Source organism: Coregonus clupeaformis, chromosome 18, assembly GCF_020615455.1.
Source record: "Coregonus clupeaformis isolate EN_2021a chromosome 18, ASM2061545v1, whole genome shotgun sequence".
Classification (NCBI taxonomy): Eukaryota; Metazoa; Chordata; class Actinopteri; order Salmoniformes; family Salmonidae; genus Coregonus; species Coregonus clupeaformis.
The window spans coordinates 21526219-21670397 of NC_059209.1; the positions used below are offsets into that span (position 1 = coordinate 21526219).

General features: G+C 44.1%; 4 protein-coding genes, 1 long non-coding RNA gene and 1 other non-coding gene across 10 annotated transcripts in view; 2 read left to right on the forward strand and 4 right to left on the reverse strand.

Moving 5' to 3' along the window:
- The window catches only part of LOC121551276 (guanine nucleotide-binding protein G(q) subunit alpha), a 38116-nt gene extending 36298 nt beyond the window's left edge, over window positions 1-1818 (reverse strand). The window contains exon 1 of the mRNA XM_041863844.2: window positions 910-1818. Within this exon, the coding sequence (XP_041719778.1) occupies window positions 910-1045 (136 nt within the window). The 5' untranslated portion in view covers window positions 1046-1818. The remainder of the gene's footprint in view (window positions 1-909) is intronic.
- Window positions 1819-3615: 1797 nt separating this feature from the next.
- LOC121551411 (ladderlectin-like) lies at window positions 3616-5347 on the reverse strand. The gene has a single exon (XM_041864051.2). The coding sequence runs from the start codon at window positions 5286-5288 to the stop codon at window positions 4641-4643; it is 648 nt and encodes a 215-aa protein (XP_041719985.1). The 5' UTR covers window positions 5289-5347; the 3' UTR covers window positions 3616-4640.
- A 2781-nt stretch (window positions 5348-8128) lies between these two features.
- Window positions 8129-9092, forward strand: LOC121550563. The gene is made up of 4 exons (XR_005996972.1): window positions 8129-8321; window positions 8503-8569; window positions 8731-8836; window positions 8988-9092. It is a non-coding gene; the product is annotated as an uncharacterized LOC121550563 (long non-coding RNA).
- Window positions 9093-44614: 35522 nt separating this feature from the next.
- LOC121551992 (N-alpha-acetyltransferase 35, NatC auxiliary subunit) lies at window positions 44615-58516 on the reverse strand. 2 transcript variants are annotated; one of them, XM_041864721.1, is made up of 23 exons: window positions 58428-58516; window positions 52341-52469; window positions 51714-51747; window positions 51446-51560; window positions 51231-51305; window positions 50972-51139; window positions 50507-50573; window positions 50340-50383; window positions 50050-50100; window positions 49434-49517; window positions 48671-48785; window positions 48351-48529; window positions 48029-48088; window positions 47832-47938; window positions 47382-47448; window positions 47003-47101; window positions 46671-46849; window positions 46458-46603; window positions 46280-46347; window positions 45991-46131; window positions 45674-45796; window positions 45483-45560; window positions 44615-45363 (listed from the first exon to the last, which is right to left on the reverse strand). In XM_041864721.1, exons 2-23 carry the CDS (start codon window positions 52459-52461, stop codon window positions 45304-45306), a joined length of 2181 nt encoding a protein of 726 aa, XP_041720655.1. In that variant the 5' UTR covers window positions 52462-52469; window positions 58428-58516; the 3' UTR covers window positions 44615-45303. The 2 variants fall into 2 exon arrangements, with proteins under 2 accessions (XP_041720655.1, XP_041720652.1); XM_041864718.1 differs by having other exon boundaries at window positions 51446-51563.
- LOC121551991 (cytosolic carboxypeptidase 1) lies at window positions 53742-105169 on the forward strand. 4 transcript variants are annotated; one of them, XM_041864716.2, is made up of 26 exons: window positions 53742-53775; window positions 59973-60036; window positions 63171-63301; window positions 68928-68995; window positions 81974-82037; window positions 82416-82562; window positions 82716-82847; window positions 84693-84786; window positions 84884-84921; window positions 85156-85364; window positions 85636-85813; window positions 87042-87136; window positions 87418-87534; window positions 88198-88853; window positions 89130-89231; window positions 89339-89425; window positions 89560-89708; window positions 89865-89952; window positions 90357-90501; window positions 91904-92054; window positions 92211-92391; window positions 93538-93667; window positions 93911-94042; window positions 94559-94735; window positions 98739-98899; window positions 103731-105169. In XM_041864716.2, exons 2-26 carry the CDS (start codon window positions 60005-60007, stop codon window positions 103891-103893), a joined length of 3627 nt encoding a protein of 1208 aa, XP_041720650.2. In that variant the 5' UTR covers window positions 53742-53775; window positions 59973-60004; the 3' UTR covers window positions 103894-105169. The 4 variants fall into 4 exon arrangements, with proteins under 4 accessions (XP_041720650.2, XP_041720649.2, XP_041720648.2 ...); XM_041864715.2 differs by lacking the exon at window positions 53742-53775 and adding an exon at window positions 58527-58573; XM_041864714.2 differs by lacking the exon at window positions 53742-53775 and adding an exon at window positions 58718-58848.
- trnav-uac lies at window positions 61917-61991 on the reverse strand. The gene has a single exon. It is a non-coding gene; the product is annotated as a tRNA-Val (tRNA).
- Window positions 105170-144179: the final 39010 nt, after the last annotated feature.

Genomic DNA, 144179 nt, shown 5'->3' on the forward strand with positions numbered 1-144179 from the left:
TACGTCCAACCGGCCTCACAACCGCAGACCACGAGTATGGTGTTGTGTGGGCGAGAGGTTTGCTGATGTCAACGTTGTGAACAGTGCCCAATGGTGGCGGTGGGGTTATGGTATGGGCAGGCATAAGCTACGGACAACGAACACAATTGCATTTTATCAATGGCAATTTGAATGCACAGAGATACCGTGACGAGATCCTAAGGCCCATTGTCGTACCATTCATCCGCCGACATCACCTCATGTTTCAGCATGATAATGCACAGACCCATGTCACAAGGATCTGTACACAATTCCTGGAAGCTGAAAATGTCCCTGTTCTTCCATGGCCTGCATACTCACCAGACATGTCACCCATTGAGCATGTTTGGGATGCTCTGGATCGACCTGTACGACAGCGTGTTCCAATTTCCGCCAATATCCAGCAACTTCACACAGCCATTGAAGAGGAGTGGGACAACATTCCACAGGCCACAATTAACAGCCTGATCAACTCTATGCAAATTAGATATGTCACGTTGCATGAGGGAAATGGTGGTCACACCAGATACTAACTGGTTTTCTGATCCACCCCCTACATTTTTTAAAAGGTATCTGGGACCAACATATGCATATCTGTATTCCCAATCATTTGAAATCCATTGATTAGGGCCAAATGAATTTATTTAAATTAACTGATTTCCTTATATGAACTGAAACTCAGTAATATTTTTGAAATTGTTGCATGTTGCGTTTATATTTTTGTTCAGTATATATTCAAATAAGCTGGCTTTGCAACACTTAAGATTGAAAACTGCAATTCGGCATGTCTGGCTACAAAGTTAACAGGCTGATTCTCAGGCATGGCTCGTGCATCACTAACCAAATTGAATTTTGGCCTTTACTTGCATCTCATCATCACAACTAGCTTACCGAGAAGCAACAGCTTCAATTCCCGCCGAGCATCCCTCTTATCCCGGCGGAGCTGCCTTTCGATCTCGTCGTTGATCCGCCTGGCTTCTTTCGCCTCCTCGCTGAGGCAACACGCCATTATGGAGTCCAGGGTCATTCTTTTAAAATCACCTTTCCTGCTTCTTTATGCAGATTCCAGTTGCAATAAATTATAAAAGTTAACGAATATCATATCACGCCCTCACAGCTGCAGAAAAAACATGGACGCGTTTAATATAAATAGAACATAGCCTAGATGTGGGGAAAGGAAAATGTATATTTGTGTTGCCCTCCCCCGTTTCGTGTCCTTTCCGACCGTCTGTCAGTCAGAAGACAGTGGCTCGGGGAGTTAACTAAATGTTAGTAAAATTATAATTGGGTAATGAGAGGTGTGATTTTCCTTCTAAAGATGATCAACAGATCCGTCCGTAGTATTTATGTGATAAGTATTGTCATTCTTACCCAGTCATCCTTTTTACATATTTTATTAAAAGGCATGTCTTCATATCCTACGTCCAATATAGTCCTATCATATCATCCGTTTGATGAAAAAATACATGAATAAACGTGTCCGCTTTATTTCCAATCGCTCGACTCCCGGGCGTGGTAAAGCAGAATATGGCGGACATTCATTCCAATCCTCTAGGCATGAATACAGCTATCTCTCTCTGACTAAAATAACAAGAAAAAAACACGAAAACACCAATCGCATGTATACTTAACAAAACGGAAGAACGCGTCATCCATGTGCCTTCATAAATAGGACAACTTCGATAATTCCGCTACACGTTTGCCTATAATACACATTGAAAAAACTATCGTGTTTCGTCCAGCCCTGAGCCTTTCCCCTTTCATCAATTCCATGTATTTTTACAGAGACCATTCACTCCTGGTCGGTGACGTCCGACAGTGGTAGGGAGTGTCTTCAGAAGAAAAGCGACTCGAAAGTAGGCCTAGTCCCAAAACCTATGGAATAGACAAGCGGTTGATGTTACCTGCTCTACCCAAAAGCTATTGACAGAATAATACATACTACATTTGCATGATGGTAGTAGCTGCATGTGCAAAAAGTAATTCAGAGAGAATGGCATTATTTATTTAGCAGACGCTCTTATCCAGAGCGACTTACAGGAGCAATTAGGGTTAAGTGCCTTGCTCAGGGGCACATCGACAGATTTTTCACCTAGTCGGCTCGGGGATTAGAACCAGCGACCTTTCGGTTAATGGCACAACGCTCTTAACCACTAAGATACCTGCCGCCCGCATTATTGCATAGCAGAAGGAAAACCCAAGGTAAGCAGACTAAAGCAGTATATCTACAAGCTATAGGCTAGTCTAGCATGCCATTATCCGAGAAACACTACCTGCCAAATATGTTATCAGTAGTGAATTGGTCTGTGTTGCACAACTTGACCTTTAATCAACAACAAAAAAGGCCCTACAATTATGGCCCTACAAGTATGAAAAAAACAACAACAAAGAACATGTATGCACTCACTAACTGTAAGTTGCTCTGGATAAGAGCGTCTGCTAAATGACTAAAATGTAAATGTAAAATGTAAGTATCTGAGTTGCTGTTTATTTTCAAGTCACAGTTTGATCCAAGGAATATGTGCAATTTATGATTTGAAGCCCACACAACCTCATAGAATCTGAGGTGTAAAATCCCTGAACTCCTGCACTGCAAACTCACAGGATTTAAAAACATGACTGCAAGAAAAGGAAAATAAATGTTGTTGAGTGAGTGGAACACAAACCCATTCAAGGCCTGTAGACCTATTGCAGCGCTTTCATAGGGCTATAGGCTAATGTACCTGAACTACCATTTTGAACAAGGCGATATTGTGCTTCTTCACTCACTGTGTTTACTCAAATAATAGGGCACTGCTGTGCATCCTGTCTATGGGGTAATGGACAGGATACTGCACTTCTCAAATTTCCTTGAGTACTTCTATTATGCACATTTTAATTAAATGAGCAGCGAAAGGCATTTTATCTGTTTAATTGGTCATCTTAAAAGAGCCTCACTGGTCCATGCTTCGGGTCTAGCACCCCTTCCTTAATACAGTACAGGTTGGGCTTCTGTATCAGCACTGAAAAAACACATGGACAAATGATTTCTGCATGATGGATCATTACCTTGGTCATGGAATGAATATAGCTACAGTGATTGAAAGTTAATGGAACTAGTTCTCGGTGACCTGGTTGATGTTTCCTTTGTTTTTAATCATGTTTGTTACGGGGTTGGAGGGTGTCAAAATAGAGTAGGCCTACAGAGCAAATAATTATATGTAAAACCTTTTATTTAAAAAATTATAATATGTACAACTCATTATACTATGTAAAACATTATCATTGAGCCATGGAACTAGACTTTTGTTTATTTAAGACCTGTGGCTCCTCTCATTGCCAGTCCTGGATGCTCTATTTGCATACTAATTAACAGTTACAATTGAGTTTATCTCACTGAGGAATTGAGTGTTGGTAATTTAAGCATGAAATGGTGTCATAAAAATGAATGAGGAGCGTTTAGGGATATGTGCCTTGTCCCAGATCTGCTGTCAGGGGACACAAGTCAACCTGTGTCTGAAATGAAGGGCAACCCTCACAGGTAAACATTAGCCAAAGTGTTGCTGCCAGTCTGCTATGGTATGTAAACCACTATACTAAGAAGAAAGAAAGAAGAAAACAAATCCACAACATCTTTATTACAGGAAAGCAATTACATAGGTAATAAAAAACTTACAATAGCTATGTTTCCATTAACTTGTCCAGTGATTTTTATGTCGACACACAAAAAATCACATAGACAGACGCGACAATTGCCTGCCACGGTGTGTTTCCATTAAACTGTCGTGTCGATAAAAACAGCTGGACGTAATGACGTCACACCAAAGAAAAGAAAATAAAGATCTGCAAAAACCTGTCGAATAGAAATGTGGTTGAAGTGTAATTATTATCCTATTAGACAAATTGTGCATTAATAAAGTGGCGACAGCCTGCAAGCCCAGCCCACCTATCTTTAATTTCTCAGGTAGACCGCAAAAGCCAGGATGCATCTAATACAAGAATTTACTAATATTTGCCATATTCTTATCATTCTCATGTGCCTACTTATCGCCACGGTCCGTGCCATGATGTAACTTGCAGTCACGCAGGCCTAGATGATCTGAAACAATTTGATGGTGAAATTGCAATGTGAAGCAACTCAGGCATTCTTGAAAGTCAATACAATCCTTATCCCGCAAATAAACATGATTTTTATTGTTGAATAAATTGATTTTGTGAGCAGTAGACATTAGAATTAAATGTGGAGTGGAGCTTTATAGTTCATAAAATCACGTGCCGCAAACCTTAAAAATTATCAGTAGCTCATGTATGTTTCCATTAACTTGTCCAGTGCTTTTTTGTAGAAATGTAGAAAGTTCGCATAGAAAATAGATGCGTCAATTGCCTACTACGGTGCGCTTCCATTTAACTATCTTGTGTCGGTAAAAACGGCTGGACGTAATGACGTCACCTGGGTCAATGGATACCTACCTAATGACTGCATCTGGCCTACATCACATTTAGCCTTTTGGCAGACATCCAGAGTGACTGAATAAAGACTAATAAAATAAATTAAATGTTGAAAGCAGTTAGAAATAACATCAACTAACTAACAATGCTTTCTCCTACTGAAATCATGCTACTGGCAGGAAGCACAATCTTGACTAACAGGACATTTTCACACAGATGAATGGGAAACCTGTGCCACAGTGATCATTTGACCAGCCCACTGAGGTGCGCAGATGGATGCAAGCGTTGCGTTCCACATCAAGGTGTGTGTACCAGTTTTCGTAGTAGAATCCTACACGGTCGATCCACAGCCACCTGTCCTGGAGATAGAATCCACCAATCCACGCGCTGGGCTGGTTGGCCATTGTCGTTAACTGCTGCAGGAAGCGATACTGCCTGGGGTTTTGAACGGAGGCCAGGTTTGCATGCAGAGTGTTGCAGTGTTCCTCTGCATTGTGCCACGACAAGTATGAGTTCACAAAGAGGAAACAGCGTGACTGATGTAGGTACCAACCGTCAGGGCAGTGCAAAAACCTTATCGCTGGTGCTTGGACCAGCTCAAGAGCATCAGCCTCAGCTTCCCCTTCTTCGGGTAGAGCAAGCTCTACTTTATTTTCTACCAGTTCTACTACGGTCTCCATTGGAGTGTCACCCAGCGGCTTCAGTGGCCCTGTCTCTTCTTCAGCCCCCTCTAGAACTGGAACAATGCTCAGTTGTTCCACTGCCACAGCCTGCTGCTGTCCTGCTGCTTCCCTCAGAGTTAAGGCCACACAGAGTAACACAGAGATGATCAGGACCTTCATGGTGATTTTGCTGGTTATCTGTAGCCGTCGGTAAATCACAGGTAGTCTTTTCTCAGGTAGGCCAGTGATGGAGTGATGAGTGTAGTAGAGGTTGCTCTGCTCTTTATAAACTGTCCCGTCCTGCATGCTTTCACCAAGGAACGTTACGTGTCATAGGGCAATGATAAGTGGAATTTATATGGTAGCTATGAACAAAGCTGTAAATTGTGATTGGCATTGTAAATTCATTTCCTGAAAACATGTTGGTGTTTACGGTCTTCAGCCCGCCTTTGACCGTGAGGTGTTCCAGTAAATGATCGTAATAAGGGTGGGTTACACTGAAAATAAACCCAGGTGACTATCTATCAGGTGTACACTACTGTTCAAAAGTTTGGGGTCAGTTAGACATTTCCTTGTTTTCGAAAGAAAAGCAATTTTTTTTTGGAAATACTGTGTAGACATTGTTAATGTTGTAAATTACTATTGTAGCTGGAATATCTACATAGGCGTACAGAGGCCCATTATCAGCAACCATCAGTCCTGTGTTCCAATGGCACGTTGTATTTTCTAATCCAAGTTTATCATTTTAAAAGGCTAATTGATCATTATTAAACCATTTTGCAATTATGTTAGCACAGCTGAAAACTGTTGTGCTGATTCAAGAAGCAATAAAACTGGCCTTCTTGAGACTAGTTGACTATCTGGAGCATCAGAAATGGTGGTTTCGATTACAGGCTCAAAATGGCCAGAAACAAATCACTTCCTTCTGAAACTCGTCAGTCTATTCTTGTTCTGAGAAATGAAGGCTATTCCATGCGTGAAATTGCCAAGAAACTGAGGATCTCGTACAACACTGTGTACTACTCCCTTCACAGAACAGAGCAAACTGTCTCTAACCAGAATAGAAAGAGGAGTGGGAGGCCCCGGTGCACAACTGAGCAAGAGGACAAATACATTAGAGTGTCTAGTTTGAGAAACAGACGCCTCACAGGTCCTCAACTGGCAGCTTCATTAACTATACTTCGCTTTTCGTTACTGTACTCTACTGTCTTGTACTGTGCTCTATTGTACTGTACTGTGCTGTCCAAACTTGTGAAACATAGATGTCTATGATTGGTTCAGATTTGGTCTGGGCCGGACCAAATTTGAACCAATCATAGACATCTATGTTTCGGACCAAATTTGAACCAATCATAGACATCTATGTTTCGGACCAAATCTGAACCAATCATAGATGTCTATGTTTTGGCCACATATAGGCCAGTCTGGACCGGACGTCTTTGGATGTTGAAATCAAGGCCGAACCAAATCAGAACCAAACATAGACTAGCTAGCTACTTTTGAAGTGAAGCTAGCTAGCAGCTAAAAGAGGCTATAAGAAACTTTTGTCACTGGGTTCTCTTGAGCCAAAAGGGGTCCCCCATTGGACAGAAATATTGTCCAGAAAGTATCTAATTGGACAGAAAGCTGCACTTCTGACCTCCCTACACTCATGGCATGAGCAAAAGCATTATGTTTGCCTAAAACTAAAGATTTATGTAGTTTCATGAGATACAATTTATTAATATTAGCTATATGATATCATATAAATACAATTCAAGCAAACAATTTGAAGCAGACAAGTTCCTAAAACCTCCATATTGCATCCTTAAATGTATGTTGTTTTTTCTGCCACAAGATTGGAAATGTTAGACACTTTTCAAATTCAGTTCAGAGGTGCCCAGGACTTCAAGGCTTATTATGATTACGTGTGCGCTATGTAGGACTCAGTCCCGTTGCCAGCAGTCAAGGCAAACCTGAGTCAAGGGATGCTTGACTTTAACAGGGTTCGGCTCAAACGGACAAATCTTTGACCATCAATTAACAGCTCCACCATGTCGCGGTCAGCAGCTGCTACCAAAACAGTCTCGGTGTCGGAGAGCCAGGTAAGAATCAAGTAGGCTAAACAACTTGAAACGTTAAGTAGGAACCCTTGCTTCATAACCTGTCCTTATTCCTTGTGCGATCTCTGACTGGAAAATGAATTACTACCTTCATCTTTCTACCCATCTCAGAAAGGTACGGGTTGGACTTTAGGAAGAAGATTCCAGCCATCCGCTCCAAGGAGATGACATTCAAACTGGGTATGACACTCCGAGAGTGTCTGACCGCTTCACCAAACCTCAATACCCTCCAACTCCATGGTCTTCCATTGAGAGAGAGCGAGACTTTATCACTCTCACCAAGGTAGCAAGTTGCAGAGGCACGTTAACCTAAACCAACCTAAGGTTCCGCAGTGCACTGACTAACTAGTTTGTTGTTACTCACCAGGGTTTAGCCAAAAGTGTCTCTTTGGAAAATATCTCCTTGGCTCACCGTGTGCATGTTAAGGCTACATCAACATGTTTACATTATCTGCTTGTGTTTTCTCTAATTTGTGTTTTCTAATGTTCAGCTATCTACCAGAGCTCTGTTTCCCTCTAATGGTGATGGTGAGTATGACATACTCAGAGAAGATCTGGATTGAAATCATTACACATTCAACAATTGCATGGGCAGAATCATGCATCCTTATTGTGTGGTGTTTTGGGTTGTGTGTGAGCTCCCGTTGACTGACCTCTCCCCTGCACTGCAGCATCAAGCTATGCGTAGGCACAGTGCAGCCTAGGCCGCGTCTTGGAGGTACAGAAGGCCTGAATTTAGGGCATGGGAGGCCTCCGCTGGGTCACTCTCAACTGAAACACCCTGGTGTGAGACAAAGGGGCGGTTGCCCTCGCACAGGAGCTGGCTGAGGTCCTCTTGGTCAAAGGTTAGGGGACACATTCAGTCTCTCATTGACCCTCTTTCAAGTCAGTTATTCAGGGTCTTTCCTTGAGCTTGAATCCATGGTCTTGTTCATTAGGGCACACCGTATCAAAACATATTTATTATTGGTGGTATTGACTGTAGTTGTTTTCCTAGCCGTGGATCTGCAGAAGTGTGATTTGTCCAACGAGGGGGCATGGTCTCTGCTGGAGGCTCTGAAGTCCAACTCCACTCTCTATGTCCTTGACATCAGGTGGAACCGCTTAGTGGGTAAGTTCCAACTTCGACTGCTCTGAGTGGATGGGATTGTTTCACTCACGGCACCAGTCAAAAGCGTATCTTCTGGTAGTAGACATATCAGAATGATTATATCTAACAGGCTTGCTGTAATGTCCTTTGATAGTTTGTTTTAGGCCTAATACGAGGCATTCTTCCTCCTCTCCTCACGCAGACAACGACCTGGTGAAGATTGTGATCGAAAAAGAGTTCTCATGAACACAAACGGTCAATCCTCTCAGGTAGGGATGTGTCTGCTCCTGGCCTTTCTGCCTATTAAAGGAAACATTGGGAGCTGTGTGTCCATGATCAGCGCAAGGTGGTACACACCGTATTATACGGGGGTGGGGGGGCTGATGATTGTAGTTTCTCAGTCGTATATGCTCCGTGTTTTATTTTGAAGTACTCCTGGATCAAGCCCCCGTCCCTCAACGACCCATAGAAACCTCAAGGCCTTAAGAGAAGAACACTGGGAAATGCAGCTAGAGGAAAAGCAACATTTAGGATAGGTACTTTTCATAGTTTACTCTCTCTTAAACTGTACATCTTATTCATAAGACACTGTTGATCGACGCCATGTAAGTCAATGTGAACAGATGCCATTGAGCTGCATTCCATATGCTGCATTTAATTCCAAGGCATTTGCTCTTTGACCTCCAGGCCCTCGCAGGTTGTCGCCAGCAGGTAGGTGGAGTCCAGGTGTTTCTCAGCAGCCACTCCCCAGCGCCAGCAGGTGTATCCCATGGCGCACTGCAGAACGCGCTGGACGACAGAGGTGAGGGCAGTCGTCGAGGAGGAGCAGAAAAAGGATCCCATTGAATTAATGGAAATGTCATGTCTTCCTACAGGACGAAACGTGTTTATCTTTATGTCAATAATAAAGAATAAAGACTTAAGTCAACTTCCATTGTCCTCCATGAGTGGCTGAATATTCTCAAGTTTAGTGTTTTATTAGGAGTATGTACAGGATACACATGGTATACACTGTCCAACAAAATGCTTACTTGCAGTTTCCTTCTTGACAATGCAACAACTATAAGAAATAATAAAAGATAAGAATACAAACATAAAGTAATCCTTACTTAGTTCTCTTCTCTTCATCTTGACAGAGGGCTTCCTCCAGTGGCAGAGCAGAGCTTTGTGGTAAGCAATTAATTTCTCTAACACATTATTAGAGATTAATTCTGACACATTGCACATACTTACAGTGTGGCGTTTTAAAACGGGACTACTTCAAACTGCAGTGCATCCCACCGGGCATGTTTGCTCTCCCACAGAAAAAAAGGTTTGTGCTCCATTTTGTATTTTTTAAATTACATAAATAAATTGTTTGCATGTTATTTTGGCATTAATACGTGTCACGTATCAGGTTGCAAACAATGTAAAAATAATAATATAATAATTGAGTTAATAAAGCTGCATACAAACATGGTCTCTTTTTTGCTTTCTTGAGTAAGGCAGCTCCAAAATGCAGGTGTTTCAGCCTAGCTCAGTGCTTTCTGTGGTGGTGGGGCAGCTAGCGGAAAATACGGAGAGTAGGGGTTGGTAATGTTCTCTATTTGTGCCGTGATTGGCTCAGTGTTCTGTCACTAATGGGGACACTACGTCACCGCAAAATCTACGGGGAGAGCTTGAAAATTAAAGCCCCTTGGGTGCTGCCATATAATTACATTAGAAATGCCCATCCAAGAAGGCTGAAGGTCATTGGCCACAGATAAAATGACGTCAAATCACGTTATATCTACTGTAGCTTTGATTGGACTGATCATGTCAACATCATACTTTCAAAATCTTAGCTAGCAAGCTAGCAGTCATCATCATGAATCAAGTCGACAATCTACTGGCAAATCCTTTTCAATCCTTGTCATGTGAAGATAAATAATGAAGAGAATTATAGATAAAATGTATCGGTGCTCATCGGCCATTAACATTACACAACAAGTTGGAAATTGCAAATTCAACAATGAGTGGTTTGGAAGGAATCAGTGGCTAAATGCAAGCATTGCAAAGCAATCACTAGCCTGCTATTCAGTGGAGTGTGTGTGTGGTCCAAGTCTGGGTTTAAGGGTCTCTTTTCCAAGCCTAAAAGGATCAACATTCAACATTGGCCATGCTTTCAATCCAGCATGACTTCTGCCGCGTTCGAAACCACTGGAAGCTCGGAACTGGGAAACTGGGAAATCTCAAACTTCAGTGAGTTGAAGACAACTGGGAACTCTGAAAAAAAAAAAAAAAAGAGCTACGACTGGGAAAATACGTTTTGACCGGTTATCCAACTCGGAATTCCAAGTCGGGAACTCGGGCCTCTTTCTAGAGATACGACCTGAAGATCACTGAGGTCATGATTCAACCTTGTTTTTTTCTGAGTTCCCAGTTGTCTTTGAAAGCACCAAATATCCAGAGAATGCCAGACTTTAATGCCAAAGTTTGATGACAAACTTTGCCACGAAGGACCGCTGCGCCACATTCCTGTTCAAGTGAGCACAGCACAAGGTGAGTCCAAAAATGTATTGTATGCTGCTGCATAAATGATGCAATATGCCAGGGAGACATGTACAGTGTATACTGTAGCTAAGAAAGTAATACTAAGTGTATGTTGTGTAGTAAGCAGCTGTTAGTAGCCCATGTGCCTCACCCTAATAACTTGCTCCCTTTTCCCCTAACTACTTAGCCTACTGTTCTGACTTGGTGGTGCACATTTACAATATAGCCTGTTTTAGAGAAATGCCATCATCTAATATTGTTAGACCTTTCATTGTCTGCTTAAATGCCCCCTTTATTTATCCTACGGTTCTGACTTGGTGTACAGGGACAATACTGTAAGAACGGCCCATGTTCTGAATTCTGTCGCTGTACATTTAAAAAGTGCTGAACAAATAGTTATATTGACTACGTTCGTCCTCGCTCGCTCATTAATGTCTTAATCGAAATTACTGATTGCTTATCCGCTCGTCGTCCCCTTATGCCGTAGTTTGTACATCTCAATTGTCAGTAGAAACCACATTTGTTTAAGCAAGTCAGCCATATCAGCTAAGTTAGCAGTAAATGAGGCTGAATGAACTTTTTCGCTGCCAGACAAGGCTCAGCTGATATCCAGGTGTAGCAGTGGTAAGGTGTTGGGACTGCTGTTGGGACTGCGGTTGGGACAGCTTTATGTAGGCCCTAACAGTTTGTGGGCACCATTTGTCACCATTATAGTGCAATTAATGTATTGGTTAGTGTTGTGTTGTGTAGTGGCTTTGCTGGCATGCATCAAAAAACTTTTTCTTGAGTTTGCCCCACCAAGATTGACATGCTAAAATCGCCACTGACTGACTGTCATCCCAACCTCTGTACTATAAGAAAATAAATTGGTGGGTAAATCGGTGACAAAAGTAACGCTCCCTATACTTTCAGTGCATTTTTCTGCAAAAGGTGGGTAAACTGTTAGGCAAAAAAAAAAAAGTGGGTAAACTGCGTTTACTTGCATTTACCCTCCACTACACCACTAATTAAAACTAAAATGCATAGTACACAATATTCTACACAGTTTATGTGAAAATATTATATGTTTGGCATCTATGCCGCTTTTTCGTTCTTGTATATGTGTGTGTTAATTGTCTATCAACTGCTATGTCTGTTCAGTATGAGTGATGCCTCACTTCCATCGTGACATATTTCATTACACCGTATGTAGGGCTGTGGCGGTCATGAAACTTCGTCAGCCGGTCATTTGGAACATCTACATTTGAAAAATTGAATAAATCCATGTAATATAGACTACACCATCACAATAAATCCGTTATTTATTTTATACAGGTCTAAAGAAACATGATATGAAGAAATGTAGTCTATTTCAGAAGAACAGACTAGCATACTCTGAGTTGTCCTTATGTTAGGTCCTGATCTGGCTATGCCATATGGCTGTGGGCTACACTAGTTCATTTAGCAGACACGATTAGCTTAGAATTCTGTGGCATTATTTTATAAACTCAGGAAAAAAAGAAATGTCCTTTTTCAGGACCCTGTCTTTCAAAGATAATTCGTAAAAATCCAAATAACTTCACAGATCTTCATTGTAAAGGGTTTAAACACTGTTTCCCATGCTTGTTCAATGAACCATAAACAATTAATGAACATGCACCTGTGGAACGGTTGTTAAGACACTAACAGCTTACAGACGGTAGGCAATTAAGGTCACAGTTATGAAAACTTAGGACACTAAAGAGGCCTTTCTACTGACTCTGAAAAACACCAAAAGAAAGATGCCTCAGTGTTCCTGCACATCTGCGTGAATGTGCCTTAGGCATGCTGCAAGGAGGCATGAGGACTGCAGATGTGGCCAGGGCAATAAATTGCAATGTCCGTGCTGTGAGACGCCTAAGACAGCGCTACAGGGAGACAGGATGGACAGCTATATCATCCTCGCAGTGGCAGACCACGTGTAACAACACCTGCACAGGATCGGTACATCCGAACATCACACCTGCGGGACAGGTACAGGATGGCAACAACAACTGCCCGAGTTACACCAGGAACGCACAATCCCTCCATCAGTGCTCAGACTGTCCGCAATAGGCTGAGAGAGGCTGGACTGAGGGCTTGTAGGCCTGTTGTAAGGCAGGTCCTCACCAGACATCACCGGCAACAACGTCGCCTATGGGTACAAACCCACCTTCGCTGGACCAGACAGGACTGGCAAAAAGTGCTCTTCACTGACGAGTCGCGGTTTTGTCTCACCAGGGGTGATGGTCGGATTGGCGTTTATCGTCGAAGGAATGAGTGTTACACCGAGGCCTGTACTCTGGAGCGGGATCGATTTGGAGGTGGAGGGTACGTCATGGTCTGGGATGGTGTGTCACAGCATCATCGGACTAACCTTGTTGTCATTGCAGGCAATCTCAACGCTGTGCGTTACAGGGAAGACATCCTCCTCCCTCATGTGGTACCCTTCCTGCAGGCTCATCCTGACATGACCCTCCAGCATGACAATGCCACCAGCCATACTGCTCATTCTGTGCGTGATTTCCTGCAAGACAGGAATGTCAGTGTTCTGCCATGGCCAGTGAAGAGCCCGGATCTCAATCCCATTGAGCACATCTGGGACCTGTTGGATCGGAGGGTGAGCGCTAGGGCCATTCCCCCCAGAAATGTCTGGGAACTTGCAGGTGCCTTGGTGGAAGAGTGGGGTAACATCTCACAGCAAGAACTGGCAAATCTGGTGCAGTCCATGAGGAGGAGATGCACTGCAGTACTTAATGCAGCTGGTGGCCACACCAGATACTGACTTTTACTTTTGATTTTGACCCCCCCCCCCTTTGTTCAGGGACACATTATTCAATTTCTGTTAGTCACATGTCTGTGGAACTTGTTCAGTTTATGTCTCAGTTGTTGAATGTTGTTATGTTCATACAAATATTTACACATGTTAAGTTTGCTGAAACTAAACGCAGTTGACAGTGAGAGGACGTTTTCTTTTTTTGCTGAGTTTAGTATGAAGAATACAATTGAACATAGCTGAATAAAATAGAAAGGATATTTTCTCCAAATTATTTGAGGGAGTGGGAACATGCGGCTATTCTGTGTTGAGCGGTTAACAAAGAAACAGGTACTCCTATATGCGTAATTAAGAGCTATTTATGTAACTGTTGTTGTGATACAAACGTTGGGCTATATGTTTTGACTTTTAATACATTCTAAGGCTGCATGATGCAACTAATGATTTGAAAAAAGTTGCATGAAAGGTTTGAGCACAGCTTTGTTTTTTGCTCAGGCTGTACACACTTCATCAGTCTCTCATTCACAATTTGACAAGCACTCGATAATGCCTCGAATTTCCCAGCGGCATCCCCTTTATGTGGCCGTAATGCCCCCTTAAAAAACCCATGCTTTTTTTCACCCAGTGGCTGTTGTGCCCTTGGACTGAATATAATAATTATAATTCCTTTCTCCCAACTGCGTGCTCAAAGCACCTCTCACTCACATGGCTCTCAGTCATGTGATCAGGTCTTTCTCACAGGCTACAAGTGAAGACAGACACATCGGGGACGCAACTGCCTGCGTCTTTATCCAATTCAGAGGCGCATGTTGAAGATATTGGAAGAACTGTCCACATTTACTTTTCGTCAGCCAACGAGATGAGTAGACCTAACGAACAGCAAAAGCACTAGCCTATGTCAATTTACTATCCCCCATAGTACAAAAGTTGACCTATTCTGTGCGAGAAATAAATATTCCAAACATAGTCTGGGACAGTTGTAGGATGCGATAGATCCCAAATAAATACAACCACTAGCATCCCCAAAAAAAATTCGCGCAATGAGGCTGACGCAACAGATCAGAACATTTAGCTTAAAATGTTGATAAACTATTAGGCTATTTCTTCACATTATAAGAGCAGCAATGCGCACACAGCAGTAGGCTATAAGCGCGAATGATCCATTAGCGGGAAAACACCATTCTTGTAATTATTTTATAATAAAGGTGCATTTCTATGGTAAAAATGATCTTCCCCAAACTTGAAGCTCATGCGCAGTTAGGCTCTACACCCGTTGTACAGCGGATTAATGTGCTTAATGTTAAGAAGTTATTTGGCCACTTTAGTTGTTTTTTGTGTGTTTTTTTTAGTTGTCATACAAACTGTATCAAAACATATAGGCCTGTGGGCTAGACTACATGAGGTGTGTGATTTGAAAAAGTTGAAAAAAAAAGTAAGTGTTTCTTCCTTTACTGCAGACAAGCTGGGCATAATTCACAAGTGACAGGTTAATATTGTCACCCATCAGACTATTAATGATTTAATCTTGTCTTTACAAATACTAAATAATATATGTGTGAAATTTGTTTTGATTTAGAATGGACCATTATCATGCACCTGTCTCTAAACAAGGGCACAGGGGAAAAAATACATATAATCTATGCACTTACACTGTAAATAGCGAATGGAGGATGCTTTTCCCTTGGTTCATTTTCATGCGAGCCAGGTAGGCTATACTCATGTTGTAAAGAGAAGCAATGTGCTTGATATTAGGAAAGTTGAGAAATAAATATATTAGGCCTAGCCTATTGTCATGACTCTCCCTGGGTGAGGATCAAAGGCCTTACATCAGCTTGGCAAATGGCCGACAACAACCAGACCCTTTTACCCACAGGGGGGCTGTGCCCGTCTTGACACGTTAATACTGCCATAGATTCTCCTCCTCTCTAATTTATTTCTGGCATTCTAGTATGGTGAAAGGAATGCCCTTGTTTCAGAGACGTTTTGCCGCCCCAAAACTTCAACATCCAACAATGAACATTTGGACAATATATTTCAACATCCAAACGTTGGGAATGATGAGAAATGGAATATGGAAAATTAATGTCTATTTTGTGATGGTATAAAGGCGTTATAAGGAAAACATTGTGACTTGAAGAGCTTTTACACTGTGTATATCAGGTTTACATTCTTTACCTTGTGTAGAAAATATCAAGGAGGAAGACAATGTTTTCGTGAAGATAGGAATGTGATTTTAGCTTTCTAACGAAATCATAGTGATGATAATACATTTGCATCGTTACTAGCCACGCCCGAGGGAGCTCGGAGAGCGTGTCAGTATGACGGAAACGCCCCTCTTTACCAGAGTGCATAAAAGATTGAGATAAGAATGATCAGATCAGACTAGACGGACCTCAAGCTGCAGCTTTTGTCCAGCCTCCACTAACAATCAATGTTACGGCTGAGTAGCTGTTCTAAGTACTGTATCTAAGAAGGTGAATTTAAGTGGGACCATCCTGTTACTCTCTTCAAGCAATCGTCTACTACACTGCTCTCATCACCCCACAGGGGATCATTGACACGGCTGACTAGCCGTCCTCAGTAGACCACTTCCAGAGCGAGTGAAAGTAAACAGACAACTAAGAAGAAGGACATTGTGACCTCTTGTGGACAATCTGAGCCTTACATCTAAAAGGCCATCTGAAAGAGAAGGCCCAATCGACCCCTTCCCACGAAGGCCTGGGTCCAACAGAGATACAGGACGAAGACCTCCAACACGTAAACACATGCATTGCTTTTCTTCCCAAACGGGCGGCAGTTTGGGGCAAAGTGTTAGGATTACTGTGAGCATAGGTCCATGTGTATCCAAGTGTTTTCTCTCTCTCTCTCTCTCTCTCTTTAATTCGCCATCTTTTGTAACGAGTGTCATATTGTGTTAGTCCTCTAGGGACCCGTTTTCATTGTATTAAGTTTCTAATCCCTACGTATACCGTGTACGTGTTTGTATCTTGTGTTATCATTTTTTATTAGTTAGTAAATAAATAATTAAATCAATTTGTGTGGTACGGAATGATCAGTAAGACCCGGGTTCGTGCAGACTTAAAGAGTTTACGACTTTCAGAATGAGACTGATATGAGGTAAATGATTAATAAATGACTGTTAAATTATCAGAGATATCTAGATATCTTTAGAGTTAATTCGGGAAACGGTAACTCTTTAAACAACTTTTCCCGTGGTGCCCCAAATTCCTAATGAGTTAATTGTTACATGATTAATTTAATCTAGTAACAATTAAACATAATAGGTAATTATTCAATAAATAATAGTCATCTCAATAATGAAAGTCACGTCACAACACTATATAAAGCTGATGGGATCCACCTCTTTTTAATAGAGGCCATCACGTTTTCTCACGCAATTGCATAGCCTATAGAACTGTTGCGCAACATGAGCACTTCACAGAGTAGGCGTTCCCTAACGGAAAGAGGGCCAGCCCAACGGATTCACCCCAGAGCTTCAGCCACTCTCAGGGGGTGATTTCAGCCTTTTGTTTGTTACTTTTGTGTCTTTTTAGCTATATTTAAAAACTGTGAATCATGTATTTTATAATGTTCGTACATTTATTTATTTTCTACAATAAAACAAATGTTTCTATATCTTGATTGTAGGGCACAATACTTTGTTTACACACTATTCATCTGTGAGTACTTCTGTCAGTTTACACTAGAAAAGGTTATGGGAAAAAATTAGTTTTGATCATTCTACAGGGCTATTCAGTTTTTATTTTATTTCTATTGGTGCATGTATATTACTCCCATTTGTCGTGACATGACTTACTTTAATGTATGACTGTTATTTATTGAATCACCTAACTAAATTCAGCAAAAAAAGAAACGTCCTCTCACTGTCAACTGTGTTTGCGTTTAGTTTCAGCAAACTTAACATGTGTAAGTATTTGTATGAACATAACAACATTCAACAACTGAGACATAAACTGAACAAGTTCCACAGACATGTGACTAACAGAAATTGAATAATGTGTCCCTGAACAAAGGGGGGGTCAATATCAAAAGTAAAAGTCAGTATCTGGTGTGTCCACCAGCTGCATTAAGTACTGCAGTGCATCTCCTCCTCATGGACTGCACCAGATTTACCAGTTCTTGCTGTGAGATGTTACCCCACTCTTCCAAAAAGGCACCTGCAAGTTCCCAGACATGGTAGAGCACGGCGCTTGTAACGCCAAGGTAGTGGGTTCGATCCCCGGGACCACCCATACACAAAAATGTATGCACGCATGACTGTAAGTCGCTTTGGATAAAAGCGTCTGCTAAATGGCATATTATTATTATTATTATTATTCTGAATGTCGCATAATCCTTGAACCTGCAAAACCCCTAACCTTATTGATGAATCAGCATTACACAAATTGTCTTAATTATTTATTTACTAACCAACTAAATAATAACACAATACAAACACACATAGGTTATTGATTACTAACGTAATACAATGAAAACAGGTCCCTAGTGGACTGGACTAACATTAGCATGAATGCTTGGGTAGAAGGAGGGTCAGAGTGGAAGGGAGAGACAGAGATTCAAACTATCATGGTTACTTTGGAAACTATGCTCACAGTAATCATAATACTTATGCACCATAATAACGCTCATTCGGATTAGAAATGCAACATGCATTTAGGTGTAGCTGTCCTCGATAGTTGAGTTGATGATGTAGGACTCTGGTTTGCCCACCAGAGATCTCAATGTCCTTGGTAGAGTTTCTGGTCGTAGTGGTGGTTAAAATGGATACTTTAGATGTACCAGCGGTTGTTGGAGAGGGATTGTCCTTTCCAACTTGTGTCTTTAGTGAAAGTTCTCTAGACGACTATACATGCCAGCTGCAGAGTGAAATGATAAGGTCTAGTGCATTGTCTTCTTCTTCACCTCGTGTAGAGGTTGAGAGATTCTCCATTTCAAACATGTGGATTAACGTCTCATGTTTTCTGGTCTTTCTAGTCTAACCATTTTGTAACGTGTAACTTCAGCTTCACGCTTCTTGGTCTTGTACAGTGTCAACCATTTTAAGCCGTGGGGCTTACTGGTCTGGTAGAAATTCAACCATTTGCAACGTTTTGCTCACGCTTCACGTCTGCTGGTCTAAAGGTTGATTTGTTTTTCAAGGCTTTTTATGCACTCGGGGTAAAAGGGGCGTTCCATCATGTTTACACGATCTCTGATGTCACTCGGGGCGTGGCTAGTCACTGTGCATAGTTTATATGAAAAACTATTATCTCATTAGAAGACTGAAATCACATTCCTATCTTCACCAAAATACTCTCATACTTAATCATATATTTTATACAACATTTTGATGTAAATTTGATAGATAGAATATGTACACTTTCCGAGTTACAGTTATTACTTTATACCATTACATTTACATTTTTACATTTTAGCAGACGCTCTTATCCAGAGCGACTTACAGTTAGTGAATACATTTTTTATTTATACTGGCCCCCCGTGGGAATCGAACCCACAACCCTGGCGTTGCAAACGCCATGCTCTATCAACTGAGCTACATCCCTGCCGGCCATTCCCTCCCCATACCCTGGACGTCGCTGGGCCAATTGTGCGCCGCCCCATGGGTCTCCCGGTCGCGGCCGGCTGCGACAGAGCCTGGATTCGAACCAGGATCTCTAGTGGCACAGTTAGCACTGTGATGCAACGCCTTAGACCACATGACATCACAAAATAATAAACAATATGACATGATTATTCTTTAGATCCCCACTGACCATTTCCCACATTCTTTTAAGTAGGAATATTGTTTCATTATCCACTTTTGGATGTTGGAGTCTTGGCGGGAAGACTTCCTTTGTCTCACAGGGAAATTATTTCTTCCCATACGAGAGACCAAAAGGAGTCCTTTTCTGCAAACTATTTATGACCGGCTGTTAAGTCATAAAACTGGCCCCCAGGAAAGGGGGTGTTCAAACCTTTGCCTAGCAGGAATGTTTGATCCTCAAGCTCTAGGAAGTGTCTTGGTGGTTCCAAACTTCTTCCATTTAAGAATGATGGAGGCCACTGTGTTCTTGGGGACCTTCAATGCTGCAGACATTTTTTGGTACCCTTCCCCAGATCTGTGCCTCGACACAATCCTGTCTCGGAGCTCTACGGACAATTCCTTCGAACTCATGGCTTGGTTTTTGCTCTGACATGCACTGTCAACTGTGGGACCTTATATAGACAGGTGTGTGCCTTTCCAAATCATGCCCAATCAATTGAATTTACCACAGGTGGACTCCAATCAAATTGTAGAAACATCTCAAGGATGATCAATGGAAACAGGATGCACCTGAGCTCAATTTCGAGTCTCATAGCGAAGGGTCTGAACACTTAAGTAAATAAAGTATTTCATTTTTTTTTTTTTTTATATATACATTTGTTAAAATGTCCAAAAACCTGTTTTTGCTTTGTCATTATGGGGTATTGTGTGTAGATTGCTGATAAAAAAATCATATTTAATCAATTTTTTAATAAGGCTGTAACGTAACAAAATGTGGAAAAAGTCAAGGGGTCTGAATACTTTCTGAAGGCACTGTATATACAGTGGGGGAAAAAGTATTTAGTCAGCCACCAATTGTGCAAGTTCTCCCACTTAAAAAGATGAGAGAGGCCTGTATTTTTCATCATAGGTACACGTCAACTATGACAGACAAAATTAGATTTTTTTTCTCCAGAAAATCACATTGTAGGATTTTTAATGAATTTATTTGCTAATTATGGTGGAAAATAAGTATTTGGTCAATAACAAAAGTTTCTCAATACTTTACTCTTTGTTGGCAATGACACAGGTCAAACGTTTTCTGTAAGTCTTCACAAGGTTTTCACACACTGTTGCTGGTATTTTGGCCCATTCCTCCATGCAGATCTCCTCTAGAGCAGTGATGTTTTGGGGCTGTCGCTGGGCAACACAGACTTTCAACTCCATCCAAAGATTTTCTATGGGGTTGAGATCTGGAGACTGGCTAGGCCACTCCAGGACCTTGAATGCTTCTTACGAAGCCACTCCTTCATTGCCCGGGCGGTGTGTTTGGGATCATTGTCATGCTGAAAGACCCAGCCACGTTTCATCTTCAATGCCCTTGCTGATGGAAGGAGGTTTTCACTAAAAATCTCACGATACATGGCCCCATTCATTCTTTCCTTTACACGGATCAGTCGTCCTGGTCCCTTTGCAGAAAAACAGCCCCAAAGCATGATGTTTCCACCCCCATGCTTCACAGTAGGTATGGTGTTCTTTGGATGCAACTCAGCATTCTTTGTCCTCCAAACACGACGAGTTGAGTTTTTACCAAAAAGTTATATTTTGGTTTCATCTGACCATATGACATTCTCCCAATCCTCTTCTGGATCATCCAAATGCACTCTAGCAAACTTCAGACAGGCCTGGACATGTACTGGCTTAAGCAGGGGGACACGTCTGGCACTGCAGGATTTGAGTCCCTGGCGGCGTAGTGTGTTACTGATGGTAGGCTTTGTTACTTTGGTCCCAGCTCTCTGCAGGTCATTCACTAGGTCCCCCTGTGTGGTTCTGGGATTTTTGCTCACCGTTCTTGTGATCATTTTGACCCCACAGGGTGAGATCTTGCGTGGAGCCCCAGATCGAGGGAGATTATCAGTGGTCTTGTATGTCTTCCATTTCCTAATAATTGCTCCCACAGTTGATTTCTTCAAACCAAGCTGCTTACCTATTGCAGATTCAGTCTTCCCAGCCTGGTGCAGGTCTACAATTTTGTTTCTGGTGTCCTTTGACAGCTCTTTGGTCTTGGCCATAGTGGAGTTTGGAGTGTGACTGTTTGAGGTTGTGCACAGGTGTCTTTTATACTGATAACAAGTTCAAACAGGTGCCATTAATACAGGTAACGAGTGGAGGACAGAGGAGCCTCTTAAAGAAGAAGTTACAGGTCTGTGAGAGCCAGAAATCTTGCTTGTTTGTAGGTGACCAAATACTTATTTTCCACCATAATTTGCAAATAAATTCATAAAAAATCCTACAATGTGATTTTCTGCACAGGTGACACCAACGGACAGGCGGAAAATAACACACAAACTAACGAAAACAACATAGGAAACTTATAGGGCACATAATCAGACCCCAAACGGACACAGGTGTAGCAGACAGACCCAACCAAACGAACATCGAAACATTCAACGGTGGCAGCTAGTACTCCGGGGACAACGAACGCCGAAGCCTGCCCGAGCAAGGAGGAGGAGCAGTCTCGGCAGAATTCGTGACAGTACCCCCCCCCTTGACGCGCGGCTCCAGCCGTGCGCCGACCCCGGCCTCGGGGACGACCAGGAGGACGCGGAGCCGGGCGCGTGGGATGACCACGGTGGAACTCAGTCAGGAGGGATGGATCTAGGATATCCCTCCTAGGCACCCAGCACCGTTCCTCCGGGCCGTACCCCTCCCACTCCACGAGATACTGGAGACCCCCCATCCGACGTCTCGAGTCCAAGATGGTCCTGACCGTGTACGCCGGAGCTCCCTCGATGTCCAGTGGGGGCGGAGGGGTCTCTCCTATCTCACCTTCCTGGAGTGGACCAGCTACCACCGGCCTGAGAAGAGACACATGGAACGAGGGGTTAATATTCTTATAATCAATAGGCAGTTGTAACCTGTAACACACCTCGTTCAATCTTCTCAGGACTTTAAAAGGCCCCACAAACCGCCGACCCAGCTTCCGGCAGGGCAGGCGGAGGGGCAGGTTTCGAGTCGAGAGCCAGACTCGATCTCCCGGTGCGTACACCGGTCCCTCACTGCGGTGGCGATCGGCGCTCGCCTTCTGTCGACGGATGGCCCGCTGCAGATGGACATGTGCAGCGTTCCACGTCTCCTCAGAGCGCCGAATCCACTCATCCACCGCAGGAGCCTCGATCTGGCTCTGGTGCCATGGTGCCCGAACCGGCTGATACCCTAACACACACTGGAAAGGGGTTAGATTGGTGGAGGAGTGGCGGAGAGAGTTCTGTGCCATCTCTGCCCAGGGGATATACCTTGCACTCCTCCGGCCGGCCCTGGCAATAGGACCTCAGAAACCTACCCACATCCTGGTTGACTCGTTCTACCTGCCCATTGCTCTCTGGGTGGTAACCCGAGGTAAGGCTCACCGAGACCCCCAAGCGTTCCATGAACGCCCCCCAGACTCTGGAGGTGAACTGGGGACCTCGGTCAGACACTATATCCTCAGGAACCCCATAGTGCCGGAAAACGTGGGTAAATAGGGCCTCAGCGGTCTGTAGGGCAGTAGGGAGACCCGGCATTGGGAGGAGACGACAGGCCTTGGAAAACCGATCCACAACGACCAAAATGGTGGTATTCCCCTGGGAGGGGGGAAGGTCGGTCACAAAATCCACCGAGAGGTGGGACCATGGTCGTTGTGGAACGGGCAGGGGATGTAACTTCCCCCTGGGCAGGTGTCTAGGCGCCTTACACTGGGCGCACACCGAGCAGGAGGAGACATAAACCCTCACATCCCTAGCTAACGTTGGCCACCAGTATTTCACACTAAGGCAGTGCACTGTCCGGCCAATACCTGGATGTCCAGAGGAGGGTGATGTATGAGCCCAATAAATAAGGCGATCTCGAACCTCGAGCGGAACGTACGTCCGCCCCACAGGACACTCTGGGGGAGTAGGGTCGGTACGTAACGCCCGCTCGATCTCCGCATCGACCTCCCACACCACCGGAGCCACCAGACAAGACTCCGGCAGTATGGGAGTAGGCTCAATGGACCTCTCCTCTGTGTCATACCGCCGGGACAGGGCGTCCGCCTTACCGTTCTGGGACCCTGGGATGTACGTGATCTTAAAAACAAACCGGGTCAGGAACATGTTCCACCGAGCCTGACGAGGGTTTAATCTCCTAGCTGCCCAGATGTACTCCAGGTTACGGTGGTCAGTCAGAATGAGGAAAGGGTGTTGAGCCCCCTCAAGCCAATGCCTCCACACCTTTAGGGCCTGAACCACGGCTAACAGCTCCCTGTCCCCTACGTCATAATTACGCTCCGCCGGGCTGAGCTTCTTAGAATAGAACGCACAGGGGCGGAGTTTAGGTGGCGTGCCGGACCGTTGCGACAGAACTGCCCCAATACCGGCCTCTGACGCGTCTACCTCAACTTGGAATGGTAAAGCGGGGTCCGGATGCGCCAGCACCGGAGCCGAAGTGAACAGGTTCTTCAGTTTAACAAATGCCCTGTCCGCCTCAGCTGACCACTGCAAACGCACCGGGCCCCCCTTCAGCAGGGACGTAATGGGAGCTGCCACCTGTCCAAAGCCCCGGATAAACCTCCGGTAGTAATTAGCAAAACCCAAAAACTGCTGCACCTCTTTTACAGTGGTTGGAGTTTGCCAATTACGCACGGCAGACACACGGTCAACCTCTATCTTCACACCAGACGCGGACAATCGATAACCCAAAAAGGAGATGGACTCCTGGAAAAACAAGCATTTCTCTGCCTTGACATACAAGTCATGCTCCAACAGCCTCCTCAACACTTGGCGTACCAGGGCTACATGCTCGGCTCGTGTAGAAGAGTACACTAGGATGTCGTCGATGTACACTACCACACCCTGCCCATGCATGTCCCGGAAAATCTCGTCCACAAAGGATTGGAAGACTGAAGGAGCATTCATTAACCCGTATGGCATGACGAGATACTCGTAATGACCCGAGGTGGTGATAAATGCTGTTTTCCATTCATCTCCCTCCCTAATGCGCATCAGATTGTACGCGCTCCTGAGATCCAACTTTGTGAAGAACCGCGCTCCGCGTAATTATTCAGTCATAGTCGCAATCAGAGGAAGAGGATAACTGTACTTAACCGTGATCTGATTGAGACTACGGTAATCAATACACGGGCGCAAACCCCCGTCCTTCTTCTTCACAAAGAAGAAACTCGAGGAAACCGGGGAAGTGGAGGACCGTATGTATCCCTGTTCCAAGGACTCGGCTATGTAAGTCTCCATAGCCACTGTCTCCTCTTGAGACAGGGGATACACACGGCTCCGCGGAAGTGCCGCTCCTGTTTGGAGATCTATCGCACAATCCCCCTGTCTATGAGGTGGCAACCGTGTTGCCCTAGTCTTGCTGAACACAAGTGCTAAATCCTCATATTCAGGGGGAATGCGCATTGCGGGCACTTGGTTCGGACTCTCCACCGAGGTCGCCCCTACGGAAACACCTAGACATCTCCCTACACACTGGGCAGACCACTCCATAAGAGCCCTCTGTTGCCACGCAATGGTAGGATCATGGGCGCTTAACCAGGGAACCCCCAGCACCAAGGGATACGCAGGAGAGTCGATCAGATAAAACTGAATGATCTCCTCATGACCCCCCTGCGTAGTCATCTTAAGTGGTGCTGTGACTTCTCTAATCAACCCCGACCCCAGCGGCCGGCTGTCTAGGGCATGAACAGGGAAGGGGGCTTCCACCGGCCGAAGGGGAATTCCTAACCTAGAACAAAATTCACGATCAACAAAATTCCCAGCTGCGCCTGAATCTACTAGCGCCTTATGCTGGGAATGAGGTGCCACCTGTGGAAATCTCACAGGTATACACAGGTGACCAACAGAGAGCTCTGGGTAAGTGGGCGCCTACTCACCTGAAATGACTCCCCAGTGCGTGACCTGTTGTCCCCTCTCCCAGGAGACCCTCCCCAGCACCTAGCCGCAGTGTGCCCTCCACGGCCACAGTTGGTGCAGGGGACGGCCCCCCTCGGGTTCTCTCTCCTCCTCTCCCTAGCGCCAGCACCCCGAGCTCCATGGGAATCGGCTCGGAGGTGCTGGAGGATGGAATGGACGACCCCCATTCGGGACGTCCGCGGGTAGCCAGCAGGGTGTCGAGACGGATGGAAATGTCCACCAACTGGTCGAAGGATAGGTTGGTGTCCCTGCAGGTCAGCTCACGACGAACGTCCTCCCGTAGGCTGCATCGATAGTGGTCGATGAGGGCCCTCTCATTCCACCCCGCATCCGCCGCTAGAGTCCGGAACTCCAGGGCGAACTCCTGTGCACTCCTCTTCCCCTGTCGGAGGTGGAACAGACGCTCCCCCGCCGCCTTCCTCTCAGGTGGATGATCGAACACTGCCCTGAAGCGGTGGGAGAACTCCGCGTAGGTGATGGTGGCGGCGTCTATTCCCCTCCATTCGGCGTTGGCCCACTCCAACGCCTTGCCGGAGAGACAGGAGATGAGGGCGGAGACGCTCTCGTATCCCGAGGGCGCCGGGTGTATGGTGGCCAGGTAGAGTTCCACCTGCAGGAGGAACCCCTGACACCCGGCTGCGGTACCATCATATGCCCTCGGGAGCGAGAGCCAAATGCCACTGGGTTCCGGTGCTGGGAGAGGAGGACTGGTCGATGGTGATGGTAAGGTGTGCGAAGGTGTGGGCACCTCTCCGGTGACCAAACGGCGCAGAGTGTTGGACACCTCGTTCATGGCGGCCCCAAGTTGCCGGATCATGGTGTCTTGATCGCTGATCCGTTCCTCCAGCGACTTGGGTGCCGCCGCTGCTCCTGCTGACTCCATAGCGGGTGTGTTATTCTGTCAGTGTTGATGTGGATGCGGTTGAGGAGTCAGACGCAGGACGCATAGGCTGAGTCAAACAAGACTTTACTAACTGTATAAACAATACAAAAATAAAGGACCTCAAAACAAGGAGGCGAGCGACAACGCACCACAGTGCGTCACAATAAACAAAGTCTAGAGTATTGCACAGGTGACACCAACGGACAGGCGGAAAATAACACACAAACTAACGAAAACAACATAGGAAACTTATAGGGCACATAATCAGACCCCAAACAGACACAGGTGTAACAGACAGACCCAACCAAACGAACATCGAAACATTCAACGGTGGCAGCTAGTACTCCGGGGACGACGAACGCCGAAGCCTGCCCGAGCAAGGAGGAGGAGCAGTCTCGGCAGAATTCGTGACAGTTTGAACAAAAAGTTAGGTCACAGGAAGCTTTATGTTGACATTTGAACAGTGAGACACATTAGCACCATTGACAGTTACCCTTTTAGAATGTTATGTTGTCAGCCTATCTCCAAATATTTGGCAAATATGTGGCCCAAAAGCATATTAATGTGATTTCATATTTTAGTTATTGCAAGACCACACACTGGTAAAGAGGAAACATTACTACCTGTATCAAATAAACTGGAATGGAAAATACTCAGTTGGGGTTCTACTAACCAAATATGTTCAGTTTTTCAGGGGGGCTGTGTCGAACAGCCTGCTGGCCGGAGTAAAAGTCCAGCAACACTCCGTATTATTCAGAGACCCATAAAATGACACCATATATGGATTCTACAGATCCTACTGAGTATTCCTTACAATACCTTTACTGCGGCACCTACTATAATTTTTGCTCTATAAGCCAATATGTATTCCATACAGTGCCTTCAGAAAGTATTCACACCCCTTGAATTTTCCCACATTTTGTTGTGTTACAGCCTGAATAAAAAAATGTGTCGCACTGATCTACACACAACACCCCACAATGTCAAAGTGTAACATTTAAAAATACGTTCAGTAGTAAAAATGTGCTTAACAAGTCAAAATAAGTTCAGTGGACTCACTCTATAAGGACTGTTCAACGCTGGTCTGACCAATCGGAATCCATGCTTCAAGATTGTTTTGATCACGCGAATGTTCCGGGTTGCCTCTGCTCTGAGAATAACATTGATGTAAATACTGACATGGTCAAAACAACTGGGAACTCGGAAAAATACGAGGTCAAATCATGACATCAGTGATCTTCAGGTCGGAAAGTCGGAGCTCTAGAAAGAAGCCAGAGTTCCCGAGTTGGATGACCGTTCAATTTGATTTTTCTCAAACTAAGCTTGTTCTTTTCCGAGTTCCCAGTTGTTTTGTATGCACTGAAGTCGGAAGTCGGAGATTTCCCAGTTCCCAGTTCCCAATTGTTTTGAACAAGGCAAAAGTTCCTCAGGAAGTGTATAGGGGATGTTGTTCCCACCGTGACAATTAAAATCTATCCAAACCAAAAACCGTGGATAGATGGCAGCATTCGCGCAAAACTGAAAGCGCAAACCACCGCATTTAACCACGGCAAGGTGACTAGGAATACGGTTGAGTACAAACTGTCCAGTTATGCCCTCCATAAGGAAATCAGACAGGCAAAAACGTCAGAACAGAGACAAAGTGGAGTAGGAATTCGCAATTCAATGGCTCCGACACGAGACGTATGTGGCAGGGACTCCAGACAATCACAGATCATAAAGGGAAAACCAGCCATGTCCCGTACACCGACGTCTTGCTACCGGACAAGCTAAACACATTCTTCACCCGCTTCGAGGAAAACACAGTGCCGCCGACGCGGGCCACAGCCGCTCCCGAGGACTGTGAGCTCTCGTTCAATCTCCCTATCCCAGTCTGCTGTCCCCACTTGCTTCAAGATGTCCACCATTGTTCCTGTACCTAAAGATAGCGAAGGTAACTGAACTAAATGACTATCGCCCCGTAGCACTCACTTCTGTCATCATGAAGTGCTTTGAGAGGCTAGTTAAGGATCATATCACCTCCACCTTACCCGACACCCTAAACCCACTGCATTTTGCATACTGCCCCAATAGATCCACCGATGACGCAATCGCCATCGCACTGCCCTATCCCATCTGGACAAGAGGAATACCTATGTAAGAATGCTGTTCATTGACTACAGCTCAGCCTTCAACATCATAGTACCGTCCAAGCTCATCATTAAGCTCAGGGCCCTGGGTCTGAACCCCGCCCTGTACAACTGGGTCCTGGACTTCCTGACAGGCCGTCTCCAGGTGCTGAAGGTAGGCAACAACACCTCCACTACGCTGATCCTCAACACATGGGCCCCACAAGGGTGCGTGCTCAGCCCCCTCCTGTATTCCCTGTTCACCCATGACTGCGTGGCCACGCATGTATCCAACTCAAAAATCAAGTTTGCAGACGACAACAGTGGAAGGCCTGATTACCAACAATGACAAGACAGCCTACAGGGAGAAGGTGAGAGCCCTGGAGGAGTGGTGACAGGAAAATAACCTCTCCCTCAACGTCAACATAACGAAGGAGCTGATTGTGGACTTCAGCAGACAGCAGAAGGAGCACACCCCCATCCACATCGACAGGGCCGCAGTGGAGGTTAAAAGCTTCAAGTTCCTCGGCGTATACATCACTGGCAATCTGAAATGGTCCACCCACACAGACAGTGTTGTGATGAAGGCGCAACAGCGCCTCTTCAACTTCAAGAGGCTGAAGAAATGTGGCTTGGCCCCTAAGACACTCATAAACTTTTACAGATGCACTATTGAGAGCATCCTGTATCACCGCCTGGTACAGCAACTGCAGAGGGTGGTGCGGTCTGCCTAGCGCATCACTGGGGGCACACTGCCTGCCCTACAGGACACCTGATGTCTCAGGAAAGCCAACACATTTATCCAGAGCGACTTACAGTTAGTGAGTGCATACATTTTCATAGTGGCCCCCCGTTGGAAACGAACCCACAACCCTGGCGTTGCAAGCGCCATGCTCTATCAACTGAGCTACAGGGGACAACACCTGATGTCTCAGGAATGCCAAGAAGATCATCAAGGACCCTAGCCATCCGAGCCAAGGCCTGTTTAACCCGTTACCATCCAGAAGGCGAGGTCAGTACAGGTGCATCAAAGCTGGGACCGAGACACTGAAAAACAGTTTCTATCTCAAGGCCATCACTGTTACATTTTTGTCACCACTAGTCGGCCTCCGCCCAGTACCCTGCCCTGAACTTTAGTCACTGTCACTAGCCGGCTACCACCCGGTTACTCAACCTTGCACCTTAGAGGCTGCTGCCCTATGTACATAAACATGGAACACTGGTCACTTTAATAATGTTTACATACTGTTTTACCCACTTCATATGTATATACTGTATTTCTTAATTCCATTCTTTTACTTTTTAGATTTGTGTGTATTCTTAGATATTACTGCACAGTTAGAGCTAGGAACACAAGCATTTCGATACTCCCACAATATAATCTGCTAGATATGTGTATGCGACCAATAACATTTGATTTGATTTTGTGTGTAAAATAGTGATTAACCCATCTCTGTACCCCACACATACAATTATCTGTAAGGTCCCTCAGTCGAGTAGTGAATGTCAAGCACAGATTCAACCACAGAGACCAGGGAGGTTTTTCAGTGCCTCGCAAAGAAGGACACCTATTGGTAGATAGGTTTTTAAAAAAGCAGACACTGAATATTCCTTTGAGCATTGTAATGTTATTAATTACACTTTGGATGGTGTATCAATACACCCAGGGCCAGATTAAGAAATCATAGTATATTTGGCGCACATGCCGCCCAAATTGTAGCCTTCCCAACTGTAGGCATAAGGGCGGCAGGTAGCCTAGCGGTTAAGAGCGTTGGGCCATTAACCGAAAGGTCAATGATTCAAATGACTGAGCAGACTAGGTGAAAAATCTGTGCCCTTGAGCGAGGCGCTTAACCCTAATTGCTCCTGTAAATCGCTACAAAGTATATGATACAAAGTCGGATACAAAGTACAGTGCTATGAAAAAGTATTTGCCCCCTTTCTAATTTTCTCTACTTTTGCATATTTGTGATACTGAATGTTATCAGATCTTCAACCAAAACCTAATATTAGATAAAGGGAACATAAGTGAACAAATAACACCACAATTACATATTTATTTCATTTATTTCATAAACAAAGTTATGCAACACCCAATTCCCCTGTGTGAAAAAGTAATTGCCCCCTTACACTCAATAACTGGTTGTGCCACCTTTAGCTGCAATGACTCCAACCAAATGCTTCCTGTAGTTGTTGATCAGTCTCTCACGTAGCTGTGGAGGAATTTTGGCCCACTCTTCCATGCAGAACTGCTTTAACTCAGTGACGTGTGGGTTTTCAAGCAGGAACTGCTCGTTTCAAGTCCTGCCACAACATCTCAATTGGGATTAGGTCTGGACTTTGACTAGGCCATTCCAAAACTTCCAATTTGTTGCTTTTTAGCAATTTTCATGTAGACTTTATTGTGTGTTTTGGATCATTGTCTTGCTGCATGACCCAGCTACGCTTCAGCTTCAGCTCACAGACGGATGGTCTGACATTCTCCTGTAGAATTATCTGATACAGAGCAGAATTCATGGTTCCTTCTATTAAGGCAAGTCGTCCAGGTCCTGAGGCAGCAAAGCATCCCCAAACCATCACACCACCACCACCATGCTTGACCTTTGGTATGATGTTCTTACTGTGGAATGCAGTGTTTGGTTTTCGCCAGGCATAATGGGACCCATCTCGTCCAAAAAGTTGACTCAAGTTTGCCAAAAAGCACCTGGATGATCATCAAGACTCTTGGAAGAACGTTCTATGGACAGATGATTCAAAAGTATAACTTTTTGGACGACATGGTTCCAGTGATTTTCGTAGGATGTGACCTATCCAACTCTACTTACTTCTTATTTGGAGTTCAATGGTAACATTGAAGTTCCAGGCACAAGGGATGATGCCAAATGCCGGGATAGCAGGTAGCCTTTTGCTTAAATGTTGCTTTGCTTAGTTGTTGGCAGTTAAGTTGAAATACTGTCAGTTAATCATTCCACTTAAACTGTCTGGTTAATTGGCGAACAAACATACTGTGCAGATATATCTACAAATTAATCTGGCTAATTGATAGTTTGAGGAGGAGCGACATGATGATGTGCTGTTACATGTGTAAATGACCTGGTATAACAGCTAAATGAGCTAAATGGAAAAATCTGCTAACTCCTTTAATCATTGCATTATTGCAAATGCTCAGGCAGCTTGCAACTCCTTTAATCATTGCATTATTGCAAATGCTCAGGCAGCTGCCATTTCCATTGGGAAAGAAAGATTGCCCTGCATTTACCAGAAAAGGAATCTCCCACAACGAAGGGGGTAAGAAATAATTTAAACATCACATACACTGCTCAATAAAATAAAGGGAACACTTAAACAACACAATGTAACTCCAAGTCAATCACACTTCTGTGAAATCAAACTGTCCACTTAGGAAGCAACACTGATTGACAATACATTTCACATGCTGTTGTGCAAATGGAAGAGACAACAGGTGGAAATTATAGGCAATTAGCAAGACACCCCCAATAAAGGACTGGTTTTGCAGGTGGTGACCACAGACCACTTCTCAGTTCCTATGCTTCCTGGCTGATGTTTTGGTCACTTTTGAATGCTGGCGGTGCTTTCACTCTAGTGGTAGCATGAGACGGAGTCTACAACCCACACAAGTGGCTCAGGTAGTGCAGCTCATCCAGGATGGCACATCAATGCGAGCTGTGGCAAGAAGGTTTGCTGTGTCTGTCAGCGTAGTGTCCAGAGCATGGAGGCGCTACCAGGAGACAGGCCAGTACATCAGGAGACGTGGAGGAGGCCGTAGGAGGGCAACAACCCAGCAGCAGGACTGCTACCTCCGCCTTTGTGCAAGGAGGAGCAGGAGGAGCACTGCCAGAGCCCTGCAAAATGACCTCCAGCAGGCCACAAATGTGCATGTGTCTGCTCAAACGGTCAGAAACAGACTCCATGAGGGTGGTATGAGGGCCCGACGTCCACAGGTGGGGGTTGTGCTTACAGCCCAACACCGTGCAGGACGTTTGGCATTTACCAGAGAACACCAAGATTGGCAAATTCGCCACTGGCGCCCTGTGCTCTTCACAGATGAAAGTAGGTTCACACTGAGCACGTGACAGAGTCTGGAGACGCCGTGGAGAACGTTCTGCTGCCTGCAACATCCTCCAGCATGACCGGTTTGGCGGTGGGTCAGTCATGGTGTGGGGTGGCATTTCTTTGGGGGCCGCACAGCCCTCCATGTGCTCGCCAGAGGTAGCCTGACTGCCATTAGGTACCGAGATGAGATCCTCAGACCCCTTGTGAGACCATATGCTGGTGCGGTTGGCCCTGGGTTCCTCCTAATGCAAGACAATGCTAGACCTCATGTGGCTGGAGTGTGTCAGCAGTTCCTGCAAGAGGAAGGCATTGATGCTATGGACTGGCCCGCCCGTTCCCCAGACCTGAATCCAATTGAGCACATCTGGGACATCATGTCTCACTCCATCCACCAACGCCACGTTGCACCACAGACTGTCCAGGAGTTGGCGGATGCTTTAGTCCAGGTCTGGGAGGAGATCCCTCAGGAGACCATCCGCCACCTCATCAGGAGCATGCCCAGGCATTGTAGGGAGGTCATACAGGCACGTGGAGGCCACACACACTACTGAGCCTCATTTTGACTTGTTTTAAGGACATTACATCAGTTGGATCAGCCTGTAGTGTGGTTTTCCACTTTAATTTTGAGGGTGACTCCAAATCCAGACCTCCATGGGTTGATACATTTGATTTCCATTGATAATTTTTGTGTGATTTTGTTGTCAGCACATTCAACTATGTAAAGAAAAAAGTATTTAATAAGATTATTTCATTCATTCAGATCTAGGATGTGTTATTTTAGTGTTCCCTTTATTTTTTTGAGCAGTGTACAGTGGGGAAAAAAAGTATTTAGTCAGCCACCAATTGTGCAAGTTCTCCCACTTAAAAAGATGAGAGAGGCCTGTAATTTTCATCATAGGTACACGTCAACTATGACAGAGAAAATGAGAAACAAAATTCCAGAAAATCACATTGTAGGATTTTTAATGAATTTATTTATTATGGTGGAAAATAAGTATTTGGTCAATAACAAAAGTTTCTCAATACTTTGTTATATACCCTTTGTTGGCAAACGTTTTCTGTAAGTCTTCACAAGGTTTTCACACACTGTTGCTGGTATTTTGGCCCATTCCTCCATGCAGATCTCCTCTAGAGCAGTGATGTTTTGGGGCTGTCGCTGGGCAACACGGACCTTCAACTCCCTCCAAAGATTTTATATGGGGTTGAGATCTGGAGACTGGCTAGGCCACTCCAGGACCTTGAAATGCTTCTTACGAAGCCACTCCTTCGTTGCCCGGGCGGTGTGTTTGGGATCATTGTCATGCTGAAAGACCCAGCCACGTTTCATCTTCAATGCCCTTGCTGATGGAAGGAGGTTTTCACTCAAAATCTCACGATACATGGCCCCATTCATTCTTTCCTTTACACGGATCAGTCGTCCTAGTCCCTTTGCAGAAAAACAGCCCCAAAGCATGATGTTTCCACCCCCATGCTTCACAGTAGGTATGGTGTTCTTTGGATGCAACTCAGCATTCTTTGTCCTCCAAACACGACGAGTTGAGTTTTTACCAAAAAGTTATATTTTGGTTTCATCTGACCATATGACATTCTCCCAATCCTCTTCTGGATCATCCAAATGCACTCTAGCAAACTTCAGACGGGCCTGGACATGTACTGGCTTAAGCTGGGGGACACGTCTGGCACTGCAGGATTTGAGTCCCTGGCGGCGTAGTGTGTTACTGATGGTAGGCTTTGTTACTTTGGTCCCAGCTCTCTGCAGGTCATTCACTAGGTCCCCCCGTGTGGTTCTGGGATTTTTGCTCACCGTTCTTGTGATCATTTTGACCCCACGGGGTGAGATCTTGCGTGGAGCCCCAGATCGAGGGAGATTATCAGTGGTCTTGTATGTCTTCTATTTCCTAATAATTGCTCCCACAGTTGATTTCTTCAAACCAAGCTGCTTACCTATTGCAGATTCAGTCTTCCCAGCCTGGTGCAGGTCTACAATTTTGTTTCTGGTGTCTTTTGACAGCTCTTTGGTCTTGGCCATAGTGGAGTTTGGAGTGTGACTGTTTGAGGTTGTGGACAGGTGTCTTTTATACTGATAACAAGTTCAAACAGGTGCCATTAATACAGGTAACGAGTGGAGGACAGAGGAGCCTCTTAAAGAATAAGTTACAGGTCTGTGAGAGCCAGAAATCTTGCTTGTTTGTAGGTGACCAAATACTTATTTTCCACCATAAGTTGCAAATAAATTCATTAAAAATCCTACAATGTGATTTTCTGGATTTTTTTTCTCAGTTTGTCTGTCATAGTTGACGTGTACCTATGATGAAAATTACAGGCCTCTCTCATCTTTTTAAGTGGGAGAACTTGCACAATTGGTGGCTGACTAAATACTTTTTTTCCCCACTGTAGGTCCTGGATGGCAGGAAGCTTGGCCCCAGTGATGTATTGGGCCGTACGCACTACCTTCTGTAGCGCCTTACGGTCGGATGCCGAGCAGTTGCCATACCAGGCGGTGATGCAACCGGTCAAGATGCTCTCGATGGTGCAGCTGTATAACTTTTTGAGGATCTGGGGACCCATGCCAAATCTTTTCAGTATCCTGACGGGGAAAAGGTGTTGTCATTTTGCATCGTTTTAGAGAATTTGGCAGTACGTCCAACCGGCCTCACAACCGCAGACCATGTGTAACCACGCCAGCCCAGGACCTCCACATCCGGCTTCTTCAAATGCGGGATCGTCTGAGGGGGTGCTGAGGAGTATTTCTGTCTGTAATAAAGCCCTTTTGTGAGGAAAAACTCATTCTGATTGGCGGGCCTGGCTCCCGAGTGGGTGGGCCTATGCCCTCCCAGGCCCACCCTTGGCTGCTCCCTTGCCCAGTCATGTGAAATCCATAGATTAGGGCCTAATGAGTTTATTTCAATTGACTGATTTCCTTATATTAACTGTAACTCAGTAAAACCGTTTAAATTGTTGCTTGTTGTTCTGTATATCTTTTGGAATGTTGGATGTTGATTTTCATGAGGCTGCCAATACGGAATTGGGAATAAACCACTTTCTGTTATTTAACTTAAAAGAATCACGACCCGGCATAGGATATCAACACTTACAAAGCTTGGCTGTCATTTGAGTGATAGTTTGACTGAAATCCGTGTATTGGCATGCGGTCAGCGACTTTTATAGAGAGACCGCCCCGAATGATCTGTGCCATTTGAGAAAGAAAATGATTGCTGAGTTCTAATTCCTGCGACCCCCAGCGCTTATGACAAAACTCATCGACGGGTTGGTTGTTTAGCAACAAAACCGATGCGTGCTCAACTATGGGGCGAAACAGATGGGGTTGACTTAGATTGTTGACAACCTGTAAACTATATTTTGTCTCTAATGTTGATTGAAAACATAAATACATTTGCACAATGAGTCTCTCAAATGCCTCTTTACAGACGTTGGTTAGCTAGCTTGTGAATTTTAGCCACATTATATTAGCATCCACCCCGACCAACAACCCTACTTTCATTTTTGCCTTAAGTAACCATCTGTCTTATGTAACCACACCAAACGTAACATATCATACTAATTTGAGTGTCCCAGATTTACTTTTACTACAATATGTTACGTCTAGTCTATGTGCCCAGGCTGTTTTTTTTATTACATAAATGCTTCAAAATTTACAGTGACGTTAGCTGATGAAGATTCTCATAGAACAAAACGTATAAAATCTCCTAAGCCTGTGTTAACTGCACACCTTATTTTCGCCTACAAAAGGCAGGCTTTGTCCAATGAACCATGGAGTTAGTGCCTACAAAAAAACTGCATTACTATTTCTCTCTATACTGAATGAAGCTTGGCGACGCTTGCCAAGTCCTTTAACTCCTCCATGGAGTTGAGCACAGACTAGAGTTTTTAAATGAACCTCCGACTCCTTCGAGTCGCTATGCGACACACTTCAAAAATGTAAATTCTTAAACCCTTACGGTGTACCTATGTTTGTCCTCTGTTGTTGCATGCCCTTCTTTGTTTGCTGAAATCCATACTTTTTAATAAAATTTTAATCAAATAAAACCACCGACTGCAGCTGGACCACAGCCCCAATCCATCCCCAGGATCAACAGTTGTGGCAATTGCACTCCAATGTCAACAGATGAGGAATGTTTGTGCTAAAGATAATTTGAATACGTGACTACCATTCTTACAGAAATGGAGGAACATAATGATGATGAGGAGCAGTTAGTTTCATTTGCAACCACAGGGATTTTGGTGCCCACATAAACATGGTGTCCGGGATCTTTTTCTCCATATTCCCAAAAATAATTGGAGACACAAACCTGTTCCAGCTGGGCCAAATGGGCAGTTATCCAACAAGTAAGTAGCTAAACTTTACTTTATTGAATGATCACTTATCATAAAACTATGAGCGGGACCGTTAGTGGATTTATATTTTCACATTAGCCCAAAACACATCCTTCTCAAAAAATAAAAAGCATGTGGCCTCCCGAGTGGCGCAGCAGTCTAAGGCACTGCATCGCAGTGTTTGAGGCATCACCACAGACCCGGGTTCGATCCCAGGCTGTGTTGCTGCAGTCTGCGACCAGGAGACCCATGAATCGGCACACAATTGGCCCAGCGTCGTCCGGGTTAGGGGAGGCTTTGGCCAGCCGGGATGTCCTTGTCCCATTGCGCTCTGGTGACTCCTTGTGGCAGGCCAGGCGCATGCACGCTGACTTCGGTCGCCAGTTGTACAGTATTTCCTCCGACACATTGGTGCGGCTGGCTTCCGGGTTAAGAAGCAGTGCGGCTTGGCAGGGTCGTGTTTCGGAGGACGCATGGCTCTCTACCTTCGCCTCTCCTGAGTCCGTACGGGAGTTGCAGCAATGGGACAAGACTGTAACTACCAATTGGATATCAGTAAAAATCTAAATACATTTGCCAAAACTGTTTTCAAAAGGGTTTATCCGCGATTGCATTAAGAATTGTTGTGCATTGACTGCTTGTCAGAATACATGTTTCCCTCCTATGGCTCTCGCAACTTGAATGCGCCCGGAGAGCAGTGGCATGTATTCATGGTGCCAGGCTTCCCCAAAGAATTGACCAAGAAACAAAGAACGTATTTCGTCTCTGTGTTTCATAATTTTCCTTCATTTTGCAAGAGGCTGAATGTATCTCAATGGAGAAAGCATCCGAGCCAGCGAAACATCACCCCTCTGTCTCTATGTGTAACCCATCTATCTGATGCTGTCTGGTCAAAAAGACTAACATTGTTGCCGCCAGTAGCATTGAATGCAAGGGAAGCCAGCGAGCATTTGGCCTACCTTGATAAAATAATTATACAATAAAAGCCAATCAGCATTGATCTAAAATGAGTGAGCTCAACCGTGAATGTTGTGAAGCCAAATCCCTTTACACCAGGAGCCAGGACCAATCACATCAAGCAAAACATCATTGACAGAAAAAAACTTCAAATTGTTGCCGTCCTCTGGTGGTTAGCTAGCTAACTAGCTAAAATTGGCAATTTCCTAAATTAGCCACGGATGGAGATAGGGATTTGGACTTGTGGTTTTTTCATAATTCTCCGTACTGGCCAATGATCTAACGGCGTTTCTGATCCAACCAAAAATTCATACATTGTGCATCTGGCTTGAGAGGGTGGAAGTTCAATATGTAGGTAGATGTAGTAGTAGTCTAATGTTAACTAGCTGGCTAATAGTTTCCCATGAAAGGAAGATAGGCTGGCGGGCAATCATTTTAGCCAGGTAGCTTTGGACAACAAAAACTAAAAGTGTGTACTGTTTTAGCTTAGGTTGATTGGACTAAATTGTTTTTAGAATCTTTTAGTTGTCACTGTATTGGTTAATTTATGCTGCCACTGTCTTATTGTCTCGGCCTTAGGCCTATATATCTCGGTGGCAAGGCATATGAACTAACAGGTTATAGAGCAAAAATCCCAATTATCACAACACAGGTAACCTGTGTTGTGATAATTGGGATTTTTGCTCTATAACCTGTTAGTTCATATGCCTTGCCACCGAGATATATAGGCCTAAGGCCGAGACAATAAGACAGTGGCAGGTTGCAATATGGTTTTTTTTCCTGGCTTGGCTTCCCCAATGATTTGACCCATTGAATGCTACTGCTGGAGAGGAATTTTTATCTCGCATAGAACACACAACAAGCCGACTAGGTAAATAGGTAAACTATTCTACTATGGGGTTGTCTGATTTTGTTTTAATAACATTACATGGCAAAAACAGCAGCACTGGAAAGTTGCATCCTGAGTGATCAAGTATAGGCTTTGAATGACTTTACCATCTACAGTAGGCTTCACACCCCTGTCTGAATTGAGCGCTTCTGTGGTGCGCATTATAGACTATTTAATTCCCTTCATCTGGACATCGGAGTGTCATCAACAATCATGCATGTCAGTTCAGTGCAACAGAGAAAATTAAATGAGAAAAATGTGTTTAGGAATATATTTTGTAAAACAGACATGCTTCTGCCTGTATTAGGCTATGTCATCTCCAAACCAGCTGATGGTTATTATATCCATATTTGTGCATAAAGGCATTTCCACCGCCATTTCTCGCATAATTAATTTGACAGACACAAAAAGATCCCACCATGTTGAACTAACAAGTCATCTGTAGGCATTTATAAACTTGTACCGAAACTTCCGGTTTCCATCCCAGCTGTCCTGAAAAAAAATGGGGTGATTGTGGAGGCCAGGTCATCTGATGCAGCACTGCATCACTCTCTTTCTTGATCAAATAGCCCTTACACAGCCTGGAGGTGTGTTTTGGGTCAATGTCCTGTTGAAAAACAAATGATAGTGCCACTAAGCGCAAACCAGATGGGATGGCGTATCGCTGAAGAATACTGTGTTCCTTGAATTCTAAATAAATCACAGACAGTGTCACCAGCAAAGCACCCCCACACCATAACACCTCCTCCTCCATGCTTTACGGTGGGAACTACACATGCGGAGATCATCCATTCACCCACACCATGTCTCACAAAGACATGGCGGTTTGAACCAGAAATCTCCAATTTGGACTCCAGACCAAAGGACACATTTCCACCGGTCTAATGTCCATTGCTCATGTTTCTTGGCCCAAGCAGGTCTCTTCTTCTTATTGGTGTCCTTTAGTAGTGGTTTCTTTGCAGCAATTCGACCATGAAGGCCTGATTCACACAGTCTCCTCTGAACAGTTGATGTTGAGATGTGTCTATTACTTGAACTCTGTGAAGCATTTATTTGGGCTGCAATTTCTGAGGCTGGTAAGTCTAATGAACTTATCCTCTGCAGCAGAGGTAACTCTGGGTCTTCTATTCCTGTGGCGGTCCTCATGAGAGCCAGTTTCATCAAATCTTGTGTATCTTAATTTCCACAATTCACGAATAATATGCATAATAATGTAGGGAGTTCATGCGAAGGATTGCTACCTATAACCAGTATTGCCATTACAAAGATTACATTTTTGGCAAGCAATTATTATTTTAGCAAACAATTATTGTGAATAATCCTATATTGACCCTAACATCATGACCCCATAGCAACAGATGTGGGATACATACACACACACACACTCGAGCCCTTTCCCCCACAAACAACCACAAGCTCCGATGTTCAACAGAGGGGTCCTAACCATCACACTCCTACAGAGGGTCCTAACCATCACACTCCTACAGAGGGTCCTAACCATCACACTCCTACAGAGGGTCCTAACCATCACACTCCTACAGAGGGGTCCTAACCATCACACTCCTACAGAGGGGTCCTAACCATCACACTCCTACAGAGGGTCCTAACCATCACACTCCTACAGAGGGTCCTAACCATCACACTCCTACAGAGGGTCCTAACCATCACACTCCTACAGAGGGTCCTAACCATCACACTCCTACAGAGGGGTCCTAACCATCACACTCCTACAGAGGGGTCCTAACCATCACACTCCTACAGAGGGTCCTAACCATCACACTCCTACAGAGGGTCCTAACCATCACACTCCTACAGAGGGTCCTAACCATCACACTCCTACAGAGGGGTCCTAACCATCACACTCCTACAGAGGGTCCTAACCATCACACTCCTACAGAGGGTCCTAACCATCACACTCCTACAGAGGGTCCTAACCATCACACTCCTACAGAGGGTCCTAACCATCACACTCCTACAGAGGGTCCTAACCATCACACTCCTACAGAGGGTCCTAACCATCACACTCCTACAGAGGGTCCTAACCATCACACTCCTACAGAGGGGTCCTAACCATCACACTCCTACAGAGGGGTCCTAACCATCACACTCCCTACAGAGGGGTCCTAACCATCACACTCCTACAGAGGGGTCCTAACCATCACACTCCTACAGAGGGTCCTAACCATCACACTCCTACAGAGGGTCCTAACCATCACACTCCTACAGAGGGGTCCTAACCATCACACTCCTACAGAGGGGTCCTAACCATCACACTCCTACAGAGGGGTCCTAACCATCACACTCCTACAGAGGGGTCCTAACCATCACACTCCTACAGAGGGTCCTAACCATCACACTCCTACAGAGGGTCCTAACCATCACACTCCTACAGAGGGTCCTAACCATCACACTCCTACAGAGGGGTCCTAACTATCACACTCCTACAGAGGGGTCCTAACCATCACACTCCTACAGAGGGTCCTAACCATCACACTCCTACAGACGGGTCCTAACCATCACACTCCTACAGAGGGGTCCTAACCATCACACTCCTACAGAGGGGTCCTAACCATCACACTCCTACAGAGGGTCCTAACCATCACACTCCTACAGAGGGTCCTAACCATCACACTCCTACAGAGGGGTCCTAACCATCACACTCCTACAGAGGGTCCTAACCATCACACTCCTACAGAGGGGTCCTAACCATCACACTCCTACAGAGGGGTCCTAACCATCACACTCCTACAGAGGGGTCCTAACCATCACACTCCTACAGAGGGGTCCTAACCATCACACTCCTACAGAGGGGTCCTAACCATCACACTCCTACAGAGGGGTCCTAACCATCACACTCCTACAGAGGGGTCCTAACCATCACACTCCTACAGAGGGGTCCTAACCATCACACTCCTACAGAGGGTCCTAACCATCACACTCCTACAGAGGGGTCCTAACCATCACACTCCTACAGAGGGGTCCTAACCATCACACTCCTACAGAGGGGTCCTAACCATCACACTCCTACAGAGGGTCCTAACCATCACACTCCTACAGAGGGTCCTAACCATCACACTCCTACAGAGGGGTCCTAACCATCACACTCCTACAGAGGGTCCTAACCATCACACTCCTACAGAGGGGTCCTAACCATCACACTCCTACAGAGGGGTCCTAACCATCACACTCCTACAGAGGGGTCCTAACCATCACACTCCTACAGAGGGTCCTAACCATCACACTCCTACAGAGGGGTCCTAACCATCACACTCCTACAGAGGGGTCCTAACCATCACACTCCTACAGAGGGTCCTAACCATCACACTCCTACAGAGGGTCCTAACCATCACACTCCTACAGAGGGTCCTAACCATCACACTCCTACAGAGGGTCCTAACCATCACACTCCTACAGAGGGTCCTAACCATCACACTCCTACAGAGGGTCCTAACCATCACACTCCTACAGAGGGTCCTAACCATCACACTCCTACAGAGGGGTCCTAACCATCACACTCCTACAGAGGGGTCCTAACCATCACACTCCTACAGAGGGTCCTAACCATCACACTCCTACAGAGGGTCCTAACCATCACACTCCTACAGAGGGGTCCTAACCATCACACTCCTACAGAGGGTCCTAACCATCACACTCCTACAGAGGGGTCCTAACCATCACACTCCTACAGAGGGGTCCTAACCATCACACTCCTACAGAGGGGTCCTAACCATCACACTCCTACAGAGGGTCCTAACCATCACACTCCTACAGAGGGTCCTAACCATCACACTCCTACAGAGGGGTCCTAACCATCACACTCCTACAGAGGGGTCCTAACCATCACACTCCTACAGAGGGGTCCTAACCATCACACTCCCTACAGAGGGGTCCTAACCATCACACTCCTACAGAGGGTCCTAACCATCACACTCCTACAGAGGGGTCCTAACCATCACACTCCTACAGAGGGGTCCTAACCATCACACTCCTACAGAGGGTCCTAACCATCACACTCCTACAGAGGGTCCTAACCATCACACTCCTACAGAGGGGTCCTAACCATCACACTCCTACAGAGGGTCCTAACCATCACACTCCTACAGAGGGTCCTAACCATCACACTCCCTACAGAGGGTCCTAACCATCACACTCCTACAGAGGGTCCTAACCATCACACTCCTACAGAGGGGTCCTAACCATCACACTCCTACAGAGGGTCCTAACCATCACACTCCTACAGAGGGTCCTAACCATCACACTCCTACAGAGGGTCCTAACCATCACACTCCTACAGAGGGTCCTAACCATCACACTCCCTACAGAGGGTCCTAACCATCACACTCCTACAGAGGGTCCTAACCATCACACTCCTACAGAGGGTCCTAACCATCACACTCCTACAGAGGGCCCTAACCATCACACCTCCTACAGAGGGGCCCTAACCATCACACTCCTACAGAGGGTCCTAACCATCACACTCCTACAGAGGGTCCTAACCATCACACTCCTACAGAGGGTCCTAACCATCACACTCCTACAGAGGGGTCCTAACCATCACACTCCTACAGAGCGGTCCTAACCATCACACTCCTACAGAGGGTCCTAACCATCACACTCCTACAGAGGGTCCTAACCATCACACTCCCTACAGAGGGGTCCTAACCATCACACTCCTACAGAGGGTCCTAACCATCACACTCCTACAGAGGGTCCTAACCATCACACTCCTACAGAGGGTCCTAACCATCACACTCCTACAGAGGGGTCCTAACCATCACACTCCTACAGAGGGTCCTAACCATCACACTCCTACAGAGGGTCCTAACCATCACACTCCTACAGAGGGGTCCTAACCATCACACTCCTACAGAGGGTCCTAACCATCACACTCCTACAGAGGGTCCTAACCATCACACTCCTACAACGGGTCTGTGTGTGTAAAGATCCATATAGTAAAGATGGTGATGTGTTCACTCGTAGATAAGGAGGCTGCCCGGGAAATGTATGAGGAGCTGGCAAACTACAACGGAGACGATGAGAACGAGGGAGAGTTTGAGGCTGACAAACAGGCAGAGCTCGCGCAGTTCTGAGGTAAAAACACACTCTGTTTTAGTGATATAATGATCAACTGTTTGGTCTTGTTAGGTGGTAGGTGAAAGATGGGAGCTAAGACCCCCCCCCCCCTCCTTTCACATTCACGATCCACTACAGAACCAGGGAGAGACTACAGCTCCTTGACAGAACTGGCAATGGTCAAGACTACCGTAGTGCAACACAGACTCTTCTACTCAAGTGAAAGCATCTTACGTTTTGCCTTAATATACTCAAGTCTTCTGCAGTAAATGTATATTTTGTCAGGAAAACGTGAAACCGGTCTTTGGTTCTCAGAACTGCTGTAAAACCATGTAGGACATGTGTGAAAATGAAATTGTAGTGTGTGTGTGATAACACAAAACCCAGATCATGCTGTTAGAGAACTGTACTCCGATTACTCACCTAATCGTCATCTACTCAGCGATTCTGATTCACTCTTTAGTCTTGATAATGACTTAATGTGCAGTTAGTTACGTTCAAGCAGTTATCTTACCGTAGTCTCACAAACCAGTAGAAAAGGTTTAATTTCATACTGTACTTTTCTCTCTGAAGTAACTCACAATTGGGTAACACGGCTGTATGACAAAATGTAAACTAGAAAAATGTAATGAGGTTTTTGTTTTATCATTTGAAATGTTTGCAGGGATCATTCAAGCTTTGACCATGCAGGGTTGAAGGTCATGTGTCCTGCTCACAACAGAATAACTATTTTTAACTTATTGATATGGTTTCTTTTTTTCCAAGACCTGAATTATGTTGATAAAAAAGTGGCCTCTGTGCATCCTTGGTGTACCAGGCAGACCCACTACTGTAAATGTTTCAAATCCAAACATTTGTATATATTTTTTTTATATAGCGGAGTCATTCAAATGGAAATCATGGTTGAACATATTTTGCTTGTGCATAGGTTTTTAATTTTGTACAATGGATTTTTGTTGCCGTTAGATTGTTACAATGTATTTGTTGCTTACTGAACTGTCGATTAACACATTTTCTGAACTGTTAAATAATCATAGGTTTTTATTGAGGAAGTGTATGACAGATGACGAAAAATAAATCATTTTAATACCAGAGCCAAGTTTTTTATTTTGGCAATTGTGGAGGATGTAGTTCTGTCCGTCCTTTAGGATGTCTGGTATTTGTAGTCTTTTGTGGGTCAATGCCACAGAGGTAGAGGACTCTAGCGCCCAAAAGCCTGTTTTAGCTAAGGCAGTGCAATTGAGGTCTTTCACCATTTTGAAGTAGTCAACTGGGTGGGACTTCCTATGGGTTAAGGAAGATCACATAATTCCATGCTAGTCATCAGGAGGGATCAGCCAATGAATTATACTTGTCAGAAAGCATTCCATAACTGCAGGTGGCAGTAAATCTGGCTTTATACCTGCTCAAACAACACACCATAGGTGGCAGTATGCAACCTTTGAGTTTGTTTACCAACTCATAGAAGGAGTAGAAGAAAATTGACTACTTCAAAATGCAAATGGCCATGATCTCAGGTGCCATAATGGGACATATAACAATGTTGCGTCCTCAAACTATCCAATTCAGACTGTCTCTGTCCTACCAGAGTGACGCACAGTAACACAGACAGGAATATTGTTGAGTTGGTCTCCGTTTTGGGCTCACACGCCACACTTGAGTCAGGGAGGTGGGCACTGGGTTGAGTTGTCATAGTAACGCAGGGCTTGGATTCAGATGATCTTGACCACAGGGAAGTACTTGTGAGCAGAGAAATCAAACTCTGGTAGTACCTAGAGATGGGGAGTACCATTATTTTGATCACCCAACAACAATAATGCCCCAGAAATGTTTAAATTCCCCAATATATTTTGTGGCACGTTTTTCTCATTGCATTATGATGTGTTGTTACCTTTGTCTCCTTGTGCCCCCCGGCAAGTAGCTTCATGACCACAATGTTGGGTTTGACAACTTTTAGGATGCGATTCACCTGCAACAATCAGCAAATTAAAAGTGGCAATTCAGACCCACAAACATGAGACACAATCTATTTTACTACTGCTGCTTCTACTACTGCTATTAGGGGTTATAGGGTTTGCTGACCTCTGGGTCGGGGCTGGGGACGTTCTCCAGGATGAGTTTGGTTTGCTGGAAGTGTTTGCTGGCCGCCATGTAGAGGTCAGCTGACTGGGGAGGAGGACTGTACTTTTTCAGATCAGACATCTCCTATAGCCGACACACACGGAGAGAAACAGGTCACGTTACAGATTGTCTTTTTTTTAATCTCCACTATAACATGTCATTCCTGAGATATTCTTTGCAGCTCGTCTGCAATTACATCGACCTGGAACGCACCACAGACACATGAAAACGCAAGCACACAGTCATAGCTAGCGACGGTTGGTAACACACTACTATACCTTGAACTGGATGTAATGGACTGGCGGTGGCGTGACCACGCTGTTGAAGGGGGCAAAGCGATGCTCGTAGCGCACCTGCTCGCTGTCCAATTCAAACTGGGGCTTCCGCACCTTCCCGTCCATATCCAGAGCCATCATAGTCTGCACCAGAGACAGGAGTTCAGTGTGTGTGTGTGTGCGTGTGTTTATGCAGGCTTGAGATTGTCTGGATAGAAAATGGGACTGCAACTGAGCCAGGGCAGAGTACACATAACATGTTTAGGACAAGTTTGTGTGTGTGTACACTTACCTTGTACATACCAGCACACATGTTTTGGTAGGCTTGGCTCATGGTGATTTCTCTGCTGAGGGGGCGAGCTGCAGGTGGAAACACATTCTTATTGAGGAACAAGTTATGGATGGGGCAAGGGCGATGTACTCCCAGATGTATTCAATGCAATGTAAATAATGTATGACTTGATCCTGACCTCCTTGACCTTTCTTCTTCTTCTTGGTTTTCTTGCTGCTGCGTCCTTTCTGCTGCTCCTCCATGAGGCGCTCCTCAGCCATCTGAGAGCTGTCCGCCCGACTCAGAGTGGACATGATCCACGCATACAGGAACTCTGACAGATACCTGCACACACACACACCTCAGTCAAGTGTACACATGGAACACACACACGTGTGCGCACACTCCTCACCAGTAGATGTAGTAGTACTCGTGCATGCTGTAGAGTTCCAGCTCGAAGCCGCTGAGCAGGTACTGGATCATGATGCGCAGGTTGTGGTAGAGGATCCAGGTGCCCAGGCAGGCCAGGTGCTGTCTCTGGGGCTCCAGCTTCATCAGCAGGCTGTGCAGTGCCGCGTCCACCTTCTCTGCCTGCAGGGGGCGCCCCCGCACCAGTCCCATAAGTCAACCACAGGAGAACAGCAACATACAGTCAAGTGTGCGCACACACATTTTAGATCATTTACATCACTAAACAGCAACGCCTACTCAAATGCTGTGCTTCTCTCACACACACACACACACCTCATCCTGCAGCGTGGCAAACTCCTCCAGGATGTGCCCTAGTCTGTCTCTTTGCCGAGCGCGGTTGTGTCCGTGGATCTGGATGAGACTGCAAAAGGGCTGCAGGGAAACCGAACAAGGTTGTTTTAGTCCATTGTTTGGAGAAAAAAATGGTAATAATAGCTTCAAAGTATGTTTAAAACTATCATGTTGATCTCAAGGACTGTCAGAGCCACGGCTCCATCTATAAATTAGAGTGGTAACATTTCCCCAAGCTCTATCCCTCAACTTCATAGCTAACCAAGTGGCGGGGATGCTGTTTGGGCTGGAAAAACACGAATGAAGGATTGTGGCATTAATATAGAGAAAAGAGGTCTTGGAACGCAGCCAGGTGACTTACCCTTGAACAGTGTGTGACAAAGGAGTCAATGTAGTCCTTGGCCTGTTGGTTATTATGCAGGCAGCACCTGCAGAGGCAACGCATGGATCAGTCAGTTTTAGAGATAGAGCTTTAACACAAACACGTAGGCCCTGTTCGAATACCTCAGAAACACATCTTTCCTTCCTTTGTGGTATTTGATAGGTGAAAGCAACATTGCCACCATTTTAAACACCACTCCAACCAATTCAGATCTGTTACACAAACACGTAGGCCCTGTTCGAATACCTCAGAAACACATCTTTCCTTCCTTTGTGGTATTTGATAGGTGAAAGCAACATTGCCACCATTTTAAACACCACTCCAACCAATTCAGATCTGTTATGAATTCAAGGAAGGTAGGAAGGTTGCCTTTCTAAAGCATTTGAAGGTTGGGCATAGAAAGAAGCACTCCAATCTTCGATGACTTACTTGGAGGAGAGCACTGGCGGGCTGACAAAGTACCTCAGAGCGTCTTTGATCATGTCCTGCATTGGTTGGGTCCCAAACACTTTCTTATTATCAATCAGGAACGTTGTCTAGAGACAGGGAGGGGATTCATCAGAACTGGACCAATCAGAAGAGAGAATTGTCCAGATGCACCAATCACGAGGGAGAATGCTGCGTACCTGCAGCAGAGACCTGGAGAGGACGCAAGGGGACTGCTCACTGAACTCGCAGAAAAAGTTCTGAAAGCAGAACATTAAAACATTACTACAACCTTTAGCAAATTTTCACACAACAAGCAGACCATTCCAGAACCATTGTCAGAATGTAGTATTACAGTAATGTTCAAAATTATTATTGTAGTAATAATATAATAATAATATAATATGCCATTTAGCAGACGCTTTTATCCAAAGCGACTTACAGTCATGCGTGCATACATTTTTGTGTATGGGTGGTCCCGGGGATCGAACCCACTACCTTGGCGTTACAATGGGCCCGTACCAGAATTCCATGTAGGTTAGTTGTGTTGATGACCTCGCACACAGTCTTGATGCGGTCGATGAGCTTGCTGAAGTAATTGACCATCTCCTCCCTCTTGATGATCTTGGCATAGCGGGGGAAGGTGGGGGGCAGCAGTCTCTGGTTCACCAGCGGTTCAAACCCCATCATGATTGGGTTATCTGGAACGCAGGGGGGAGGTCAGGGTTCAGAACTGTGAGTGGCTCAATTGCGGTCAGAGTTTCTCCAAGTGAGTGTAGCATTGCCTCTTACGGTAGTGTTGGACACATTGGGCCTAGGTGCCATGGTGTAGTGTGTGTTACCTCCTTTAGTAGTATCGTTCTGGGACTGAATGCCATGTTCAATGTTAGAGTGGAGGGCTGGGAGGAGATCTGCTGCCTGCTGCATGAGTTTCTGGGCTTCACTCACTGAGCTGGTCTGACAGAGCCAACATGACATCACACATCAGTCAACCAATTACACGCCAAATCAAAAATCAAATCAGCATACCGTTATGCACATGAACCTCTTTCTTAGTAAAGCTAAGCTAAATGTGTGTGTGTTACCTCTTTCTTAGTAAAGCTAAGCTAAATGTGTGTGTGTTACCTCTTTCTTAGTAAAGCTAAGCTAAATGTGTGTGTGTTACCTCTTTCTTAGTGAAGCTAAGCTAAATGTGTGTGTGTTACCTCTTTCTTAGTAAAGCTAAGCTAAATGTGTGTGTGTTACCTCTTTCTTAGTAAAGCTAAGCTAAATGTGTGTGTGTTACCTCTTTCTTAGTAAAGCTAAGCTAAATGTGTGTGTGTTACCTCTTTCTTAGTAAAGCTAAGCTAAATGTGTGTGTGTTACCCCTTTCTTAGTGAAGCTAAGCTAAATGTGTGTGTGTTACCTCTTTCTTAGTGAAGCTAAGCTAAATGTGTGTGTGTTACCTCTTTCTTAGTGAAGCTAAGCTAAATGTGTGTGTGTTACCTCTTTCTTAGTAAAGCTAAGCTAAATGTGTGTGTGTTACCTCTTTCTTAGTAAAGCTAAGCTAAATGTGTGTGTGTTACCTCTTTCTTAGTAAAGCTAAGCTAAATGTGTGTGTGTTACCTCTTTCTTAGTGAAGGCGATCAGCGCTGTCAGTAGAAGACGTGTAAACTTGATCCTACTGAAAAGTGCAATACACTGCTGATGCTGAGAAAGGAGGCACAGAAAAAGGTTAAGTCACACACAATCTCAAAAACACACAATATATCTTTGTAGGCCCTAGGGACACACAGATTTAGCTCTGTCGCACAATGTTCATTCCGACCACCCAGAAACCTCTCCATTTTGGGGGATTGATCCTTTTTTGTTGTTGAAACGGCTGCATATTTCCAGGCTTGTCTCACTGAAAGGCTGCCTCACTCTTAAGCTCTGCTGGACTGGGCATGGCAGAAGGCAGGGAATATATGGAGAATCCCAAATTGACCCCTAGATGCTACACTACACCACACCATATGCACTCTGATATAATTTGATAGGTGTATAGATAAGGCTTTAAGTGTTCCTCTGATAAGCTAGGTGGGAATTTTACCATATTGCTTAGACCTATCAAAGCCTCTTAGATCAACAGTGTATAGGGCATACATTTTTGGGTTGATTTGAGATTAGGCCATTGGATTTGAGAGATGATAGGTTGGACTGGTGGATATACCCATAGGGAGAGAGTGACTGAGAGTCTTACCTCCAACTCCACCTCTGGGTCCCGCTGCTCGCCCTGGCGACTGCGTGTGCTCTATGGGAGATGATGGGGAGCGAAAAACAGGGAATGACAGAGGGAGAGGGAAAGGAGAGAGAGGAAGAGGAGATAACTTGTGACGGATGAGCTGTGCAGTTCTGTTGGAGGTACACACTTGCGGTCATCGAAGTTAAGGATGAGCGATATTATTCAGTAATGTGTTTCGCCATTCTGCCAGAGTGTAGTCATGTTCAGTTGTTAGTTCACGGGAAGAAAGTAGTGTGCAAGTACTGTACCTTAACTCTTCTCTGTAACTCGTCCTCCACATCCTTTAGCATACCTGTTGGTGCCATTGACATATATAAGGTTAATTTGGTACACACACATTACTACATATATATTCTATACCGCCAATGCCAAAAATTTACCACAACACTGACTAAACCCATCACATGAACATCACCTGTAACCCGTAAATCTGTCACATTGTTGGCCATCTTGAAGCCATACGTCATGGCCTGGAAATCCTCCTAGACACAGAACATAGAACAGGATCTTGAATATTACATATATAACCAAACAAAGTGTTGTTTCAGATCAGAAGACCTAGGAGGTACAGTAAGTTGCAAAATTATGTGAACTTTCAATACATTTCCTGGTTTTCCAGAAATCCTGGTTGGAGGATTCCGGATTTCCTGCTTATATTCTCTTCTGATTCCCGTAAACCTCCAACCAGGAGTTCTGGAAAACCAGGGAATTTATTGAAAGTTTCCAGAATTTTGCAAGCCTAACTGTGTCCCATAGACGGGATTATAGGAGATGGTGTGCGTTACCCTGGTCCCAGATCTGTTGGTGCCGTCTTGCCAATTTTTATGGCCATTGGCGTGACTGTGTGTGTGCAAAAGCCCTAAGGGACCAAGTGGCTTACCTCCTCGAACACGGCAGCTTTGTTGACCTTCTCGCGGGCAATGTCGCACACCTTGAGGATGCCCAGAGCGAAGGCCTTGAGGGCGTGGTCCTTGATCAGGTCGGGGTTGTGGACGTACAGGCAGGTGAACACTGTCTGGGCTAGGGAGTGACCCTCCAGCCAGGTGATCTACACACACATACTTACGTTTGTTTTGATTGGTAATTATTATGCATAGTTTGTTGATACAGTTTGGTATTGATAAGGCAATAAAACTGACCAAGCAGCAGAAACAGTTGTCCATGATCCCAATCAGCTCAGGAAGACTGAGGTCCCTCACTCTGATGGCACCATCCTAGAGACAAGAGAGGAGAGAGAGAGGATACGAAAGGGAGGGGGAGAGTCTTTATGGACTATAATGCACTTCACTAAAGGTTCAACATAAGACCAACATTTTAATTTTACAGTCTGAAACTCCAGGAATCAGAGCCATACCTTGACTGCCTGTTCAAAGTTGAGGACTTTCCTGTTGACCTGGTTGCCAATCATCCCGGCGTCCATCTTGGGGTCCATCATCTCAATGGCAGACATAGCCTCAAACAGGCCAAACCTGCTGAAAAATGTGCCATTAGAAATACCGAAAGTGTGTGTGTGTTGTCTAGTGATAGATACCCAGTATGCATTAATGAGGCAGACTGCAAGCACTTCAGTATTTCACTAATGGTTGATTAGAACAGTGAAACAAACAAACACTCATACTCACAATTTGTCATGGAGCAACTCCCCAAGGTTGAGCTCTGTAAATACAACAGAGAAAACAAATGCAAAAGTATTCAGTCATCTGAACTATAATGATAAAAGCAGTATTTATGTTACAGTAGTACAGTGTAACACCAGTATGTACTGTATGAAGAAATACACAGGAACTCATCATCAAACAGGAGTTAGACGCCAAAGGGTGAATCCTAACTTCTACTTAAATTTAATTTTGACTTAGTCATGCATTGATGTCAATGGGGTCAGCAGGGCATGTTAACCTGTGCCATCCAGCTTCCATTTCAGACTGGTGGCACCAAATTCCCACAGAGCTGAAAACACTGGATATACATTAGGAATTGCTGTACTGTACAGGCCTTTATTTTACTGGTTGTGTGATTCTAACTGTAAGTCGCTCTGGATAAGAGCGTCTGCTAAATGACTAAAAATGTAAAATGTAAATTTACACCAATCTTTTGATGAGAAACCTGATTTACCAGGGAAGGTATTTCAGAACTGTCCAACAAACAAACGAGAGGGGCAAGTATCAAAAGCCCCCAAGAACTCAAATCACCAGCACATCCTGAAAAAAAGTGTTAAAGCATGTAAGAAAACACACACACTGAGCTTGTACCTTTGCATGCCTCTTTGAAGTCATGTGTAATGTCCACCCAGTTTGCATTGTTCCTCATCTTCTCTGGGACACCCAGTCCCCATCCCACATCATCATCCTCAACTGATGACTTCATCACCATGGTTACAGCTGAAAGTAAACCCAGTAGATGTACATGACACACACTTCTCTTCTGACTTCAGTGTGGATTGAACATCCACACTGAAGCCAGATAGCCCATTTCCTAGACCAGAGTGGAACTGTGTTCTAGTGATAGATACCCAGTGGAACTCTGGTCTAGCTGTATAAAATGTACTCACCTTGCAAGTTATTTGCCGACCCGTGACTGTGCCTGTTAGGTGACACTTTTCCCACGAACAAAGGTATATCCGTAATTGGTAGACGGTTGTGATTGAAAACTCATCGTTTGCATCGCTGAGCAGTGCCCAATAAATAATGTATTTATTAGATGCTACCACCCCCTCCAAATCAAAACTAAATATGGATTCCATGATGTCTCGCTTTGCGCGCACACCTGTCTGTTTCACACCCATTTGTCTAGCTAATCAACCTCGCAATACAGGCACCATGCTGTCGCAGACAGAAAGTACAACGGCGCGTGTGTGCGCAAAACATTGACATCCAGGTTTGGTTTTGATAGCATTTAACAATTGGATTTTATTATTTCCTGTGCACTGCTCCACGATACAAACAACGCATTCGTTATCAGAACCGTCACAGATCACAGATATAGCCTTTGATATGGGAAAAGTGGTTATAGCGCTTGATCATGACTCACAGTTCCATTACATTACACATAAGCGTCATTGGAAGAAAGCGTCTTCTGTAGGGGGGTGTTTTGTTAAGAGCCGGTTAAAACAGTGTACAGTAAGTGCGTATTTTCCATTTGTGAAATTATTTTGATGTGATTTGAAAGTAGAGGGATTTATGTTTCTAGAACAGTACCGCATTGGCTTCGAGAACCAATTTGGCCTTTAAACAAAACATGTAAGGTCCTTGTTCTAAGGAGTAACATTAGGCTCATTTAGTCCAATATTGGACTAGGTGGGTTACATGCTGACCGCGAGCGTTGCAAAAGAAATTTACACATACATGTTATTCAATCATTGCACCCACACTGCTCGCGAGGATCTGCGTGGCCAGGCACTAAAATAGAACTCGGTTCTATTTGTGACTCTCAACGCGCTGCAAGTCCTGCTTCTCCCATCTCCTCATTGGTTTTTAGGAGCATCTACCCACGTGGGTGATTGAAAGATGAACTGAGGTCTATGCGCCAGTCCAGTTGGTTGTGGTAAGGCACCATAAAGTTGGTTGCCAACCGCCATATAAAGTCCAAAGAAGAAGAAGCCTGAAGGAGGAGAGATTACTAGCAAACACATTTTTACCGTTTTATCTGTGGATTAATTGTCGGAGTAGAGGACCTTGTGCATTTCAGGTAAAATAACAACCCAATGTTTATATCCCAGAACAAATTAGCTAGCAACAGCAAGCTAGCTAGCTAAATTGCCATAAATGTATAATAATAATATGCCATTTAGCAGACGCTTTTATCCAAAGCGATTTACAGTCATGCTTTTCGACCTGTCCCAAAATTAATATAATTGGTTCAGAGTTTATTTTGATATTTCAACCTGCATGTCCTGATCGCGTCTGGTGTGGGGGGTCAAAATCAACTTCCGCGGTCTGGGTAGCATGTTAGTGTTATACTGCTAGACGGAGATACATACTGTACAATCTCTGTTTAGAAACTGGGATACCAAAACATTGTATGTTTGAGATGGATGAGGCAAAAGGAATCGCAAATAAGTCTGGCTGCACAACCGATTGGCAAACGTATTGCAAATTGAGAAATCATGTGACTAAACTGAATAAAAAGAAGAAGAAACAACACTATGAAACAAGGATAAATGATATAAAGAATGAAAGTAAAAATCTTTGGAGCACCTTAAATGAAAATTTTTGGGGAAAAGACAAACTCAGCTCCATCATTCATTGAATCAGATGGCTCATTCATCACAAAACCAACTGAAATTGCCAACTTCTTTAATACTTTTTCATTGGCAAGATTAGCAAACTTAGGCATGACATGCCAGCAACAATTGCTGACACTACACATCCAAGTATCTCTGACCAAATTATGAAAGACAAGTATTGTCATTTTGAATTCTGTAAAGTGAGTGTGGAAGAGGTGAAAAAATTACTGTTGTCTATTAACAATGACAAGCCACCGGGGTCTGACAACTTGGATGGAAAATTACTGAGGATAATAGCGGACGATATTGCCACTCCTATTTACAATATGTTCAATTTAAGCCTACTAGAATGTGTGTGCCCAAGGCTTGGAGGGAAGCAAAAGTCATTCCACTACCTAAGAATAGTAAAGCCCCCTTTACTGGCTCAAATAGCCAACCAATTAGCCTGTTACCAACCCTTAGTAAACTATTTGGGAAAATGGTGTTTGACCAGATACAATGCTATTTTACAGTAAACTAATTGACAACAAACTTTCAGCATGATTATAGAGAAGGACATTCAACAAGCACAGCACTTACACAAATGACTGATGATTGGCTGAGAGAAATTGATGATAAAAAGATTGTGGGGCTGTTTTGTTAGACTTCAGTGTGGCTTGACATTATCGATCATAGTCTGCTGCTGGAAAAACATGTTTTATGGCTTTACACCCCCTGCTATAATGTGGATAAAGAGTGACTTATCTAACCGAACACAGAGGTGTTCTTTAATGGAAGCCTCTCAAACTTAATCCAGGTAGAATCAGGAATGAGTAAAGCCAGTGTGTCTATATATGCGGATTACTCAGCACTATACACGTCAGCTACTACAGCAACTGAAATAACTGCAACACTTAAAGAGTTGCAGTTAGTTTCGGAACGGGTGGCAAGGAATAAATTAGTCATAAATATTTCCAAAACTAAACGCATTGTATTTGGGTAAAATCATTCACTAAACCCTAAACCTCAACTACATCTCGTAACGAATAATGTGGAAATTGAGGAAGTTGAGGTGACTAAACTGCTTGGAGTAACCCTGGTTTGTAAACTGTCATGGTCAAAGCATATTGATACAACAGTAGCTAAGATGGGGAGAAGTATGTCCATAATTAAGCTCTGCTCTGCCTTCTTAACAACACTATCAACAATTTAGGTCCTACAGGCCCTAGTTTTGTCACACCTAGACTACTGTTCAGTAGTGTGGTCAGGTGCCAAAAAGAGGGACTTGGGAAAATTGCAGTTGGCTCAGAACAGGGCAGCGCGGCTGACCCTTAAAAGTACACGGAGAGCTAACATTAATGACATGAATGTCAGTCTCTCCTGGCTTAGAGTGGAAGAGAGATTGACTTCATCACTGCTTGTTTTTGTAATGTACCGAGCTGTCTGTTTGGAATACTGGCACACAGCTCGGACACCCATGCATACCCCACAAGACATGCCACCAGAGGTCTCTTCACAGTCCCCAAGTCCAGAACAGACTATGGGAGGCGCACAGTACTACATAGAGCCATGACTACATGGAACTCTATTCCACATCAGGTAACTGATGCAAGCAGTAGAATCAGATATAAAAACACTGGTAAAAATACACCTTATGGAACGGGGACTGTGAAGAGACACACACAAAGGTATAGACACATGCATATGCACACATTGTGATATTGTTGTATGGTGGTATTAAACATTTTGTATTGTAGATAGGTAGTGGTGTAATAATGATATGATGTACTGTTTTATATGTAAGTGTTTTAATGTTTGGACCCCAGGAAGAGTAGCTGCTGCCTTGGCAGCAGCTAATGGGGAATCCCTAATAAATACAAATACAAATGACATACTGTAGATAGCGTAAGCATAGCCCTTATACCTGTGTCAAAGCAAATCTGAACGCAAATCTGAATGTATAACAGAGCTATTTTGGGGATTGAGGCGGTCTGACACTTCAACTAATAGGCCTCATAATTGAAGAGTAGGATGGTGTGTGAGAAATACAACACTTGTTAGGGTGTAATATCCATTTTACCAAACAGACATGTCAAAAAAAAAAGTACGATCCGAGGAGGGATTAACATGCTGATGTGTATGTAGAGCGACTAAGCAGCTTGAGTTAATGCCTAAAATGGCCTTAATTGTGGGCGCTAGTGCAATGGAAACGTTCTGAGACAGTGATCCAAGTGTCTGTCACTAGGGTCCAAGGCAAGGGAACTCAGCAGGCTATCCTTTTTCCAGTTTATGCTGACTGTCAGGTTAGCCAGCAGATCCGACCCGCTTGCTTACAGCTGCACTAGGGTTGAACAGGTTTCCTGTGTAGAGTAAGACACCGCGGAGCTGGCGTGAGATATGGCTCGGACAACATGAGAAATGCGTTGTACTCCGAATTGTCCCATTATCCCAACTGTTACACAGAAGATTGATCGACTGCTAGTTTTTCTGGAAAACTGTCCTTTTCGTCCTCATGCTAGGTAGCAGAAACCACATAGCCATTTTGGAATGGCAGTGTCAGCCAATCAGCTCCTTTGTTGTTCAACGCAACTTGCCATTCCATAATGGTAGTGATGTTATGTTTGATACCGGAGCCCCGAGTCATGTGTCGAAATCATTAAGCAGCTAACTTTGAAGCAGTGTGCTGATGCGTGTATCACGTTATCAGAAGTACGTCATCAATGACGTACAAAGCTTTGTTTGATAACACGCTTTTTCAAACCGCATGTTGCAAAATGCGAGATCCCACTGATTTCGCTGCGGTTCCTGTGCTTTCTTCGATTCCAAGCTGCTTTCAAACATAGACCTCTACTGAACACCGTACTTACAAATATAGTTAGGATTTTGTACAGAAAGTTTAATCTGACTGGTAGCTTAGTAGATAGAGTAGGGAACGATGGAACATTCAGGGATGTGAGGGTATGAGGTTGAATCCTGTTGAAGGCACACTATTTTGAAAATGGTTTTATGCGAAACCAACTGGGAACTCTGAAAGAAATTTGCTCAGACTGGGAAAATTTGTTTTGAAAGGTCATCCAACTCGAAATTCCAAGTTGGGAACTCGGCCTCTTTCTAGAGCTCCGACTTTATGACCTGAAGATCACTGACATCATGATTCAACCTAATTTTTTTCTGAGTTCCCAGTTGTCTTGAAAGCACTGTCAATGGAGAGGGATGATATGCTACTAGCTTCATGCCATGAATATGCATAACAATCTCGAGACAACTCCGGAATGTCACGTGTCGTACTTATATCCGTATACTAGTAACAACTTATGCATTAGAAACTTATATTCCATCAAATAAACCTTACATAGCAAATAAGCCATTCACTTTTTTTTGCTGACAAAAACTCCTTGCTTGGGCGAAAAAACGCTACCTGCTGGAGGGAGCAGTGTTGCCAACTTAGCGACTTTGTCTCTATATTTAGCGAGTTTTTAGAGCCCTCTAGCGACACATTTTTAAAAAAGCGACTAGCGACAAATCTAGCGACTTTTTCTGGTGTTATTTTGTCTCTCCCACGATGTGACCATAGTAGTGCAGCTGTAAGCAAGCTGGTATGTGAAGGATTCATTCAATAAGATAACTAGCTAATAGTAATTTGTAATGAAATACTGAGTTTGCTGTCATTTCACAAGCTAGCCATTGTTAGTCGCTAATAGCTATGATAAATATATTTGCTAGCTAAAGTATAATAAACGGTCGTCACTAGTTACCACAGCCACAAACCCCGCCTATTTCTACAAATAATATTCTTAAAATGTGATTTTAAACCTAACCTTAACCACACTGCTAACCTTATGCCTAACCCTAACCTTAAATGAAGACTTAAAAGCAAATTTTTATTTTCATGAATTTTTACGATGAAGCCAATTTTTGACTTTGTGGCTGTGGTAACTAGTGGAAACCATAATAAACCAGACGAGCCGGCTAATAATGTGGTTGACGCTACCTAGCCAGTTAGGACTCTGTCTGTATCAACAAAAATGTTTAATCATGCATATCACACAATTGAAAGATAATATATATTACGCGATTGCATGAAACATATTGCCAATTTTAGCAACATTTAGCGTGATCTTTGGCGCATACATACCTTGCTAGCTAGTTGTCCGAGCCTCGGGAAGAAGAAGCACAAATATGACGTTAAGCATTACATTGCACGTTGGGACATGAAGTCCCACAACATAGCTATCGCAAATGCTTGGAGGGTCTCGTTGGGTCAGTGCGTACTTGTTTCAGGTCAGTGTGCCCTGAATGTTAGTGTTACATTATGTCTGATCTTTGATCCTCGTTTTACAGTCTGCGTTCATTCAGAGCTGCTCCTTCGTCATATTTTCGCGTCACGTCTAAAAACTACATTTGCATTATTGCGCTATTCGTGCGTCCTGGCAGTTCTTGACAATTCTCTAACCGAGTAGGGGGTTTGTACATCCGGGCATCGGTTTAAGGCAACACAAATACCTCTAGGAATTGCCTCGCCCTAATGGGACAACAATAACTTTCCATATACCTAGGTTCGTAAAATGTTTCTGTTTTGAGTATTTGTTTCAGCATATTAGTGCATGTCCCTGACATTATTTACAAACGGCTAGCTTATTAGTTAGCAGGAACGCTAGCAAGCTACGCTAAGGTTAGCTAGCAAACTGAATGGACACTGAGCAGGTGCAGTGGGGGCTGTGATGTCCTTATTACTAGCCAGCCAGTTATTTCGTAAACCTGTCGGTTACTGCTAGCTAGCCGTTATGCTAACTCTGGTAATATTGTTGTCAATGACAATCTGAATAAGTGCATTTTTGCAACAACACACTTGGCAGAGATAGCCAGCCTGGCCAGGTGACGTTTAGCTACATTGATTAGGCCCTTCTACAGCAGTTGGGGCATTTAGCTATTCACACTTTGATGTTGGCAATAGGGATAGTTTTGGGGAAAACTTACTCTAGTTAGCTAACGTTAGCTAGCTGAAGATGCTTGCTGCAAAGGCGAATAACTGACAACAGGGCAGACTAGCCCAGGGCGACTGAGTGAAGAACAGGATTCTCTCGGTTTTTCATTTTAGTCCCCTTGGCTAACAACAACAGGCAGTGCATAGGCTGTACATGTAGGCTCACTAGTGACATCCTTGTTGGAAAAGAAAATGATGGCCTCCAATTTTATATCCAGAAATAGAGCTTACAGTATAGGCTACACATCAATGACATAATGAATGGTGATAACTCATTAATGACCCAGGTCAAATGTCTACATACATGCTGCTTTTGTCTTCTCTCTTTACTAGTGTTTTACTCCTATTGGCTTGCAATGCATTTGGTCTGATTACCTTAGCTAAGTGGCTTAATTACATAGTCACAGCTCTTTTGTTTCCTGACACTGGAGCCCTTTAACTCTACTGGACACCCTTTTGTTTTGGTTAAACAAGTTGTGCTTGGTAGGCAGCAAGACCGGCCCTATTTTGTTACATTGGATAAATCGAAATGGGTTTTTCATTTAGTGTCATCTCTCCATGTTGCTGATCTCATCTTGCCACAGGACAGAAAGAAAGGGAGATAGGATAGACTGGGTTTTACAGGGGTGAACATTAGAGTCCAGACGGAATGACAACTGTATTGCATTGCTGATCCTTGCTTTTCTTTATTTGCAGTTGATGTGAAATGTTGACGTGTGTGAGAAAAAATGAATAAGCCCAAAATGACCACCGAGAAAGGGTGAGTAACCACTGTCTCGGACACACACACAGTTCTTTCTTTCTTCCAGATTCTCGTCTCTCTCACACACTGCCCCCTTGCCCTCATATTCTACACTGTAGTTTGCTCAATGTCACTGTAAGGTCAGTCTAAGGACAGCACCACCACAGATCATTAAACCAGCCAGGGCCAGTCAGGAAGCCATCTTGACCCTAGCTATTGTCAAACTGTAAAACATTCACTGCTGGGTTCAATAACTGTTTGGGGCCTGTAATAACGAGCCCTTTGTTACTTTAGCATTAGTCTTGCAGAGTCAGATACTGTGGCAAAAGCTAGCCTACTTTTTCTCCTAGACCTGTTATTAGCTTTTTTGCCTACAGTAAGAAGGTCTACTAGGGCTGTGACGGTCATGGAATTTTGGATGACGGTAATTGGCCAGCCAAATAACGGCGGTCACCGTAATAACCGTTCGAATATCACTGCTGAATAGCACCACTGACGCACATTTTCTCCTCCTCCTCCGCTCCTGACTGCCATAGAAATAGAATGGGTGTCCCCATTCAAGTCAATGAACGTGGCATAATGGGTGGACTGGCGGCCATTGCGAGTGTACCTATAGGAGCAAAGCAGGAAGTAAAAGCAGGAAGTGTAGCCATGACATTGTGCACTGTCTAATCTGCCATTCGGCTCTATATTAAATTGTTTAGCGCATACATGTTTCCCCATATATCTAGTCATTCATTTCTCCAAAATGTATATACAGTTGTTCTTTTCCTCTTTTGCCAGTATCATTAGTATTTATTGTGCGCAAGGCTAATTATGTGTCGAGGAAATGTTTGGTCAAGTTGCATTGTGATGCATTTCAGTTTAATATTTAAATGCAGTATTTTACCCTTTTTCAATCGGCCAAGTAGATGCGATGTTAAGGTGCACATGAACACGAGAAATACGTTTTGTTTATTTCCATATTGTAATGTGTTTGAAGTTTGCGCATCTCGGAACTCCATTTCTTCTTGTCTGTCATGTCTGTGTGCAATGGGAGCGCGCGTAGCTACAGTGCCTTCAGAAAGTATTCACACCCCTTGACCTTTTCCAAATTTTGTTGTGTTACAGCCTGAATTTAAAATTAATTAAATAGAGATGGCTTACACAAATTAAATGGCTTACACACAATACCCCATAATGTCAAAGTGGAATTTTGTCTTTTGAAATTAAGAAATTAATACAAAATGAAAAGCTGAAATGTCTTGATTCAATAAGTATTCAACCCCTTTGTTATGGCAAGCCTATATAAGTTCACGAGTAAAAAAAATGGCTTAAAAAAATGGCTTAACAAGTCACGTAATATGTTGCATGGACTCAATAATAGTGTTTAACGTGATTTTGGAATGACTTCCTCACAGCTGTACCTCACACACAATTATCTGTAAGGTCCCTCAGTCGAGCAGTGAATTTCAAACACAGATTCACCACAAAGACCAGGGAGGTTTTCCAATGCCTCGCAAATAAGGGCACCTATTGGTAGATGGTTAAAAAAAAGCATACTTTGAATATGCTGAGGATGGATCAACAACATTGTAGTTACTCTACAATACTAACCTAAATTACAGAGTGAATATAAGGAAGCCTGTACAGAATAAAAACAATTCCAAAACATGCATCCTGTTTGCAATAAGGCACTAAAGTAAAATTGCAAAACATGTGGCAAAGAAATTAACTTTATGTTCTGAATACAAAGCGTTATGTTTGGTGGTGGCTGTATCATGTTATGGATATGCTTGTCATCAGCAAGGACTAGGGAGTTTTTAGGATAAAAATAAACGGAATAAATTTACATTTTAGTCATTTAGCAGACGCTCTTATCCAGAGCGACTTACAGTTAGAGTGCATACATTTTCATACTGGCCCCTGGTGGGAAACGAACCCACAACACTGGCGTTGTAAGCGCCATGCTCTACCAACTGAGCTACAGGGGAATAGAGCTAAGCACAGGCAAAATCCTAGAGGAAAACCTGGTTAAGTCTGCTTTCCAACAGACACTGGGAGACAATTTCATCTTTCAGCAGGACAATAACCTAAAACACAAGGCCAAATATACACTATACACTGGAGTTGCTTACCAAGACGACATTCAACGTTCCTGAGTGGCCTAGTTACAGTTTTGACTTAAAACGGCTTGAAAATCTATGGAAAGACTTGAAAATGGCTTTCTAGCAATGATCAACAACTAACTTGACAGAGCTTGAATAATTTTAAAATGAATAATGGGCAAATATTGTACAATCCAGGTGTGCGAAGCTCTTAGACTTAACCAGAAGGACTCACAACTGTAATCGCTGCCAAAGGTGATTCTAACATGTATTGACTCAGGGGTGTGAATACTTATGTAAATGAGATATTTCTGTATTTTATTTTCAATAAATTAGCAAACATTTCTTAAAACATCTTTTCACTTTTCTGTCCTTTTTTCTTCAATTTCTTCCTGTATTTTTTTAAATTTATTTTCATGACGGTCTTCATCCATAACTGTGCCAGCCCTAGGCCTAACATTTCAATGGCGTTGGTAGCTCAATTTATAGGCAAACTTTTGATAAACTACTAACCCTGGGCTTGGTAGAATATTTGACTCTCTCTTAGTGTGAATGTCTGTGCTGTTTAGCCTAGCTAATATGTCTGTGAGCATGTAAGTGCATGAAGGCATGTGTATGCATTTGTCTTTTTGCGTTGGTGTGTTTGAGCAGTATCTCACTCACTCAGTTGCTCTTAGTGTATTTTGGTCTGTTTTTTTCCTCTGTCCCTCGGTCTCTCTGTCTTTATAAGGGCATATGAATGACATTCGGTCTATTTCTACGTTTAGATTCTCTCTCCCATGGCTGTGACCTTTGACCTCACTGCCCCACATGAGCTTAATATAACCAGAGAGTAGTTGTGTTCATTAGGGCGCACTATGGAAAATATTTTAAAAGTTTCGCACCAGAAAGTGAAAATAAGCATTTCTTATTGAACGAGTCCAGCTAGTCGCTCCCTCTTTCTGTCCTTTTTTCCTCCGTGTGGTGCCTAATGAACACGACCCTGGAGACTATTTGCTTTATGAGAGCATGACCTGATGCCTAGGTATATGTTAAGTATTTAAACCTCTTTGTCTCTCTCTCCAGTGTTCCCAGTAACTCCAGGGTGCTGATGTTGTTGGGCCAGCTGGAGAGGCTGAGCAGGGATGCCATGCTGGCGGACGCTGAGATCGGCAGGCAGATAACTGCCAAAATCCTCCACCTCATCCAGACTCAGGGTGAGAAGAGTACTAGCCTAGACTAGGTTACACATTGACCATATATTTGCTTGAAACATGCTGGAAAGGCCAACGGGAAATTAATAGCCTACAGTGCATTCGGAAGGTATTCAGCCCACATTTTGTTACGTTACAACCTTATTCTAAAATGGATTCAATTATTTTTTTCCTCTCATCAATCTACACACAATGACAAAGCAAAAACAGGTTTTTAGAAATGTATGCCAATGTATTAAAAATAAAAAACAGAAGTGTAACATTTATGTAAGTATTCTGTACTCAGTACTTTGTTGAAGCACCTTTGGCAGCGATTACAGCTTCGAGTCTTCTTTGGTATGACGCTACAAGTTTTGCACACCTGTATTTGGGGAGTTTCTCCCATTCTTCTCTGCAGATCCTCTCAAGCTCTGTCCGGTTGAATGGGGAGCGTTGCTGCACAGCTATTTTCAGGTCTCTCCAGAGATGTTCAATCAGGTTCAAGTCTGGGCTCTGGCTGGGCCACTCAAGGACATTCAGAGACTTGTCCCGAAGCCACTCATGCGTTGTCGTGCTTAGGGTCGTTGTCCTGTTGGAATGTGAACCTTCGCCCTAGTCTGAGGTCCTGAGCGCTCTGGAGCAGGTTTTTTATCAAGGATCTCTCTGTACGTTGCTCCGTTCATCTTTCCCTCGCTCCTGACTAGTCTCCCAGTCCCTGCCGCTGAAAAACATCCCCACAGCATGATGTTTCCACCAAAATGCTTCACCGTAGGGATGGTGCCAGGTTTCCTCCAGATGTGACGCTTGGCATTCAGGCCAGAGTTCAATCTTGATTTCCTTTAGGTGCCTTTTGGCAAACTCCAAGCAGGCTGTCATGTGCCTTTTACTGAGGAGTGGCTTCCGTCTGGCCACTCTACCATAAAGGCCTGATTGGTGGAGTGCTGCAGAGATGGTTGTCCTTCTGGAAGGTTCTCCCATCTCCACAGAGGAACTCTGGAGCTCTGTCAGAGTGACCATCGGGTTCTTGGTCACCTCCCTGACCAAGGCCCTTCTCCCCTGATTGCTCAGTTTGGCTGGGAAGCCAGCTCTAGGAAGAGTCTTGGTGGTTCCAAACTTCTTCCATTTAAGAATGATGGATGCCACTGTATTCTTGGGGACCTTCAATGCTGCAGACATTTTTTGGTACCCTTCCCCAGATCTGTGCCTCGACACAATCCTGTCTCGGAGCTCTAGGGACAATTCCTTCAACCTCGTGGCTTGGTTTTTGCTCTGACATTCACTGTCAACTGTGGGACCTTATATAGATAGGTATGTGCCTTTCCAAATCATGTCCAATCAATTGAATTTACCACAGGTGGACTCCAAGTTGTAGAAACATCTCAAGCATGATCTATAGAAACAGGATGGATCTGAGCTCAATTTCGAGTCTCATAGCAAAAGGTCTGAATACTTATGCAAATAAGGTATTTCTGTTTTTTATTTTTTTATTTTAAACCTGTTTTTCGCTTTGTCATTATGGGGTATTGTGTGTAGATTGAGGGATTTTAATTTATTTATTCAATTTTAGAAGAAGCCTGTTGTAATGTAACAATATCTGAATACTTTCCGAATGCACTGTATATTAGAGCCAGTATACTGTACATTTTCCATTAAACGCTGACAAGACTGTAACTACCAATTGGAGAGAAAAGGGTGTAAAAAGTAAAACATTTATAAAAGAAATACGTAAAACCGCTACTCTACAAATAAAAGATAGTTGCCATAAGTTGAACTGATTTCTGAAGACCGTGCTTACACCTTGCCAAACAATAAAAGTAAATAAATAGTGGAAAGGCCACTATATTCTATTTTCCTTTTAGAATACCTCAATAACCAATAAAAACACTTGTATTGGCTATTACTTGTGCAGATATCACAACATGAGTACCATAAAACTGGGTAGTTGTTGCCCTTAAACACAGACCTGCGAGCAACTGTGGCCCCTCATGAGTTCAGATTTTTTGTGGCCCCCACCTCCATCAAAGTTGCCCATCCCTGCTGTAAAACAACACATTTCACTGCACCTATCCGGTGTATGTGACAAGAAAACATATTTTTTAAATTATGATCTGAACATAACAGTATGCCAGTGGAAGGGAGGACAGTAGCAGGTGACCCATCTGTGGTTTGTGACTACTATCATTTCCCATTTTAGCCAATTGAATTGCAGTCATTCTGTTACTGATTATTATTTTTTTTGGTCATTCTGTTACGGAATTACACGTTTAAAAGACTTAAATCATAAACAAAATTGTTATCAGTAAAAACAATATAAATAATTGGTAGGTCTACCTTGTTACTTCTGTGAACTGTCATTATCCTCCCTCATGAGGGAGAGAAATTAGAAAATATCTTCAATATATGTTTTTTTGTAACAGAATGATAAGACAATATTTCTTAAACTTACAGAAGGCATATAATTTCAGCAAAATCCAATATGAATGTTGATATTAGTTGGCAAGGATCTTAACTTCAACTTTATTGTCTTTTGATGTATTTGTAATACCTTTTGAATACTTTTTCTGGTAGATGTTTTCTAAGACCCCTTTTCCATCTGTTTGAACAGAAATCAAAGCCTTAGCTTATTCCAAATTCTAGGATGAAAATGGCTGAAAAATGAATATATGCCTTCATTTCTCAAATATAGACTCTTAGCTTTCATTTGACACCAAATGTTATGTGTTCCTATGAACTTCACGTTGGTGCTCATGGGTCCTTTTTCATGGAAATAGCCATACTGTTTTGGTTTTGATGGTAAACTGTGAGCTATTGTTTTGTTTTCTAGGAGCTTTAAAAAGTCTGGTATGATAGAAATATTTTTAGAGTTCACTTTTCGCACAGCCACTGTGTGTGTGTGTGTGTGCATGCGTGTGTGTGTGCACATTTGTTTGAACTCGCTAGCTGCTCCAGTGCTGAAACCTGATTTGCGAAGTGTGTTTTATTTATGAGCCTATACAGTGGGGGAAAAAAGTATTTAGTCAGCCACCAATTGTGCAAGTTCTCCCACTTAAAAAGATGAGAGAGGCCTGTAATTTTCATCATAGGTACACGTAAACTATGACAGACAAAATGAGAAAAAAAAATCCAGAAAATCACATTGTAGGATTTTTAATGAATTTATTTGCAAATTATGGTGGAAGATAAGTATTTGTCATAACAAAGTTTCTCAATACTTTGTTATTCCCTTTGTTGGCATGACACAGGTCAAACTTGTAAGTCTTCACAAGGTTTTCACACACTGTTGCTTTTGGCCCATTCCTCCATGCAGACTCCCTAAGCAGTGATTTTGGGCTGTCGCTCAACACGGCCCTCCTCAAAGATTTTGTTTTCTAATGGCTAGGCCACTCCAGGACCTTGAAATGCTTCTTACGAAGCCACTCCTTCGTTGCCCGGGCGGTGTGTTTGGGATCATTGTCATGCTGAAAGACCCAGCCACGTTTCATCTTCAATGCCCTTGCTAATGGAAGGATGTTTTCACTCAAAATCTCACAATACATGGCCCCATTCATTCTTTCCTTTACACGGATCAGTCGTCCTGGTCCCTTTGCAGAAAAACAGCCCCAAAGCATGATGTTTCCTCCCCCATGCTTCACAGTAGGTATGGTGTTCTTTGGATGCAACTCAGCATTCTTTGTCCTCCAAACACGACGAGTTGAGTTTTTACCAAAAAGTTCTATTTTGGTTTCATCTGACCATATGACATTCTCCCAATCCTCTTCTGGATTATCCAAATGCACTCTAGCAAACTTCAGACGGGCCTGAACATGTACTGGCTTAAGCAGGGGGACACGTCTGGCACTGCAGGATTTTAGTCCCTGGGGCGTAGTGTGTTACTGATGGTAGGCTTTGTTACTTTGGTCCCAGCTCTCTGCAGGTCATTCACTAGGTCCCCCCGTGTGGTTCTGGGATTTTTGCTCACCGTTCTTGTGATCATTTTGACCCCACGGGGTGAGATCTTGCGTGGAGCCCCAGATCGAGGGAGATTATCAGTGGTCTTGTATGTCTTCCATTTCCTAATAATTGCTCCCACAGTTGATTTCTTCAAACCAAGCTGCTTACCTATTGCAGATTCAGTCTTCCCAGCCTGGTGCAGGTCTACAATTTTGTTTCTGGTGTCCTTTGACAGCTCTTTGGTCTTGGCCATAGTGGAGTTTGGAGTGTGACTGTTTGAGGTTGTGGACAGGTGTCTTTTATACTGATAACAAGTTCAAACAGGTGCCATTAATACAGGTAACGAGTGGAGGACAGAAGAGCCTCTTAAAGAAGAAGTTACAGGTCTGTGAGAGACAGAAATCTTGCTTGTTTGTAGGTGACCAAATACTTATTTTCCACCATAATTTGCAAATAAATTCACTAAAAATGTGATTTTCTGGATTTTTTTCTTCTCAATTTGTCTGTCATAGTTGACGTGTACCTATGATGAAAATGACAGGCCTCTCTCTTCTTTTTAAGTGGGAGAACTTGCACAATTGGTGGCTGACTAAATACTTTTTTTCCCCACTGTACATTAGAGGGGGAATGTTTCACACTTTCCATTTCCATATTCCCATTCATCCTGGTGTTCATTAGGTCTGCTCCATCAAACACTCCATCAAACCTCTACTGGCCTGGGTGGCGTGGCTAGCATCCACACCAGCAATATTACTTTATTTCATGGGATATGAGCTGCCCTGGGTGCTGCTGACTGAGTTTTATTTTGTGTGCGTTCCTGGACTCTGTTGGTTTCTACTAGGGTATACATTTGTGCACACCTTTTTTTGAGTTGGTGTTTTGAGTTTGTGCTACGTTGGTTTTTAGTGCTCTTTTTGTGCGCGTGTGTGTGTGTGTGTGTGTAAGAGATAGCAATTGATGTGGTAATTTTCTGTGATGGGGAAGCCCTCCTGGTAATTTTACTAATTGTTGAGGAGCTGTCGCGGGAAGGTTGCTGGAGTTTTGTGTCCATCCATGTGGTGAGACTGTTTCAGAGAGAACCTGTGGCAGGCAGTGGCATAGGTTTGACTTCAACATATCATTTGGGAGGAACATTTAGCCTCTTTCTAATAATAATAATATTCCATTTAGCAGACGCTTTTATCCAAAGCGACTTAGTGATGCGTGCATACATTTTTGTGTATGGGTGGTCCCGGGGATCGAACCCACTACCCTGGCGTTAAAAGCGCCGTGCTCTACCAGCTGAGCTACAGAGGACCACATAATAATGGGGGGATATAACCGCCCTGTCCCTCCCGTAAATTACGCCCCTGAGGAAACCCCCCCTTAACGAGGGGTAGTAATGGGGGTTGGGGTCAGACTGAGAGAGAGGGGCATGTATGTTTCACTCTTCTACAGCAGCAGCAAATGGATTTCACAATTTCTGTAAACGGAGAGCTGGAGGGCTCATGTTTTGGAACACTTAATGTACTGTACATGCTATTTATATTTGCTTATACAGTACTCACTTTCACTTTAAAATCAGGATCTCTGCTATTTGATTAAGAAATAGCATGGTAAAAATGACAACAATATGATGACCTTATAACTAGGCTACTCATTACTTGTACTATAGTAGCCTATTTACACTAACATAGCATAGGGAAACGTAATGTAACTTAAGTCCCTCTCTGTGTTTCAGAGAAGACACGTAAGGAGATCATGTCCAAGGGCTCCAGTGGCATGGAGGTCATCCTGGCGACTTTAGAGGTGAGTTCACATCCCATTCCACTATGGAGTTAAGTTAGTCCCAGAAATCAAGCACACGTCATTTGGGTTACGTTTACATAGGCAGCCTAATTCTGAACTTTTTACACTAATTGGTCTTTTGACCGATCAGATCAGCTCTTTTGACAATAATTAGGCAAAACATCAGAATTGGCCTGCCTGTGTAAATGCAGCCATTTTTATGGCAATTTTTTCCCACTACTTTAACGCCACATTCCGCTACGGTACGGTACCACAACATCATAAGCAGAGGGCATAAGGAGACCAACACATTAATGAAAAGGAATATCGTTGAGTACCCATTTCACACTATTGTGCCGACCCAAACCAAACTGAGCTGGCTCTGATATTTTCATCACGGTTCCAGCAACTGTGGTGGATGCGTAACCAGGCCAGCGCAGTACAGTAAGCTCGGCTCAGTAGTGTGAAAAGGGTACAACTCACTTATAACAAGGACTATCAACGTCATGGTGTCCTAAAAGTATTGGAAATAATAGTCCTCCCGAGATGCAGTTTACATGGCACACACTTGGTTTTGGCAATGGTTTTTATATCTCCCCATCTAGTTATTTCTCTACATGTATTTATAAACCACTTGATGACAGATCAATTTATTATGAGTTGGGGAAAAAAGCCATTTGTGTAGACCGAACTTTAATTGAGAAGGTTTGTGTGTATCAGGGGTTGGAACCTAAATAATTTTTCAAACGTTCTGAACAGAACCCCATTTTTTTTGTTCTGTTCCAGTGTTCCGAGCAGAAAATAATAAAGTTCTGAACAGGTTCAAACCCCAAAAAAGTAAAGGTTCATATACAGTTCATATATTTGATCCCCTGCTGATTTTGTACGTTTGCCCACTGACAAAGACATGATCAGTCTATAATTTTAATGGTAGGTTTATTTGAACAGTGAGGTACAGAATAACAACACAAAAATCCAGAAAAACGCATGTAAAAAATGTTATAAATTGATTTGCATTTTAATGAGGGAAATAAGTATTTGACCCCTCTGCAAAACATGACTTAGTACTTGGTGGCAAAACCCTTGTTGGCAATCACAGAGGTCAGACGTTTCTTGTAGTTGGCCAGCAGTTTTGCACACATCTCAGGAGGGATTTTGTCCCACTCCTCTTTGCAGATCTTCTCCAAGTCATTAAGGTTTCGAGCCTGATGTTTGGCAACTCAAACCTTCAGCTCCCTCCACAGATTTTCTACGGGATTAAGGTCTGGTTACTGGCTAGGCAACTCCAGGACCTTAATGTGCTTCTTCTTGAGCCACTCCTTTGTTGCCTTGGCCGTGTGTTTTGGGTCATTGTCATGCTGGAATACCCATCCATGACCCATTTTCAATGCCCTGGCTGAGGGAAGGAGGTTCTCACTCAAGATTTGACGGTACATGGCCCCGTCCATCGTCCCTTTGATGCGGTGAAGTTGTCCTGTCCCCTTAGCAGAAAAACACCCCCAAAGCATAATGTTTCCACCTCCATGTTTGACGGTGGGGATGTTCTTGGTCATAGGCAGCATTCCTCCTCCTCCAAACACGGCGAGTTGAGTTGATGCCAAAGAGCTCGATTTTGGTCTCATCTGACCACAACACTTTCACCCAGTTCTCCTCTGGATCATTCAGATGTTCATTGGCAAACTTCAGACAGGCCTGTATATGTGCTTTCTTGAGCAGGGGGACCTTGCGGGCGCTGCAGGATTTCAGTCTTTCACGGCGTAGTGTGTTACCAATTGTTTTCTTGGTGACTATGGTCCCAGCTGCCTTGAGATCATTGACAAGATCCTCTTGTATAGTTCTGGGCTGATTCCTCACCGTTCTCATGATCATTGCAACTCAACAAGGTGAGATCTTGCAGGGAGCCCCAGGCCGAGGGAGATTGACAGTTATTTTGTGTTTCTTCCATTTGCGAATAATCGCACCAACTGTTGTCACCTTCTCTCCAAGCTGCTTGGCGATGGTCTTATAGCCCATTCCAGCCTTGTGTAGGTCTACAATCTTGTCCCTGACATCCTTGGAGAGCTCTTTGGTCTTGGCCATGGTGGGGAGTATGGAATCTGATTGATTGATTGCTTCTGTGGACAGGTGTCTTTTATAAAGGTAACAAGCTGAGATTAGGAGCACTCCCTTTAAGAGTGTGCTCCTAATCTCAGCTCGTTACCTGTATAAAAGATACCTGGGATTCAGAAATCTTTCTGATTGAGAGGGGGTCAAATACTTTTTCCCTCATTAAATTGCAAATCAATTTATAACATTTTTGTTATATCAGTTTTTCTGGATTTATTTGTTGTTATTCTGTCTCTCACTGTTCAAATAAACCTACCATTAAAATTATAGACTGATCATTTCTTTGTCAGTGGGCAAACATACAAAATCAGCAGGGGATCAAATACTTTTTTCCCTCACTGTAGTTTTTTATTATTTATTTTTTAAACTTGTGAAATCAACAGTTTTTACAAAATAACTCATTAATTTACTCGACCCGTTAGCACGGATAGAGAAGCTTGCTATGGAACGCGGAAGCTTGTTGTTTGGTTGGTCAGATAAGTGCAGGCACGAGATGTGGCTGAAATTTCTTAAAGCACTGAACATCATGAGGTGAATTGGAATATGTTTAGGTTATTACTAGCATTATAACTTCAACAAATTACAGAATTATACAGCGCATTTGGAAAGGTTGGATTGGGAGATTCGCTGCACAGCTATTTTCAGGTCTCTCCAGAGATGTTCGATCGGGTTCAAGTCCGGGCTCTGGCTGGGCCACTCAAGGACATTCAGAGACTTGTCCCAAAGCCACTCCTGCGTTGTCTTGGCTGTGTGCTTAGGTTCAATGCCCTGTTGGAAGGTGAACCTTAGCCCCAGTCTGAGGTCCTGAGTGCTCTGGAGCAGGTTTTCATCAAGGATCTCTCTGTACTTTGCTCCATTCATCTTTCCCTCGATCCTGACTAGTCTCCCAGTCCCTGCCGCTGAAAAACATCCCCACAGCATGATGCTGAGAGTCTTTTGCCTTTTACTGAGGAGTGGCTTCCGTCTGGGCACACTACCATAAAGGCCTGATTGGTTGAGTGCTGCAGAGATGGTTGTCCTTCTGGAAGGTTCTCCCATCTCCCCAGAGGAACACTGGAGCTCTGTTAGAGTGACCATCAGAGTCACCTACTTGACCAAGGCCCTTCTCCCCCGATTGCTCAGTTTGGCCGGGCGGCCAGTCTTGGTGGTTCAAAAATTATTCCATTTAATAATGATTGGGGCCACTGTGTTCTTGGGGACCTTCAATGCTGCAGACATTTTTTGGTACCCTTCCCCAGATCTGTGCCTCGACACAATCCTGTTTCGGAGCTCTACGTACAATTCCTTCAACCTCATGGCTTGGTTTTTGCTCTGACATGCACTGTCAACTGTGGGACCTTTATATAGACAGGTGTGTGTCTTTCCAAATCATGTCCAACCAATTGAATTTACCACAGGTGGACTCAATCAAAATTTCTAAAAACCTGTTTTCGCTTTGTCATTATGGTTTATTGTGTGTAGATTGATGAGGAAAACTCATCATCAAATCCATTTTAAAATAAGGCTGTAACAATGTGGAAAAAGAGAAGGGGTCTGAATACTTTCCTAATGCACTGTATACTAGACATTAGGGATATTTATTTTTACAAAAAATATCGTTATGAATTGGTCCTCAAGATTTTAAAATAACAATTATGTTGGGGGTAGAAGCTGTTCAGGGTCCTGTTGGTTCCAGACTTTGGTACTGCTTGCTGTGCAGTAGCAGAGAACAGTTTCTGGCTTCGGTGACTAGAGTCTTAGAATTCTTTTTTGCAGTTCCTCTGACACCGCCTGGTATAGTGGTCCTGGATGTCAGGAAGCTCAGCCCCAGTAATGTACTGGGCCGTACGCACTACCCTCTGTAGCGCCTTGCAGTCAGATGCCAAGCAGTTGCCATACCAAGCAGTGATGCAGCCAGTTAAGATGCTCTCAATAGTGCAGCTGTATAACTTTTTGAGGATCTGAGGGACAATGCCAAATCATTTCAGCCTCTTGAGGGGGAAGAGGCATTGTCGTGCCCTCTTCACAACTGTGTTAGTGTGTTTGGACCATGATAGATCCTTAGTGATGTGGACACCAAGGAACTTGAAGCTCTCGACCCCCTCCACTACAGCCTTGTCAATGTGAATGGCGGCGTGCTCGGCCCTCCATTTCCTGTTGTCCACGATCAGCTCCTTTGTCTTACTGACGTTGAGGGGGAGGTTGTTGTCCTGGCACTACATTGCCAGATTTCTGACCTCCTTCCTAAAGGCTGTCTCATCGTCGTCAGTGATCAAGCCTACGACCGTCATGTCGTCGATAAACGTAATGATGGTGTTGGAGTCGTGCGCGGCCACGCAGTTGTGGGTGAACAGGGAGGGCACTAAGCACGCACCCCTGAGGGGCCAGACTGGGGGATGCCCGTCAGGAAGTCCAGGATCCAGTTGCAAATGGAGGTGTTCAGTCCCAGGGACCTTAGCTTAGCAAAGCGCTTCGAGGGCACTATGGTGTTGAACGCTGAGCTGTAGTCAATGAACAGCATTCTCACGTAGGTGTTCCTTTTGTCCAAGTGGGAAAGGGCAGTGTGGAGTGCAATAGAGATTGTGTCATCTGTGAATCTGTTGGAGCAGTATGCGAATTGGGGTGGGTCCAGGGTGTCTTGGATATTGTTTTTGTGAGCCATGACCAGCCTTTCAAAACATTTAGTAGTAGTAGTAGTAGTAGTCATTTAGACCGGTTTCCTTGGCGTTCTTGGGCACAGGGACTATGGTGGTCTGCTTGAAACATGTAGGTATTACAGACTGGGTCAGGGAGAGGTTGAAAAGGTCAGTGAAGACACTTGCTAGCTGGTCAATGCATGCTCTGAGTACGCGTCCTGGTAATCCATTCTGGCCCTGAATGTTAACCTGTTTTAAAGGTCTTAATAACATTGGCTACGGAGAGCGTGATCACACAGTCATCCAGAACAGCTGGTGCTCTCACGCATGGTTCAGTGTTGCTTGCCTCGAAGCGAGCATAGAAGGCATTTAGCTCATCTGGTAGGCTCGTGTCACTGGGCAGCTTGTGGCTTGGTTTCCCTTTGTACTCCGTGATAGTTTGCAAGCCCTGCCACATCCAACGAGCGTCAGAGCTGGTGTAGTAAGATTTGATCTTAGTCCTGTATTGACTCTTTGCCTGTTTGATGGTTCATCGGAGGGCGTAGGGGGATTTCTTATAAGCGTCCGGGTTAGTGTCCCACTCCTTGAAAGCGCTAGCTCAAGCCTGGAATAAAAAAACTTAAACCTATGCAACATTATCCAATTAAAAACAGTTCTGTAGCAATGAGGTTTGTGCAGTAGGTTATAAACCCAATACATTATCACTGCATATTGGCTATACTTGAATTGCCCTGCCAATGTTGTTCTCCTCAGACCATTTTGAAATTATATATGATCACACTGGTAATAGATAATTTGTGAGGAACAGCTGAGTGAGCATAATCATTTCCTTTTTTTTACTGGACTGGTGGCCTGCATCTGATGGTCAGTCTGAGGGGAGGGAGGGAGCAGCGCTGAGGCTGCCTCTCACCCGACTCACCGTCCCTCCTCTTTCCCTCCCCCTGCTGAGAAAAGGGGACACAGTCTTCCAGCTGATGGCGAAACACTGCATTATTTTTGCCTCATGCACCAATTAATGTTGTTACTCCTATGACCAGAGAAAGGGAAATATTCCTCAATATTAAAAAATACTAATTCATTGCAGTTGCAGTGCTGTTTGTAGCGTGAGTGGAGGGAGAACACACATTTTATGGCTTATATAAAAAGTGTTGAATAAGGTGTTGACAGTGCTGAATAACAACTTTAACATGAACTTACTCATTTAAAAAGCAGCTCTTTGCTGATTCGTTGAGTCTTTCTCTAGTCATGGTTTTAAAAGTTTTGCAATCTTACATTATCAACTCCTGTGTGTTTGAGGCTTCTTTTCACAGTCTATGGCGCGACGAAACTGTGCAGACACGTTGATCTGAGCTATCTGATTGGCCAGCGGTAGGCCTATAAGTGCACTTGATTTGCTCTCTGGGCCGGTCAGGTAGCCGTACCTTCAAAATGGGAACACTTTGCCTTCCCGGCGCTAGGGCTGCTCAATCAAGTGCACCTACCACCATCAGCGCGAAACAAATACTTTCTTTGGGAATGAAGGCTTTATTGTTGTATTTTTTTTACAAAAATGTTTGGTGATCAACTGTCACGGTTTCGGCCGAGGCTGCTCCTTCTCCTTGTTCGGGCAGGCTTCGGCGGTCGTCGTCTCCGGAGTACTAGCTGCCACCGTTCTATGTTTCTATGTTTGATTGGTTTTGTCTGTTTGTTACACCTGTTCCTTGTTAGTGTTCATTATGCGTCCTATTTAGTTCTCTTGTGTTTGGTCAGGTGTTGTGTGTAATTGTTCGATGTCACGTGTTGTATTAGTTCGTTGTTCTGTTCTCTCTGTATTCGTTTTTGTTAGAGAGAGTCCCGCACGTTGTGCGCTTTTATTTGTGGTACTTACCAGTGTGCGTAATTGTTCGCCTGTGGCCTGTTGCCGTGGTTGGCTTGTTTCCTTGGACTTCACTAAAGACATCTGTTTCGAACCTCTGTGTGTCCTGCGTGTGATTCCACGTTACCTCTACACTCAACCCTGACATAATTACACACCATCTCAATGGAATCAGCAGGAGCAACCGCACCCACGGAGATCATCGAGGAGCGCCTTCGTGGACAGGAGGACAGGATTAACCAAATCGGGCACGCCCTGGACAGAGTGATGAACACCCTCCATCGATGGGAGACCACCGGAGTACCCACACCCCCACCTACCACACCATCACCATCGGTCAGCCCGCCTGTCCAACTTCCGGAACCCAGTGGGATTCGGCTCTCGCTCCCGAGGGCGTACGACGGCACCGCTGCCGGGTGTCAGGGGTTCCTGTTGCAAGTTGAACTCTACCTCGCCACCGTACACCCGGCGCCCTCGGGACACGAGAGCGTTTCTGCCCTCATCTCCTGTCTCACCGGCAAGGCGTTGGAGAGGGCCAACGCCAAATGGAGGAGAATAGACGCCGCAACTATCACCTATGCAGAGTTCTCCCGCCGCTTCGGTGCAGTGTTTGACCATCCAACGGAGGGGAAGGCGGCGGGGGAGCGTCTATTCTACCTCCGGCAGGGGATGAGGAGCGCTCAGGAGTTTGCACTGGAGTTCCGGACTCTAGCGGCAGATGCAGGGTGGAATGAGCGGGCACTCATAGACCACTTCCGCTGCAGCCTCCGGGGAGGACGTCTCGCAGAGAGTTGGCGTGCAGGGATACCACGCTTTCATTTGACCAATTGGTTGACATGGCCATTCGGCTGGACACCCTGCTCGCTACCCGCGGGCGTCCCGGTGGGGGTCGCCCTATTCCACCCTCCAGCACCTCCGAGCCGAGCCCCATGGAGCTCGGAGGTGCTGGCGCTAGAGGACGGAGGAGAAGGAGCCCGAGGGGGGCCGTCCCCTGCACCAACTGTGGCCGTGGAGGGCACACCGCGGCTAGGTGCTGGGAGGGTCTCCTGGTGGAGGAGAAGGCAGGCCACACATTGGGGAGTCCTCCCAGGTGAGTAGGCGCCCCACTTACCCAGAGCTTTCTGTCGTACACATAACCATACCTGTTTGTTTTCCACAGGTTGCACCTCGTTCCCAGCATAAGGCGCTAGTCGATTCAGGCGCAGCTGGGAATTTTGTAGATCGCAAATTCTGTGTAGAGTTAGGGATTCCCCTCTTCCGGTAAATAATCCTTTCCCTGTACATGCCCTAGATAGCCGTCCGTTAGGGATCCGGTTGATTAGGGAGGTCACAGTGCCACTTAGGATGGAGACGCAGGGGGTCATGAGGAGACGATTCAGCTCTATCTGATCGACTCTCCTGCGTATCCGGTGGTGCTGGGGCTTCCTGGTTGATTACACATGATCCTATTATTTCGTGGCGAGAGAGGGCTCTTAAGGGGTGGTCTGCTCAGTGTGAGGGGCTATGTCTGGGTGTTTCCGTAGGGGCGACCTCGGTGGAGAGTCCGAACCAAATGCCCGCACTGCACATTCCCCCCGAGTATGAGGATTTGGCACTCGTGTTTAGCAAGACGAGAGCGGCGCGGTTGCCACCTCATAGACGCAGGGGATTGTGCGATAGACCTCCAGGCAGGAGCTACGCTCCCGCTGAGCCATGTGTATCTTTGTCACAGGAGGAGAAGAGGGCGATGGAGACATACATTGCCGAAGTCTCTGAGACAGGGATACATACGGCCCTCCACTTCACCCGCGTCCTCGAGCTTCTTTTTTTGTGAAGAAAGGATGGAGGTTTGCGCCCGTGTATTGATTACCGCGGTCTCAATCAGATTACTGTGAAATATAGTTATCCACTCCCTCTGATTGCGACTATGACGGAGTCATTACACGGGCACGGTTCTTCACAAAATTGGACCTCAGGAGCGCATATAACTTGGTGCGCATTAGAGAGGGCGATGAATGGAAGACAGCATTTAGTACTACCTCCGGTCATTACGAGTATCTCGTCATGCCATACGGGTTAATGAATGCTCCATCAGTCTTCCAATCCTTTGTAGATGAGATTTTCCGGGACATGCAGGGGCAGGGAGTAGTCGTGTACATAGACGATATTCTGTGTGTACAGTTCTACCCGAGCCGAACATGCAGCCCTGGTGCGCCGAGTATTGAGGAGGCTGTTGGAGCATGACCTGTATGTCAAAGCAGAGAAATGTCTGTTCTTCCAGGAGTCGGTCTCCTTTTTGGGTTATCAGTTGTCTGCGCTAGGGGTGAGGATGGAGGTTGACCGTGTAGTCAGCCATGCGTAATTGGCAAACCCCAACCACGGTTAAAGAGGTGCAGCAGTTCTTGGGTTTTTGCGAATTACTACCGGAGGTTTATCCGGGTTTTGGACAGGTGGCAGCTCCCATAACGTCCCTTCTGAAGGGGGGTCCGGTGCGCTTGCGGTGGTCAGCTGAGGCGGACAGGGCTTTGGGAGACTGAAGGACCTGTTTACCTCGGCTCCAGTGCTGGCGCACCCGGATCCCGCTTTACCATTCCAAGTGAGGTGGACGCGTCTGAAGCCGGTATCGGGGCCGTTCTCTCACAACGGTCCGGCACACCACCTAAACTCCGCCCCTGTGCTTTTTATTCGAAGAAGCTCAGTCCGGCGGAGCCGTAATTATGACGTAGGGGACAGGGAGCTGTTAGCGTGGTACAAGCCCTAAAGGTGTGGAGGCATTGGCTTGAGGGGGCGCAACACCCTTTTCTCATTTTGACTGACCACCGTAACCTGGAATACATTCGGGCAGCTAGGAGACTGAGTCCCGCCAGGCTCGGTGGACTATGTTTCTAGCCCGGTTCGTGTTTAAGATCACTTCCATCCCTGGGTCCCAGAACGGGAAGGCAGATGCCCTGTCTCGGCGGTATGACACGGAGGAGAGGTCCGTTGAGCCCACTCCCATACTACCTAGGTCTTGTCTGGTTGCACCGCTGGTATGGGAGGTCGATACGGAGATCGAGCGGGCGTTACGCACCGACCCTAGCCCTCCACAGTGTCCGGTGGGTTGGACGTACTTCCCGCTCGAGGTCCGGGATCGACTCATTTATTGGGCTCACACGTCACCCTCCTCTGGGCATCCAGGTATTGGCCGGACAGTGCACTGCCTTAGCACAAAGTACTGGTGGCCAACGTTAGCCAGGGATGTGAGGATTTATGTCTCCTCCTGCTCGGTGTGTGCCCAGTGTAAGGCGCCCAGACACTTGCCCAGGGGTAAGTTACAACCCCTGCCCGTTCCACAACGACCCTGGTCTCACCGCTCGGTGGATTTTGTTACAGACCTTCCCCCCTCACAGGGGAATACCACCATCCTGGTCATTGTGGATCGGTTCTCGAAGGCCTGTCGTCTCCTTCCCATGCCGGGTCTGCCTACTGCCCTACATACCCACGTCTTCCGGCATTACGGGGTACCCGAGGATATAGTGTCTGATCGAGGCCCCCAGTTTACCTCCAGAGTCTGGAGAGCGTTTATGGAACGGTTGGGGGTTTCGGTGAGCCTTACCTCGGGTTACCACCCGGAGAGTAATGGGCAGGTCGAACGTGTCAACCAGGATGTGGGTAGGTTTCTGAGGTCGTATTGCCAGGGCCGGCCGGAGGAGTGGGCGAGATATGTTCCCTGGGCCGAGATGGCACAGAACTCTCTCCGCCACTCCTCCACTAAACTAACCCCTTTCCAGTGTGTGTTGGGGTACCAGCCGGTTCTGGCACCTTGGCATGAGAGCCAGATCGAGGCCCCTGCGGTGGATGAGTGGGTGCGGCGCTTGGAGGAGACGTGGAACGCTGCTCACATCCATCTGCAGCGAGCCATCTGTCGACATAAGACGAGCGCCGATCTCCACCGCAGTGAGGGGCCAGTGTACGCACCTGGAGATCGAGTCTGGCTCTCAACCAGAAACCTGCCCCTCCGCCTGCCCTGCCGGAAGCTGGGTCGGCGGTTTGTGGGGCCTTTTAAAGTCCTGAGGAGATTGAACGAGGTGTGTTACAGGTTACAACTGCCCATTGATTACAGGAATATTAACCCCTCGTTCCATGTGTCTCTCCTCAGGCCGGTGGTAGCTGGTCCACTCCAGGACTATGAGATAGAAGAGACTCCTCCGCCCCCATTGGACATCGAGGGGGCTCCGGCGTACACTGTTCGGTCCATCCTAGATTCGAGACGCCGGATGGGGGTCTCCAATATCTCGTGGAGTGGGAGGGGTACGGCCCGGAGGAGCGGTGCTGGGTGCCGAGAGGGACATCCTAGACCCGTCTCTTCTGACCGAGTTCCATCGTGGTCATCCTACGCGCCCTGCTCCGCTGTCTTCCTGGTCGTCCCCGAGGCCGGGTCGGCGCACGGCTGGAGCCGCCCCAAGGGTGGGGTACTGTCACGGTTTCGCCGAGGCTGCTCCTTCTCCTTGTTCGGGCAGGCTTCGCGGTCGTCGTCTCCGGAGTACTAGCTGCCACCGTTCTATGTTTCTATGTTTGATTGGTTTTGTCTGTTTGTTACACCTGTTCCTTGTTAGTGTTCATTATGCGTCCTATTTAGTTCTCTTGTGTTTGGTCAGGTGTTGTGTGTAATTGTTCGATGTCATGTGTTGTATTAATTCGTTGTTCTGTTCTCTCTGTATTCGTTTTTGTTAGAGAGAGTCCCGCACGTTGTGCGCTTTTATTTGTGGTACTTACCAGTGTGCGTAATTGTTCGCCTGTTGCCGTGGTTGGCTTGTTTCCTTGGACTTCACTAAAGACATCTGTTTCGAACCTCTGTGTGTCCTGCGTGTGATTCCACGTTACCTCTACACTCAACCCTGACATCAACTAGGAATGCCTTGGAGATCGACCAGTCGATCGCGATTTACCGATTGGTGACCACAGCTGTAATCCATTGGTTCTGATTGGGATATGTACGTATGTATGTATGGTCACTGTAGGGACGTCGTCGTCGATGCATGCACTTATTAATGAAGCCGATGACTGATGTAGTAAACTCCTCAATGCCATCTGATGAATACCGGAACAATTTCCAGTCTGTCCTAGCTTAGCATGCGCTTCATCAGACCACTTCCGAATTGAGCGTGTCACTGGTACTTCCTGTTTGAGTTTTTGCTTGTAAGCAGTAATCAGGAGGATAGTTATGGTCAGATTTGCCTAATAGATGGCGAGGGAGAGCTTTGTATGCGGTCTCTGTGTGTGGAGTAAAAGTGATCTAGAGTTTTTTTTCCCCCTCTAGTTGCACATGCTGGTAGAAATTAGGTCAAACGGATTTCAGTTTTCCTGCATTAAAATCAATGTGCATGAATGGATGTGTTTTTGTCTTAGGGTTGCAAACAGAGAGTATATTACTGGTAACTTTCAAAGTTTACCAGTATACCAGAATTTTGGTAACTTTCAAGGATTTTATGGAATTTAACACATGACATCTAGTGGCCTTTTTGGGTACTTCAGATTATCACGTGTCTGTAATTATCTGGCCCTCTGTGTGGCCTTATCACATGTAAAATATATACAATAAAAATAGAATGACAAAGATGTAAAGCATAATCCTAAATATAACCCATGAACTTGGTGTTTTTAATGAGGGTTTTTTGCATGAAATATTCTTTATATTTTTACACCCTTTTATTTATTTTACTATGTCAATATGTCTTTGTTGTAAAACAGGGTTTCCCAAACTTGGTCCTCAGGACCCCAAGGGGTGCACGTTTAGATTTTTGCCCTAGCACTACACAGCTGATTCAATTAATAATCTAATCATCAAGCTTTGATAATTTGAATCAGCTGTGTAGTGTTAGGGCAAAAAACAAAATATGCACCCTTGGGGTCCCAAGTTTGGGAAACACTGTTGTAAATGTTTTGGCGCCAAACTGGTGGCAGTTGTCAAAAAAGTAAATAGATGGAAGATTTGCAGAGTTAATTAAAAATAATGCCATTGTTGAGTAGATGCTTTATTTCATTAATGAGGTTATTTTCTCTAGAACCATATGGTCTATCCACTAGAAACTCATGGACAATATGGACACATTTGTACAAAAAAAGTCTACTTTATATGAATACATTTTTTAAAAAGTTAAAGTATAATTACCAAAGTCATCATAGATTACCTGTGGTCCTCTGTAGCTCAATTGGTAGAGCCTTGCGCTTTCAACGCCAGGATCGTGGATTCGATTCCCAGGACCACCCGTATGTAAAATGTATGCACACATGACTAAGTCGCTTTGGATAAAAGCATCTGCTAAATGGCATTATTATTATTATTTATTATAATAATTACCAAAGTTACCGGTAGTTTAGCAACCCTAGTCTGTCTATGTGTGTGCACGTTTGTCCATACTCACATGTTGTGTTGGTAATACCCATGCTCTCTGTTTTTGATAGAACACACAGGATCTGCAAACTATCCTGAACATTCTGTACATTCTGAATGAGCTGTTAACTGTGGGTAAGTGGTAACCGCTCTTTACTTGGATAATGGGATCAAACATTGCCCTGTTTGACAGTGTCTTGCTCTCTGATTTGACCAGTGTCAGATTGTATTGGGTGGAAACAGTGCTTTGATTGGGTAGATGGTGTGACTGAAGTGGTGGTTTGTTAGGCTGTGTTTACACAGGCAGCCCAATTCTGATATTTGATTTCACTAATTGGTCTTTAGACCAATCAGGTCAGCTCTGAAAAAGATCTAATGTGAAAAGATCGAATGTGATTGGTCAAAAGACCAATTAGTGGAAGAAAATATCAGAATTGGGCTGCCAGTGTAAAACTGTGGTGATTGGTTGATTTGTGGAACTGCGTTAATGATAGGTGTGTGTGTGTGTCCCAGGTGGGGGGCGCAGGGTTGGTGTGTTTGTGTCCAAGGGGGGCACAGGCATCCTGCTACAGCTGGTCCTCAGTGGCAGTAAAGAGTCTCCCCCCAGCGAGGAGCTCATGCTGCAGCTCCACTCACTCCTGGCCAAGGTTGGACCAAAAGGTAACACACACGCACACACTATGAATGGGCACTCTATCGCTGTAACAGGATCCCCAACATAGTCATTCAAACTTCTACCATAAACAATAATCCCTACCACAAACACACCAATTCTAGCATGCACACTCCTTCCGTCTCTATTTCTTTCTCCAGACAGGAAGTTTGGTGTGAAAGCCCGTCTGAACGGAGCTCTGAACGTCACTGTGAACCTGCTCAAACAGAACCTGCAGAACCATAAGCTGCTGCTGCCCTGCCTGCAGGTCCTACGGGTCTACTCCTCTAACTGTAAGTCTGACCCACACTTTCTGTACTGTACTGACCTTACATACAGTAGGAATCAGCAGTCTGTCTGACAGTTACTAACTTAACCTATTGTTGCCATAGTAAGGGTTCTCCCCAAAGAATGTAAGACAGGCGCTGCGCCACCTTATGGACTGGCTGCCCCACTATATACAGTGCCTTCGGAAACTATTCAGACCCCTTTACTTTCTCCACATTTTGTTACATTACAGGCTTATTCTAAAATGGATTAAATAAATACAAATCCTCAGCAATCTACACACAATACCCCATAATGACAAAGTGAAAACAGTTTTTTTTTTATTTTTTTTTAAAATTTATAAAAAACAAAAAACATACCTTATTTAAGTATTCAGACCCTTTGCTATGAGACTTGAAATTGATCTCAGATGCATCCTGTTTCCATTGATCATCCTTGAGATGTTTCTACAACTTGGAGTCCACCTGTAGTAAATTCAATTGATTGGACATGATTTGGAAAGGCAAACACCAGTCTATAATATATTATAAGGTCCCACAGTTGACAGTGCATGTCAGAGCAAAAACCAAGCCCTGAGGTCGAAGGAATTGTTTGTAGAGCTCCAAGACAGGATTGTGTCGAGGCACAGTTCTGGGGAAGGGTACCAAAAAATGTCTGCAGCATTGAAGGTCCCCAAGAATACAGTGGCCTCCATTATTCTTAAATGGAAGAAGTTTGGAACCACCAAGACTCTTCCTAGAGCTGGCCGCCCTGCCAAACTGAGCAATCGGGGGAGAAGGGCCTTGGTCAGGGAGGTGACCAAGAACCCGATGGTCACTCTGACAGAGCTCTAGAGTTCCTCTGTGCTCTCTCTGGAGCTCTGTCAGAGTGACCATCGGGTTCTTGGTCCCCTCCCTGACCAAGGCCCTTCTCCCCTGATTGCTCAGTTTGGCCGGGCGGCCAGCTCTAGGAAGAGTCTTTGTGGTTCCAAACTTCTTCCATTTAAGAATGATGGAGGCCACTGTATTCTTGTGGACCTTCAATGCTGCAGACATTTTTTGGTACCCTTTCCCAGATCTGTGCCTCGACACAATCCTGTCACGGAGCTCTACGGACAATTCCTTTGACCTCATGGCTTGGTTTTTGCTCTGACATACACTGTCAACTGTGGGACCTTATATAGATAGGTATGTGCCTTTCCAAATCATGTCCAATCAATTGCATTTACTACAGGTGGACTCCAATCAAGTTGTAGAAACATCTCAAGGATGATCCATGGAAACAGGATGCACCTGAGCTCAATTTCGAGTCTCATAGCAAAGGGTCTGAATACTTATGTAAATAAGGTATTTCTGTTTATTTTTAATGAATTTGCAAACATTTCTAAAAATCTGTTTTTGCTTTGTCATTATGGGGTATTGTTTGCAGATTGATGAGGGCAAAAAATATATTCAATCAATTTTAGAGTATGGCTGTAACGTAACAATATGTGGAAAGGTCAATTGGTCTGAATATTTTCCGAAGGCACTGTATAAATAAAATAAAATAAGCAATATTTGGCACTAGATTGCAGGAAATGGCAGTTACATGTGTTAAAAAACGCAACAACCTCTAAATCCAAAGGGGGGCACTGCCCCTTACTGGGCCTGTCCCCCGGCCATACTCAGCAGCACCACCTTGTTAAAAAATCCTGGGGAGAAACCTAATAGGAACCATAAATCTGACACAGTTATTAACCTTTTGTTACCATAGGAACCATAAATCTGACTGACAGTTACTAACCTAACCTACTGTAGTGTAGCCTCAACTACAGCCAACTCCTATATGGTGTTATTGTTGAGGGCACTGAGGTTCAGTTTGTCTGTCTTCAGCTGTGAATGCTGTGACCCTGGGGAAGAATGGAGTGGTGGAGCTCATGTTCAAAATCATCGGACCCTACAGCAAAAAGAACACCAGTCTGCTGAAGTAAGTTGTGTGTCTGTGTGTGTGTGTGTGTGTGTGTGTGTGTGTGTGTGTGTGTGCTGTTTTTGACCCCTTTCTCTGGATGTCTTTTACTTAACAGAGTATCCCTGGACACATTGGGGGCCTTGGTCAAATCCAGTAAGTATTTTTTTTTCTCTCTCTCTCTCTCTGCAGTGTCAGGACTGTCATGTTTTTTCAGTAATAGTGCTATTTTCTGTGCCGATTACCAACCAGTGTCCTTTACTCCATCCCTCCCTCCCCTCCCTCGCTCACTCTATCCAACCCTTCATCTCTCCCTTCCTCTCTCCATCACCCTCCCAATCCCTCTTTCTCTCTCTTCTCCATCCATCCATCCAACACTCCCTCCCTCAGAGACGAATGCCCGGCGGGTGGTGGACCAGGCCCATGTGCCCGTCCTGTTGTACATCTACCAGGACTGGCACCGCAACGACACGCGCCACCGCCACATGCTCATCCGCAAGGGCATCCTGGGCTGCCTGAAGAACATCACCAACATCAAGCTGGGCCGCAAGGCCTTTATAGATGCAGACGGGATGAGGATCCTATACAACACCTCCACTGTGAGTAGGGTGACAAAATTCCCAAAACTTGTGCCAGAGTCTGGTGTAGCGGTCTAAGCTCCTGACTGGACCACATATACTCCTGGCGACGGGGGTTCGAGCCCCATGTCAGCCACCCTCTGTCTATGCTCCTTGCCTTAACCCCAACTCTCTCTTCACAACACCCTCACTTTGAGTCTCACCTTTACATTACACCAACACTGATGATAAATAATGAATCTGATGACAGTGAGGATGATGACCATCAATAATGATGGTGATGTGTTGTTAGGAGTGCCTTCCGGTTAGGACTCTGGACCCTCTGATCAACACCTCCAGCCTTATCATGAGGAAGTGCTTCCCCAAGAACCGCCTCCCTCTGCCCACTATCAAGAGTGTGTTCCACCACCAGCTGCCCCACGTACCGGCAGGAGGGCCCGTCGCTCAGCTCTACAACCAGCCACTGGGGGGTGAGGCTCACACACATACATGTATGCGCACAAGCATACACACACACGCATACTATACTCACAATGCTTGCTAGCCACTTAGATCACCCCAATGGTTATTGCACACAGTTTATTCACACGCTCCACCACACATGCCCCTTTCAGGAAGACCGATTTACTAGTTCTACACCATGGGGTAAGACTTGTCACAATAAATAGTAGCCTAACCACTACTGAGTCACACTCCTCATTGTCTAGTATCATACTACTAGCACAGTATAATACAGTCTCCCCTACTTTAAGGAACTCTAACTCAGGAACTTTCACTCTACTAACAGTTGTTCATTGATGTCACTTCACTCATTAAGCCATCTGCAGGCTGCCCAATCGAGACGCCAGCTGTTCTCTCTCGCTTTCGCTCTGTCTCTCTGTCTCGCTCTCTCTTTCTCTCGTCTCCCTCCTAGCTGCTTATTCTCACGTTTGCCTGTAGGGTCATTCCACCTCAAAAAGCATAAGAAAGAGGATTTTGTCACCCTGTGCACTGGCCTTTGGGGTGGGATTGGTGTAGTGTGTGAAGGATCTGTGGGTGGCGTTTGACAATTTCTTTGGATTCCTCATGTCTTACTCATTGGTCGGAGGAAGTTTGGTCCAAATCGGATTTTAGGTTATTATATTTATTGAATATTATGTGAATCCTGTAAATTAAAAGGGCTCATTTGGGTGCAGTCAATTAGCTTAATTTCTCAGAGTTCAAATCATATTTCAACAAAATAATGTTGCAAGAATGATTATATTTTATGTTGCTAACTGCAGAAACCATTTCAGAACAATCTGAGATGGTGGGTGTCAAGGCTTGCTGAAATGACATGGAACGACCCTGCAATCATCTCTCCTCTCATCTAGTACACAATCCAACCAACCAATCAGGGCTAAAATCATAAAGATCATATTTAGCATTGGGATCATTTACCATTGGATTTAAGATTATTTTAGTGCTAAAGATTTTTAAAAAATACTTATGTTTTTTGGAAACTCACCCTAGACCCTGTAACCAGTCCGATTACGCCTTGATCTTGCTGTCAATTCCATTTAAATTCCATCAAATCAGAAAGTAAGCTGAAATTATAATTAAATTTTCAATTGTCCTCACTGCTTCTCTGAGAAAAATGTCAGTTTACTTCCTGGAATGACTGAATACTGAATAGAACTGGAATTGAGCCCAACCTTTGTCCCTGTGTGTGGTTGCCAGTGGATGACGTGGTGGACGAGAGCGATGATAATGAGGACGCTGAGACGGAGAACGACACAGAGAACGAGGAGGAGGAGAAGGACCACCACGCCGGGGTACAGTAACCATGACTACAGCCTTTTCATTTAAACCACACCTTGTTTGACTGACCGCAAAATGACCACAGGACAGGTGCACTGCAGTGACCAGACCAACGGACGCAATATGCAAACACCAGTGTGACCACAACCACTACTGACCACAAGCACAGCTGCTCTCTGTCCACATTCTCTCTCTCTCTGAAGTTAGAGTGAAAACAATTGAATACACTGTTTTCCATTGGGATCCAGCTCCTGCTTATTTAGGTGTTTTGATGATGTGTTCTCCCCCCCTGCAGAATGATGACATAGAAACGGACATCAGTAAACTGCGACCCAAAGAGACCCATAGCAGGCCTTTTGAGGAGCTGAAGATCTATGAGAGATTCTTTCTGGAGCTCTCAGAGGATTTCCAGGTAATGCAGTAAACCTTTTTGTGTCTTTAGTTGAATCTTCAACATCAATAAATCAGATCAATATTGTAACATTCCATTTTAAAACCAGTGTTTCCCCTATATTCATTGCCGCCACTCCAAAATATATGATTTAAAATATATATTTGTTTTTATTCGTTTTTTAAAATAATTTTCGGGATGGTAAAAGTTTTCAGTGTAAACTTAAACGATTAAAACCAGATATATAGTATGTAGAAAAGATAATGGAGCTATATATTTTTTTAAAATAAGATCCTCTTTGAGAACTAACCACCAAAATAAAAACTAGACAGTCAGGGAGAATCTAAAATTCCAAAGTTGTTATTGCATGGGGCCCCCATTGATTTTGTTATAATGTTTGAGTCACTCAGATAGCATAGGAACATGGCATAAGCCATGTAGAATTGCAGGAAATTAGCTTTAAAACAGCAAAATGTTGTCTCTGCGGCCAAGAGGATGGTCTCAAAAATGTTCACCATTGGCCATGCCCACTACCACGCCCCCCCCACGCTAACTTTGCCACCGCTGCTGAAAAAAATCACTGTGAAACATACAGAAGTGTGTTTTTCATGAGGGGACCACACTGGTAAGTGATCAGAAAGCTGCCTCTCATCCTAAAGTTCAATCTCCTTTGTGTCTCTGCAGGGATTTAACTTTGATAACCCAAAGAGCGGTGTGACGGCCACCCCGGCAGCTCCAAAGTCTCACCGCCCCATCATCGTTCCCACCGCCCAGGCCCTGCCCCCAAAACACCCCACTGCCGCCCCCCTCCAGGGGGAGTGCCACCTGGCCAAAGGTGAACACCCCCACCCTGAAGCCTCTCCTCCGGCCCCAGCAGCCACCCCGGCCCCAGTCCATCCCCTGGACCTGGACACCATCAATATCACCAAGGACCAAGATGGCTGCTGTGACCACAGCCAAATCCAACCACACCCGGGGCTAGAGCAGGAACTTGTGCAGGGGCTGGAGCGGGTGGCCCTGGAGGGGGCTGGGCCTCAGGGCAGGGCAGGGGGTGGAGGAGGGGTCAACAGGCACAATAGACAACCCCCCCTGCTGGCTGCCCGGCAAGGGGGCGGGGCCGAGGAGACGTTAGCAGAGGAGGAGGGAGGCGAGGGGGCGGTGCTGGAGGTGCCGGACACGGCGTTGCTCCTGCCACTCCACGACCCTGACCTGTACGTGGAGATGGTGAAGAGCACAAGCTCTGTGCCACAGTACTCAGAAGTGGCCTACCCAGACTACTTTGGCCATGTGGCGCCCACCTTCCGAGAACACATCCTGGAGAGGGTCTATGGCGTGCAGAGGTGAGACCCCTAGACGCTGATCTAGGTTCTACTGAATGTGTCTGTTTTGCACTCCCTCTCCCCCCTGTTATTTGAGATTAAGAGAACTGGACCAGTAGCTGGAAAGTTGCTGGTTTATTGCTAACAGTCAAATCTCCTTGTGTCACCTCTTTCCACTAACAATGACTGATTTCTGGTAGTCGGGTGGCTTAAAGTAGTATAGAGTCTAAGTGAAGGGTTGGTTTGTTCTGTTAGTGCTCTCCTCTGCTGCTGCAGTGTGATGATGATGTCACTCAGTCCTCTGCCCCCCTACAGGACTAAGATCTTCCAGGACATTGAGAGGCTGATCCACCCCAATGACATCCTGGATAAAGTGGTCTACGACTTGGACATACAGAGGTGAGCATCATCGTCATCATCTTCAGTCCAGGAAACTTGGAATGTGTCTGTGTGTGTGGGTGTCTCTGTGTGTGTGTCTCACGGTGTGGGTTTCTGTTGTGTTTCAGTTGTCCAGTGATTGATGACGGTGAATCTCTGAAGTTCAACTCTCAGTTTGAGTCTGGCAACCTGAGGAAAGCTATTCAAGTCAGAAAGTGAGTATTGTGTCCCATTGTTACATAAACTGGGAACGACATGTATTTTTTGTATTCAACTTTGTCTCCGTACCCACGTGTGGGCCATTTGGTTTGCCTAAAGGTTGTGCTGATGTGATCTGTGTGTGTTCCAGGTTTGAGTACGATCTGGTCCTAAACTCCGACATCAACAGTAACCACTACCACCAGTGGTTCTACTTTGAGGTGAGCGGCATGCGCGTGGGAGCCCCCTATCGCTTCAACATCATCAACTGTGAAAAGTCCAACAGCCAGTTCAACTACGGTAAGCGACCGACTGACTGCCTTGGTCATTTTTGTTGCATTATTTAGCCTTTGATGTGTGGCAAAGCTGCTGTGTGTAGATAGAAATGCTAATTCAGTTTGTGGTGTGTATATAATGAACCTCTCCTTAGTAATTGACTGCATGTACCGTTTGCAGGTATGCAGGTGCTGATGTACTCTGTTCAGGAGGCCATTAGTGGCAGGCCCCGTTGGGTTCGCACCGGAACGGACATCTGTTACTACAAGTAGGTGTGACTGTCCTACTTTACCCCGTGAGCAGAGTCAGTATCACACAGCCCACCGGACAAGTAGTGCACCTGTCAGGAGAAATGAGCCCTGTTCCAATACTTTAGAAATGCATCCTTCCGTCTGACCTGTTCCTTGAAGTAACCACAGATCTAAATTGGTTGTTATAAAAAGTAATAGGGTGGTAACCTTGCTTTGTCTTATCCAATAACTTACAGATCTGTGCTTACCCCAAGCAAACGAGAAAGGAAGGAAGGAAGGAAGGTATTTGAACAGGGCCATCAAATAGGTTACTTGTTTGTCACTTTGGTAGATACTGGTGTCATGAGTGTGAATTTGTTTGTAAGTTTCTGTTTGTTATTGTATCAAGCATTTGGGAACTTTTCAACCTCCTTTTACCCAGAAACCACTTCTCCAGGAGCTCGATAGCGGCAGGCGGTCAGAAGGGGAAGTCCTACTACACCATGACCTTCAGCATGACCTTCAACCACAAGGACGATGTCTGCTATTTCGCCTACCACTACCCCTACACCTACTCTACTCTAAAGGTAATATACACTGAGTATACAAAACATTAAGGACACCTGCTCTTTCCATGACATAGACTGACCAGGTGAAAGCTATGATCCCTTATTGATGTCACTTGTTAAATCCATTTCAATCAGTGTAGATGAAGGGAGGGAGACGGGTTAAAGAAGGACTTTTAAGCCTTGAAACAATTGAGACATGAATTGTGTGTGTGTGTGTACCATTCAGAGGGTGAATGGGCAAGACAAAATATTTAAGTGCCTTTGAACGGGGTATGGTAGTAGGTGCCAGGCGCACCGGTTTGTCTCAAGAACTGCAACGCTGCTGGGTTTTTCACGCTCAACAGTTTCCTGTGTGTATCAAGAATGGTCCACCACCTAAAGGACATCTAGCCAACTTGACTGTGGAATGCCTTTGACACCTTGTAGAGTCAATGGCTGTTCTGAGGGCAAAAGGGGGACCTCAACTCAATATTAGGAAGGAGTTCCTAATGTTTGGTATACTAGGTGGCCGTGGCTTGCTATATAAAGCAGGCAGACAGGCATCAATGCATTCAGTTACTGTTCCATTGAACGTTAGCATGGGCAAAAGGAGTGACCTAAGTGACTTTGAGCGTGGTATGATTGTCTGTGCCAGGAACGCAGGTTCCAGTATCTCAGAAATGGCCTCTTGGGCTTTTCTAGGTATTAACGAGAATGGTGCGACAAACAAAAAAACATCCAGTCAGAGGCAGGCCTGTGGGTGAAAACCGCTCGTTGATGAGAGGTCGAAGGAGAATGGTAAGACAGGCGGGCCACAAACAGGCAAATAACAGTGCAGTACAACCGTGTGCAGAACGGCATCTCGGAACGCACAACTCGTCGATCCTTGTCACGGATGGGCTATTGCAGCAGACGACCACACCGGGTTTCACTCTTATCAGCTCAAAACAAGAAGAAGCAGCTCCAGTGAGCACACGATCACCAACACTGGACAATTGAGGAGTGGAAAAACATTGCCTGGTCCGACAAATCCCAGTTCCTGTTGCGTCACACTGATGGCAGTCAGGATTTGGCGTAAGCAGCATGAGTCCATGGACCCATCCTTCCTGGTGTACCACCAATCTGCAGCAACTGTGTGATGCTATCGCGTCAGCATGGACCAACATCCCTGTGGAACGTGTCCGACTTGTATAATCAATGCCCCGAAGAATTCAGGCTGTTCTGGAGGCAAAGGGGGGTCCGACCCGTTACTAGATGAGTGTACCTACTGTACTCTAAAGGTAATATATTTCTACCCCTACACCTACTCTAAAGGTAATATAGTTCTACACCTACTCTAATTGAACATGTTAATTAGTAGAGGTACTACTCTACTAGCCCAACAGAGCTCCACTGTTGTGTAAAGCTTCCTTATTGTCTGTGTTCCTGTCTTCCTGCCCAGATGCACCTTCAGAAGCTGGAGGCGCTGCGGACCCCTCAGATCTACATGCGCCAGGACGTCCTGTGTGAGACTCTTGGGGGCAACAGCTGCCCCCTCCTCACCATCACCGCCATGCCCGAGTCCACCAGCAACGACCAGATCTGCCAGTTCAGTGAGTACTGACTGACCACTGACTACTGAGGTGGGGACTGACCTAGGATGACTTAAAGATATCACTGTCTATCTGTCACATTACTGTCTCATCCTTCTTTGGGGATGTGTGTTGCTGAGTGTATTTTTTATGTGATGTGTGTTTGTGTGTGTCCAGGGAACCGTCCACTGGTGTTCCTGTCAGCGCGAGTGCACCCAGGGGAGACCAATGCCAGCTGGGTGATGAAGGGCACCCTGGAGTTCCTGATGGGCAGCAGCCCCCTGGCACAGAGTCTCAGGGAGGCCTACATCTTCAAGATAGTCCCAATGCTCAACCCTGACGGAGTGGTCAACGGCAAGTAAGTGTAGATTTGGCCTTGTGTTTTAGGTTATTATTCCTGCTGAAAGGTGAATTCATCTCCAAGTGTCTGGTGGAAAGCAGACTGAACCAGGTTTTCCTCTAGGATTTTGCCTGTGCTTAGCGCCATTCCGTTTCTTTTTTATCCTGAAAAACTCCCCAGTCCTTAACGATTACAAGCATACCCATAACATCATGCAGCCTCCACTATGCTTGACAATATGGAGAGTGGAACTATGTAATGTATTGTATTTGCCACAAACATAACACTTTGTATTCAGGACAAAGTGTTAATTGCTTTGCCACATGTTTTGCAGTATTGCTTTAGTGCCTTGTTGCAAACAGGATGCATGTTTTGGAATATTTGTATTCTGTACAGGCTTCCTTCTTTTCACTCTGTCATTTATGTTAGTATTGGGGAGAAACTACAATGTTGTTGATCCATCCTCAGTTTTCTCCTATCAAAGTCATTCAACTCTGTTACTGTTTTAAAGTCACCATTGGCCTCATGGTGAAATCCCTGAGCGGTTTCCTTCCTATCCAGCAACTGAGTTAGGAAGGATGCCTGTATCTTTTGTACTGATTGGGTGTATTGATACACCATCCAAAGTGTAATAAATAACTTCACCACGCTCAAAGGCATATTCAATGTCTACTTTATTTTATTTTATTATTTCATCTACCAATAGGTGCTCTTCTTTGCTTGGCATTGGAAAACCTCCCTGGTCTTTGTGGTTGAGTCTGTGTTTGAAATTCACTGCTCGACTGAGGGAACTTACAGATAATTGTATATGTGGGGTGCAGAGATTAGGTAGTCATTCAAAACTCATGTTAAACACTATAATTGCAAATAGAATGAGTCCATGCAACTTATTATGTGACTTAAGCAAATTTTTACTCCTGAACTTTATTTAGGCTTGCCATAACAAAGGGCTTGAATACTTATTGACTCTAGACATTTCAGCTTTTCTTTGGAATGAACTTTGACCTATTCTGTGTAGGCCAGTGACAAGAAATCTCAATTTAATCTATTTTAAATTCAGGCTGTAACACAACAACATTTTGAAAAAGTCAAGTGATGTGAATACTTTCGGAAGGCACTGTATATAACAACCACACTATTTCTTCGCCCTGTTTCTCCCTCCAGTCACCGTTGTTCTCTGAGTGGGGAGGATCTGAACCGACAGTGGCAGAGCCCCAGTCCTGAGCTGCATCCTACCATTTACCACACCAAGAGCCTGCTGCAGTACCTCGCCGCTATCCAGAGGGCGCCACTGGTGAGCCCAACCACGCTTACCGTAACCGCCATATGTGTGCCATAGCCCACGATACCCTTACAGCGCTGGTCGCACGTGGCTAACTCGGTCATGCTAACCCTTTCCTTAGCCATGACCTTAACCATGTCACTTTCCCTAACAGTTGTGGCGGGAAAGCCAGATTGATGAAGTTCGATTGTCTTCATAAGTTCAGTCGTCCACTTCCCTGTGTGTCTGAGTCCTCTCCCTCCCTCTGGGATGTAGGTGTTCTGTGACTACCACGGTCACTCCCGGAAGAAGAACGTGTTCATGTACGGTTGTAGTTTGAAGGAGACCGTATGGCAGACCAACATCAGCGCGACATCCTGTGACCTACACGAAGACCTTGGCTACAGGGTGAGACACGCACACACATACAGTACACTCACACATATACTGAACAAAAATATAAACGCAACAGATTTTACTGAGTTACAGTTCATATAAGGAAATCAGTCAATTGAAATAAATAAATTAGGTCCTAATCTATGGATTTCACATGACTGGGAATGCAGATATGCATCTGTTGGTTACAGATACCTTTAAAAAAAAAAGTAGGGTATAGATCAGAAAACCCGTCAGTATCTGGTGTGACCACCATTTCCATTATTTGCTGTGCATTATCATGCTGAAACATGAGGTGATGGTGGCGGATGAATGGCACAACAATGGGCCTCAGGATCTTGTCATGGTATCTCTGTGCATTAAAATTGCCATCGATAAAATGCAATTGTGTTCGGTGTCCTTAGCTTAAGCCTGCCTGTACCATAACCCCACCATCTCCCATCCATCCATAGCGTATCCTCTCTCCGACACAGACCTCACTGTCTGTTGTCTATAGGTGTCACACTATAACTTTTCTCCCTCCCTCAGACTCTGCCTAAGATCCTGTCCCAGACAGCGCCGGCCTTCAGCATGGCCAGCTGTAGCTTTGTGGTGGAGCGCTCCAAGGAGGCCACCGCCCGCGTGGTGGTCTGGAGGGAGATCGGAGTCCAGCGCAGCTACACTATGGAGAGCACACTCTGTGGCTGTGACCAGGGCAAATACAAGGTGTGTGGGTGTGTGTCCCAGCAATGACAATTGCAAGGTGTGTGTGTGTGTGTGTGTGTGTGTGTGTGTGTGTGTTTGGATACAGCCAGCCTGTGGTGGGTGTGTGTGTGTGTGTGTGGACCAACAACCAGCAGGGGGAGCCATAGTTCTGTAAATCATACAGTTAGTGACTCAAAGCAATATCACCAGGCTTATGACTTCTCCACTAAACACTGTGTGTGTGTGCCAGCCATGATGACTGAGCTGATGTTCTGCCTGTCGGTCTGTGAGTGTCCAGTGAGTGCAGAAACCTCTGTCAGCTCCTCTCCCTCTCTCAGCATTGGGGTTGCCAATGTCAACATCTGCAGAGCCCAGGGGCAGGCTAGGGTTGCCTGTTTTGCATGGTCCCTCTCCTTCCGTCCCTGCTGATTAGGTTATGTATGTATGGGGAAAGTGTTTGGACAGATGTGCAGGGATCATATTTTTTTGAGGTTCTATTTCCCATGGTCCCGCCAAGCCAGTATCCTCTTTTTAGTTCTGCTCTGCTACAGACATATTACTGGAAGCCCTCTGTGGACTTGAGAGATTGCACGTGGGACAGAAGTGTGTGTGTAATAATAATTAGGTTGGTTGGTGCTTATAGTTGTCCTGTTTCACACATGTATTCATACATTTCCATCCCCAACTACAACATTTTCCGTCTAGATAGAACTGCCAAAGGGTGTGGAGTTGCAATCTACTGTAGAGATAGCCTGCAGAGCTCTATCATACTATCCAGGTCTGTGCCTAAACAGTTCGAGCTCCTACTTCTAAAAATCTACCTTTCCAGAAATGTCTCTCACTGTTGCCGCTTGCTACAGACCCCCCTCAGACCCCAGCTGTGCCCTGGACACCATATGTGAATTGATTGCCCCCCATCTATCCTCGGAGTTCGTATTGCTTGGTGACCTAAACTGGGATATGCTTAACACCCCGGCCATCCTACAATCCAAACTAGATGCCCTCAATCTCACACAAATTATCAAGGAACCTACCAGGTACAACCCTAAATCCGTAAACATGGGCACCCTCATCGATATCATCCTGACTAACTTACTCTCTAAATACACCTCCGCTGTCTTCAACCAGGATCTCAGCGATCACTGCCTTATTGCGTGCGTCCGTAACGGGTCCGCGGTCAAACGACCACCCCTCATCACTGTCAAACGCTCCCTAAAACACTTTAGCAAGCAGGCCTTCCTAATTGACCTGGCCCAGGTATCCTGGATGGATATCGATCTCATTCCATCAGTAGAGGATGCCTGGTTGTTCTTTAAAAGTGCTTTCCTATCAGTCTTAAATAAGCATGCCCCATTCAAAAAATTCAGAACTAAGCAGCCCCTGATTCTCCTCAGACTTGACTGCCCTTGACCAGCACAAAAACATCCTGTGGCGTACTGCATTGGCATCGAATAGCCCCGCGATATGCAACTTTTCAGGGAAGTTAGGAACCAATATACACAAGCAGTTAGGAAAGCGAAGGCTAGCTTTTTCAAACAGTAATTTGCATCCTGTAGCACTAACTCCAAAAGGTTTTGGGACACTGTGAAGTCCATGGAGAATAAGAGCACTTCCTCCCAGCTGCCCACTGCACTGAGGCTAGGAAACACTATCACCACCGATAAATCTACAATAATCGAGAATTTCAACAAGCATTTTGCTACGGCTGGCCATGCTTTCCACCTGGCTACCACTACCCCGGCCACCAGCTCTGCACCCTCCGCTGCAACTTGCCCATGCCCCCCCCCGCTTCTCCTTCACCCAAATTCAGACAGCTGATGTTCTGAAAGAGCTGCAAAATCTGGACCCCTACAAATCATCTGGGCTAGACAATCTGGACCCTTTCTTTCTAAAATATGCCACCGAAATTGTCGCAACCCCTATTACTAGCCTGTTCAACCTCTCTTGCGTAACGTCTGAGATCCCCAGAGATTGGAAAGCTGCCGCGGTCATCCCCCTCTTCAAAGGGGGTGACACTCTAGATCCAAACTGTTACAGACCTATATCCATCCTGCCCTGCCTTTCGAAGGTTTTTGAAAGCCAAGTTAACAAACAGATCACCGACCATTTCGAATCCCACTGTACCTTCTCCGCCATGCAATCTGGTTTCTGAGCTGGTCATGGGTGCACCTCAGCCACGCTCAAGGTCCTAAATGATATTATAACCGCGATCGATAATAGACAGTACTGTGCAGCCGTCTTCATCGACCTGGCCAAGGCTTTCGACTCTGTCAACCACCGCATTCTTATTGGCAGACTAAATAGCCTTGGTTTCTCAAATGACTGCCTCGCCTGGTTCACCAACTACTTCTCAGATAGAGTTCAATGTGTCAAATCGGAGGGCCTGTTGTCTGGACCTATGGCAGTCTCTATGGGGGTGCCAAAGGGTTCAATTCTTGGGCCGACTCTTTTCTCAGTGTATATCAATGATGTCGCTCTTGCTGCTGGTGACTCTCAGATCCACCTCTATGCAGACGACACCATTTTGTATACATCTGGCCCTTCATTAGACACTGTGTTAACAAACCTCCAAACGAGCTTCAATACTATACAACACTCCTTCCGTAGCCTCCAATTGCTCTTAAACACTAGTAAAACTAAATGCATGCTCTTCAATCGAACGCTGCTGGCACCCGCCCACCCGACTAGAATCACTACTCTCGACGGTTCTGACCTAGAGTATGTGGACAACTACAAATACCTAGGTGTCTGGTTAGACTGTAAACTCTCCTTCCAGACTCACATTAAGCATCTCCAATCAAAAGTTAGATCTAGAATCGGCTTCCTGTTTCGCAACAAAGCCTCCTTCACTCATGCTGCCAAACATGCCCTCGTAAAACTGACTATCCTACCAATCCTTGACTTCGGCGATGTCATTTACAAAATAGCCTCCAACACTACTCAGCAAATTGGATGTAGTCTATCACAGTGCCATCAGTTTTGTCACCATGCCCCATATACTACCCACCACTGTGACCTGTACGCTCTTGTTGGCTGGTCCTCACTACATATTCGTCGCAAAAACCCACTGGCTCCAGGTCATCTATAAATCACTGCTAGGAAAATCTCCGCCTTATCTTAGCTGATTGGTCACCATAGCAACACCCACCCGTAGTATGCGCTCCAGCAGGTATATCTCACTGGTCATCCCCAAAGCCAACACCTCCTTTGGCCGCCATTCCTTCCAGTTCTCTGCTGCCAATGACTGGAACGAATTGCAAAAATCTCTGAAGCTGGAGACTCTTCTCTCCCTCACTAACTTTAAGCATCAGTTGTCAGAGCACCTTACCGATCACTGCACCTGTACACAGCCCTTCTGAAATTAGCCCACTCAACTACCTCATTCCCCATATTGTTATTTATTTTGCTAATTTGCACCCCAGTATCTCTATTTGCACATCATCTCTTGCACATCTATCATTCCAGTGTTAATACTAATTGTAATTATTTTGCACTATGGCCTATTTATTGCCTTACCTCCATAACTTGCTACATTTGCACACACTGTATATATATTTTCTGTTGTATTTTTGACTTTATGTTTTGTTTTACCCCATATGTAACTCTGTGTTGTTGTTTTTATCGCACTGCTTTGCTCTATCTTGGCCAGGTCGCAGTTGTAAATGAGAACTTGTTCTCAACTGGCTTACCTGGTTAAATAAAGGTGAAATAAATAAATAAATAAAAATGTACAGGTCTGTATTATAAGCATGTGTAAATTGTAGATATATTTTTTTGCATCTCCCAACTCCCCCTGAGACTCTCTCGAAGAGTGGAGTCATGGCCAGGGTCAGCCATTATCAACGGTGACCTTGGATCAATTAGGATTAAGTGCCTTGCTCAAGGGCACATCGACAGATTTTTCACCTTGTCACTCTAACTACTAGGCTACCTGCCGTGTGTGTGTGTGTGTGTGTGTGTGTGCATGCGCAGTGTTTATAAGTGTTAATAATAATAATAATAATGTAATAATGTGTGTGTCCAGGGTCTCCAGATAGGCACCAGGGAGCTGGAGGAGATGGGAGCCCAGTTCTGTGTGGCTCTGCTCAGGCTGAAGAGACTGACCTCGCCCCTGGAGCTGAGGAACCACGCCCACCTGCTGGACGTCGAGAGTGACCTGATCGAGACACGCTGCAAAGTCACCAGGTCAGACACATGCACACACCAAGGTTATTATAGTAAACAAAAATAAAAACGATACTGAAACTAACTCATATAAGATAAAAACCATCATAAATTATGTTTATTTTTTATATATTTTTCAAAACTTTGGGCAAAAATCGAATGGGGTTTTCAATCTTCTGAATCTGGTGGGTAAATGCTGCCAGTAAATGCTAATGTTTCAAATAGGCCTATCTTGTGCATCGCTATCACTAGCTATCACTAGCTATCACTAGCTATCACTAGCTATCACTAGCTAACAGGGAAGAAATCTGAGGGCGAGCACGGCGCGTGAATGGGCCAAGCTAGAGCATCTTTTGAAGTTGCTGGAGCCGTTCGCAATCCACACCAACCAACTTCAAACTGACAGCCAGTTGCTGTCTGATGTGGTGCTGTGCCTTCTCAACCTTGAGGCTTCTGTTGCAAAACAGATGGGACAGGTCCACCTGAAGTCATATTGAATCCTCTGGCAGCCAACTTCGATCCAGCCCCTGCAGCAGCTTGCCAGATGGACCCAAGTGCATCTCTGGCACTTCGCTCAACAGAGATGGAGCCACTGATGAGGGAAGCAGTCTTTTGTACTTCAGCAATTCGGACAGTACAGCCGTGGAGCAGCAGGACCCCCGAAAGATGCCAGCACGTTGAATCCAGCAAGCATCTCAACCACAGTTCTTCAGAAATATAGCTTCCTCGCATCGAAGATTGTGTCTGAGGTCACTGTGCAGCAAGAGGGTCGACCTGGCAGGACATGAAGTGCCCCGTGTGAGCTGCGGAAATACCTGGAAGAGGTAAAGGGGGGCATGTTTACAGAGTCACCTCTCCAGTTCTGGCTGTTTATCCAAAGCTGTGCCCTGTGGCACTGGATCTGGTTTCTGTCCCTGCATCCCAAGCGTTCGTGGAGAGAATATTCAGCATGTCATCAGGCTTGAGAAACCGAACGACCACCTCTCTGGACGCAGATTCTTCTTGAAGATAAAACAGAAATTATTGTTTGATTGAACAGAAACACATACACACACACAAGCTGGCTGGCTGTGAACTGATAGATTTGTGAAGAAGTGTTGTATTGCTTATGTTTTTGCGGCTTATTTTTATTTTATTTTTGTTATTTAATTTTTTACACTCCAAAAACAAGCTTATACATACGAAGAACAACTTACAGACACAAACAATGACTACATCTCATCTGCCCAGACCCGCATGCTCACACCAGCTGTTTTTATTTACCCTATTTGAAGGGGTTAGTCAGTGATGTGCCATGACTTCATTTGTTGTTTTTTCTTCTGTCTCTGTCAGTCAGATAAAGGTAAAGGTACTTGATTCAGTTTACATCAACTACTAAAGTAAAAAAAAAAATCGGATTGGTGTGAACATTGGCAAGAGTTTCCTTCAATCATATTTCTTGCATCAGTCTAGGCGCTTATCCTTTAAATCCAAGTCACATTAGGATAGATTTATAATTGAAACCTAACCAAACCTATGTCCTGGCCATGGAGTTGTATGGAGTCCTCTAGTGGCCAAAAGCCTGTGTTAGCATGGGCAGCACCATTGAGGACTTTCGCAATTTTGATTTAGTCAACTGGGAGGGACTTTCAACTTAATTGGCTGATCCCTCCTGATGACCCGATTTGGCATGGCCTGATGACCCGGTTGGAGTCGTGACAGCTGGGTCATCAGGAGGGATCAGCCAATTATTTTTACTTGTGAAAAAGAAAATGTACTATTTCAAGATAGAGATGGCCTCAATGGGGCTGCCCATGCTCTCACAGACACCATCATGGGACAGAGATGTTATGTCTATGGTCCTGGCCCATCACCTTATTTATGTATTACTGCCCCCCATTGGCAAAGAGTGACATCCCAAAAAAATGAACTATAGGCATACAACACATATATGGCTCCTAGCCTCCCATGCATAGGCTACCTTTTGTCCCTAACTCTAAAACTGAAACTAAATCATATAAAAATGAAAGTGTTTTTATCAAACTGAAACTAAATAAAAACTAGTAAATCAAGCCTAAAAACAAACTGAAACTAAACTGAATTTCAAATAAATCGAACAACTAATAGAAATAAAAAATAGTATTAAATCACAAAACTGTAATAACCTTGGCGTGCGCGCACATACAGTGGGGAAAAAAAGTATTTAGTCAGCCACCAATTGTGCAAGTTCTCCCACTTAAAAAGATGAGAGAGACCTGTAATTTTCATCATAGGTACACGTCAACTATGACAGACAAATTGAGAAGAAAAAAAATCCAGAAAATCACCTTGTAGGATTTTTAATGAATTTATTTGCAAATTATGGTGGAAAATAAGTATTTGGTCACCTACAAACAAGCAAGATTTCTGGCTCTCACAGACCTGTAACTTCTTCTTTAAGAGGCTCCTCTGTCCTTCACTCGTTACCTGTATTAATGGCACCTGTTTGAACTTGTTATCAGTATAAAAGACACCTGTCCACAACCTCAAACAGTCACACTCCAAACTCCACTATGGCCAAGACCAAAGAGCTGTCAAAGGACACCAGAAACAAAATTGTAGACCTGCACCAGGCTGGGAAGACTGAATCTGCAATAGGTAAGCAGCTTGGTTTGAAGAAATCAACTGTGGGAGTTAATTATTAGGAAATGGAAGACATACAAGACCACTGATAATCTCCCTCGATCTGGGGCTCCATGCAAGATCTCACCCCGTGGGGTCAAAATGATCACAAGAACGGTGAGCAAAAATCCCAGAACCACACGAGGGGACCTAGTGAATGACCTGCAGAGAGCTGGGACCAAAGTAACAAAGCCTACCATCAGTAACGCACTACGCCGCCAGGGACTCAAATCCTGCAGTGCCAGACATGTCCCCCTGCTTAAGCCAGTACATGTCTGAAGTTTGCTAGAGTGCATTTGGATGATCCAGAAGAGGATTGGGAGAATGTCAAATGGTCATATGAAACCAAAATATAACTTTTTGGTAAAAACTCAACTTGACGTGTTTGGAGGACAAAGAATGCTGAGTTGCATCCAAAGAACACCATACCTACTGTGAAGCATGGGGGTGGAAACATCATTCGTCGGGGCTGTTTTTCTGCAAAGGGACCAGGATGACTGATCCGTGTAAAGGAAAGAATGAATGGGGCCATGTATCGTGAGATTTTGAGTGAAAACCTCCTTCATCAGCAAGGGCATTGAAGATGAAACGTGGCTGGGTCTTTCAGCATGACAATGATCCCAAACACACCGCCCGGGCAACGAAAGAGTGGCTTCGTAAGAAGCATTTCAATGTCCTGGAGTGGCCTAGCCAGTCTCCAGATCTCAACCCCATAGAAAATATTTGGAGGGAGTTGAAAGTCCGTGTTGCCCAGCGACAGCCCCAAAACATCACTGCTCTAGAGGAGATCTGCATGGAGGAATGGGCCAAAATACCAGCAACAGTGTGTGAAAATCTTGTGAAGACTTACAGAAAACATTTGACCTGTGTCATTACCAACAAAGGGTATATAACAAAGTATTGAGAAACTTTTGTTATTGACCAAATACTTATTTTCCACCATAATTTGCAAATAAATTCATAAAAAATCCTACAATGTGGTTTTCTGGAAAAAATAATCTCAATTTGTCTGTCATAGTTGACGTGTACCTATGATGACAATTACAGGCCTCTCTCATCTTTTTAAGTGGGAGAACTTGCACAATTGGTGGCTGACTAAATACTTTTTCCCCCCACTGTGTACACACACACACACACACACACACACACACACACACACACACACACACACACACACACACACACACACACACACACACACACACAGTCATACTCTCCAACTTTTAAACCAAACATGATCCACTAGTTTAATTGACAGTTGCAGTGTGGCCAGCACTCAGGACAGTAGTGTAGCTGCATTGTTCGCTGTCATCATCTTCAGCATCCTCATGACATGTCAATGTGGCTCCTTCTTACAAATCTCTTCTCCTCATGTATTGATTTAGCCATGTATAATTGATGTATTTATTTATTGAAGCCTTTCAAGCAGCCAGGTTAGAGACCTCAGGGCTTGGCTATAGGCTCATAACAGTTTTATGATTTTATGCTTTTTATCATTCAATTTTTAATCATCAGACCCATGATATCATAATAACAATAGGATTGGAATAGTGTGTGTGTGTGTATGCACATACACATTCTGTATGTATACAGTGCAAGTGTGTGTGTGTGTGGCCGGTCCAGTGTGAGTGAGTTTGGCCCTTGCAATCTTTCTCTAATGGACTGTAATGGCTCAAGCTCTCTCACTCTGGGATCTTAACACTCCTCTCCAGACAGCACTCTGTCCATCCAGCCCATTACACAATTACACCCCGTCACACCCTCCTCCTAATCCACTTTACCTCTCTCAGGGGCGGGGTGAGGGGGGAGCAGGGGTCAATGTCTGAACCCCCTCATCCACTGTCTCCATGGGATCCTCTTTCAAAGCCCTCACACCATTAAAAACCATTAAAAACCACTAAAACCACTAAACCTCTGAGACGTTTAACCATTAAACCACTAAACTGACGCATAAAAGAGATGTCTCTAACAGAAATGTAGCACGATTAGTGAGTTGATGTGATTTTTTGTTGTTAGTATACTTTTTATTACCTGTCACTAGTTTTATCTTTCTGAATTTCTTTCTGAAATCATATAAATAATGTATATTTAATTTCTGTCCAGACCCAGGTTCAAATCTTTTTTGTTTGCTTTCAAGGACTTAGATTTTTTTAATTGAGCATGCCTAGAATAATGGACTGACTGTTTGTTGTGTTGTGTTGTTGTCAAGCAGCAGCCCGAGTACGTATGTGCTGGAGGACGAAGAGCACTCCTTCATGGAGGAGGTGGACTACAGCGCCGAGAGTGGCGATGAACCTGACAACGACCCCGACACCGCAGACCCCCACGACAACCACCACTCCGATTACAACAACCACAGAGACTCACTCACCTAGCTCAAAACCCTTGACCACTACCCAACCCTGACCACTACTTAACCACTCTTAACCCTGACCACTACTTAACCTCTCTTAACCCAGTCCCTTTTGTGACCCTAGCTCGAGGAGTTTCTCCTGACCATGTTGTGACATACCTACGAAAAACTCAGGGCTAGGAGCCAACGTTTTTTTTCCCTGGTCGAGACAAGTGTTCAGGAAAAACTCCTGTCCCTACAGCATAGTTCAAACCACAAACTCTTGTTGCCTCCTAGATGAAACAGACCATATTTTCCTTCTCCTCCTACCCCCTCCTCCCAGATATCCCCCCTTTTTCTCTGACCTCACTCACTCCTCCCCCTCTGTCCTTGGTGCATTATGGATACCACATCCATACTTATCTGCCTTGCGTATCTCAAACAGATTTAGATAGAATGTTTAGAAGTGTTGTACAACGAATAGACACATTAGACAAATAACACAAGTTAACACAAGGGTTTTGGTGTAATGTCCCCATTTGTCATGAAAATGACAATCTATAAATCTCTATTTACACACTCTATGTCTATATGTAATTATATTGTTACACACAAGTTGAGATGGAATGTACACCTCGGTCATATTTGCATAAAGACTACAGTATTACACAATGACCAACTAATAACAGTAATGCACAATTAGCATACCAGGAAAGTAGCAAGCAATGTAGAACCATTTGCACATGTAACAAATCAACATACATACCGTACGCATGAACCCAGAGATACAGGAGAGAACAAAAGTCACATTTACAATCCTCACCTAAAAGGTCAGAAGCTCATGTTGATGTTGTGGATCTATTTTGCGGTACTGAGAAGTACATGGATTTCTCCAGTCTGTTTGTAAGCTTAGTTGGTTGCCCGTACAGGGCAATGGTACTCCATCTTAGAAAGGGTGTTGCTTTTTGGGAGTAGCATAGAGATTTGTTTTAGAGTTTTTTTTTTCAAGATGTAGGTATTACGTTTTGGTTGCGTATGTACAGTCAGTGCATGGCTAATAATGTTATTTTTGTAATTTATTTTATTATATTTTATTTGTGAGATGCGACCCTGTATGTATATGAGAAAGTGTGTGTGTGTGTGTGTGTGTGTGTGTGTGTGTGTGTGTTTCTGGTAGGGAAATGCTAGTCCACCATTGTGCTGGGCGTTTGTGGGAGTAAAAAAAGCAAACTGCAGAAACCTTTTAATTTGATTGTAACACAAATAAGTTGAAGCTTGCTATGAAATCATGGGAAATAAATGTGAATGTGAAAATGTCTCGATCATTTGGCTATGTATTATTATCTGTTTAGTCAATCTCAGTTTTTCTGCTGTCTGGGGATATTGTTTTGAAGGATGTGTTTTGTGTGTGGTGTTGTATGTGGTTTGAGTATTTGGGATGCGTTTTGAATTTGTAGTGTTTTTAGAGGGGTTTGTTTATTCTGTTTGAGTGCAAATGATGTGTATGCCCGCCACTAATGCCCCTCCGGCTATACAGTGCATTCGGAAAGTATTCAGACTCCTTGACTTTTTCCACATTTTGTTACATTACAGCCTTATTCTAAAATGGATTAAATTGTTTTTTCCCCCCTCATCAATCTACACACAATACCCCATAATGACAAAGAAAAAAAAGGTTTAAAAGAAAAAAAACGGAAATATAACATTTACATAAGTATTCAGACCCTTTACTCAGTACTTGGTTGAAGCACCTTTTGGCAGCGATTACAGCCTTGAGTCTTCTTGGGTATGACGCTACAAGCTTGGCACACCTGTATTTGGGGAGTTTCTCCCATTAATCTCCACAGATCCTCTCAAGCTCTGTCAGGTTGGATGGGGAGCGTTGCTGCACAGCTATTTTCAGGTCTCTTCAACAGAGATGTTTGATCGGGTTCAAGTCCGGGCTCTGGCTGGGCCACTCAAGGACATTCAGAGACTTGTCCCAAAGCCACTCCTGCGTTGTCTTGGCTGTGTACTTAGGGTTGTTGTCCTGTTTGAAGGTGAACCTTCGCCTCAGTCTGAGGTCCTGAGCACTCTGGAGCAGGTTTTCATCAAGGATCTCTTTGTACTTTGCTCTGTTCATCTTTCCCTCGATCCTGACTAGTCTCCTAGTCCCTGCTGCTGAAAAACATCCCCACAGTATGATGCTTCCATCACCGTGCTTCACCATAGGGAGGTTGCCAGGTTTCCTCCAGCCGTGACGCTTGGCATTCAGGCCAAACAGTTCAATCTTGGTTTCATCAGACCAGAGAATCTTGTTTCTCATGGTCTGAGAGTCTTTAGGTGCCTTTTGACAAACTCCAAGCGGGCTGTCATGTGCCTTTTACTGAGGAGTGGCTTCCGTCTGGCCACTCTACCATAAAGGCCTGATTGGTGGAGTGCTGCAGAGATGGTTGTACTTCTAGAAGGTTCTCCCATCTCCACAGAGGAACTCTGGAGCTCTGTCAGAGTGACCATCGGGTTCTTGGACCCCTCCCTGTCCAAGGCCCTTCTCCCCCGATTGCTCAGTTTGGCCGGGCGGCCAGCTCTAGGAAAAGTCTTGGTGGTTCCAAACTTATTCCATTTAAGAATGATTGAGCCCACTGTGTTCTTGGGGACCTTCAATGCTGCAGAAATGTTTTGGTACCCTTCACCAGATCTGTGCCTCGACACAATCCTGTCTCTGCGCTCTACGGACAATTCCTTCGACCTCATGGCTTGGTTTATGCTCTGACATGCACTGTCAACTGTGGGACCTTATATAGACAGGTGTGTGCCTTTCCAAATCATGTCCAATCAATTGAATTTAACACAGGTGGACTCCAAGCAAGTTGTAGAAACATCTCAAGGATGATCAACGGAAAGGGTCTGAATACTTATGTAATTAAGGTATTTCTGTTTTTTATTTTTAATACATTTGCAAAAATGTCTTAACCTGTTTTGCGCTTTGTAATTATGGGGTATTGTATAATGTTATCCATTTTAGAATAAGGCTGTAACGTAACAAAATGTGGAAAAGGGAAGTGGTCTCAATACTTTCCGAATGCACTGTATATGCCAATCTGAGGTCCGACAAAGCCTTTTAGAGAAGGTCAAAGTGCATCAGTCGACACATGGAGAGAGGTTGGCGTCTCCAAACCAACACCCCACAGGCACCATGACATTGGACAGAGGGAAATCTATGTCTGGAGGACATACAGTCACTCTCTTTCTGTCATCTCCCTGGCTCACTGTGCTGTTGATGGGCAGAGTGACAGCGGAGGAGAAGAGGGAAGCTGCAGGACAATGAGAGAGCCTTGTTGTGGTAGGAGAAGGAGTAGTGTGAGAAAATGATAAACACGAGCCTCCTTCCTCTTTCAGCCCCACGCCTCACTTCCTGTCTCTGACTGCCCTCTCCTGTGTCAATCACACACTTGGAAGTGCGGCAAACAAAAGAGTGAAATATGTCCTCCACCCCCAAAACCATTACCGTTCCTGCTCCGCTCTTAATCTGAGGGAGGAGGGAGGAGTGGGGCATTCAGCTGCTCCCGTAGTTCACCATGTTTATCAAAGACCCTAATTAGACGCCAGCACCAGCGTAAGACGCACGCACGCACGCACACACACACACACACACACACATCACTCGGGTGCCATGCAGGACTTTGTCTCACACTGTCTCTGATTAGACTAAGCTGAGGCCCTTACTCTGCATTGGTAATCAACATAAGTGTCCCCTCTGCTTAACTGTCAAATTTTTTTCCATCAAGAAATATGGTGGCCTGGTGAATGGTTCCTCAGCTAAGTCGACTAAAGCTATTAGAAAATCCTCACACACACTCTTTCTCTTCCAGACATACTCACATGGGGATAATTGGTTATTTGGAAAGCGGTGCTGACTTCCACCTCACGTTGCCAAGGTAACTGTAGACTTATTTTCTAGAAGCAGCACTTACTCCCAGCCTCCTCGAAAATGTTGATTTTTTTTGTCCTACATTATACATTTGACAATTTAGTCATTTAGCAGACGCTCTTATCCAGAGCGACTTACAGGAGTGAGTGCATACGTTTTCATACTTTTCTCTTATATTCTTTTCTCCGGTTCTATTCTACATTCTATTCTCCTATAGCCAGTGGCCTTACCAGCCTGATGATAGATGGGGCGGTAAAGAACAATAACACACACTGACATATTGTAGTATTTGTGTGCCATAGTTTAAAACTCACGAGACAACATATTACCCAGGGGCTGGTTATTTATTCTGCAGTCTTTCCAGTGTCTAGGGTACCCAAACTCACGTACAAGTACAAAGAAAACCTTGAGCGTGAAAGAGTGCGTGCCAGAGAGTGAGAGGAAAGGCAACATGTATGTTTGTGGTGGGAGAGTCAGTGATAGACATTATCTGACGACTGACCGGCTAGTCCTGTGTCAGCGGGTCCTGGCCAGGTCGACTGGGATGTCGATAGACGCCATCTGAGTTAAAAGCAATAACCTTCAGGTTAAAGCAGGGGGAAAGCAGACGCCAAGAGAAAGACTGGCATACACACACACTCATGAGCATAGCAAATCTGCAAGTTAAAGTAGGACTGATAGACAGAGTAACAGAGAGCAGCTCTCTCTCTCTCACATTCACTCCAGGGTTCTACACTAACTTTTTCCACTGGTGACACTGGTGCTATCAACTTTGTCAATTGGTGGCACCGGCACATGATTTGGTCGCACCAATTATTATTATTTTAAATAATTGATAATGACCTGGCCTGTGTCCAATAATGTGCCTGCATTCTTTACAGAACCAGGCTAATAATGACTAGCCATATTTTAAATTAGCATCGCCATGTGTTCTTACATTGATTTGGATAGATGTACTGTAACAGCAAAGAAAAGAGACATACAATAAAGTGCTAAATGTATTTATTGCAGATTTCAAAGTGCCATGTGTTCTTTTCTGCAAAATCCTTGAAGTCATAATTTGAAAAAATAGGTAAAACGATACCGTGGCAAAAAAAATAAGTAAGTAGGGAGAAGGACTGTGATCTCCCCCATTTTATTCTGGGTTTCACTCTAAAAACACACTTTATTAATAGAAAAACAACAAAATTGGATGTTCCAAGTCCACAACAATGCTTACACCACACCAGGGGACCATTTATTTGAAAATCAGAGAAATGTTGATATTTTGTGTAGTTATTACCCTTTAATTCAGATGCACAACAGCCAGACAGTTGTTTGGCTAGCTGTGTTTCTGCAGGGCACTTGGGATGGAGTTTTCAAAATAAATGGCCACTAGATTGATGCAAATAATCATGAATCTGCCAGGTAGGCATAGGCTACTTTGTAGTTACCTTTTAATGGCCTTTCCATCTACCTGAAAACGGTAAGGCCATCATTAGCATCGCTAACGGCTACACAATGTGATAGACATTATTGGTCCTAAGTGCACCGCACACAGCAGGGCTCGACATTCAGGTAAATTTGCCAGTGTTACACCAGAACAGTGGCAACTGAAAGCTACTGGCACAGATGAAAAGAATACTGGCACGGGTCAAGAGCTGACAGGAAAGTGAATGATGCATGCATAATTTCAATAGCAGGTGATTTTATCTTTCATTTGTGGGCTGAGCAAGTAGCCTATACAGGGTTCATACATACATTGGCAAGTCAAATTCAAGGACTTTAATCAAATCAAAATGTATTTTGTCACATGCGCCGAATACAATGTAGACCTTACAGTGAAATGCTTACTTACGAGCCCTTAACCAACAACGCAGTTTTATGAAAAATAAGTGTTAAGTAAAAAAATAGATAAGTAAAAAATAAATAATTAAAGAGCAGCAGTAAAATAACTGTAGAGAAGCTGTTAAGAAGCCTTTTGGACCTAGACTTGGTGCTCCGGTACCGCTTGCCGTGCGGTAGCAGAGAGAACAGTCTATGACTAGGGTGGCTGGAGTCTTTGACAATTTTTAGGGCCTTCCTCTGACACCGCCTGGTATAGAGGTCCTGGATAGCAGGAAGCTTGGCCCCTGTGATGTACTGGGCCGTACGCACTACCCTCTGTAGTGCCTTGCGGTCGGAGGCCGAGCAGTTGCCATACCAGGCAGTGATGCAACCAGTCAGGATGCTCTCGATGGTGCAGCTGTATAACTTTTTGAGGATCTGAGGACCCATGCCAAATATTTTTAGTCTCCTAAGGGGGAATAGGCTTTGTCGTGCCCTATTCACGACTGTCTTGGTGTGTGGACCATGATAGTTTGTTGGTGATGTGGACACCACGGAACTTGAAGCTCTCAACCTGATCCACTACAGCCCCGTCGATGAGAATGGGGGCGTGCTCAGTCCTCCTTTTCCTGTAGTCCACAATCATCTCCTTTGTCTTGATCACATTGAGGGAGAGGTTGTTATCCTTGCACCACATGGCCAGGTCTCTGACCACCTCCCTATAGGCTGTCTCATCATTGTCGGTGATCAGACCTACCACTGTTGTGTGGTCAGCAAACTTAATGATGGTGTTGGAGTCGTGGGCTTTTTCAAGCACTTAATTGTAATTTTCAATTACCTACATTTAATATTTAGGCTAATTGTTGTAATAGCCTATAGAAAAAAAACTCCCCCAAAAATGTATGCAAAGTATGCATTACCACTTTAAGAATAATACATTTGTAATATTTCTACCCAATGGCATTATGCATTTTACATTCTAAAATATGTCAGAATAATGTGAGTATTGCCTGACTAAATAGACCACATGCTCCCGACACAAACACACTAATAAAGTCTGTCCATGTGGTAGCTACTCAGTCTCACTATTTGAGATGTTGAAGAGTTATTGAGGGGTTACTATATCATGTTTTAAAACGAGAAAGCGACCAAAATCCGGGTTCCCTTTGTAATGGAACGCTTTGAATGGAAAACCAGGTTGAAGCCAACATTCGATGTTGTCTTGATCATAATAACTGCACATGGTTTTACCACAACAAGCACAACAGACTTACTTTTCAAGGACCAAAGTGCCTAGAGGAAATGTCAGATTTTCAAGGGAGGCTATTCCATGATGAAAGAATTGGGCATTGTAAATATTCAACCAAGACTTTGAACTTTTTAAATACATGGTTTGCTTACCCATTCTTGCCTTAGCATTTACTGGTAGATATCATAATTTGGAACATCTTCCCTCCATGCAATATCCAGGTGTTTGAGAGCAGCATGCTCTATCTGCCCGACAGATTATCAATAGGCTATATGTGTGCAGTGCGCGTGTGATAAATAATCAACATAAAGAATGAACAGTTTAGGGAATCCATCTGTTTTTTAAAAATCAATTATATAGCCTAGATTAAAAATAGCATTATTACAATATTTTGTTCACTTGCCCAAACTAATTGTGAACCAAAAACTAACTTGACCAGGTAAAAAAATGTCACTGGCACTCTTGTGACCAATTAAAAATGTGTGTTGCACTTGCCAAATCTAACAGCAAATGCGACTGTTTTGGTCGCAGTATGGAACCCTGCACTCAATTACACCCACTCCCACCACCATCCCTGTCAAACATGGGCAGGTCTTTAACTGACCAGTGAATAACAGGTGAGGTAAGAAGAGAGTAGCTGCTGGAAGAGTGACAGGTGATAGACATGTCTAGTAAGGAATTACAGGTTAACTGAGCTGTCAATCAAACAGCTCTTTACTTCGATCACAACAAGTCACAACAATCAGAGCCCTAGTTTGAGCTTAACATTCTTGTCTGAAAGGTCCTGCCAGCCAGGAGGTCATTTAGGTTCTCGTTTTGAGGGGTCAGGGCCCGTACACACAGTTTGCAGCAAATAAACTATTCACCCCATGAATTGCAACCTTGCGCAGACACGCCCCATGATTAAGCCAGCTAGAGCCAATGAAACGACTTGTTTGTTTTTACTGAGCAGGGCCTGATAGAGGCGTTGGTATTGGTGCTGAAATCTACTTGGGCTTCCAGACATTGAGTTGTGACAGGAAGCCCCGGAGGGACTTGTAATTAATTTTTTATTTAACCTTTATTTAACCAGGTAAGCCAGTTGAGAACAAGTTCTCATTTACAACTGCGACCTGGCCAAGATAAAGCAAAGCAGTGCGGTAAAAACAACAACAACACAGAGTTACATTTGGAATAAACAAAATGTACAGTCAATAACACAATAGAAAATCTATATACAGTGTGTGCAAATGTAGTAAGTTATGGAGGTAAGGCAATAAATAGGCCATAGTGCAAAATAATTACAATTATAATTTAGTATTAATACTGGAGTGATAGATGTGCAGAAGATGATGTGCAAATAGAGATACTGGGGTGCAAATGAGCAAAATAAATAACAATGTAAATAACAATATGGGGAATGAGGTAGTTGGGTGGGCTAATTACAGATGGGCTGTGTACAGGTGCAGTGATTGGTAAGCTGCTCTGACAACTGATGCTTAAAGATAGTGAGGGAGATAAGTGTCTCCAGCTTCAGAGATTTTTGCAGTTCGTTCCAGTCATTTGCAGCAGAGAACTGGAAGGAATGGCGACCAAAGGAGGTGTTGGCTTTGGGGATGACCAGTGAGATATACCTGCTGGAACGCATACTACAGGTGGGTGTTGCTATGGTGACCAATGATCTAAGATAAGGCGGGGATTTGCCTAGAAGTGATTTATAGATGACCTGAAGCCAGTGGGTTTGGCGACGAATATGTAGTGAGGGCCAGCCAACGAGAGCGTACAGGTCACAATAGTGGGTAGTATATGGGGTTTTGGTGACAAAACGGATGGCACTGTGATAGACTACATCCAATTTGCTGAGTAGAGTGTTGGAAGCTATTTTGTAAATGACATCGCCGAAGTCAAGGATCGGTAGGATAGTCAGTTTTACGAGGGCATGTTTAGCAGCATGAGTGAAGGAGGCTTTGTTGCGAAATAGGAAGGCAATTCTAGATTTCACTTTGGATTGGAGATGCTTAATGTGAGTCTGGAAGGAGAGTTTACGGTCTAACCAGACACCTAGGTATTTGTAGTTGTCCACATATTCTAAGTCAGACCCGCCAAGAGTAGTGATTCTAGTCGGGCAGGCGGGTGCAAGCAGCGTTCGATTGAAGAGCATGCATTTAGTTTTACTAGCGTTTAAGAGCAGTTGGAGGCCACGGAAGGAGTGTAGTATGGCATTGAAGCTCGTTTGGAGGTTTGTTAACACAGTGTCCAATGAAGTGCCAGATGTATACAAAATGGTGTCGTCTGCGTAGAGGTGGATCTGAGAGTCACCAGCAGCAAGAGCGACATCACTGATATACACAGAGAATAGAGTCAGCCCGAGAATTGAACCCTGTGGCACCCCCATAGAGACTGCCAGAGGTCCAGACAACAGGCCCTCCGATTTGACACATTGAACTCTATCTGAGAAGTAGTTGGTGAACTAGGCGAGGCAGTCATTTGAGAAACCAAGGCTATTTAGTCTGCCAATATGAAAGAGAGGTTGAACATGCTGGTGATGGGAGTTGCGACTAATTTTAGAAAGAAAGGGTCCAGATTGTCTAGCCCAGCTGATCTGGTCCAGATTTTGCAGCTCTTTCAGAACATCAGCTATCTGAATTTGGGTGAAGGAGAAGCGGGGGGGTGGCATGGGCAAGTTGCAGCGGAGGGTGCAGAGCTGGTGGCCAGGGTAGGGGTAGCCAGGTGGAAAGCATGGCTACCCCCTAGCATCGGTAGTGACAGTGTTTCCTAGCCTCAGTGCAGTGGGCAGCTGGGAGGAGGTGCTCTTATTCTTCATGGACATTACAGTGTCCCAAAACCTTTTGGAGTTAGTGCTACAGGATGCACATTTCTGTTTGAAAAAGTTAGCCTTTGCTTTCCTAACTGATTGTGTATATTGGTTCCTGACTTCCCTGAAAAGTTGCATATCGCGGGGGCTGTTTGATGCTAATGCAGTACGCCACAGGATGTTTTTGTGCTGGTCAAGGGCAGTCAAGTCTGGGGTGAACCAGGGGCTATATCTGTTCTTAGTTCTGAATTTTTTGAATGGGGCATGCTTATTTAAGATGGAGAGCAAAGCACTTTTAAAGAACAACCAGGCATCCTCTACTGACGGAATGAGGTCAATATCCATCCAGGATTCCCGGGCCAGGTCAATTAGAAAGGCCTGCTCGCTGAAGTGTTTTAGGGAGCGTTTGACAGTGATGAGGGGTGGTTGTTTGACCGCGGACCCATTACGGACGCAGGCAATGAGGCAGTGATCGCTGAGATCCTGGTTGAAGACAGCGGAGGTCTATTTAGAGGGTACATTTTCAGGATGATATCTATGAGGGTGCCCATGTTAACGGATTTAGGGTTTTACCTGGTAGGTTCCTTGATAATTTGTGTGAGATTGAGGGCATCTAGTTTAGATTGTAGGACGGCCGGGGTGTTAAGCATATCCCAGTTTAGGTCACCAAGCAATACGAACTCTGAGGATAGATGGGGGGCAATCAATTCACATATGGTGTTCAGGGCACAGCTGGGGGCTGAGGGCGGTCTGTAGCAAGCGGCAACAGTGAGAGACTTATTTCTGGAAAGGTGGATTTTTAGAAGTAGAAGCTCAAACTGTTTGGGCACAGACCTGGATAACATCACTAATCTCCCACAAGCCTCTTCTCCCCTTGAGGGTGTCCAAGTGTGGTGTCCTTCTCACTGTTAGATAACACAGTATTGGGTTTGGAATGTAAAAGTGTTGAGGGAGAAACAGGCGTGTTTACCTGAGAGATGTTTTTGATTACCCAGACTTCTGGCATGAGAGGGGGACTGATCCAAGATCCTACTCTGATATCCTTTATGTATACAGGCCGTAATGTGTGTCATATCTGAGGTTTTTGGCACGCCTCAGAAGAGCCAATGCGGTCCTACCAACAGAAACCATAATGGTACAGTACAGGGAGAGTGAGTCTAGACTCTAGAGATGGGTGTTTGTTGCTCCGATTAGGCAGTTAGGCAGTCACACACACACACACACACACACACTACAAAGGCTAGAGGTTCCTTCTGGATATGCCGATTATTAAGAGGTGTAACCCCTTAAGAAAGAGCATTATTGATTGGTTATCATGATGATGAATAATTTTGCTTTGTAACTGGGGACCAAATCTATGTTCTCTCAGCCCCACGTATATTGTTGTGTTGAGCTTTGAACATAGATATTTGCCTAAAAAAGTGCAATTTAGCTGGATAGGGTCTTTAACTGAAGTGAAGTGCTTTGCTTTGTTTGGCCTTTTCTCAGGTGTACAGTATGTTTGTTGGTACAGGAGGAGATTGAAGTTTTTCTTTTCCTTCATGTTTTCTTTTTTGATACCCTCACACATAATTAAAGAAGTTTCATATTTATTTCATGGTATGTTTGGTCTTTTTTTAATGCTCTCATCACAACTTGCTTTCATATACCATTATTTCCTGCAGTCTCTACTGTTGTTTACAAAAATACAATAAACTTGGTCATGCCATATACAGTGCCTTCAGAAAGTATTCATACCCCTTGACTTATTCCACATTTTGTTGTGTTACAGCCTGAATTCAAAATGGATTAAATAGATGTTGTTCTCTCACTTATCTACACACAATACCCCATAATGACAAAGTGCAAATGTATTGAAAATGAAATACAGAAATATCTAATTTACATAAGTATTCACACCCCTGAATCAATACATGTTAGAATCACCTTTGGCAGTGATTACAGCTGTGAGTCTTTCTGGGTAAGTTTTTACCTGGATTGTACAATATGTGCACATAATTCTTTTAAAAATTATTCAAGCTCTGTCAAGTTGGTTGTTGATCATTGCTAGACAGCCATTATCAAGTCTTGCCATAGATTTTCAAGCTGATTTAAGTCAAAACTGTAACTAGGCCTCTCAGGAACATTCAATGTCGTCTTGGTAAGCAACACCAGTGAATATTTGGCCTTTTGTTTTAGGTTATTGTTTTGCTGAAAGGTGAATTTGTATCCCAGTGTCTGTTGGAAAACAGACTGATTTTGCCTGTGCTTAGCTCTATTCCTTTTTTTTTTATCCTAAAAAACTCCCTAGTCCTTCCCGATGACAAGCTTACCCATAACATGATGCAGCTCCACCATGCTTGAAAATATGAAGAGTGGTACTCAGTGATTTATTGTGTTGGATTTGCTACAAACATAATGCTTTGTATTCAGGACATAAAGTTAATTTCTTTACCACATTTTTTGCAGTTTTACTTTAGTGCCTTATTGCAAACAGGATGCATGTTTTTGAATATTTGTATTATGTACAGGCTCCCTTCTTTTCACTCTGCCATTTAGGTTAGTATTGTGGAGTAACTACAATGTTGTTGATCCATTCTCAGTTTTCTCCTATCACAGCCATTAAACTCAGTAACTGTTTTAAAGTCACCATTGGCCTCATGGTGAAATCCCTGAGCGGTTTCCTTCCTCTTCAACAACTGAGTTAGGAAGGACGCCTGTATCTTTGTAGTGACTGGGTGTATACACCATCCAAAGTGTAATTAATAACTTCAACTTCATTAATAACTTTTTTACCCATCTACCAATAGGTGCCCTTCTTTGCGAGGCATTGGAAAACCTCCCTGTTCTTTGTGGTTGTATCTGTGTTTGAAATTCACTGCTTGACTGAGGGACCTTACAGATAATTGTATGTGTGGGGTACAGAGAGGAAGTCATTCAAAAATCATGTTAAACACTATTATTGTCCATGCAACTTATTATATGACTTGTTAAGCAGATTTTTACTCCTGAATTTATTTAGGGGTTGAATACTTATTGACTCAAGACATTTCAGCTTTTCATGTTTTATGAATTTGTAGATTTATTTTTATTTTTATTTTAAACCACTGACATGGGGTATTGTGTGTAGACCAGTAACACAAAATCTCAATTTAATCCATTTAAAATTCAGGCTGTAACACAAAAGTCAAGGGGTGTGAATACTTTCTGAAGGTACTGTATAATAAATCAAGGTCATAACCTCGAAAATACATTTGACCTTGTGCCAAGGACATATTGCTGTAGACATTTTGAGTCGATCCAATGGCCTTGCTTATTTGTGCCAGATATGATTGAACTAGCTTCTGTAAATGCAGAGATACAGTACATAACCACATATTCAACTTAGAATTTGTGACTCGCTTCAGGAAACTAGACGTAGGTCGCGCTTCACTACTTCACAGGAGAGGCATTTGAACGTAGACTTTCTTTTTTAACCAAAATGCCTTTTTTTTGGCAGAAATGCCTTCTGGAAGATGTGAACTTTCATGTGCCTTAATAACAAACTTGCATGCCATCTGTAAATATGAATAAAATTGTTAAATTACCAGCCTAGTTGGTTTAGCCATGGAAAAAGACAGGAACCTTCCCTCTAGCAATGATTGACTGAGATAATGGATGGGGTGGACATGCCGAGAGATGAGTTCGGATTGGTCTGCCATGTAGAAGGCTTCTGTCTATAACATGAGCTGGTCAGTATGTGTAGGTAATCCTTTCTAACGCAGCTTTAAAAATATATCACGTAGTAGAACTGCAAAAGTGTTGCTCTCCACTTTCTGGAGGACCGAGTTTTAAAATCAGTGGAATGCCTGGTGGAATTAGAGTATGATAGCTAAGGAGATGGAGAAAATTCTGGCGTTTGATTGCAAATATGCAGAGGGAGTTGAAAAGAGAACACACAGAATGCAGTTGTATAAAACACCTGTCTCCGGATTACATCTTCAAACTAAGGTCAACCATGGCATCCGTGACAGAGAGGGAGAAGCGTCCATCCATGTATACAGGTAAGATAGTCTAGCTAGCTACATTTTCAGATATTATACGTTTCTAATTTTGTCAGAAAGTCGTTTTCATTTCAAGTTAAAGCAAACTGTTAGCTAGCTAGCTAACATTAGCTGGCTAGCTCACTACCTAACGTTACATGTATGATCTGTGTAGTAATATTATTTGTATCTCAGAGCCATTTGCATTGCTAGTTATAGCCTAATGTTAGCTAGCTAGCTAACATTGAACCTGGTTGGTTAGCTACCTGCAGATTCATGCAGGGTAGTAATGTTATGAGTTGGGATTATGGTTAATTGTTTAGCTAGCTAGCTAGCTACATGTCTAAACAAAAGACACCACTATGCAAGTAACCATTTCCCTAGATCTTTATCCTGTGCATGTGACAAATAAACTTTGATTTTACTTGATATAGTATGTGTTTACCAGAGACGGTAATGTGAAGAACATGACCTGCACCAAACGTATATAACGTTAGGCCAACGAGACTGTCCAAGTTCTTTTACTTCGTCACACTCACAACCATAAGCTATTTTCTGTAATTGGCTCGCCATTAACTTGTAAATAATGATCTTGTTGTGAGTTTATTTTCCTTTAATAACGAAGACAAATGAGCTAAAGTGAAGACGTTGTCAGCTATACGATATGGTCAGTATTTGAACTGTCTAGCCAGCTAACTTAACATTAGCTAGCTAACAAGCAAGAAACAAACAAAAACAGTTGCATGGTTTGCTACATTGACATATACTGAATTAATTTTTAAACCGGTGGGTTTATTGGTGTTAAAATACACTAGGTATCCTATTTTGGACCACCAGGTTGCTGATGTCATGCAACCTGTAGTTTTTGTGTGTATAGTTTTTAATAACTACAACGACAAGTTTGATGTCGGACGACAATAGAATGTTCATGATGTCACTGCGACAACTGTCGATAGACGTAGTATAAACCAGCCTTTAGTTTTGAAATCTTTGGTTGTTTAGTACATGTCCTCACATGTGAATCCTTAAAGAGATGGGTAGGGCTGAAGAGGGTGTGAATGATGCTGAATGGGTGTAGACAAAGAAGAGCTCTCCAGTAGGTTTATCAAAACATCCAAGGCCATTTCTCAAAAGTGAGGTTACAAGTTTATCAACTTTCAAAGCAGAATTACTTTCCCATTGTTCCTCAACTGTAGTGTATGATATACCATTTTCTAGCTGTGAATCTCTACTTTTATCCAATGTAAAAAACACAATTTCTAATTTTGCTACATAACACTGAATCAAGCCGGTCGGTCACATTTGTTCAATTTGTTTCCGGTGATTAAATATTCAGTAATTATTAAATATTTTAGTGGTTCCTAGGCCATAAAGGCAAATTTTACATATTTCAGCCAATCATTATAAAAATTACTTGAGTAGATGCTGAGATACATTTTGTTTTATCTCAGAAAATGCCATTCGGGCTGCTGTAACATTGACAAAATGTCAGGTCATAGTGAATTATGGAGATAGCAACATTACATTAACATTAGCAAGGTTAAAGGGATACTGCGATATTTCGAGATTTCTGTAGTTTTTCTACTTACCCAGAGTCAGTATGTTTTTATTGTTTTATGTCTCTGCGTGCAGTTTGGAGATGATTGAAGTTAGCATATTGTTAGCTTAGCGCAATTGCTGGAAGTCTCCCGGTACAGTACCAGCTATACATTTATTTTATTTTATTTAACCTTAATTTAACCAGGTAAGACCCATTGAGGTTAGAAACCTCTTCTTGCGAGGGCGACTTGGCAAGAAGGCAAAACAGGAAAATAGCAGCATGTACATACAATTAAAAAAAAAATACAAATACACAAAAGACAGTGTCACAAGTTATAGATACATTTGAAGATTAAAAACAACTGCAGCTATCAAAAACATTGTAGTCGATTAGTCTTAAATGTGTATTGAGATTTATTAAAGATTCTGTCACAAATCATGTTTTTGTTATTATCACATAGTTATAAATATTTTAAAAATACAAATAATCATAAGAAACGAGATTCTAGCCACTTCCTCATTCTGTGTCATTATCGCATAGAGATGTATAGAGATCGCAACTTTGTTTCTGTCTCAATGGCACTGCCTGTGCACTCACAGACGCCATAATGGGACAGACACAACGTTGCGATCTCTATACATCTCTATGCAACAATGGGACCGAATGAGGAAGTTGTAAGGCCTCTTATGGAGCCAAGTCAGTGTTGTGTGCTTGTTTGAACCTTTATGAATTAACATGAGTGATCCATTTGATATCTGACCCCAAGTCAGCGCTAAAAGTGTGGTTCTCTTTTGATCACACTCCAGAGATCCTCTTGGTGTGTGGGTTTTAATGAAGCTTCTCTCTCCCAGGGCAGCAGTGGTTATTTGGTTTTCCAGTGTGCAGCCTTCTTTAGCTTGGCATCCATCTTCTGTCTGCTTCTTCACAGAGGTCCAGTTGACCACATGATCCAATTTCAGATGATGGAACTCAACCGTAAAATGACAGTGAAGAGGGTTACAGACAGTAAGTGTGGTCGTGATGGGCAGCTTGTGATGGGAGGGGCTTCATCGCTTGTTGGACTAATCAGACAATGCTGACATGGCAACAGAGGTTGAAGGACATTACACTATTTTCACATGTTGGAAACAAAAAATATCAGCCACACTACGAAGCAAGGTGGTGTAAATTAAATGTTCATTTTGATCAAGCCTTATAGAAAACATTGGGCAATTTTCCATTCAGGAAGTGAATTTCAATTGAATTAATTGACAACAATGGACCCCAGCCCTGTCATAAACTAGTGAATCTAGCTGCACTGCACATAATTTACAGGCAAATTGATGTACTCCTCTGAACAACAGCAATACCAACAACAACGGTAACTATTTGTTTGGATAGTCCATCTGTAGATGCTCTACAGACTGTCTACAGACTATTAGTAACATTTCAACTAACTATCTACTAACCCTAACCCTAGCTCTAACCCTAACCTTACCCTTATCTTAACCCTCAACTTAACCCTTACCTTAACCCTAACCTTTACCTTTACCCTATCCCTTATTCTAAACCTAACCCTAACCGTAACCTTAGCAAGCAGTTGTTTATCAACAGATAGTTTGTTGATAGTATGGAAAATCCGGACTATCCAAATAAAGTGTGCCATAACAACCTCTATAGCTGAACTGTAATGCCACTTGTACACCCTGTTGTGTTAAAAATTTATGAATACTCAGAGGGAGAGACCTCCAGCAACTGAAGCACTACTCTGCTGAAAAATCCACAGAAATTATTTTTTAATTCCTCATTCCCGTGGGCTCTCATTCACGATGTACCTGACCCTGTTACACACACAAACACACACACACACACACACACACACACTATGTACATTAAACACATTTAAAGTTAAACCACCTTTACTTCCATTGAGTGGTTTCAATGGATGGCGGTCAACCCAAGCTGTGAACCAAATCAACAATTCCACTGGGAATGAAACCACCCAAACTAAATCACAGTTAGTCCTAAACCACAACTCCCCTGGTCATGGACCACAACAACCCCTCTCTCCTTGCCTCTCCCTGGCAGTATTAAAGGGGCAGTGCAATTAAAAAACGGGATTTTCCTGTGTTTTATATACACTGAGTGTACAAACCATTAGGAACACCTGCTCTTTCTATGACATAGACTGACCAGGTGAATTCAGGTGAAAGCTATGATCCCTTATTGATGTCACCTGTTAAATCCGAGGGTGAATGGCGACGACAAAATATTTATTGGCCTTTGAACGGTGTGTCAAGAACTGCAACGCCGCTGGGTTTTTCACGCTCAACAGTTTCCTGTATGTATCAAGAATGGTCCACCACCCAAAGGACATCCAGCCAACTGTGGGATGCATTGGAGTCCATGCCCCAACGAATTGAGGCTATTCTGAGGGCAAAAGGGGGTGCAACTCAATATTAGAAAGGTGTTTGTAATGTTTTGTACACTCTGTGTATATTTCCACACTATGAGGTTGGGATAATAGTGTGAAATTGTGAAAATTATTATAATGCTCTTTTAATGTAAGAGCTGTTTGAAAAGACCGCCTGAAATTTCAGCTTGTTTGGCTGGGTGGGGTTTTTAGTCCGCCTGGTGACATCACCAGGCAGTATAAGTTAATAGACCAATAACAAAGAGAGTTTGTCCTTCTCTCTGACAATAACAGCTAGTTTTCAGGTTACACATCCCTCCCATTCGGCTCTTCCAATTAAGCCCCTCTCTCAGACCACTCCCAGGCAATCCTAGCACAATTCTTGCTTGAGAATTTGCATTTTGCTAAGAAGCTACTTTTGTTTCTTTTTGACCATTTTAATTGAAAACAATAACAGTAAGGCACTTAATTGTTACCTAGAACTGATTTGATATTGAGATAAAAACGGCTGCATTGAACCTTTCAGTGTGTGTGTTAGTGCGTGTGCGTTCAGTCTTGTGTGTGCGTGCGTGTGTGTCTGTGTGTTTTTGTTATTGCATTATTGATTGTCCTGGGTATGTTTTAGTAAAGCATTTAGCAATCTGGCAATTAGTTACTGCTTAATGTACAATGTCAAAACATCTCCATCGACCAGATCATTGATCAGTTGACTCATTATGTTCCTGGTACGGGGAAGTCATAACCAGTGTCTTTCCTTCTTTGTCTCTCTAGTATTACTCATTTTCACTGTGTGTCCAATGTCAGTCTATATTATAATCCTCTCCTTTCCACTTCTCTTCTTGTTCTCGCTGTGGTGATTTCATGTTCTTACCTTATATTATCTTTTTAGCAAATGAATGCAGTAAAAGGAATTTCATCTTTACAGTGCAGAAATGGATACATAGTATTTATTTATTTATTATGATTATTTTATTTGTTTAAAACAAGAATACAATACAATACGAACGGCCGCTCCCATAAGTGGGTGCTCTGATCAGTGGGTGCACTCGCCCCCACCCACCCGAGACGCCGACAGGGCGAAGCCGCCGCCCCCTGGCCCAAAAGGATTTTCAGAGGGCGGGAAGGACCAAGCCCCGCCTGACGCCCGGGCGGGCATGGAAGCGAGCGCACCCATAACCACCAGGACCAGCACACACACTGATCACAGCGTGAAACCAAAACACATAACACAAAACATAAATAACTAAACATAAAACATACAATAATCACATTCCCACCCTGACCCCTGATTGGAAGACCTCAAACTTATGTATTTATTCCCACACTCATTAATTCCAACCTTCAGACAGCCACAGATCAACCCATCTTTCCCAGTAAATCATCATTCTACCATTTCCTCTTGCAATACATCCCTCCATTCTACCATGGTGTCTCACTAGGGACTTGAACCTCCCAAAAATAAACATTTTACCCAACAGCACAATGATATTTCCTATTGACTGACTGTGGTCCTTCAAATCCACCAACAATACAGTTTGCAGGTTCAACTGCACCCTGATATTATGACATAACAACCATTCCTGGACCTGACTCCAAAAACAAGCCACGATGGACAGTACCAAAAGAGATGCTCTACTGATTCTGTTTCCACGTGGCAGTCTGCACAGGGCTGACTGTTCAATGTCCCATATACTGAGCATTTATTTTGTAGCGAGAATTTGATACAATAGCTTAAATTGAATAGAACGGATTGATACGTCCATTTTTGTTTTGTATATGAGTTCATAAACCTGATGCCATGGTAATGGGACATAAAAAATCTGTTCCAAACTATTTTGAATTTTACGCGGCATAGTTGTCAACCCTCTTGACCGTAAGGGAAACTGATACATTTTATGATTCATATTGGATATTTTAAGCCATTTATGATTTTTTATTGGTGGCAGACAAACTATACTGAACAAGAATATAAACGCAACATGTAAAGTGTTGAAATAAAAGATCCCAAGAAATTTTCCATATGCACAAAAAGTTCATTTTCCTCAAATTGTGTGCACAAATTTGTTTACATCCCTGTTAGTGAGCATTTTTCCTTTGCCAAGATAATCCATCCACCTGACAGGCGTGGCATATCAAGAAGCTGATTCAACAGCATGATCATTACACAGGTGCACGTTGTGCTTGGGACAATAGAAGGCCACTTTCAAATGTAAGGAGTATTTCTGTCTGTAATAAAGCCCTTTTGTGGGGAAAAACACATTCTGATTGGCTCAGCCTGGCTCCCCAGTCGGTGGGCCTATGCCCTCCAAAGCCCACCCATGGCTGCCCAGTCATGTAAAATCCATAGATTAGGGCCTAATTTATTTATTTCAATTGATTTCCTTATATGAACTGTAACTAAATAAAATCTTTGAAATTGTTGCATGTTGCGTTTATATTTTTGTTTAGTATATAAAAAACGTTAAAAAACTTTTTTCGTCATTCTCCATCAAATTTGCTTGTTTTTTAAGATAAATAAAACCAGATCTTTCCTGAATAAGTTCCTCGAACTCCTTTTATTTTGCGTCTAAACTATTCAGTACTTCTGGAGAACATTTTTCAACACCATTGATGTGCAATTTTAGTTATTCTATTTCTGCTGTAAGTATTTTCTCTGTTGACCGAATTTGTTTTTGTTTTTGGGATGAAAATGAAATTGAATGGCCCCTAAAGACACACTTAAAGGCATCCCATATTATAGATGGATCCGCTGAACCTGTATTATGCATGAAAAAATCTGTTGTGAACTCTTTAGTTGATTGATTGATTGAATTTATTTGACAATTTGTAAAATACATACATAAGGGCGCTCCAGCTGGTGACACCTCCACATACAATTTAAGAAAATCATCAAGGATAACACAATAAAGCTTAACAGCTTATTTCCATTGTGGTCCTTTTGAAGAGGGAAGGGGGAACAGGGAATGCAACAAGGTTAAGCAGCAATTGTAATGGCAACGGACAATGACAGACAAAAATTGTTGTTTGTTTCATAACATTAGATAATTAGTACAATTTCCTTTCCTAATAAACAACTATGGACAGGTACATCTCCCTTGTCTCACATACCCTTAATATATAAAACAATCAATACCTAATATATACAAGACAATCACAATATATTAAACAGCAGGCACCAAAAGGCAGACCATATGCTATCCCGGGTATTTCCTTCTCAGCCACGTACTGTAATCTATTTGAGTGCCAGAGTGTGATAATTGGTAGTATGTTTGCCTTTACGGTCTATTGATGTACTTAATACTGTGTTGTAGTTCCCTACCATTATAATAGAGTTATTAAAATTTGGGAGACTAAATCGATTATTGTAAATATTTTCAAAGAAGTTAGGATCGTCATTATTCGGTCCATATACAGTGGGGGAAAAAGTATTTAGTCAGCCACCAATTGTGCATGTTCTCCCACTTAAAAAGATGAGAGAGGCCTGTAATTTTCATCATAGGTACACGTCAACTATGACAGACAAAATGAGAAAAAAATGAATTTATTTGCAAATTATGGTGGAAAATAAGTATTTGGTCAATAACAAAAGTTTCTCAATACCTCGTTATATACCCTTTGTTGGCAATGACACAGGTCAAACGTTTTCTGTAAGTCTTCACAAGGTTTTCACACACTGTTGCTGGTATTTTGGCCCATTCCTCCATGCAGATCTCCTCTAGAGCAGTGATGTTTTGGGGCTGTCGCTGGGCAACACGGACTTTCAACTCCCTCCAAATATTTTCTATGGGGTTGAGATCTGGAGACTGGCTAGGCCACTCCAGGACCTTGAAATGCTTCTTACGAAGCCACTCCTTCGTTGCCCGGGCGGTGTGTTTGGGATCATTGTCATGCTGAAAGACCCAGCCATGTTTCATCTTCAATGCCCTTGCTGATGGAAGGAGGGTTTCACTCAAAATCTCACGATACATGGCCCCATTCATTCTTTCCTTTACACGGATCAGTCGTCCTGGTCCCTTTGCAGAAAAACAGCCCCAAAGCATGATGTTTCCACCCCCATGCTTCACAGTAGGTATGGTGTTCTTTGGATGCAACTCAGCATTCTTTGTCCTCCAAACACGACGAGTTGAGTTTTTACCAAAAACTTATATTTTGGTTTCATCTGACCATATGACATTCTCCCAATCCTCTTCTGGATCATCCAAATGCACTCTAGCAAACTTCAGACGGGCCTGGACATGTACTGGCTTAAGCAGGGGGGACGCGTCTTGCACTGCAGGATTTGAGTCCCTGGCGGCGTAGTGTGTTACTGATGGTAGGCTTTGTTACTTTGGTCCCAGCTCTCTGCAGGTCATTCACTAGGTCCCCCCCGTGTGGTTCTGGGATTTTTGCTCACCGTTCTTGTGATCATTTTGACCCCACGGGGTGAGATCTTGCGTGGAGCCCCAGATCGAGGGAGATTATCAGTGGTCTTGTATGTCTTCCATTTCCTAATAATTGCTCCCACAGTTGATTTCTTCAAACCAAGCTGCTTACCTATTGCAGATTCAGTCTTCCCAGCCTGGTGCAGGTCTACAATTTTGTTTCTGGGGTCCTTTGACAGCTCTTTGGTCTTGGCCATAGTGGAGTTTGGAGTGTGACTGTTTGAGAACTACTCTGAATGTAACAGGGATACGACTATGGACCTGACAGGGAAACAGGCTCTGGGCCTGACAGGAAAACTGACTGAGAGCTAGGTGAGCGGTAGAGCTCTGGACGTACTGGGGGAATCGGTACCTCTGAACCTAGCAGGGCAGGAGCCTGATGACCCACCTGTGCTAGTGACTGAGGACTGGCTAGGGCTGGAGACAGCGGACCTAGTACGGCTGAGGACTGAGGTCCTGGGGCTGAAGTCCAGAACAGGTAACTTGTGGCCTAGCAGGGCAGGAGGCTGAAAGCCTGGCTGGCTAGGGAGCTGCTGGCTGACTAGGTCAGGAGACAGCGAGCCTGGTGCAGCGAGCTTTGGGCCTAGTAGGGCAGGAAGCTCTAAACCTGGCAGGCTAGGCAACTGCCTACCAACTAAGACGGGAGGTTGCGATCTGAGCAGGGCAGGAGTCTACAGACCTGCAAACGGGGAAGCCAATTTAGGGCTTAGCATGGCAGGGGGCTATAACTGTGGCGGGATTAGGGAGCTGCATACCCGATAAACCAGGGGGCCGTGATCCGAGCAGGGCAGGAGACTGTAGACCTCCCGGCGAAGCAAACGTGGGGCCTAGCTGGGTAGGATACCTAGGGCCTGACAGAGCAGCAAACGTATAGGCTGCTAGCGCAGGGGACTGTGGACTGAGGACTGGGGCCCTATAACTAAGGCAGCAGTCCAGCGACCTAAGCCAGAAGCGTGTGAGCCTGCAACTAGGGCCAGGGACTGAGGGCTGGGTACGACCGGAAACTGAGCTTACTGGTGGGGGGGGTGGGGGACTCTAGACCTACTGCGATGGTAGGATACACTGGATCTACTTTAGGGGCAGGACACTCTACACCTGGGCACTCTACACCTACCAGGTAGGCCAGAAACGGACATTCTAACCATACCATGGGGGCAGGGAACTCTGACTCTGACTGTAACCCTACCATAGGGGCAGGGAACTGGACATCTAGGTCAGGGGGGACATCAAGGGTGACTTCTGATGGGTCACCCGGGGTGATGTCTGACGGGTTCCCCATGGAGAGGATTGGAGGGTCCCCTGAGGCGAGGTCCGGAGCTAGAAGGGTGCTAGCAGATGGGGCCAGCAGGGACCCCAGGCTTGGGACCGGCTGAACGTCGAAGGCAGGACGGGTCTGATCGAACCAGGCTGTGGCTGGAGAGGCCCCAACGTCCGGGCTGCACTTGACATCTGCAGGAGCTGCAGGCTGTGTCTCCAACCTAGGAGCCAGTTAAAAATCCACTGCTGGCTTGGGGTCTGGGCCAGGAGCAAGGAGGGGCTCCCGAGCGAGAGCAGGTTAAGTCGTATGGCTGCAGGTTCCAGGGCAGCAGACAGTCGAACCTGGGCCACCCGAGCGTCAGTCTCAACCAGCAGGGATTCCCACTGGAAGGAGAGGACGACTCCGCAACGGCAGCAAGTACAGACCCTATAGCAGCAGCTGGCTGTGGCTCCACAACTGGAGCGGGAGTCTCCTTAACTATGGCTAGTCAAGGCTGTAGCTGAGGGGGGTGCAGACCTTGGTGTGGTAAACTCTGTATTCTGGAGTTGTGCCAATCTGCTGGGGAGCTAGGTTGCTCTGGAGAGTAGAAGTGGACCCGGCGCTCTGGTGGCTCAGGCCGGGGGGGCCTAGCAGGACGTTGTTCGGTGGAGCAGCTGGCACTCCCAGCGCTCTCGTAGATATGACGTAGGCTCCTGCCAGAGGGCCTGGAGCAACAACGATCTGGTGAATAGTTGGGCCACCTCGGGACGTAGTGGAAGTCCCAACGGTCCCGTAGAGGTGGTGAATGCTCAGGCTGGGAGGGCCTGGAGTTGTGTCTCTCAGGGGAGTAGCCGGGTCAACTTGGGGAGTATAGGCGGTGGTGGCGCTCCCGTGGCGGTGACGATGGCTCTAGCCGGGGAGGCCTAGAGCGGTGATGGTCAGGAGAGTAGCGGCGGTAATGGTGCTCCCGTGGCGGTGTCTCAGGCCATGAGGGCCTAGAATACGCCCTCCTGATCTCTTCCTGCTCATGACGCAGGTCCTCGTATTCCCTCTGCAGCTCCAAACTGGAAAGGGTGTGGTCACTCCATGACCACAGAGGAGGCCTGGAGCAGGGCTGGTAGTCTCTTAGATGAGAGAGGTGTGTAAGTCCTTGCAGTTCATCTTCCTCAGGTACATGACGGCTTCGTGTGGCGGTGTGGGCTGAGGTGGGTGATGACTCAACATCACAACTATAGTGATCTTAATCTGGCTCGAAGGACTATGAAAAAACAGCTAGCTGGAGCTCATCTGAGTGGTTGGCTTTGGATGCTCTCACCTGCTATGTACTAATGCTGATTATGAAAGGTTCTGACTTGCTACAGGCTGTTCGGCAAGAACAGTACGGATGCTTCTCAGTCCAGGACTTTTATTTGTCTTCATCATCACCACACATAGTATTAACCCCCACACACTCTTCAGTCACTCAGGAATTGACTTTTGTTTTTTCTTGGATGCACGCACAATGTTCCTAGAGTAAACAGTCAACTTGGTCATCAGCCAAAACTTGTGTCTTCTTCTTGTAATGACATAAACACTCTGGGCAGGTGCAATGTCCATGTGTGCATCCAAGCACGCTGACTGGCTGGAAATAATAACCTTTTTTACAGTCACCTATTCACATTTCTATCCCCCTCTCCACAAAAACGCACTTTCTGCTTTCTGTTGGAGTATTCTTGGCTTTCTCTGTACAATGTGGGATGAATCGCAGTCTGCAACACATGCACGCACACACACACACACAACGTTGGGAATGATGTCATGTTGCAGGTGCAGCTTGGGGGGATTAGGGCGTAAATAGAGGTTGTCATTGCGTTAATACCAACAATTAGAGCACATCATTATCAGCTTCTTCTCTGACTAGGATCTCAGTTGCAATTGTTTCATTGTGTGTATGCCTGTTATCCGTAATGACACATTTCCGCCAGGATATTTCCAACTTCTGTTATTCTCATTTGTTATGCAAATGCATCCGATTTATCCAGGATGTCTTTGAGATATCTCAAGTATCTCTGAATTTCACTGAAAGGTTACTTGAATTTCGGGATGAGAATAAACTAAGATTTGATGACAAATGAAAAAGTCAAATATTTGTCTACATATGGATGAGTGGTGAATTGGTCACACTTACTGGTATGAGAACGTGAACCATGCTTCTATGAATGATAGTAAAAGATTGAGGAATACTTTCATAGTACTGATGACTTTTCACTTCAACCAACAGATGGCGTCTCTAACTTCCTCTCAACACAAAATGAACTTTTTGTTCTAGTTCCTTCTCCCAACACAAGTACGCACATGCCCATGCACGCACACACACGCACACACACACACACACACACACACACACACACACACACACACACACACACACACACACACACACACACACACACACACACACACACACACACACACACACACACTTCTCTAGTCTGAAAACCATCAAACAAATGTTTCCATGGTGATGCTGTGAACATTCATTAAGCTGTCTCTCTTGAGCTCCAGTCAAACTGCCTTCATTAGCATTGGAGGCACCACATCTGCTAGGACACACATACACAAGTGCGCACGCGCACACACACGTTCACACAAACGTACACACTACGCACATCATCTCAATGGAGAGGCACAGAGGTACAGGGGTGCTCTGTAGAAGAGAGGTTGAATGGGGACAAGAGGTCCTCGACTTCCCCCATTCCTTTTCCTCCTCTCCCTCCACTTTGTCCTTCCTCTTCTTCCTTCCACTCCACCTACACTGTAAAAAAATTCAACTTAGAAAAGTCCATGTAGCTTAAGTTGACTGACATGAAATTGCAGTGCACCGCGTTCTCAATGCAAATTTTTTAACAAACATCCATCTGTAATAATAGGCTTTAATCTGTTACATTCACTGATACAAATGTACTCTAAATTTGACCACTAAGATATTTTATATTATACAATTCTGTGACTCTGCGAATGGTTGTCCTCAAGAGCTTTTGACAGGGATTCGGTGGTCCCTGGAAATGAAAAGCTTGGGAACTGCTGCTCTAATCCAATGATTTCTGCTTAATGTGAGTTGAAAAACAATGTTGCATTAACTTAAATATTTAAGTTTGCATTTGCTACATATACTGTATGTTAGCAGAACTTTCCTGCCCCAAAGTTGAGTAAAGTAGAAATTGTGTTGCAGCTGGTTGCCTTAATTTTTTAAGTTGACTCAACTTCACATTTTTTACAGTGGATAGAAGCCCCCTAAAAGGAACATCCCAGTTCTCTGGCCATATTCAGCCAGAGTACAGTCGTGGTCAAAAGTTTTGAGAATGACACAAATACAAATTTTCACAAAGTCTGCTGCCTCAGTTTTGATGATTCAATTTGCATATACTCCAGAATGTTATGATCAGATGAATTGCAATTAACTGCAACGTCCCTCTTTGCCATGAAAATGAACTTAATCCCCAAAAAACATTTCCACTGCATTTCAGCCCTACCACAAAAGGACCAGCTGCCATCATGTCAGTGATTCTCTCATTAACACAGGTGAGATTGTTGACGAGGACAAGGCTGGAGATCACTCTGTTATGCTGATTGAGTTAGAATAACAGACTGGAAGCTTTAAAAGGAGGGTGGTGCTTGAAATCATTGTTCTTCCTCTGTTAACCATGGTTACCTGCAAGGAAACACGTGCCGTCATCATTGCTTTGCACAAAAAGGGCTTCACAGGCAAGGATATTGCTGCTAGTAAGATTGCACCTAAATCAACCATTTATCGGATCATCAAGAACTTCAAGGAGAGAGGTTCATTTGTTGTGAAGAAGGCATCAGGGCGCCCAAGAAAGTCCAGCAAGCGCCAGGACTGTCTCCTAAAGTTGATTCAGCTGCGGGAATGGGGCACCACCAGTGCAGAGCTTGCTCAGGAATGACAGCAGGCAGGTGTGAGTGCATCTGCACGCACAGTGAGGCGAAGACTTTTGGAGGATGGCCTGGTGTTAAGAAGGGCAGCAAAGAAGCCACTTCTCTCCAGGAAAAACATCAGGGACAGACTGATATTCTGCAAAAGGTACAGGGATTGGACTGCTGAGGACTGGGGTAAAGTCATTTTCTCAGATGAATCCCCTTGCCGATTGTTTGGGGCATCCGGAAAACACCATGTCTGGAGAAGACAAGGTGAGCACTACCATCTGTCCTGTGTCATGCCAACAGTAAAGCATCCTGAGACCATTCATGTGTGGGGTTGCTTCTCAGCCAAGGGAGTGGGCTCACTCACATTTTTGCCTAAGAACACAGCCATGAATAAAGAATGGTACTGTAATATCTGAACATTCCAGAACTTGGCTCTGCTTGTGGAAACATCTGGAAAACATTACTATAGGGGCCCCCTAAAACAGAGGAGAGTCTGCTATGTAGAGGCCAGGGATTGGTCTATTAAAACCACCCATATTATGTTACATAGGATATAAATACCATGTTTTTGAGCAAAGGATGGAGAGAATAACATATTAGAGATTGGGTCAGTTGTTCTCCGGACTTCTGCAGGAGTCTGTAAATTGATACTGTAATCTTTGATGTAATAAACCGTTCTAATCAAGGACAGTGTCAGCGGATTTCTTGTCATCACAGCATATCAGCATCGTTGTCTCGACACCACAGAATGGCGACGAGGATCTTTGGGACGTGTTGCGTCTCTCCAGTGTTCCATTCCTGAGCTACGATGTGACTCCCGCTCAAGACGCCGGCAGATAAGGTGAGATTTCTCACAATTTTGGGCGCTGGTCGGTTTGTGTGCTGTGTGTGTGCGTTGAGGAGATGTACCGTTTAAAAACTTGTGTGTGCACCTTGCTCTTATTTGCTGTGTGATGAGAATCCGTTCTAAGTTTCTAAATTTGTTTGCGTTGGGAACAACGCAAACAGGGGGGAGTGTCTATAGGAATTGATAACACTGGGCACAGGGATATTTGGCTTGAATAAAATTAAAGGGAAAATGAATAGAATGAAGGAATAGAATAAGGAACTAAGGAAAAAAGTATACTTTTAGGACGTCGCTGATTTAAGGAAGCCCTCAAACGAGGCGATCATTAGGATGGGCCGAAAATCCTGAAAACTCACTTGGTTGATTTTTAAGGTCAGTTCTGGGAACTGGAGTTTGTGGTAGATACATTCCATTGTAAGTTACCTCTCGACAAATAGTTGACGAGGTATGTGTTTGAAGTAACCTCTCATTGTGGTCCTCTGTAGCTCAGCTGGTAGAGCACGGCGCTTGTAACGCCAAGGTAGTGGGTTCGATCCCCGGGACCACCCATACAGAAAACATTTATGCACGTATGACTGTAAGTCGCATGCTTTAGAGGACCGTATGAATGGATGCATTCTTTTCATGTGTGTGTGTTAGGAAAGAGAGTGTGTGTGTGCGCAAAAAAATAAAAAATAAAAAAATAAATAAAGACGTCTCTGTTGTGTTTCAGCTGTGTGTCGACTCATGTTATGATAAGATTTATGTTAGAGATATATACATATATATGTTTTGGTTGAGAACAGGGGTTTTAGTTTTTTGTAAGGAAATATGTTAGTTAAGGTTAAAATCTTATGAGTCTCTATAAAAGAGAATGTTTAATAATTGTTAAAAAACGATGAGCCCCCTGGGAGGACGTTAAGGTTAAAACCTTGTATGAGTCTCTATAAAAGAGAACATTTAATAAGTGTTAAAAGACTATGAGCCCCCAGGGAGGACATTATGATTGTATAGAGATGATTTGTTATGGATAAGAAAATAACTATAAATCTGCAGATTAGGATAAGTGAAGTTAAGAAACTTCGAAGTAGGATTTGTGTTCTATGTTCTGTGTTGGTTTGTGAGTTTTGTTAAGTGTTACTGTTTGTCTGTGTTGGAAATAATGGAGGGACAGCTGGTCTGTCTGCTTTCTGTTGTTTAGCTTGGAGAGAGCTGCTTGGGAGAGCTCCTCTCACTCTGAAATCGCACTGGTGAATGAGCTGCGCATGCGTGGGATTTTATGAGTTTAGAGTTACGTAGAGCAAATATACCACTCCCCTGCCTGCACTGAGCTGCTGTGACACCAGAATTAGTGCTACAGACAGAGAAGAAAGGGGGAGATTTTGAATACATACGGATAAAGTATTCTATTTGATAAGTGGCTGTTGCTTAACTATGAAACTATTTAATTGAGATCTATTGAATTTATAAATGAGAGATTTGTTGACGGATTAAAAATAAAAATAATTAAATAAATAAATAAAACAAAATGTTATTGCGCTATTTATAATATTCCTGAGTTAAGCTGTTTGCTTATTTCTTAGCGCGAATGTGAACATAGGTATGCATAAAATACTAAATTGTTGTCTGTTTCCTTTGTTCTCCTGTCATGTGAGAGACGAGAAGGAGGAGACAGAGAGAGAGAGAAGGTGCTGACCAATGCGTCACGCGACAGTGTGTGCTGCCCCGGATCCAGTCGAATCAAGGCCAGTACTGCTCTGTTCACAAACTTACTTTCCCATACAGGATATTGTGTGTGCCTAGCATATTTCATGTTGTGACAATTTAACAGGGACTTGGCAACAGACTGATCAATTGATATAATTAAGAATTGCACATTGGTGTTTTTTTGTGCATGGGTTGGTTTGATTAGAGTTATGTTGGAAATCCAGCATTGACATTATTCTGTAAAATTAAGGTAATTGGGTGATTATTAAGCAATTGGTTTGTGAGTGCTGTAGTGTTGCTGGATTACAGGTCTTTCTTTTTTGGATTGCTCTGAAGTTGACTACTTTCCTTTACTTTTCCTGATCGGATGTGGTAAGATTGCCACTAATCAATAATTTGGTAAAATAAAATAAAATAAAAATGAATAAATAAATAAATAAATAAAAATAAATAACTATATTGATAAATTACTTAATTAATTAATTAATTAATATACATTTAAAAAAAGGAGGGAAACATTAGCTACGTAGTCTAAAGTATTTTTTGGTTTACAAATTAATTGGTTTAAAATAATAATAATAATAATAATACAATAATTCACAATAAAGGAATATAAAAGAGTTGTTACAATGGGGAAAAAGGACATAAAAACTATGAAAGTAATTACTCCTGTTGATGTAGTACAAAATAGTAATCCTCTAGTTAATGGTATTGCAAGGTTTTCTGGAAAATTGAATAAACGTTGGCCTGACATTGAACAACCATGGCCAGTGGAAGGGACTCTTAACCCAGACGTCATCAAGATAATGAAAGTGCTTGTATCCACATACAGTGGGGAAAAAAAGTATTTAGTCAGCCACCAATTGTGCAAGTTCTCCCACTTAAAAAGATGAGAGAGGCCTGTAATTTTCATCATAGGTACACATCAACTATGACAGACAAATTGAGAAAAAAAAATCCAGAAAATCACATTGTATGATTTTTTATGAATTTATTTGCAAATTATGGTGGAAAATAAGTATTTGGTCACCTACAAACAAGCAAGATTTCTGGCTCTCACAGACCTGTAACTTCTTCTTTAAGAGGCTCCTCTGTCCTCCACTCGTTACCTGTATTAATGGCACCTGTTTGAACTTGTTATCAGTTTAAAAGACACCTGTCCACAACCTCAAACAGTCACACTCCAAACTCCACTATGGCCAAGACCAAAGAGCTGTCAAAGGACACCAGAAACAAAATTGTAGACCTGCAGCAGGCTGGGAAGACTGAATCTGCAATAGGTAAGCAGCTTGGTTTGAAGAAATCAACTGTGGGAGCAATTATTAGGAAATGGAAGACATACAAGACCACTGATAATCTCCCTCGATCTGGGGCTCCACGCAAGATCTCAACCCGTGTGGTCAAAATGATCACAAGAACGGTGAGTAGAAATCCCAGAACCACACGAGGGGACCTAGTGAATGACCTGCAGAGAGCTGGGACCAAAGTAACAAAGCCTACCATCAGTAACACACTACGCCACCAGGGACTAAAATCCTGCAGTGCCAGACGTGTCCCCCTGCTTAAGCCAGTACATGTCCAGGCCCATCTGAAGTTTGCTAGAGTGCATTTGGATGATCCAGAAGAGGATTGGGAGAATGTCATATGGTCAGATGAAACCAAAATATAACTTTTTGGTAAAAACTCAACTCGTCGTGTTTGGAGGACAAAGAATGCTGAGTTGCATCCAAAGAACACCATACCTACTGTGAAGCATGGGGGTGGAAATATCATGCTTTGGGGCTGTTTTTCTGCAAAGGGACCAGGACGACTGATCCGTGTAAAGGAAATAATGAATGGGGCCATGTATCGTGAGATTTTGAGTGAAAACCTCCTTCCATCAGCAAGGGCATTGAAGATGAAACGTGGCTGGGTCTTTCAGCATGACAATGATCCCAAACACACCGCCTGGGCAACGAAGGAGTGGCTTCGTAAGAAGCATTTCAAGGTCCTGGAGTGGCCTAGCCAGTCTCCAGATCTCAACCCCATAGAAAATCTTTGGAGGGAGTTGAAAGTCTGTGTTGCCCAGCGACAGCCCCAAAACATCACTGCTCTAGAGGAGATCTGCATGGAGGAATGGGCCAAAATACCAGCAACAGTGTGTGAAAACTTTGTGAAGACTTACAGAAAATGTTTGACCTGTGTCATTGCCAACGAAGGGTATATAACAAAGTATTGAGAAACGTTTGTTATTGACCAAATACTTATTTTCCACCATAATTTGCAAATAAATTCATTAAAAATCCTACAATGTGATTTTCTGGATTTTTTTCCCTCATTTTGTCTGTCATAGTTGACGTGTACCTATGATGAAAATTACAGGCCTCTCTCATCTTTTTAAGTGGGAGAACTTGCACAATTGGTAGCTGACTAAATACTTTTTTTCCCCACTGTATAAGGCAGATCAAAAGAAGGGGAAAAAAGTGGAACAACGTAAAGAACATAGACAAAGAGAGCTGGGTGTTCTTAAGCTGTTTGAAAATGAAGGACAAAAACTGATAAAAGATACAAAAGATAAAAGAGACAGAGGTATAGAGAAAATGGTAAAAGAGGTGAAGGTGACAGAAAAACTAATGGCAGAAGTCAACACACCTTTCTCACGTACGGATTCAGCAAAAAGACCCCCACCTTACGAGGAAGAAGTAGAGTTTAAGGACGTCTATCCTCAGCTTCAAGTGATCATTCAGGAGGGTGATTATTGCATCAGAGATGAAGATGAACGAATAATAGAGAGAGGACAAGCAGAAACGACCATAAAGATGAATCCAAACTCCAAAAGTAAGAAGAAAACGAGATGTCTGGAAACTAAGGGTGGAGTGAGGTTCAGGAGGATGGAACTTGAAGATGAAGATGATGATGATCAGAGTGATTCAGAAGAGATCATGGGTGGATATGACCCTGTGATCAGACGGAGGTTGGCCAGAGCGGAAAGAAGGGGTGATGGAAGTTGGAAGGAGAAGAATACAAGAGATTCGAGTTCTGATGAAAGTGAAGATGAAGACAGCGATAAAGATTTGGATATTAAAGGTGCTTCATATTCAAGAGGATTTTATCCTACAATGACTAGCACAGAAGAAATAGAAAAAGATATAGACTGATGCGTATCATGCCTGGATAAGGCCAATAATTTAGAAGAAGTAAGAGAACTGGAAGAACAACTCAAGAAGCTGAAGATACAGAAGAAAAAACTGCTGAAAAAAGGATCAAAAGAATTGGAGAAGAGGTATACATTGAGGCCAAGACAAGGGAGCACAAGTAAGAAGATGATGCCAGTGATAATTTGAGGACAGAACCTGGAGTATAAGCCTTTGCAGAATACCGATATGTCAGATATACTTGAGAAGCTGCCTACTCTTCAAGATGGAGCATATCCTTGGATTTCAAAATTGGAAGAAATTACGGTGGGAACACAGTCTGCCATAGGAGACATTAAGAGACTTTTGGCTAATCTCCTTGGGATTCCAGGTATGGGAGACATTTTTCAGGGAGCTGGACTTCGGTGAATGATCCTGAATTGTTGGCTGCAAGTAGAAATCGGCTGTGGAGAGCACTGAAAGATACGTTTCCAACAAATGTGCATCCTGACAACATTCTGATTGACCCACTAGGACAACAAGAAAATCCGAGAGCCTATGTGTCAAGAGTTCATCAAGTGTGGAGAAATATTACCGGAAATGATCCAGATGTAAGTCAAATTGAGCAGTCAATTTTGAGAGCTAAACTGCAGATGGGACTGCCCTCACCAGTAAGGAGCAAACTGGCAGAGGTGGTTGGACTTGGAAGCATGACAAAAGGTGTCTATACAGATCATATAGCCCATCAAGTGGATCTGTACCGGAAAAAGGAACACAACCAGAAAGAACAGGACCAAGAAACTCTCAGAAAACTCAATCAAATACAACTGGTGGAGAATAAGAAGGAGAAGAAACAAGCTTTGGTTATGCAGAATCAGTGTGCACCAAATCAACAATCACTGCCACAGCTTCAACCGAACCAGTTCCAACCGCAATTGTACCAGCCACCAATAGCGGTACCAGTTGTTTCATATCCACAGCCAGTTTCTGGACAGACACAGAATTGGAGAGGAAGAGGACGAGAAGGCTTAGGAAGAGGAAGAGGAGGAAGATTTAAGCCATACTTCCAGCAATCTTCAGAAGTGTGTTATAATTGTGGACAGGTTGGTCACTTTGCTCGTGAGTGTAATGGGCCAGGAGGAAACACCAGAGGGAATTTCAGAGGAAGATACAGGGGCCAGTCAAGATCATCTGGAGGACCGGTGAACCCTTATAGGGGCCCGGAGCAAGGATTCTAGGGGTGCCCAGAAGATCCGAAAGGGGGGTGTCAGCTGGTAACATCAGGACCGGAAAAAGATCCAACAATTGAGGTGAAAGTAAACAAACGACCATTGGAAGTGATGGCGGATAGCGGAGCTGCTTTTACCTGTGTTCGGCCTGAAGATGCTACACATCTCCCTATGTCCAATCAACTAATTAGGACAATCGGATTTGAGGGAGTGAAACAGCTGATTCCTCTTACGGAACCAATTGAGCTCTGCTATGAAAATCAGAAAATTACAATACCCATACTGGTATCAGAACATACACCTATTGCATTGTTGGGAAGAGATGCATTGTGTAAATTGAACTGTACAATAGAATGTACACCAGACGGCTGTCTGGTAGAAGTGCCAAAGGAAAAGGTTTACCAATTGTTGATGACGACAGAGATGGATTCTTCTTCAGTATTCTGGATTGGAAATCTCAGTGAAGATTTTTTGAAGCAGGCTAAGATATGGGAGAAATTCATTGTGGCAAACATGCCAGATGCGAGGCTTCCAGAATATCCATTTCATTGTACGCTCAAGTATTTCAAGAATGCTGCCCAATCGAACTCAGAGGAATGGTTGAGTCATCAACCAAAGAAAGTTCAACTCAGCTCATGTTGCATAATTTTAGGACCACAAGGAGCAGCTATGAAGATAAACTCAGACAATTATCTGGATAAAGAATTTGAGATTGAGAAGAGTGTGCCATATGTGACCTTGTTGGTTTCTGAAGGCTATGAGTAGAAGCAAATAGGAGAAATGATGACAGAAGCAGAGAAAGCTGTTTTCGTACAGATGAAAGAGAATTTGGCGATTTGGAGGAGTGAAGATCAGCGATTTCTCAAAATCATGATTTCGGCTCAAGGACAAGGAGAGCCACAAGCTGTACAGATGACACATGAATCTATTTGCAGTGCGAAGATGGATTCAGACCCTATGAAAGAGGAGATGTTGCAACAAATTCCAGAATGTTTGTGGTCTCAACACAGTACCGATATTGGACTTGTGAAATCAGCCCAACCGGTGAAAGTTGAACTTCGACCAGGAGCCAGACCTCCTTGGAAGAATCAGTATCCATTGAAAGATGAAGCAATCCAAGGGATCGAACCACAAATTGAAGGACTTTCGAAAGCAGGTGTTTTAAGGACAACAAAAAATCCTCAGAGTAACACACCTTTGTTGCCTGTGAAAAAACCAGATGAAACTTATTTTGTGGTTCATGATTTGAGAGCGGTGAATGAGGTAGTGACTGACTTTCCAGCAGAAGTGACAGACCCGCATACCTTGTTAGCCCAAATTCCTCCTGATGCGACACATTTTACGGTGTTAGACTTACAGTGGGGGAAAAAAGTATTTAGTCAGCCACCAATTGTGCAAGTTCTCCCACTTAAAAAGATGAGAGGCCTGTAATTTTCATCATAGGTACACGTCAACTATGACAGACAAAATGAGAAAAGAAAATCCAGAAAATCACATTGTAGGATTTTTTATGAATTTATTTGCAAATTATGGTGGAATATAAGTATTTGGTCAATAACAAAAGTTTCTCAATACTTTGTTATATACCCTTTGTTGGCAATGACACAGGTCAAACGTTTTCTGTAAAGTCTTCACAAGGTTTTCACACACTGTTGCTGGTATTTTGGCCCATTCCTCCATGCAGATCTCCTCTAGAGCAGTGATGTTTTGGGGCTGTCGCTGGGCAACACGGACTTTCAACTCCCTCCAAAGATTTTCTATGGGGTTGAGATCTGGAGACTGGCTAGGCCACTCCAGGACCTTGAAATGCTTCTTACGAAGCCACTCATTCGTTGCCCGGTCGGTGTGTTTGGGATCATTGTCATGCTGAAAGACCCAGCCACGTTTCATCTTCAATGCCCTTGCTGATGGAAGGAGGTTTTCACTCAAAATCTCACGATACATGGCCCCATTCATTCTTTCCTTTACACGGATCAGTCGTCCTGCTCCCTTTGCAGAAAAACAGCCCCAAAGCATGATGTTTCCACCCCCATGCTTCACAGTAGGTATGGTGTTCTTTGGATGCAACTCAGCATTCTTTGTCCTCCAAACACGACGAGTTGAGTTTTTACCAAAAAGTTCTATTTTGGTTTCATCTGACCATATGACATTCTCCCAATCCTCTTCTGGATCATCCAAATGCACTCTAGCAAACTTCAGACGGGCCTGGACATGTACTGGCTTAAGCAGGGGGACACGTCTTGCACTGCAGGATTTGAGCCCCTGGCGGCGTAGTGTGTTACTGATGGTAGGCTTTGTTACTTTGGTCCCAGCTCTCTGCAGGTCATTCACTAGGTCCCCCCGTGTGGTTCTGGGATTTTTGCTCACCGTTCTTGTGATCATTTTGACCCCACGGGGTGAGATCTTGCATGGAGCCCCAGATCGAGGGAGATTATCAGTGGTCTTGTATGTCTTCCATTTCCTAATAATTGCTCCCACAGTTGATTTCTTCAAACCAAGCTGCTTACCTATTGCAGATTCAGTCTTCCCAGCCTGGTGCAGGTCTACAATTTTGTTTCTGGTGTCCTTTGACAGCTCTTTGGTCTTGGCCATTGTGGAGTTTGGAGTGTGACTGTTTGAAGTTGTGGACAGGTGTCATTTATACTGATAACAAGTTCAAACAGGTGCCATTAATATAGGTAACGAGTGGAGGACAGAGGAGCCTCTTAAAGAAGAAGTTACAGGTCTGTGAGAGCCAGAAATCTTGCTTGTTTGTAGGTGACCAAATACTTATTTTCCACCATAATTTGCAAATAAAATCATAAAAAATCCTACAATGTGATTTTCTGGATTTTTTCTTCTCAATTTGTCTGTCATAGTTGACGTGTACATATTATGAAAATTACAGGCCTCTCTCATCTTTTTAAGTGGGAGAACTTGCACAATTGGTGGCTGACTAAATACTTTTTTCCCCCACTGTATGTGGTGCATTTTTTAGTGTTCCACTTGGTGTAGAAAGTCAGGGTTTATTTGGGTTCACATATAAGGGACAGTTCTATGAGTACAGTCATTTGCCACAGGGGTACAAGCATAGCCCCCACATTTTCAATAAAGTACTGAAGGATGATTTGGTAGGGATAGATCAGATACTGCAAAGCACTGTCATTCAGTACGTCGATGATATAATTATCTGCTCACAGAATAAGGAAACATGTCATAGAGACTCAATTAAATTGCTACAGGTATTGGCAGAAATGGGGCATAAGGTTTCACAGAAAAAGTTGCAATATTGCCAGGAGAATGTTGTTTATTTGGGTCAGAAAATAACGCATGGACACAGAAGCATTTCGGACAGTCAATTGGAAGCTATTCGTAAGGCTCCGAAGCCTAGAACTGTCAGAGAGATGATGACATTTCTTGGTATTGCTGGTTATTCTTCAGCTTGGGTTGAGAGCTATACTAGTTTGACGGGACCTTTGAGAGCTATGGTTAAGGATACTGGAAGTTGTCAACTCCATAGCAATCTTTCCTGGACACAGGAAGGCCATGTGGCATTTGAAACGATCAAACAGAGGTTGCAGGAGGCACCTGCACTCACACTACCAGACTACTCTAATCATTTTTTGCTATATGTGTCTACTTCTACTGGAGGTAAATATGCATGTGCAGTTCTTTGTCAGCTGACAGGCACAGGGACGAATCCTCAGCCTATTTCCTACTACTCTACTGCCTATTCAGAAGTAGAACTAGGGCTACCACTGTGCTACAGAGCAATGGTGGGAGTATATTCAATGTATGACAAAGCATCATTTGTTATGATGGGTTACCCAGTAACAATTCTTACCCATCATAGTCTCAGAAATCTTCTGAACTATGGGAAATATACATTGACTATGCCTAGGCTCAGAGACTATCATAGGCTCTTAGAGCAGGAAGATGTCACCCTAGTGAGGTGTGATATGGTGAATCCAGCCGAGAATTTGCCAACTTCAGAGGATGGTGAGCCACATGATTGTGTCCAAGAAGCAGAGAAATACTCGAGGCTTTGATCAGATTTGCAAGCCTTTCCATTACATGAGGCAGACCTGAAGTATTGGACTGATGGGTCTTGTTATCGTGTGGGAGATAAATTGTGTGCTGGCTATGCAGTAGTTAAAGCCCAAGGAACTGGATTTGTTGTTGAAAAGGCTGAAGTAATACCACAGCCTGCGTCTGCACAACTTGCTGAACATGTTTGTTAGCAGAAGGAAAGCGAGTGACGATTTACACTGATTCAGCATATGCACATAGTGTATGTCATTTGTTTGGAGCAGTGTGGAAAGGTCGAGGGTTTAAGAAAACGGATGGTCCTCTGATACAACATCATGCGCAAATAATGAAACTGTTGCATGCTATGATGAAGCCTAAAGAGATAGCGATAGCTAAGTGTGCAGCTCATAAAACAGATGTGTCAAAAGTCACACAAGGGAACAAAGCTGCTGATGAAGCTGCAAAAGCCATCACAGGAGCGGACAAATTGGGAAAAGTTTTTCTGGTCACTCATGGAGTGGACTTGGAAGACAAAATTACGCTTAAGGATGTGATTTTGATGCAGGAAGCTGCTTCTGCGATCGACAAACAGTTATGGCTAGACCGAGGTGCCGTCAAAGATGCTACTGGTCTTTGGAGAAACCATGAGGGTTTGATAGTAGCGCCTCTAGACCGATTAGGTCTGATGATTCAGGAAGCACATGGGTTAGCTCATGTTGCAAGGGGGGAGGTTAGGAGAAAGATCACAAAGGAGTATGGTTTTTGGGCACCATATTTGCTTGAACAGGTTGACTATGTCATAGGGAGGTGCACAATCTGTCTGAAAAATAATGTTCACAGGGGTGTGACTGTTCTTCCTGGTCACATTCCTACACCGAGAGGTCCTATGCGTGAGTTGGTTATCGACTTTGTTGATATGATAAAACCAGTTGATGGGAAAAGATACATGTTGGTGGTTGTAGATAGATTTTCACGATGGCCGGAGGCCTGTCCAACCAAGCGAAAAGATGCTCAATCGGTTGCCAAGTTCTTGTGTAAAGAAGTCATAAGCAGGTGGGGACTTCCCGATCGAATATCCTCAGATAATGGGAAGGAATTTGTGGATAAATCTGTGAAATTGATGTTGCAAAAATTGGGAATTAAGCAACGTCTTGGAGCAGTTTATCACCCACAAAGTCAAGGGATTTGTGAAAAAATGAACGGTGTCTTGAAAAATCGCACTGTCAAAATTTGTCAGCATGCGGGTCTAAACTGGATAGCGGCACTTCCTTTAGCATTAATGGTGTGTCGCTCAAGTGAGTTGCGTGATCTACGTATGACACCCCATGAACTGGTCACAGGAAGAAGGATGCCTACGCCTTGTTTGCGAACAAGCGGAAAGGGTCCAAGCTTGGCTCTTTTGGAAGATGAAATGAGAGCGTACGTTACATATATGGCCAATTTTCATAAAAAGTTGTTCACATATGTTTCTGACAGGCAAAGAAAAGAAGAGGTGCAGGAGAAGCTTGATGAGCAAAAAAGGAGTACAGTGCAACCTGGGGACAAGGTGTTCGTGAAGGTATTTAGAAGGAAGTGGTATAACGAACGTCGTGAAGGACCATTTGAAGTTGTTCGTAGTACTGGAACAGCTGTCCAGGTTAAAGGGTCTCCAACGTGGTATCATTTGTCACATTGTGTTAAAGCGCCTGGAGAAGAGGTGCCACGCGCAGAGAGACAGGATGTTGAAGGCTCAAGAGAGCAGGATGAAGACAGGGGAGAACAGGCAGAAGGAGAGATGCATGACAATATCCAGAGTAAAAACCCAGAAGGAGAGATTGTCCATGTTGTGGACAACGTTGATGATAATGTTTACACCTCTGATGATGCCAGAGATGACTCTGCAATGGATGGAAAGGAAAGGAGATTTGGGGACATTGATTTTCAATACGTCCCAGAAACAACAGGGAATATTTCAGTGGAATGTGAAACAGCGGAGATCACCAAGGGCAACTCTGTTACAGGAGAAGCTGGTGATTCGGTTAGACAAAGCAGGCCCAGACCAGTTAGGAGAAAAGTCAGACCAAAACGTTACGAAAACTAGGGTTGAAGTAACTCTAGGAAAGTCAGCTCAGCTTCCATGTCAGTGCACGAGAGAGAACAGTGGTGAAGGGAAATTTAGAGTTCAGTGGGAAG

Coding starts and splice junctions, on each gene's coding strand:
- LOC121551411 (XM_041864051.2), bottom strand. CDS start 5,288: ATGAAGGTCCTGATCATCTCTGTGTTACTCTGTGTGGCCTTAACTCTG.
- LOC121551992 (XM_041864718.1), bottom strand. CDS start 52,461: ATGGTGATGAAGTCATCAGTTGAGGATGATGATGTGGGATGGGGACTG. Junction 47,449..47,831: donor CCGCCAGTGCTCTCCTCCAA/GTAAGTCATCGA, acceptor TTGCCTCTGCAG/GTGCTGCCTGCATAATAACC. Junction 46,604..46,670: donor GAGTACTACTACATCTACTG/GTGAGGAGTGTG, acceptor GTGTGTGTGCAG/GTATCTGTCAGAGTTCCTGT.
- LOC121551991 (XM_041864716.2), top strand. CDS start 60,005: ATGAATAAGCCCAAAATGACCACCGAGAAAGG. Junction 82,038..82,415: donor GAATGAGCTGTTAACTGTGG/GTAAGTGGTAAC, acceptor TGTGTGTCCCAG/GTGGGGGGCGCAGGGTTGGT. Junction 84,787..84,883: donor AAGAACACCAGTCTGCTGAA/GTAAGTTGTGTG, acceptor TTTACTTAACAG/AGTATCCCTGGACACATTGG.